This window comes from Oncorhynchus mykiss, chromosome 27 (assembly GCF_013265735.2).
Source record: "Oncorhynchus mykiss isolate Arlee chromosome 27, USDA_OmykA_1.1, whole genome shotgun sequence".
Lineage (NCBI taxonomy): Eukaryota > Metazoa > Chordata > Actinopteri > Salmoniformes > Salmonidae > Oncorhynchus > Oncorhynchus mykiss.
In genome coordinates, this window is record NC_048591.1 from 28,886,557 (window position 1) to 29,027,500 (window position 140,944).

The 140,944-nt window shown below is 44.8% G+C and overlaps 6 protein-coding genes and 1 pseudogene across 14 annotated transcripts in view; 3 read left to right on the top strand and 4 right to left on the bottom strand.

Annotated features, from left to right (window-relative positions):
* LOC110507911 overlaps positions 1-10,782 on the bottom strand; it is a 34,242-nt gene extending 23,460 nt beyond the window's left edge. For both annotated transcript variants that reach the window (XM_036965394.1, XM_036965393.1), the window contains exons 1-7: positions 10,485-10,782; positions 8,421-8,576; positions 7,738-7,784; positions 6,843-6,883; positions 5,293-5,394; positions 4,669-4,814; positions 4,459-4,521 (exon numbers count right to left, since the gene is read on the bottom strand). In XM_036965394.1, the coding sequence (XP_036821289.1) occupies positions 4,459-4,521; positions 4,669-4,814; positions 5,293-5,394; positions 6,843-6,883; positions 7,738-7,784; positions 8,421-8,576; positions 10,485-10,508 (579 nt within the window). In that variant the 5' untranslated portion in view covers positions 10,509-10,782. The remainder of the gene's footprint in view (positions 1-4,458; positions 4,522-4,668; positions 4,815-5,292; positions 5,395-6,842; positions 6,884-7,737; positions 7,785-8,420; positions 8,577-10,484) is intronic.
* A 6,430-nt stretch (positions 10,783-17,212) lies between these two features.
* LOC110507264 (short neurotoxin 7-like) lies at positions 17,213-19,707 on the bottom strand. Its single transcript, XM_021587151.2, has 3 exons — positions 19,581-19,707; positions 19,104-19,205; positions 17,213-18,966 (listed from the first exon to the last, which is right to left on the bottom strand). Exons 1-3 carry the CDS (start codon positions 19,633-19,635, stop codon positions 18,881-18,883), a joined length of 243 nt encoding a protein of 80 aa, XP_021442826.1. The 5' UTR covers positions 19,636-19,707; the 3' UTR covers positions 17,213-18,880.
* Positions 19,708-37,509: 17,802 nt separating this feature from the next.
* Positions 37,510-46,899, top strand: LOC110507912 (V-set and transmembrane domain-containing protein 5). Its single transcript, XM_021588333.2, has 4 exons — positions 37,510-37,898; positions 45,620-45,946; positions 46,227-46,370; positions 46,489-46,899. Exons 1-4 carry the CDS (start codon positions 37,832-37,834, stop codon positions 46,518-46,520), a joined length of 570 nt encoding a protein of 189 aa, XP_021444008.1. The 5' UTR covers positions 37,510-37,831; the 3' UTR covers positions 46,521-46,899.
* A 304-nt stretch (positions 46,900-47,203) lies between these two features.
* Positions 47,204-49,103, bottom strand: LOC110507148 (annotated as a pseudogene).
* A 1,170-nt stretch (positions 49,104-50,273) lies between these two features.
* On the top strand, positions 50,274-63,414 carry cep295 (centrosomal protein 295). 6 transcript variants are annotated; one of them, XM_036964784.1, is made up of 28 exons: positions 50,274-50,716; positions 50,819-51,019; positions 51,203-51,327; positions 51,422-51,515; positions 51,761-51,874; positions 51,967-52,107; positions 52,311-52,494; positions 52,776-52,922; positions 53,088-53,342; positions 53,464-53,564; positions 53,743-53,949; positions 54,486-54,553; positions 54,840-55,635; positions 55,863-56,175; positions 56,300-56,512; positions 56,683-56,759; positions 58,076-58,343; positions 58,444-58,641; positions 58,750-58,928; positions 59,050-59,431; positions 59,577-59,768; positions 59,959-60,515; positions 60,681-60,788; positions 60,945-61,017; positions 61,147-61,443; positions 61,614-61,701; positions 61,817-61,916; positions 63,241-63,414. In XM_036964784.1, exons 1-28 carry the CDS (start codon positions 50,618-50,620, stop codon positions 63,280-63,282), a joined length of 5,619 nt encoding a protein of 1,872 aa, XP_036820679.1. In that variant the 5' UTR covers positions 50,274-50,617; the 3' UTR covers positions 63,283-63,414. The 6 variants fall into 6 exon arrangements, with proteins under 6 accessions (XP_036820679.1, XP_036820681.1, XP_036820680.1 ...); XM_036964786.1 differs by having other exon boundaries at positions 60,681-60,728; XM_036964785.1 differs by having other exon boundaries at positions 59,580-59,768.
* Positions 63,415-63,847: 433 nt separating this feature from the next.
* On the top strand, positions 63,848-85,021 carry ccdc150 (coiled-coil domain containing 150). 2 transcript variants are annotated; one of them, XM_021588335.2, is made up of 27 exons: positions 63,848-63,929; positions 64,372-64,579; positions 65,423-65,577; positions 65,744-65,922; positions 66,086-66,154; positions 66,307-66,423; positions 66,496-66,625; positions 66,759-66,802; positions 66,909-67,001; positions 69,135-69,242; positions 69,348-69,472; positions 69,598-69,775; positions 70,543-70,611; positions 70,791-70,883; positions 79,320-79,403; positions 80,081-80,188; positions 80,279-80,470; positions 80,553-80,722; positions 80,793-80,886; positions 80,989-81,137; positions 81,261-81,387; positions 81,517-81,708; positions 82,067-82,135; positions 82,221-82,352; positions 82,518-82,604; positions 82,794-82,970; positions 84,588-85,021. In XM_021588335.2, the coding sequence occupies exons 2-27, from the start codon at positions 64,374-64,376 to the stop codon at positions 84,732-84,734; spliced, it is 3,294 nt and encodes a 1,097-aa protein (XP_021444010.2). In that variant the 5' UTR covers positions 63,848-63,929; positions 64,372-64,373; the 3' UTR covers positions 84,735-85,021. The 2 variants fall into 2 exon arrangements, with proteins under 2 accessions (XP_021444010.2, XP_036820989.1); XM_036965094.1 differs by lacking the exon at positions 63,848-63,929 and having other exon boundaries at positions 63,971-64,579.
* Positions 84,778-117,651, bottom strand: LOC110507149 (endothelin-converting enzyme-like 1). Of its 2 annotated transcripts, none has more exons than XM_036965096.1 (18): positions 116,870-117,651; positions 110,102-111,306; positions 109,879-109,947; positions 109,577-109,687; positions 109,358-109,450; positions 106,725-106,849; positions 91,604-91,826; positions 90,355-90,453; positions 89,950-90,024; positions 89,761-89,864; positions 89,027-89,085; positions 88,574-88,625; positions 87,616-87,683; positions 87,136-87,260; positions 86,974-87,039; positions 86,559-86,654; positions 86,386-86,462; positions 84,778-86,277 (listed from the first exon to the last, which is right to left on the bottom strand). In XM_036965096.1, the coding sequence occupies exons 2-18, from the start codon at positions 110,960-110,962 to the stop codon at positions 86,178-86,180; spliced, it is 2,403 nt and encodes an 800-aa protein (XP_036820991.1). In that variant the 5' UTR covers positions 110,963-111,306; positions 116,870-117,651; the 3' UTR covers positions 84,778-86,177. The 2 variants fall into 2 exon arrangements, with proteins under 2 accessions (XP_036820991.1, XP_036820990.1); XM_036965095.1 differs by having other exon boundaries at positions 110,102-111,310.
* Between the last annotated feature and the right edge of the window lie 23,293 nt (positions 117,652-140,944).

Sequence of the window (140,944 nt, forward strand, 5' to 3'; positions counted from 1 at the left end):
TATCAGCACACTGCACTAGTCTTGTTAGCCTCTGGGTGAGATGCTGGCACTACTGGTGTCCAAATCCCATCTAGGATACCAGCACACTGCACTAGTCTTGTTAGCCTCTGGGTGAGATGCTGGCACTACTGGTGTCCAAATCCCATTTTAGGATACCAGCACACTGCACTAGTCTTCTTAGCCTCTGGGTGAGATGCTGGCACTACTGTTGTCCAAATCCCATTTAGGATACCAGCACTCTGCACTAGTCTTGTTAGCCTCTGGGTGAGATGCTGGCACTACTGGTGTCCAAATCCCATTTAGGATATCAGCACACTGCACTAGTCTTGTTAGCCTCTGGGTGAGATGCTGGCACTACTGGTGTCCAAATCCCATTTAGGATGCCAGCACTCTGCACTAGTCTTGTTAGCCTCTGGGTGTGATGCTGGCACTACTGGTGTCCAAATCCCATTTAGGATACCAGCACACTGCACTAGTCTTGTTATTCTCTGGGTGAGATGCTGGCACTACTGGTGTCCAAATCCCATTTAGGATACCAGCACACTGCACTAGTCTTGTTATTCTCTGGGTGAGATGCTGGCACTACTGGTGTCCAAATCCCATTGAGGATACCAGCACTCTGCACTAGTCTTGTTATTCTCTGGGTGAGATGCTGGCACTACTGGTGTCCAAATCCCATTTAGGATACCAGCACACTGCACTAGTCTTGTTATTCTCTGGGTGAGATGCTGGCACTACTGGTGTCCAAATCCCATTTAGGATACCAGCACTCTGCACTAGTCTTGTTAGCCTCTGGGTGAGATGCTGGCACTACTGGTGTCCAAATCCCATTTAGGATACCAGCACTCTGCACTAGTCTTGTTAGCCTCTGGGTGAGATGCTGGCACTACTGGTGTCCAAATCCCATTTTAGGATACCAGCACTCTGCACTAGTCTTGTTAGCCTCTGGGTGTGATGCTGGCACTACTGGTGTCCAAATCCCATTTAGGATACCAGCACTCTGCACTAGTCTTGTTAGCCTCTGGGTGAGATGCTGGCACTACTGGTGTCCAAATCCCATTTAGGATACCAGCACTCTGCACTAGTCTTGTTAGCCTCTGGGTGTGATGCTGGCACTACTGGTGTCCAAATCCCATTTAAGATACCAGCACTCTGCACTAGTCTTGTTAGCCTCTGGGTGAGATGCTGGCACTACTGGTGTCCAAATCCCATTTAGGATACCAGCACTCTGCACTAGTCTTGTTAGCCTCTGGGTGTGATGCTGGCACTACTGGTGTCCAAATCCCATTTAAGATACCAGCACACTGCACTAGTCTTGTTAGCCTCTGGGTGTGATGCTGGCACTACTGGTGTCCAAATCCCATTTAGGATACCAGCACACTGCACTAGTCTTGTTAGCCTCTGGGTGAGATGCTGGCACTACTGGTGTCCAAATCCCATTTAGGATACCAGCACACTGCACTAGTCTTGTTAGCCTCTGGGTGAGATGCTGGCACTACTGGTGTCCAAATCCCATTTAGGATACCAGCACACTGCACTAGTCTTGTTAGCCTCTGGGTGAGATGCTGGCACTACTGGTGTCCAAATCCCATTTAGGATACCAGCACACTGCACTAGTCTTGTTAGCCTCTGGGTGAGATGCTGGCACTACTGGTGTCCAAATCCCATTTAGGATATCAGCACACTGCACTAGTCTTGTTAGCCTCTGGGTGAGATGCTGGCACTACTGGTGTCCAAATCCCATCTAGGATACCAGCACACTGCACTAGTCTTGTTAGCCTCTGGGTGAGATGCTGGCACTACTGGTGTCCAAATCCCATTTTAGGATACCAGCACACTGCACTAGTCTTCTTAGCCTCTGGGTGAGATGCTGGCACTACTGTTGTCCAAATCCCATTTAGGATACCAGCACTCTGCACTAGTCTTGTTACCCTCTGGGTGAGATGCTGTCACTACTGGTGTCCAAATCCCATTTTAGGATACCAGCACACTGCACTAGTCTTGTTAGCCTCTGGGTGTGATGCTGGCACTACTGGTGTCCAAATCCCATTTTAGGATACCAGCACACTGCACTAGTCTTGTTAGCCTCTGGGTGAGATGCTGGCACTACTGGTGTCCAAATCCCATTTAGGATACCAGCACACTGCACTAGTCTTGTTAGCCTCTGGGTGAGATGCTGGCACTACTGTTGTCCAAATCCCATTTAGGATACCAGCACTCTGCACTAGTCTTGTTAGCCTCTGGGTGAGATGCTGTCACTACTGGTGTCCAAATCCCAATTTAGGATACCAGCACACTGCACTAGTCTTGTTAGCCTCTGGGTGAGATGCTGGCACTACTGGTGTCCAAATCCCATTTAGGATACCAGCACTCTGCACTAGTCTTGTTAGCCTCTGGGTGAGATGCTGGCACTACTGGTGTCCAAATCCCATTTAGGATACCAGCACTCTGCACTAGTCTTGTTAGCCTCTGGGTGAGATGCTGGCACTACTGGTGTCCAAATCCCATTTTAGGATACCAGCACTCTGCACTAGTCTTGTTAGCCTCTGGGTGAGATGCTGGCACTACTGGTGTCCAAATCCCATTTAGGATAGCAGCACTCTGCACTAGTCTTGTTAGCCTCTGCGTGAGATGCGGGCACTACTGGTGTGCAAATCCCATTTAGGATACCAGCACTCTGCACTAGTCTTGTTAGCCTCTGGGTGAGATGCTGGCACTACTGGTGTCCAAATCCCATTTAGGATACCAGCACACTGCACTAGTCTTATTAGCCTCTGGGTGAGATGCTGGCACTACTGGTGTCCAAATCCCATTTAGGATACCAGCACACTGCACTAGTCTTGTTAGCCTCTGGGTGAGATGCTGGCACTACTGGTGTCCAAATCCCATTTAGGATACCAGCACACTGCACTAGTCTTGTTAGCCTCTGGGTGAGATGCTGGCACTACTGGTGTCCAAATCCCATTTAGGATACCAGCACACTGCACTAGTCTTGTTAGCCTCTGGGTGAGATGCTGGCACTACTGGTGTCCAAATCCCATTTAGGATATCAGCACACTGCACTAGTCTTGTTAGCCTCTGGGTGAGATGCTGGCACTACTGGTGTCCAAATCCCATTTAGGATACCAGCACACTGCACTAGTCTTGTTAGCCTCTGGGTGAGATGCTGGCACTACTGGTGTCCAAATCCCATTTTAGGATACCAGCACACTGCACTAGTCTTGTTAGCCTATGGGTGTGATGCTGGCACTACTGGTGTCCAAATCCCATTTTAGGATACCAGCACACTGCACTAGTCTTGTTAGCCTCTGGGTGAGATGCTGGCACTACTGGTGTCCAAATCCCATTTAGGATACCAGCACTCTGCACTAGTCTTGTTAGCCTCTGGGTGAGATGCTGTCACTACTGGTGTCCAAATCCCATTTTAGGATACCAGCACACTGCACTAGTCTTGTTAGCCTCTGGGTGAGATGCTGGCACTACTGGTGTCCAAATCCCATTTAGGATACCAGCACACTGCACTAGTCTTGTTAGCCTCTGGGTGAGATGCTGGCACTACTGGTGTCCAAATCCCATTTAGGATACCAGCACACTGCACTAGTCTTGTTAGCCTCTGGGTGAGATGCTGGCACTACTGGTGTCCAAATCCCATTTAGGATATCAGCACACTGCACTAGTCTTGTTAGCCTCTGGGTGAGATGCTGGCACTACTGGTGTCCAAATCCCATTTAGGATACCAGCACACTGCACTAGTCTTGTTAGCCTCTGGGTGAGATGCTGGCACTACTGGTGTCCAAATCCCATTTTAGGATACCAGCACACTGCACTAGTCTTGTTAGCCTCTGGGTGTGATGCTGGCACTACTGGTGTCCAAATCCCATTTTAGGATACCAGCACTCTGCACTAGTCTTGTTAGCCTCTGGGTGAGATGCTGGCACTACTGGTGTCCAAATCCCATTTAGGATACCAGCACATTGCACTAGTCTTGTTAGCCTCTGGGTGAGATGCTGGCACTTCTGGTGTCCAAATCCCATTGAGGATACCAGCACATTGCACTAGTCTTGTTAGCCTCTGTGCCAAGCTGCCAACACAGGTACTGAGAGAGGCTCTGATTGGCCAAATGTCGATCCACTCCCACACAATTGGCAAGCAGTACCATGTCTGTTCCTCACTGTGAATTAGTGAGAGTAGGCACTCCCCTGGTGCCATCACAACAACCCACCCCTCTTTGCCATGTGGCCCAGAGATTATGGGAGCATAGTGATACCCCTCTCCCAGCTCAGCCATCTGTACAGTATTAAAACTCAATCAGCATTTGTGTTAAGTGATTGCCCAATTTAAGGCCAAGAGGCTCTTTGGATGTAAAAACAGGCAGACTGCCGTAGAGTATAAGACTGTAAGACTCTGGGCTGGCATGTGATGGGCAGCATGGGGTCTGCTGTTGGGCCGATCACTCACCAGGTCTCTCTGCCTGCTGTTGGGCAGATCTGCGTTCTGAGCCCATCCCTTGTAACTCACCACCTACATACAACCACAGAAAGAAACAATTTATTTATTCAATCAAGTTTTGGAACAAATAGATAGGGGGAAACATACATTTGCAAATTAGAAATAAATTGTATTAGCTCAAGGTACTGAACAAAATGAGGGACAGTTCTTTTTCCCAACCTGAGTTGGTGGTATTAGTGGGGTTGGTGACTTTTCATTCTTCTTTATGCTCGACTTGCGTCCTCCTCTCCCCTTTTTGGTCTTGACATCGGTTCTGATCGTGGCTTTGGCCTGGATCTCAGTTCTGACCATGGGCTTGATCATCTCTGAAAAACAGAATCACACCAGTCAGAAGTCTCTCTAAAACTCCTAAACCCTGATAGGTAATGTTCCAATACAGCACTGTGATTGGGACTTTTGTTCTGATATGTAATGTTTTGTATCCATTCATGATCACATTCAGTTTCAGTGCTATGCAGTGAAGTCTACCCTGTGTCTCATGTACTACACACTAATGCAATGCCCCCACCACAACCTCATGTACTGTAGTACACTGACAAAATGACACATGCCCTGCTTTGACCCCAGTGTTTTTACACTAATATCCTGTTGGCACTTAATTAATCCAAGGCCTGACAGCCAAGTGTGTTAAGAAAAGCTCCAGTCTGCACAACACTCTCCATAAGAAGGATTTGGGTGCTATGGGAATCTCTTCAGACACCACAGCTAGATCCCATGTGGTTGAGTGTCAAATGAACGCAAGCGAATAGATCAGCTTAACCTCAAAATCCCCAGACAATTTACCTTCATTTTGATTGTTCTTGATGTGGCCTAAATCTAAATCTTCTTCTGGGGGGATTTTGGCTGGCAGCCAGAGAGCACTATTGCAGACGGCAGAGGCTTGATCTGCAGGGAGAGAAATCAAAACCATTAAGGGGTTTATTTGGCTGATCAAGGTCAGGGCACACCACAGTGAAATCAAAATGGAGGCCCTAAGTACCACAGACAGCCAAGTAGGTAACTGTGACTGGCAATGAGAGTTTAAGCTGGGCTTTCCAATTGTCTTTTTTAATATGTTCTCCCTTCCAAAATGAATTGCTGTAGTAGACTCCTGGGACAATCCCAATGATCTTTTTACCTCATTCAGCACAAAAACATCCAGAGGTTTTGGTGCAATGCTCTCTTGGTAATATAACTTTTTGTCTGTGCATTGCTCAGGCATTGCTCAGGTTTGACTATTTGGTTGTAATTGTATGTCCGGCTAATGCTAAACTGTTGATTGATCGTCTTTCAGATGTGACGTTAAACGGGTGTCCTGACTCTCTGTGGTCACTAAAGATCATAAGAGTAGGGGTGTTAACCCCGGTGTCCTGGCTAAATTCCCAATCTGGCCACCTAAATCATCCCCAGCTTCCAAAAGGCTAATTTCATCCCCCCTCCACTCTCCTGTAACTATACCCCATATCGTTGCTGTAAATGAGAATGTGTTCTCAGTCAACTTACCTGGTAAAATAAGGGTAAAATAAAATAAAAATCTATTTTTGCTCTTCATGGTACAGTATATCATTAAGTCTTGAAAGAAATCTGCATGGCTAGCACTTTCTTTTTTATTTATTTTATATTTAAATTATTTTTATATATATATTTATTTTTTATATTTCTCTCCAATTTCATGGTATCCAATTGGTAGTTACAGTCTTGTCCCATCGCTGCAACTCCCGTACAGACTCGGGAGAGGTGAAGGTCGAGAGCCGTGCGTCCTCCGAAACACAACCCAGCCAAGCCGCACTGCTTCTTGACACAATGCCCGCTTAACCTGGAAGCCAGCTGCACCAATGTGTCAGAGGAAACACTGTACACCTGGCGATCGTGTCAGCGTGCATTGCGCCCGGACCGAAACAGAAGTCGTTATAGCGCGATGGGACAAGAACATCCCCGCCGGCCAAACCTTCCCCTAACCCGGACGACGCTGGGCCAATTCTGCGCCGTCCCATGGGTCTCCCTGTCGCGAACCAGGATCTGTAGTGGCACAGCTAGCACTGCGGTGCAGTGCCTTAGACCACTGCACCACTCAGGAGGTCCTATTTATTTGTATTTAACCTTTATTTAACTAGGCAAGTCAATTAAGAACAAATTCTTATTTACAATGATGGCCTACCCCCGGCCAAACCCAGGACAATGCTGGGCCAATTGTGCGCCAACCTATGGGACTCCCAATCACGGCCGGATATGATACAGCCTAAATTCGAACCAGGGACTGTAGTGACGCCTCTTGCACTGAGATTTAGTGCCTTAGACTGCTGCGCCACTCGGGAGTGCAGTACACCACACAAGCAGACCTTTATCATACATACCTAAAGTTCTGTTTTCTGGTGCTGATTTGGCTACATGTGTTCTGAAATTAAAGGACAGAAAAATGTCAGGATTAAGCCACAATCTGCCATTTCAACAGCCTGATTGACCCAAAGGGATACTGTACACTTAAGACAGCAAGTCCCAGGGATCTTTGCAGTAGATCTGACTACATTTTAAGTGGATCTTTTTTTAATCCCCGGTCTAACCACAACACAATTGTATTAACAAAGGGATGTGAAACATATTGTGGTCTACTGCTACATATGTATTTAAAGAAATTCCTGGTATGTCTTCAAGTGAGAGAGAATCCCCATACAGTTCAATCATGTACGTTGTAGTGGTTCAACATTTCTCTTTATAGTTTATAGCTGAATAACAACAGAAAGGTCATAGAGTTTGCTCTTAGGCACTGCTTGCATAGCTTTTGAAGTGGGACTTGACTGAGAAATGTACTCAAATTAGCACAGAACCTTGCGCCACCTGCTTTCTTGGCAACCAACATAACAGGGGATCCTCTTCATCTGATCACATAGATTGCTTTGACAAGTGACACTGAAATGAAAATGACATTTTCCAGTGTGTAATTGATTTAGATTGTGATGTTCCTTCCTTCCCAATCTTTCGCTTTAGAGAGCATTGTATAAATAGACTGATGCTTGGGGGCTTACAGTGTGAAATCTACATAGGGGCAGAAAGTCAGGAAGCTTGGTAAAGAGCTGCGACTTAAAGTATTATCCCTTGGGAGGATAGAGCGCCTTTGGAGCCATTTTACTCTACTGACTAAGGCTGAACTCAGGGCTGCTGCACTTTCACTGTGCTTTTTATTATGGATACACTGCCCTGGACGCACACTCTGTCAAAAGAGACCGATCAGAGCAAATGACATAAACTCACATTCTTTTAATTTTTTGGGTGTTGTTGGTCTGCATTTGGGAGATCTCCTGAAAGCAAAAGAGAACATTATCAATATTTGATTCTACATGCTTAAATGTGGAAGAGTTTGCCTATTGGCATGAAAAAATGTGCATAAATATGACAAAACTATTGGTTGTGATGTCCATGCTAACTTAGAAGAACTGAATGGATTGGCGGCTAATGGTAATGACTTTAGGACCAGCTGTAAATTGATTGTTTCATTATCATAATTTCATAATCAGCTTTATTGTTTGGGTCAAATCTGATCCTCTGGCAGACCACAAGTCTCAACTCCTGCAAGAACAGGTACCCCACAAGATTTAGCTCTGGTTTGTCCAGATAGCTAACATATACCCATGACATGGCATTATATAAATTATAAACCATATAGTTGACAATTTCATGAACTTGCTTATCAGTGAGTATGTTGGGCACACAGAGAAGAGGAGCTACAGCTTTTAACATTTGGTCTATTCAAGGTCAAGAGCTTCATTCTGGAAAATTGACTTCCCAATGAAACCTCAATCTAAGGGTACAAAGTGTGTGTGCGCTCGTGTGTGTGTGTCTGTATGTGTGCGTCGGTGTGTGAATGCATGCATTTGCATAGGTATGTGCATGCGTTTGTGCACAAGTGTGTACAATGCATATGCATGTGTACTCACCATGGAAATGGATCGTCCCGAGCCACGCAACTTGGGGTTTTCATCTAGCAGCATGGCAAGGCTACAGGAGCGGCTGGAGGAACGGCTGGGGATGGTGTAGACCTGGGCATCACTGGAGTCCTGCACAGCCTCATACAGACTGTCCATAGAACCCTCCTGGACACACACACACACACAATCAGGGACATACTGTAGACTGCGTGGAATTGGCTTGCTGACTGCAGCAAAGCCCACCAGAGCTGTTGCCAGATAATTGAATGTTCATTTCTCTACTATAAGCCGCCTCCAACGTCGTTTTTGAGAATTTGGCAGTACATCCAACCGGCCTCACAACCGCAGACCACGTCTAACCACGCTAGCCTAGGACTTTCACATCCGGGTTCTTCACCTGCGTGATTGTCTGAAACCAGCCACCTAGACAGCTGATGAAAATGTGGGTTTGCAGAAGTGAAGAATTTCTGCACAAACTGTCAGAAACTGTCTCAGGGAAGCTCATCTGCGTGCTCCTCATCCTCACCTGACTGCAATTTGGCATTGTAACCAGCTTCAGCGGGCAAATGCTCACCTTTGATTGCCACTGTCACGCTGGAGAAGGGTGCTCTTCACAGGTGAATCCCGGTTTCAACTCTACCAGGTAGATGTAGACAAATATGTATGACATCATGTGGCAAGCAGTTTGCTGATGTCAACGTTGTGAACAGAGTGCCCATGGCGGCGGTGGGGTTAGGGTATGGCAGGCATAAACTACGGACAAGGAACACAAGTACATTTTATCAATGGCAGTTTGAATGCACAGAGATAGCATGACAAGATCCTGAGGCCCATTGTCGTGCCATTCATCCGCCACCATCACCTCATGTTTCAGCATGATAAGACACGGCCCCATGACGCAAGGATCTGTACACAATTCCTGGAATCTGAAAATGTCCCAGTTCTTCCATGGCCTGCATACTCAGACATGTTAACCGTTGAGCATGTTTGGGATGCTCTGGATCGATTTGTATGGCAGTGTGTTACAGTTCCCGCCAATATCCAGCAACTTCCAGCCATTGAAGAGTGAGTTGACTGATTTCCTTATATGAACTATAACTCAGTAAAATCTATGAAATTGTTGCATGTTGTGTTTATATTTTAGTTCAGAAGACATAATTTCTCAGCTGCACCTCTAGAACTTTCTTGATCCATTACATCCATTGATCCATTTTGTAGTAGATCCTGATACACGTGGTGGTGAATAACAACAGAAACAACAACGCTGCAATCAAAAGCCTGAAGCAGCAATCATGCTTCTTCAACCTGATGACCTTGGATCAGTTCTGAGGACATGTCGGTCAATAATCCTGAACTGTGTTCAACATTCCCAACATCTGGCCAAGGAGAGGACTGTACTCCTCTAATACAGTTGTGCTTGTGATTAGTTCCTTCTATAAATCTATGAAATCTCCCATATTTCGGTCATCTAAAAAAACACACGTCAAAGCTACTCTCTAGTGTAATAGTTACTGTAATAGTATCACTTAGTTGCTTCCATACACAATCACAGACATTTACAGTACAAGACACAATTGCACTGCTTCCAATGACTAAACTGAGATTTTATGGCATCATAAAATTCATCAAAAGACGCTGAAGTAAAGCCCCACAGAAATCCTAGTCCGTTTCAGTCCCGCTGGGCTCAAATCCACCACCAAATCAAGCCATGCCTCTCCAGTGGCGTAGCACAGTTTCGCGGAGCCCCCCACAAGTTTCGAGGAAGCCCCCCCCCCCCCCCCCATTTTGTTGGAATTTCTTTTGCCATGGGGAAGAGACAAAAATGTCAAGTGGTATAGCTAATCTCATGTTATTTTACAAATTTTGCAGAGAGGCAAATGTTCTGTCATAGAAATAATCAATTAACGCTCGCCACCCCCCTCTTCTTGCGGGGGGGGGGGGGGGGGGGGGGGGGGGCTACGCTATGTGCCTCTCACTCCGCTGTAATTTTAGGAATACATCAGCCCCTCTTCACCACACACGTCTGAGATAGAGAGCCCGACACTCTGAAGAGAAGTAAAAAAAGAGCCTTACCAGAGAGAAGCAGAAGAGGTTCATCTTTGTGGAGAGGAGAAACTTTAGCAGTCTCTTTCCCTTGGAGCTGGTGAGAGCCTTGTAGACTGGACAGAGCTGTAGAGAGCAGTGTAGACTGGACAGAGCTGTAGAGAGCCGTGTAGACTGGACAGAGCTGTAGAGAGCCGTGTGGACTGGACAGAGCTGTAGAGAGCAGTGTGGACTGGACAGAGCTGTAGAGCGGTGTGAAGTCACTCCAACAGAAACACAACAGCCCTCCGCTAGTCGCTAGTCAAGGGCAGGCTGCCTGCCGTCTGCTCAGATTAATACCACAATACCACACCCATCCCATAATCCAATAGAAGGAGGGACCATTACTCCATTCGACCAAAGAGACCTCACTCATTCACAAAAGAAGCCCCTCACTGGAATACCAGAATACTAGATTAAGCTATGGGGTGGATAGAAAGTCGATGTTTCTGGTGCTATGCTTTCATAGGTTATTTCAGTGGATCACTAGTACTACTGAATGACGTGAACAGTGATTTAGCGGTATTGAATTCATAATGGTGTGATGTTTTCCTTATGCATATTACTGACGTATGTTCTTCTTTAAACAGGTCTGTTAGGGATGGATAGCTTTGTTCAGTATTTCAGAAGCACAGAGTCCCCAACACATTCTGAAATTGCATTTATGTCCAGCCCAGGTACATTTTTGGAATGTGATGCAAAACAAGTGCGGACGCCTCTGAGTGGTCGGGTAGGCTGTTTTGAGTGTTTTAAAACATTAAAATAAAATATATAATAATAATAAAGTTATGTCCCCCCACGTCTAAAACGTTGCGCCCCTACAAATAGTGAAAACATTAGCTTTGTGATCAGCAATATTATCAGAAGTCTATTATTCATATCATTCACATTTGCAAACTAGCAATTTCCTATTTTCTGTAAACGATCAGAAATGTATTCTAAATAAATTGTACCTCGATAAGCCGATTCTCAATCAACTTCTGGGAAATCCTGGAAGCTCTTTGTTCAATTGGGTTTTGATGTTAATGTGATATGCACGCTACTTCCTGTTTTTTTCTTCAGCTTGGGATATGTAAATGGTATTATTTAAATGTAAAAATGTTGGTAAGCTGCCATTTCATAAATGTATTACTCTTATAAGCATTAATACTACAGTATTACCACAGTTGGCTATCCCACAACTCCATGAGGAAATACTACCTTGTATTAAAGCGCAATGGAAAGGGGACATTATTGAATGTTGTTGAACTGCATAAAAGGAATAGTTGAAAATGTTACATGATTCTTAGAAAGGTTTTTGGGGTATAAATTAGTGTTCAGAAAATACCAGTCTAGTGATCTTCTCTCTATCTCTCTCTCTGTCTCTCCATCGCTCTCGCTCTATCTGTCTCTCTCACTCTCTCTCTCCTCCCCTTTTTATTCTTTCTTCAGGATTAAAGAAGTAGTCCATATCACAGCTTAAGTTAAGTGTCTTTTAAGTGTCTTTTCTGCACCGCTTTCATCTCTTTCCCCTTCTCCTAACCTGAAATGAGCAGAGCAGCATTACAGTAGAAGCCTACATATCATGCTCTTCCACAGTTGGCCTGGGGATGTGGAAAACCAGTGGGGTGCATGTTAGTGTTATAGACCCTACTGTGATTCAGTATATAGGATGAGAGACCTAGACAGGCGAGACTGTAGTATGTACTCTTACATCACTGTACAATATCCTCACTTCACTCTCACCCTGGTCAAGCACTCTCCCTCCCAGACACCCACCACTCAACACAGCAGGGGACCTTAACAACTGACAGCTTATTTACCCAAGTCATTTTCTCCACCCTTATTAATGTGTATATTTATGTTGTGGAAAGTATTCAGACCCCTTGACTGTTTCCACATTTTGTTACGTTACAGTCTTACAACATTTATGAAATAGTTATAATGACAAAGCATTTATTAAATAGCCATAATGACAAAACAAAAACTGTTTTTTTTTAAATCTTTGCACATTTATAAAAAATGTTAAACGGAAATATCACATATACATAAGTATTCAGACCCTTTCCTCAGTACTTTCTTGAAGCACCTTTGGCAGAGATTACAGTGTTGGGTCTTTTTGGGTATGATGCGACAAGATTGGCACACCTGTATTTGAGGAGTTTCTCACATTCTTCTCTGCAGATCCTCTCAAGCTCTGTCAGGTTGGATGAGGAGAGTTGCTGCACAGTTATTTTCTTGACTTTCCAGAGATGTTCGATCGGGTTCAAGTCCAGGCTCTGGCTGGGCCACTCAAGGACATTCACAGACTTTTCCCGAAGCCACTCCTGTATTGTCTTTGTGCTTCGGGTCGTTGTCCTGTTGGAAGGTGAAACTTCGCCCAAGTCTGAGGTCCTGAGTGCTCTGGAGCAGATTTTCATCAGGGATCTCTCTGTACTTTGCTCCGTTCATCTTTCTCTCGAACTGGTCTCCCAGTCCCTGCCACTGAAAAACATCCCAACGCCACGATGCTGCCACCACCATGCTTCACCGGAGGGATGGTGCCAGGCTTCCTCCAGACGTGACACTTGGCATTCAGGCCAAAGTGTTCAATCTTGGTTTCATCAGATCAGATAATCTTGTTTTCATGGTCTGAGAGTCTTTAGGTGCCTTTTGGCAAACTCCAAGTGGGCTGTCATGCTTCTTTTACTGAGGAGTGGCTTCCATCTGGCCACTATACCATAAAGGCCTTATTGGTGGAGTGCTGCAGAGATGGTTGTCCATCTGGAAGGTTCTCCCATCTCCACAGAGGAACTCTGGAGCTCTGTCAGAGTGACCATCGGGTTCTTAGTCAGCTCCCTGACCAAGACCCTTCTTTCCCGATTTGCTCAGTTTGGCCGGGCGGCCAACTCTAGGAAGAGTCTTGGTGGTTACAAACTTCTTCCATTTAAGAATGATGGAGGCCACTGTGTTCTTAGGGACCTTCAATGCAGCAGACATTTTTTGGTACCCTTCCCCTCGACACAATCCTGTCTCTGAGCTCATGGCTTGGTTTATGCTCTGACATGCACTGTCAACTGTGGGAGCTTATATAGACAGGTGTGTGCCTTTCCAAATCATGTCCAATCAATTGAATTTACCACAGGTGGACTCCAATCAAGTTGTAGAAACATCTTAAGGATGATCAAAGGAAACAGGATGCAGCTGAGTGTCACGCCCTGACCTTAGTTATCTTTGTTTTCTTTATTATTTGGTTAGGTCAGGGTGTGACGAGGGTGGTTTGTGTAGTTTTTGTATTGTATAGGGGGTTTTGTATGTTTTTGGGGTTTTATCTAGTCTAGGTGTTATATATGTCTATGGTTGCCTAGATTGGTTCTCAATCAGAGGCAGCTGTTTATCGTTGTCTCTGATTGGGGACCATATTTAGGTAGCCATATTCCTTGAATAGTTTGTGGGTTGTTATTCTATGTTTAGTTGCCTGTTTGCACTAGTCATATTGCGTCACGGTTCGTTTTGTTGTTTTGTTGTTTTGTTTGGTTCTGTTCAGTGTTCTCTCTTTGATTAAAGAGTTCGCTCACCACGCTGCGCCTTGTTCTCCTCTTTATGACGACCGTGACACTGAGTTCAATTTCGAAAACTCATAGCAAACGGTCTGAATACTTATGTCAATAAAGTGTTTTCTGTTTTTTATTTTTAATACATATGCAAACATTTCTAAAAACCTGTTTTCACTTTGCCATTATGGGGCACTGTGTGTAGACTGACAAGGAACATTTTAATTTAATCAATTTTAGAATAAGGCTGTAACATAACAGAATGTGGAAAAAGTCAAGGGGTCTGAATCCTTTCTGAATGCACAGATTGAGAGGTCTGCAGGTCTCAATATCTTCCCTGTTAAAATGAAGGTAATTTTATTTTTATTTATTTATTTCACCTTTATTTAACCAGGTAGGCTAGTTGAGAACAAGTTCTCATTTGCAACTGCGACCTGGCCAAGATAAGGCATAGCAGTGTGAACAGACAACACAGAGTTACACATGGAGTAAACAATTAACAAGTCAATAACACAGTAGAAAAAAGGGGAGTCTATATATACATTGTGTGCAAAAGGCATGAGAAGGTAGGCAAATAATTACAATTATGCAGATTAACACTGGAGTGATAAATGATCAGATGGTTATGTACAGGTAGAGATTGGTGTGCAAAAGAGCAGAAAAATAAAAATAAATAAATAAAAACAGTATGGGGATGAGGTAGGTGAAAATGGGTGGGCTATTTACCAATAGACTATGTACAGCTGCAGCGATCGGTTAGCTGCTCGGATAGCAGATGTTTGAAGTTGGTGAGGGAGATAAAAGTCTCCAACTTCAGCGATTTTTGCAATTCGTTCCAGTCACAGGCAGCAGAGAACTGGAACGAAAGGCGGCCAAATGAGGTGTTGGCTTTAGGGATGATCAGTGAGATACACCTGCTGGAGCGCGTGCTACGGATGGGTGTTGCCATCGTAACCAGTGAACTGAGATAAGGCGGAGCTTTACCTAGCATGGACTTGTAGATGACCTGGAGCCAGTGGGTCTGGCGACGAATATGTAGCGAGGGCCAGCCGACTAGAGCATACAAGTCGCAGTGGTGGGTGGTATAAGGTGCTTTAGTGACAAAACGGATGGCACTGTGATAAACTGCATCCAGTTTGCTGAGTAGAGTGTTGGAAGCAATTTTGTAGATGACGTCGCCGAAGTCGAGGATCGGTAGGATAGTCAGTTTTACTAGGGTAAGTTTGGCGGCGTGAGTGAAGGAGGCTTTGTTGCGGAATAGAAAGCCGACTCTTGATTTGATTTTCGATTGGAGATGTTTGATATGGGTCTGGAAGGAGAGTTTAGAGTCTAGCCAGACACCTAGGTACTTATAGATGTCCACATATTCAAGGTCGGAACCATCCAGGGTGGTGATGCTGGTCAGGCGTGCGGGTGCAGGCAGCGAACGGTTGAAAAGCATGCATTTGGTTTTACTAGCGTTTAAGAGCAGTTGGAGGCCACGGAAGGAGTGCTGTATGGCATTGAAGCTCGTTTGAAGGTTAGATAGCACAGTGTCCAAGGACGGGCCGGAAGTATATAGAATGGTGTCGTCTGCGTAGAGGTGGATCAGGGAATCGCCCGCAGCATGAGAAACATCATTGATATATACAGAGAAAAGAGTCGGCCCGAGAATTGAACCCTGTGGCACCCCCATAGAGACTGCCAGAGGACCGGACAGCATGCCCTCCGATTTGACACACTGAACTCTGTCTGCAAAGTAATTGGTAAACCAGGCAAGGCAGTCATCCGAAAAACCGAGGCTACTGAGTCTGCCGATAAGAATACGGTGATTGACAGAGTCGAAAGCCTTGGCAAGGTCTATGAAGACGGCTGCACAGTACTGTCTTTTATCGATGGCGGTTATGATATCGTTTAGTACCTTGAGCGTGGCTGAGGTACACCCGTGACCGGCTCGGAAACCAGATTGCACAGCGGAGAAGGTACGGTGGGATTCAAGATGGTCAGTGACCTGTTTGTTGACTTGGCTTTCGAAGACCTTAGATAGGCAGGGCAGGATGGATATAGGTCTGTAACAGTTTGGGTCCAGGGTGTCGCCCCCTTTGAAGAGGGGGATGACTGCGGCAGCTTTCCAATCCTTGGGGATCTCAGACGATATGAAAGAGAGGTTGAACAGGCTGGTAATAGGGGTTGCGACAATGGCGGCGGATAGTTTCAGGAATAGAGGGTCCAGATTGTCCAGCCCAGCTGATTTGTACGGGTCCAGGTTTTGCAGCTCTTTCAGGACATCTGCTATCTGGATTTGGGTAAAGGAGAACCTGGAGAGGCTTGGGCGAGTAGCTGCGGGGGGGGGGGAGCTGTTGTCCGAGGTTGGAGTAGCCAGGCGGAAGGCATGGCCAGCCGTTGAGAAATGCTTGTTGAAGTTTTCGATAATCATGGATTTATCGGTGGTGACCATGTTACCTAGTCTCAGTGCAGTGGGCAGCTGGGAGGAGGTGCTCTTGTTCTCCATGGACTTCACAGTGTCCCAGAACTTTTTGGAGTTGGAGCTACAGGATGCAAACTTCTGCCTGAAGAAGTTGGCTTTAGCTTTCCTGACTGACTGTGTGTATTGGTTCCTGACTTCCCTGAACAGTTGCATATCGCGGGGACTATTCGATGTTAGCGCAGTCCGCCACAGGATGTTTTTGTGCTGGTCGAGGGCAGTCAGGTCTGGAGTGAACCAGGGGCTATATCTGTTCTTAGTTCTGCATTTTTTGAACGGAGCATGCTTATCTAAAATGGTGAGGAAGTTACTTTTAAAGAAAGACCAGGCATCCTCAACTGACGGGATGAGGTCAATGTCCTTCCAGGATACCCGGGCCAGGTCGATTAGAAAGGCCTGCTCACAGAAGTGTTTTAGGGAGCGTTTGACAGTGATGAGGGGTGGTCGTTTGACTGCGGCTCCGTAGCGGATACAGGCAATGAGGCAGTGATCGCTGAGATCCTGGTTGTAGACAGCGGAGGTGTATTTGGAGGGCCAGTTGGTCAGGATGACGTCAATGAGGGTGCCCTTGTTTACAGAGTTAGGGTTGTACCTGGTGGGTTCCTTGATGATTTGAGTGAGATTGAGGGCATCTAGCTTAGATTGTAGGACTGCCGGGGTGTTAAGCATATCCCAGTTTAGGTCACCTAACAGAACAAACTCTGAAGCTAGATGGGGGGCGATCAATTCACATCAATGCTGATTCTGGTGACTTTTGTTCTTTACTGTAAATTAGGCAACTGCATGGGTTTATCATAAAGCCTGCTTAATAACAGTGTGTCTTATGATTCAAAATAGATATTAAAACAATAATGGAAAGCTGTATACCAGGCCGCTAATTGTCTACATGTGATGTAGTTGTTGGATCACAATGGGAAAAGGAAACAAATAATTTAATTCAGAAATTCATTTGTATAACATTTCGTTAATTTGGTTGAATGCCAAACATGACATTCATGACATTCATATCATAATGTATTGTTTTAATGCACAATATCTAATCCATTTGAGTGCTGTTTCTGTAAACTGTAAATCAGTTTCTGCCTTTTCTGGGCAACTATAAATTGATAAAAGTGCCCTGTAAGATCAGAGAAAGCAAGGTTTTCTGGGATTACATTTGCTCTTTTGTTCATGGGATGTGTGTTTTATACTGACCCCTTTATGAGGACTGAATGAAACACCCTTCACATGATGTGTAAAGGAGTGAAGGTTGTCTGTCTAAAGCTCCAGGGTTATTTTTAACACAAACTGTTGGAGCTCTAATGGAAAAGGAAATAATGGCTGGAAGATAAATACATATCTAGACAGGACCATTATTTCCCATTTAATTAAGATGACCAGCCACAGACCACCCACTGGGCACACACTGGCTGAATTAACATTGTTTCCATGTCATGTCAATGAAATTTCGTTGAATAGATGTTAGACGTTGAATAGACGTTGAATTGACGTCTTGACGTGTGCTGAGAGACGACATTTAAACATTTGCCTTATCTACAGTTAAGCAGAATAAGATGATTTTATATGTATGAAGTCTTCCTATTTTCTCCCTCAAAAACATACGCTTACTTCCATTTTCTTCGTTCTTAATCTCTCAAAAACAAAGCAAACTACACCATGATCAAGCATACTTTTTTCAGAGGGAGGGAGAGTGGATTTGAGTTGCCAGGTGAGTCGTACAGGTTCTCCACAACTCCCCGTCATCGGAGGGATTTAGGTAATCCTGCCTGCCCAGATGCATACGGCTACAACAGGCAGGCATTGTCACTGTCTGGCGACCCACATCCCAGCAGGAGGCCATGAGCCAGCATGACCCACTCAGGAGCATCAGGAGAGAGAGGAGATTAGGGGAGGCTACACTAGCTGCCTGGCTGGGGCGCCTCTTAGTATTAATTTATAAAAGTGACACACCAGCATCACAGCTCAGGCATTGGAAATCCTCATTGCTGTAAAACCTCCACATCTGTGAATATCATAGTTTAATGGCATTAATTCAAACCATAGAGGGACAGCAGAAGCAGATGAATCGTGCAAAGGGCTTGCTGTACCCCAAAATATTGATAGATTCATAAGGTTTTGTTTTTGTTAAGATTATCACAAACAATAGCACTGACTTGCTGATAACTTCTTTACTGAGGGTAAATGTACTTACTACGACTGTGATGTGGTTGTCTCACCTAGCTATCTTAAGATAAATGCACTAAATGTACGTTAGATAAGAGTGTCTGCTACATGGCTAAAATGTAAATGTATGTTATTCAAAGGTTATAATGTATCCCGATATTGTAACGTATTTCCCACACATCATTCTACTGTATTTAAACAGAAGGTGAAAGTGTTTAGTCAGTGGCGATAGCTCTCTGTGGATCATGTCAGTTCTCACACAGGTCTCCCTGGCAACAGTAGACGTTGACACCTGAGGCACACATCTCCTCACAGGTACGAGTCACTGTGTCCGCTGTGAAGGAAAATAAGGAAGAAGAAAAAGTTTCAGCAATTTACAGATGATTTTTGCACTCAGTTGATTCATAATACATACACATTATTGATAGAGATTGAAAGACATGAATGAAAGAATAAAAATTGAATATTTACCAGTCACCACAGTTCTGCAGTACATGCTCGATGGTGGACATTCTGTCTCTTGCTTGCAGTCAGCATCAGCCATGTCACAGGTGTAACACCTGAGTGTGAGCACTGTGGAGAAATTGACATTTAGAGCAGAAGTGATGATAGGATTCTTAAAGTGTGGAGCATTTTTAGCTTATCAAATAATTGGTTATGAGAAAGTTAGTTGTAAGTCCGTGAAGAGGAGTATGAGCATTTTAATTCCTTTACTAAGTTACTGAAGATCCTTCACTGTTATAACATTAAACTTTTCACCTAACTAACATAGGTCAACAACATAATGTATTATAGGCTACATATCAATCATTTTACCCTGGACCAGAAATATAGATTTTTAAAGCACACCTCAACCAAGACTTGGTTGACCTCATTGCAGTGATATTTCCTATTTGATTTCAAAGAAACTTATTTATAAACCAGTCTCTATTTATTATGTTTGCTCACCTTGAGTGCTACAGAGCAGCACCAGCAGCATGGTTGTAAGTAGCAGGGTCCTCATTATGTCCAGTAGTGTGAAGGAGCAACCTACAACTGCAGCTTTTATACTGGTACACCTTGTACTGCCCCGAGAACTCACTTAAACAGGCTGCTTTATTTCCTTGTGAATCCCTTTCCCCTTCATTTTCTATGAGAAATTCAAGTAATCGGCAAGACAATGAGGAGGAGCAACTACAGTGGAGGGACTGATTGGGATCTTTATTTGACAATCAATAATCATTTCAAAGATGATCTGATGATGTTCGATTGTCTACTGTAGAGGATGGAAATTGTAGGATGGAACAGTTGACGTCTACTAAAATCATCCTAGTCCTGCACTGAAAGCACTTTCAATGAGCTTGATTTTTTGTCCAGGAGTGGGATTAATCTGTGAAATATGCCCTTGGTGTGTAATTTTGTGGCATGTATTTATTTCATAAGTTGACCTGCTTATAGATGGTGAAGTGGTTTTTCAGTCCTCTCTATGTTCAAAGAATGTGGTCTTCCCAGTGAATCTGGCAGCAGCATCTGGGCATGCAAATCAGACAATAGAGTGTTATCCCCATTGCTGGGAAATAACCAGGAAATAACCTGGTTAAAGAAGCTAACCAGTTGAACTGAATTCTCTAATTATAGTCCAAACAACTCAATTAATAGAACCTCACAAGCATAGGCCTATTCATTAACTTAAAAAAACATATTCATTTCAGAAGTTTTCATATTGGGATGCACACCTGCCCATTTTTTTTCCAGAGGCCCTATTATTAGCCAAATAATGATACATATGTGCATAAACATCAACTTAGACAGGACCACTGTGCTACAGATGGACCAGCCCATCTGGCATTTGCCCTATGGCCAGTCTGCCTCTGTAGGAATGTGTGACACAGATGACTTACAACATTACAACCTATAGTCTATACATATGTTTTTCAAAGACTAAATGGAAAAATCTCCCACAAGGTTAAGGTTTGCATGGTCTTGCTCAGACAAGTAGCTGGTGGGGAGTAAAGTTATACCTCTGGCAACCTTTTACTCCATCTCGCATTGCTTTATAGTTGTATTTGGGTCCTTTTTAGGCAAGGCTGTTAGAAAAACTTCTACATGCTTGCCTATATTTAATTGAAGGGACCCAAATGGCTCGTTGAAACCAAACCACTTTACAGCACAACACGTGTTGACTTGCTTAGGACTGAGAACAGTGGTTTGTGGTAAACAGTGCCTTCTTCAGGTCAAATATAGTAAGGTTGGCATTGTGCGAGCTTGCTCCTCAATAACGCAAACTCTCTTCTTTACCAATCAAGGTTATGTCCTCGCCAGGGGAGAACTACTGCCCCCTCATATTGAAGCCATAGGAGTTCAAGGCCGACCCAGTACTTATTATTTCTCATTATAGTGAATGGAAAAATGTCAATCTTCACGATCAATCTTCGTGTAAAAAAAAATAATTCTGAGACAATCATCATCAATAATTGCTTCTAATACACTAGATGAATGTCCTTGACCTGATTATTATAAGGATAATTTAGTTGTTAATGGCAGTCTGCAGTACCACGGTCGGCCTTCAACTTGAGTCAAAAATTATTATTATTATTATTTTTTTTTTCACCTTTATTCAACCAGGTAGGCTAGTTGAGAACAAGTTCTCATTTACAACTGCGACCTGGCCAAGATAAAGCATAGCAGTGTGAACAGTTACACATGGAGTAAACAATTAACAAGTCAATAACACAGTAGAAAAAAAAGAGAGTCTATATACATTGTGTGCAAAAGGCATGAGGAGGTAGGCGAATAATTACAATTTTGCAGATTATCACTGGAGTGATACATGATCAGATGGTCATGTACAGGTAGAGATACTGGTGTGCAAAAGAGCAGAAAAGTAAATAAATATAAACAGTATGAGGATGAGGTAGGTAAAATTGGGTGGGCTATTTACCGATAGACTTTGTACAGCTGCAGCGATCGGTTAGCTGCTCAGATAGCAGATGTTTGAAGTTGGTGAGGGAGATAAAAGTACCCAACTTCAGCGATTTTTGCAATTCGTTCCAGTCACAGGCAGCAGAGAACTGGAACGAAAGGCGGCCAAATTAGGTGTTGGCTTTAGTGATGGTCAGTGAGATACACCTGCTGGAGGCGTGCTACGGGTGGGTGTTGCCATCGTGACCAGTGAACTGAGATAAGGCGGAGCTTTACCTAGCATGGACTTGTAGATGACCTGGAGCCAGTGGGTCTGGCGACGAATATGTAGCGAGGGCCAGCCGACTAGAGCATACAGGTCGCAGTGGTGGGTGGTATAAGGTGCTTTAGTAACAAAACGGATGGCACTGTGATAAACCGCATCCAGTTTGCTGAGTAGAGTATTGGAAGCTATTTTGTAGATGACATCGCCGAAGTCGAGGATCGGTAGGAAAGTCAGTTTTACTAGGGAAAGTTTGGCGGCGTGAGTGAAGGAGGCTTTGTTGTGGAATAGAAAGCCGACTCTAGATTTTATTTTAGATTGGAGATGTTTGACATGAGTCTGGAAGGAGAGTTTACAGTCTAGCCAGACACCTAGGTACTTATAGATGTCCACATATTCTAGGTCGGAACCATCCAGGGTGGTGATTCTAGTCGGGTGTGCGGGTGCAGGCAGCGAACAGTTGAAAAGCATGCATTTGGTTTTACTAGCGTTTAAGAGCAGTTGGAGGCCACAGAAGGAGTGTTGTATGGCATTGAAACTCGTTTGGAGGTTAGATAGCACAGTGTCCGAGGAAGGGCCGGAAGTATACAGAATGGTGTCGTCTGCGTAGAGGTGGATCAGGGAATCGCCCGCAGCAAGAGCAACATCATTGATAAATACAGAGAAAAGAGTCGGCCCGAGAATTGAACCCTGTGGCACCCCCATAGAGACTGCCAGAGGACCGGACAACATGCCCTCCGATTTGACACACTGAACTCTGTCTGCAAAGTAGTTGGTGAACCAGGCAAGGCAGTCATTAGAAAAACCGAGGCTACTGAGTCTGCCGATAAGAATATGGTGAAATCTGTCATTCTGCCCCTGAACAGGCAGTTAACCCACTGTTCCTAGGCCGTCATTGAAAATAAGAATTTGTTCTTAACTGACTTGCCTAGTTAAATTAAGGGGGAAAAAAAATTGACAGAGTCGAAAGCCTTGGCCAGGTCGATGAAGACGGCTGCACAGTACTGTCTTTTATCGATGGCGGTTATGATATCGTTTAGTACCTTGAGCGTGGCTGAGGTGCACCCGTGACCGGCTCGGAAACCAGATTGCACAGCGGAGAAGGTACGGTGGGATTCGAGATGGTCAGTGACCTGTTTGTTGACTTGGCTTTCGAAGACCTTAGATAGGCAGGGCAGGATGGATATAGGTCTGTAACAGTTTGGGTCCAGGGTGTCTCCCCCTTTGAAGAGGGGGATGACTGTGGCAGCTTTCCAATCCTTGGGGATCTCAGACGATATGAAAGAGAGGTCGAACAGGCTGCTAATAGGGGTTGCGACAATGGCGGCGGATAGTTTCAGAAATAGAGGGTCCAGATTGTCAAGCCCAGCTGATTTGTACGGGTCCAGGTTTTGCAGCTCTTTCAGAACATCTGCTATCTGGATTTGGGTAAAGGAGATCCTGGAGAGGCTTGGGCGAGTAGCTGCGTGGGGGGGGGGGGGGGGGGGAGCTGTTGGCCGAGGTTGGAGTAGCCAGGAGGAAGGCATGGCGAGCCGTTGAGAAATGCTTGTTGAAGTTTTCGATAATCATGGATTTATCGGTGGTGACTGTGTTACCTAGCCTCAGTGCAGTGGGCAGCTGGGAGGAGGTGCTCTTGTTCTCCATGGACTTTACAGTGTCCCATACCTTTTTGGAGTTAGAGCTACAGGATGCAAATTTCTGCCTGAAGAAGCTGGCCTTTGCTTTCCTGACTGACTGCGTGTATTGGTTCCTGACTTCCCTGAACAGTTGCATATCGCGGGGACTATTCGATGCTATTGCAGTCCGCCACAGGATGTTTTTGTGCTGGTCGAGGGCAGTCAGGTCTGGAGTGAACCAAGGGCTATATCTGTTCTTAGTTCTACATTTTTTGAACGGAGCATGCTTATTTAAAATGGTGAGGAAGTTACTTTTAAAGAATGACCAGGCATCCTCAACTGACGGGATGAGGTCAATATGCTTCCAGGATACCCGGGCCAGATTGATTAGAAAGGCCTGCTCGCAGAAGTGTTTTAGGGAGCGTTTGACAGTGATGAGGGGTGGTCGTTTGACTGCGGATCCGTAGCGGATACAGGCAATGAGGCAGTGATCGCTGAGATCCAGGTTGAAGACAGCGGAGGTGTATTTGGAGGGCCAGTTGGTCAGGATGACGTCTATGAGGGTGCCTTTGTTTACGGATTTATGGTTGTACCTGGTGGGTTCCTTGATGATTTGTGTGAGATTGAGGGCATCTAGCTTAGATTGTAGGACTGCCGGGGTGTTAAGCATATCCCAGTTTAGGTCACCTAACAGAATAAACTCTGAAGCTAGATGGGGGGCGATCAATTCACAAATGGTGTCCAGGGCACAGCTGGGAGCTGAGGGGGGTCGGTAAGCAGGCGGCAACAGTGAGAGACTTATTTCTGGAGAGAGTAATTTTTAAAATTAGTAGTTCGAACTGTTTGGGTATGGACCTGGAAAGTATGACATTACTTTGCAGGCTATCTCTGCAGTAGACTGCAACTCCTCCCCCTTTGGAAGTTCTATCTTGACGGAAAATGTTATAGTTGGGTATGAAAATCTCCGAATTTTTGGTGGCCTTCCTAAGCCAGGATTCAGACGCGGCAAGGACATCGGGGTTAGCAGAGTGCGCTAAAGCAGTGAGTAAAACAAACTTGGGGAGGAGGCTTCTGATGTTGACATGCATGAAACCAAGGCTTTTTCGATCACAGAAGTCAACAAATGAGGGTGCCTGGGGACATGCAGGGCCTGGGTTTACCTCCACATCACCCGCGAAACAGAGGAGGAGTAGTATGAGGGTGCGGCTAAAGGCTATCAAAACTGGTCGCCTAGAGCATTGCGGACAAAGAATAAAAGGAGCAGATTTCTCGGCATGGTAGAATATATTCAGGGCATAATGCGCAGACAGGGGTGTGGTGGGGTGCGGGTACAGTGGAGGTAAGCCCAGGCACTGGTATCCCAGGTATCTCTGGACATGCTGGTTGTAATGGGTGAGGTCACCGCATGTGTGGGAGGTGGGACAAAGGAGGTATCAGAGGTATGAAGAGTAGAACTAGGGGCTCCATTGTAAACTAAAACAATGATAACTAACCTGAACAACAGTATACAAGGCATATTGACATTTGAGAGAGACATACAGCGAGGCATACAGTAATCGCAGGTGTTGATTGGGAGAGCTAGCTAAAACAGCAGGTGAGACAACTCGGCTGGGGCCGACAGATAAAAACATAAACAAACAGAATGGAGTACCGTGATTAATGGACAGTCCAGCAGGCATCAGCTATGTAGCCAAGTGATCACAGTGTCCCGCAGGCATCAGCTATGTAGCCAAGTGATCACAGTGTCCAGGGGGCAGCAGTAGATGGGACAGGGAAGCCGCCACTACGCTAGCGACACGTTTAAAGTTAGTAGCCCGGGGGTGGTAGGGGGGGTTGGCAGGGAGATGTGCCTGTTAGCAGGGAGATGTGCCTGGCTCACGGCTAACTGGTGCTAGCTTCGTGGCAGTGGCGTTAGCCAAGGTCCAGAGTTTACAGCAAGGATCCCGTAGAGATTTGGGCTCTAGCCGTGTATGAGTGTGGTTCGGGTGAACAGCTGAGTAGGCCGGGAAGTGGGCCTCAGGGATAGCTTCGGTACTGCGTGCAAGCTAGCTGTGAAGATCAGAAGTAGTGGTCCAGGGATTACGGCAGGAATCCGGCATTGTTGTGGAGAGACAGTTCGATACTGGTAGACTGGCGAGTATTATCCAGGCAAAAAAAAAAAACTGGCTGGCTGGCTGTGCAGAAGGTAAAAGCCGCTAGCAGTGGCTAACAATGACTAAATAGCTTGTAGCTAGTTAGCTGGTTAGCTTCTGGAGGTTTTTGAATGTGTTCTAAAAATGTAAAATAATAGCGATTCCGTAATCACATTGGGTGAGGCAGGTTACCGGAAGGTATAATCGAATTAAAAATAGAAAAGAGATTGAAAATAAATATGGGTACAGTGAGTGGTTGGGCTGGCTGGGGACACGGCGATTCAGACAGTTAGCAGGCCTGTGCTAACAAGCTAACAGTTAGTAGGCCGGGGCTAAACAAGCTAGCAGTTAGTAGACTGGGGCAGGCTAGAAGTTAGCAGGCCGAATTAGCAAGCAAGCAGATAGCAAGGGCTAGAAAGTTAGCCTTTGTGGGACGTCGCGATGGGTCAAGTCTGTTTATGCCTCTTCATGCGGTGACATTGATAGACCGGTCATGGGTCCGGATATTGTAGCCCAGGAGTATGCTTCGGTGGTAGCACAGGAGCTCTGGCCGGGCTAGCTTCAAGCTAAGTGGATGGAAACGCTAGCCAGGAGTAGTCATCCTGGGTTGCGGTTAGCTAGTAGTGAAGATCCAGATGAAAATGTTCCGTTTGTGGTGGGAATCCGGGGATAAACATAATAGGTCCGTTACGCTCTGTTAGAGTCGCGTTGTTCAAACTGGCGAGAGCTTTCCGAGCTAAAGGTTAGCTGATGACCGCTAGCAATGGTTTGCTGACTGATAGCTGGTAGTTAGCTGGCTAGCTTCAGTTGAGGGATTCCAGATCCGAAGTAAATATAAATACTTTAGAAAAAAAAGCAGATCCACGCTACATTGGGTGAGGCGGGTTGCAGGAGAGTATTTAGAGGTTGAGGTTTAGCAAAATATTTAAAAAGATATGCGAAGAAAAATATGTAAAAAACAATATTTACAAGGGACACGACAGGACAAGGCGTCTGACTGCTACGCCATCTTGGATTCGATGAGAGGGGTCATCGTGAGACGCCATCTTAACTTAAAACTAGTTAGGGATAGGCTGGACGCAAATGTCTCAACTGGCCAATTGGCAGGTAAAATGCCGAGCGCCAGATTCAAATAAAATACTATAAAAATCAAACTTTCATTAAATCACACATGCAAGACTCTCAATTAAAGCTACACTCGTTGTGAATCCAACCAACATGATTTTCGGCGAAAGCATAAGAAGCTATTATCTGATGATAGCACCAGCTGTAAACAAAGGGGTTAGCATATTTCAACCCTGCGGGTGATACACAAGACGCTGAAATAAAATATAAAACATGCATTACCTTTGATGAGCTTCTTTTGTTGGCACTCTAATATGTCCCATAAACATCACAATTTGTCCTTTTGTTCGATTAATTCCGTCCGTATATATCCAAAATGTCCATTTATAAAGCGCGTTTGATCCAGAAAAAAACAGCTTACAAAAAATGCTACATCACTACAAAATATTTCAAAAATTGCCTATAAACTTTGCCAAAATATTTCAAACTACTTTTGTAATACAACTGAGGGGTATTTTTAAACGTTAATAATCAATCAAATTGTAGACGGTGCAATCTGTGTTCAATACAGGAATGAAAACAAACCAGCGCCACTATTCGTGTCTTGCGCAACTCTCAACAGTGTACCCAGTTCCTAGTTGGCCTACTTCTTCATTGCACAAAGGAATAACCTCAACCAAATTCCAAAGACTGGTGACATCCAGTGGAAGCGGCAGGAACTGAAAACAGGTTCCTAAGAAATATCCCTTGGCAATGACATAATAATTCTGAACAGTTAGTCCTCGGGGTTTTGCCTGCTACATAAGTTCTGTTATACTCACAGACATGATTCAAACAGTTTTAGAAACTTCAGAGTGTTTTCCATCCAAATCTATGAATAATATGCATATCTTATATTCCTGGCATGAGTAGCAGGAAGTTGAAATTGGGCACGCTATTTATCCAAAAGTGAAAATTCTGCCCCCTAGCCCCAAGCAGTTTTAACCGACATAGATTCAAAGCGCTATAGAGAGAAATATTAATGCCGTCTTTTTGTAGGCACCATCTGCCATGGTTTGTTGGACAAAGCTTATGAGGAAATTAATGGCATTTTGGGGGGGGATAAACACTGAAAATAAGGTATGTGGTAAACACAGGCTTAGAAGATCTTATAGGTTTTGTTCTATGAGATAATCTTAATCAGCTAATGTTACTTTTTGTGAATTTTGAAAGATTTATGTCATTTAAAAAAGCACATAAAGGCTTCATAATTCATGAGTATCATATTATCTCATAGAACAAAATGTATAATATCTCCTAAGCCTGTGTTTATCACATACCTTTTCAACGGTTATCTCGAAACCCTATTCTTTCCCCATAGGATGGTTGAACGAATAAGAGGTAACTCATTTCCGGGTTTTAGGACTACAAACTGGCGATCTCTATTAAATCTTCACAAAGGAATAAATGGTGGCTTTGATGGCTTTGTCCATTCATATACAGCCATTGGTCCTCACCCCAAAAGTAGACGAGTCTACAGATATAGGATCTTAATTTGACCAGTTTCGCGCAGCAAGAAAATAATCCTGCAGCAACAAGAAATGGGAATTATTGTGTGGTTTATAATTAATTAAAATGTGTTACTAAATTTTTTGTTAGGGTAAATCAAGTATGAATTTTTAATGTGGAAATTATGAACTTAAGAAGCCTTTTTAAACTTTGAATACACTCCAAGTTTGCATGCAACAACAGGGTGATCAAATTAAGATCCTACTTCTGTACTTTGATTGGGAGTGGTTGAATAAGTGACAAAAACACGACTCATTTAATCCAATTTATATATAATATAGTGTTACACCAAAACCCTTTAGATAGGATAATGGCTGACTGCAGACTGAAACAGAAGGATCACAGTTCTTACATTTATCCTTGACTAAACAAAACACGTTTAGAGGAAAGAAATTACTTCGTTTTCATCCACTTTAGTTTTAGAAGTGGGGTAGGGGTCATAACTTGGCAGGGGGTCTCTGGGTCCTCCCCCAGAATTATTTTAGGCATCTAAAGCTCATTTCTTGCATTTTTACACGATCCAATATGCCGTCTTTATTTAGAACAAAATAAAGCAAAAATGCCCACAATCATCAAGGTAAGTAAGAGATCATTATTACATTTGTTTGTGATTAATAAGACTGAACTATATCCTAGGCAATTCAATAATACATATTGTGTTAACCAATAGACTTTTGATTGTCTTTATTAAGACATCCTCTATATCAAATTTCAGCCAGACCGACCAGCCAGCCTGAGCCTCCTGCACTCCAGACCCCCACCAGTCTAGTCTATAAATCTGCTCACTCCCAACACAATTTCCTTCCCAGTTCACACCTAATTTGTTTAATTACCAAGGGAAAGGTTTGGAAACAAAAAAAATCCAACAACACAAATCACAAACACCACAAATATACATTAACACACAGAAACAGGAAATCCTAGGCCAAAGTCAGAGTGACAACACACAGGATTTCCCCCAGGACCATGACTGAGCAGCCCAGTAGCTAGGGATTGCCTAAATAGGTATCTCCCCTGATGTGGGCATGTTTTCAATGCAGACTCCTTTAGTTGTACTGTATTCCATATAAGGCATCCAGAATTTATGAAGGTTGCCCAGTATACCCTTAATCTTACAATAAATCAAATCTAGAGATGTATAACTTGCCATTGGCAATTGTAGGATAAACCGACCTTTCAATTAATGGCAATGCATTTCTTAGTGGCTATAAATGCTTGGTTACACAGTTTCTTCTGATAACAGTCTCCAGTATCAACATTTCCAAGCAAACAAAAACAGGGAGAAGGGAGAATCTGTAGACATGCTGAGATAAAGAACATATAGAACATTACATTTCTGAGTGCATGTACAGTGCCTTCAGAAAGTATTCAGACCCCTTGACTTTTTCCACATTTCGTTATGTTACAGCCTTATTCTAAAATTGATTAAATATCATTTTTTATCTCAGCAATCTACACACAATACCCGTAATGGCAAAGCAAAAACATGTTTTTAGAACAAATAAATAACAGAAATACCTTATTTACAGAAGTATTCAGACCCTTTGCTATGAGACTCGAAATTAAACTCAGGTGCATCTTGTTTCCATTGATCATCCTTGAGATGTTTCTACAACTTGATTGAGGTCCAACTGTGGTAATTGATTGGACATGATTTGGAAAGGCACACACCTGTCCGTATAAGGTCCCACAGTTGACAGTGCATGTCAGAGCAAAAACCAAGCCATGAGATTGAAGGAATTGTCCGTTGAGCCATGAGACAGGATTGTGTCGAGGCACAGATTTGGGGAAGGGTACCAAAACATTTCTGCACCGTTGAAGGTCGCCAAGAACACAGTGGCCTCCATGAATCTGAAATGGAAGACGTTTCACCACCAAGACTCTTCCTAGAGCTGGCCTCCTGGCCAATCTGACCAATCAGGGGGAGAAGGCCTTGGTCAGGGAGGTGACCAAGAACCCGATGGTCACTCTGACAGAGCTCCAGAGTTCCTCTGTGGAGATGGGAGAACCTTCCAGAAGGACAACCATCTCTGCAGTACTCCACCAATCAAGACTTTATGGTAGAGTGGCCAGACTGAAGCCACTCCTCAGTAAAAGGCACATGACAGCCCGGTTGGAGTTCGCCAGGAGGCACCTAAAAGACTCTCAGACCATGAGAAACCAGATTCTCTGGTTTGATGAAACCAAGACTGAACTCTTTGGCCTGAATGTCAAGCGTCATATATGGAGTAAACCTGGCACCATCCCTACCGTGAAGCATGAAGGTGGCAGCATCATGCTGTGGGGATGTTTTTCAGCGGCAGGGACTGGGAGAATAGTCAGGATCGAGGCAAAGATGAACGGAGCAAAGTACAGAAAGATCCCCAATGAAAACCATCTCTAAAGCTCTCAACATTCTTTGTCATGCCTCATTTTAGGAGGATCAGATGGTGACTTACCAACATGACAACGACCCTAAGCACACAGCCAAGACAATGCAAGAGTGGCTTCAGTACAAGTCTCTGAATGTCCTTGAGTGGCCCAGCCATATCCTGGACTTGAACCCAATTTAGCATCTCTGGAGAGACCTGAAAATAGCTGTGAAGCAACGCTGGCCTGACAGAGCTTGAGAGGATCTGCAAAGAAGAATGGGAGAAACTCCTGAAAATATAGGTGTGCCAAGCTTGTAGTGTCATACCAAACAATACTTGATTCTGTAATCGCTGCCAAAGATGCTTCAACAAATTACTGAGTAAAGGGTCTGAATATTTATGTAAATGTCATATTTCATTTATTTACTTTTTTCAAATTATCAAAAATGTCTACAAACCTGTTTTTGCTTTCTCATTGTGGGGTAATGTGTGTAGATTGATGAGGGGGAAAACATATTTAATCAATTTTAGAATAATGCTGTAACGTAACAAAACGTGGAAAAAGTCAAGGGGTCTGAATACTTTCCGAAGTCGCTGTAATTCAGTTTCACTGGCATGTAGTATGTTCTATGGATGGTCTTAGAGTGTCATTTAAAAAGTAATTTATGTCTGAGATTATATGAACATGATGGAGCATTCAAACCTATCTGACTCCATTCATCATCAATAGCTTCTACCATTTTTGTGTCATCAGGAAAAGCCTCTATCAACCGTTGATACAGTTTGTAAATCGACTTTGGAGGTTTGTCATACTGTCTTAAAATAGCATCTGGCTTGTCCAGTGTTTGCTGCTAAGACAGAATAAAGTGTTGTATCTTCAAAAATTCACCTCACCTCTGTCATAGATTGGTCTTCCCTGTTTCACATCTGCTCCTGCAATGCCCTCTACTGCTCATCCTGTGTCTCCTTGACCTGCTGCCACTCCTCCAGTACTCTCTCTCTCTCCGTCTCTCTCTCTTTGTGTGTGTATGATTGTGTGGGTGGGGACAGATGTGCTGGAGTCAGAGCAGATCCCCACCAGCTGCAACCTGTTCCATAATCAAGACCTCTACAAACACTCAGCCCTGCCACTTCCACGCTGCCAGATCATAATCTCTGCTCAGTCAGTCTACGTTTCTAGTCGTTTGTTATTCAGATCCTGTTATCCTGTTGTGCCTGTTTTCCTTGCCTGACGCTGTTTTCCTCTCCGCTACAGTTCTGCCCGCTCTGACTCTGGTCCTGTCTCCAGTCCCATGTCTCGTCATCCTGCTATTCTGTCCTGGATTCCCCACACTACTATGCCCTTGGATTCCCCTCCGGACCTGCTTACCCTGTCTCAACCCCTCTCGCTCCAGCCTCCATACCTGGTTTCCAGCAACCCGCCCGAGCTTCCCCTGACCTGCACTCCATCTCCCCCCTGTGTTTCAATAAATACCTTGGTTTCTTCATCCCAGTCTCCTTGTCTGAGTCTGCTCTTGAGTTCCCCTGTTCCACTCCGCGTAACACCCTGGCTGCCTGAACCTGCTGAGACCCCTGTCACCATCTGATCCTCCTAAAATGAGGCATGACAAAGAATTGCCTTGGTGTAAATGTATACATTATATTATCCAAGAATAGAATCAATAGTTCATTAATTGAAATGGCAATGATTCCCAGATCCCAGACTGTAGATTTAAGCTGCTGTCCTGTAGCTACTGTAGGTCTACCCATCATTTCAAAATGGAGCTTTGTATCAGTCACTGATATTGTTAATATACTGCAAAATTCACCTGAGCTCCGTAGACTGGTCTTTCCTGGCTGTCTGACCCTGCAGGGACATCATCTGATCCTGTCACCATCTGATCCTAAGACATGATGAGCATTGTGTTGTGTACTGAATGCACTAAAGGGCTGTGGGTCCCGACAGAGATCATTGCAGCGCAGTAGTCATTTTTCATGCTGTGGGCAGGTGCTGTCGGTCAGACAGAAGACTTTGGGATGATTTTTGCTTGCGAGTTCAAGTGCGCCTAGTATGTGTGGTCCCATTGAAATAGAGTAGGCTGCCTACATGGGTGGTGAATCACGTGGCAGTTAACTTGAATATGAAATGAACTTAAATATGATTAGACTGTAGTTTACTACAGTGTCTGTAAATAAATATTGACAATGGAAAGAAGTGGAGGGCATACAGTCGAAGTACAATCAAAATATGTAATCATCAATAAAAAAGAAAATGGCACAATGCGCACATAGCTTAGGCTACTAACATTTTCAATAAGTATTGATTAATCTCTGCCTGCAAATCGTCCTCCTAAAAGGTAGGCTATATCCTATAGGCCTATGCAAAACGTAGTAAGTGTTGCAGTCATCATTCTTGCTGCTTCCAGTTCAGCAGCCATACCTGCCAGATCAGGTGCACATCTGGTTTCAATTAAATAGAGTAGACTATAGCCTATGCACAGGAGGTTGGTGGCATCTTAATTGGGGAGGTCGGGCTTGTGGTAATGACTGAAGCAAAATAAGTGGAATGGTATCAAATAAATTAAACACATGGTTTCTATTGGTTTTTATGGTTTCTATTTGCTCTAATTGCATCGTTCCAGCCATTATTATGAGCAATCCTCCCCTCGGCAGACTCCACTGAGCCTATGCATGGGCGGAGAAGCACGTGGCCATTATCTTTCCAAGGAAATGTACTTCCTAAATAGGCCTATGATTAGGCTATAGTTTACTACATTGCCTAGAAACAGGCCTAAATATTGATCACCCATATTTCTCCGTCTGAAAATCTTCCCACTCCTAAATGGCAGGCTATAAGAAGTCTCTCCAGCTCTGCTCTCTTCAAACTACATCTAGCATATTGGCTGATATAGCCCAGTAATACAATGTAAGGGCCATGTGAGAATCTCTGGTAAGCTAACCTATTTCTTAAGTTATTTTTGCACATTTGATGTTGCCTATAGGGTGCAAATTTGCTGGCACCATGGCTGGCAAATGAGTTGCGTCACATACACCTAAAACATCTGCGGTTGGGTTTGGGAACAGTTCTTGCGGTAGCTGGTGGGAGGCGGACAGAAGTCCAGTGGGTGCCGGTGGGAGTCGGACAGAAATCCAGTGGGTGCGGGTGGGAGAGGGATGAAGAAGTCCAATGGGTGCGGGTGGGAGAGGGATGAAGAAGTCCAGTGGGTGCGGGTGGGAGAGGGATGAAGAAGTCCAGTGGGTGCGGGTGGGAGAGGGATGAAGAAATCCAGTTGGTGCGGGTGGGAGAGGGATGAAGAAGTCCAATGGGTGCGGGTGGGAGAGGGATGAAGAAGTCCAGTGGGTGCGGGTGGGAGAGGGATGAAGAAGTCCAGTGGGTGCGGGTGGGAGAGGGATGAAGAAGTCCAGTGGGTGCGAGTGGGAGAGGGATGAAGAAGTCCAGTGGGTGCGGGTGGGAGAGGGATGAAGAAGTCCAGTGGGTGCGAGTGGGAGAGGGATGAAGAAGTCCTATGGGTGCGGGTGGGAGAGGGATGAAGAAGTCCAGTGGGTGCGGGTGGGAGAGGGATGAAGAAGTCCAGTGGGTGCGGGTGGGAGAGGGATGAAGAAGTCCAGTGGGTGCGGGTGGGAGAGGGATGAAGAAGTCCAGTGGGTGCGGGTGGGAGAGGGATGAAGAAGTCCAGTGGGTGCGGGTGGGAGAGGGATGAAGAAGTCCAGTGGGTGCGGGTGGGAGAGGGATGAAGAAGTCCAATGGGTGCGGGTGGGAGAGGGATGAAGAAGTCCAGCGGGTGCGGGTGGGAGAGGGATGAAGAAGTCCAGTGGGTGCGGGTGGGAGAGGGATGAAGAAGTCCAGCGGGTGCGGGTGGGAGAGGGATGAAGAAGTCCAATGGGTGCGGGTGGGAGAGGGATGAAGAAGTCCAGCGGGTGCGGGTGGGAGAGGGATGAAGAAGTCCAATGGGTGCGGGTGGGAGAGGGATGAAGAAGTCCAGTGGGTGCGGGTGGGAGAGGGATGAAGAAGTCCAGCGGGTGCGGGTGGGAGAGGGATGAAGAAGTCCAATGGGTGCGGGTGGGAGAGGGATGAAGAAGTCCAGTGGGTGCGGGTGGGAGAGGGATGAAGAAGTCCAATGGGTGCGGGTGGGAGAGGGATGAAGAAGTCCAGCGGGTGCGGGTGGGAGAGGGATGAAGAAGTCCTATGGGTGCGAGTGGGAGAGGGATGAAGAAGTCCTATGGGTACGGGTGGGAGAGGGATGAAGAAGTCCAGTGGGTGCGGGTGGGAGAGGGATGAAGAAGTCCAGTGGGTGCGAGTGGGAGAGGGATGAAGAAGTCCTATGGGTACGGGTGGGAGAGGGATGAAGAAGTCCAGTGGGTGCGGGTGGGAGAGGGATGAAGAAGTCCAGTGGGTGCGGGTGGGAGAGGGATGAAGAAGTCCAGCGGGTGCGGGTGGGAGAGGGATGAAGAAGTCCTATGGGTGCGAGTGGGAGAGGGATGAAGAAGTCCTATGGGTACGGGTGGGAGAGGGATGAAGAAGTCCAGTGGGTGCGGGTGGGAGAGGGATGAAGAAATCCAGTTGGTGCGGGTGGGAGAGGGATGAAGAAGTCCAATGGGTGCGGGTGGGAGAGGGATGAAGAAGTCCAGTGGGTGCGGGTGGGAGAGGGATGAAGAAGTCCAGTGGGTGCGGGTGGGAGAGGGATGAAGAAGTCCAGTGGGTGCGAGTGGGAGAGGGATGAAGAAGTCCAGTGGGTGCGGGTGGGAGAGGGATGAAGAAGTCCAGTGGGTGCGAGTGGGAGAGGGATGAAGAAGTCCTATGGGTGCGGGTGGGAGAGGGATGAAGAAGTCCAGTGGGTGCGGGTGGGAGAGGGATGAAGAAGTCCAGTGGGTGCGGGTGGGAGAGGGATGAAGAAGTCCAGCGGGTGCGGGTGGGAGAGGGATGAAGAAGTCCAATGGGTGCGGGTGGGAGAGGGATGAAGAAGTCCAGCGGGTGCGGGTGGGAGAGGGATGAAGAAGTCCAGTGGGTGCGGGTGGGAGAGGGATGAAGAAGTCCAGCGGGTGCGGGTGGGAGAGGGATGAAGAAGTCCAGCGGGTGCGGGTGGGAGAGGGATGAAGAAGTCCAATGGGTGCGGGTGGGAGAGGGATGAAGAAGTCCAGTGGGTGCGGGTGGGAGAGGGATGAAGAAGTCCAGTGGGTGCGGGTGGGAGAGGGATGAAGAAGTCCAGCGGGTGCGGGTGGGAGAGGGATGAAGAAGTCCAATGGGTGCGGGTGGGAGAGGGATGAAGAAGTCCAGTGGGTGCGGGTGGGAGAGGGATGAAGAAGTCCAATGGGTGCGGGTGGGAGAGGGATGAAGAAGTCCAGCGGGTGCGGGTGGGAGAGGGATGAAGAAGTCCTATGGGTGCGAGTGGGAGAGGGATGAAGAAGTCCTATGGGTACGGGTGGGAGAGGGATGAAGAAGTCCAGTGGGTGCGGGTGGGAGAGGGATGAAGAAGTCCAGTGGGTGCGAGTGGGAGAGGGATGAAGAAGTCCTATGGGTACGGGTGGGAGAGGGATGAAGAAGTCCAGTGGGTGCGGGTGGGAGAGGGATGAAGAAGTCCAGTGGGTGCGGGTGGGAGAGGGATGAAGAAGTCCAGTGGGTGCGGGTGGGAGAGGGATGAAGAAGTCCAGTGGGTGCGGGTGGGAGAGGGATGAAGAAGTCCAGTGGGTGCGGGTGGGAGAGGGATGAAGAAGTCCAGTGGGTGCGGGTGGGAGAGGGATGAAGAAGTCCAGTGGGTGCGGGTGGGAGAGGGATGAAGAAGTCCAGTGGGTGCGGGTGGGAGAGGGATGAAGAAGTCCAGTGGGTGCGGGTGGGAGAGGGATGAAGAAATTGGTATACAGAAGTCTACTGTGCACCATGACAGTGAAGCCTGTAATGTTAGAGCTGTTTATTACTGTGTCAGTGTGAAAAGTAAGGAATTAGCTAGGGAAAGTGACAGGTCAATAACGTTACATAACCATACTGACTAATACAACTCACATTTCACTGAAAAATCATCAGAATATCAATCTTCAATCATTTGGCCAATGGTTTCATCATCTGATTCAGGTCTAGTGTGATTGAGGCAAAAATAATAGCTAACATTAGTCAACATTTGGCCAGGTCTCTCTAGAATGATAAATCAACTGGCGAAAGCTAGCCAAGTTGATTTACTTCTGTAACAGGACAAAACAAAGGCTACAAAACATGTCCATGCAAACAACAGCTGTTAGATAGCGATATGAGCTGGTTATTATTACTATCTGACAGATAACTAGAGGCTAGAGCTGACCTGGCTGTGGTAGCTACTAGCTAGCATAGCTTATTCATTCACCTCAGTCAAGAGGGGATGAAACATTAACTAACGTTACATGTCAGTTAAAATAATAGCTCAGCACTGCGAATAAACACTCATTAATTTTTTTCAGTTAAGTTAAACAGCAGTTACCTTGCCAACTACATCAGTCAACTAAATAGTATCCACTTTCTGCTTGTTTTGGTTTTACAACTCTGTAAAAGAGCGCAACACAAACACACTGAACTATGCTCAACTCTCCCGTGCAGGTCCAGCCAGCCTAGTCCTAAAGCACACCGTTGTCGCTTTCTGTATCACATTACAATGATGAAACTGGGGGGGACAAAAATGCAATTTCAGAATGTGGGGGGGACATGACACCCCCGTCCCCAGTGAAAGTCACGTTCCTGATTATCTGCCTCAAAAATAAGCTATTGCAACAGTGACCAGGCAGCAAATAGACAAAGTGGATCTGCGATATACTATATTGTAACTTCTGTTAATGTGGCCATTGTAAAGAAGTGCAGTCATCTCAGAATAGACACTCCTCCCTGTCTGACCTGCTCAGCAAGGTGTGTCCAATACCACTTATTCATCCCACGTGGTGCATTTGTGGGAGGCAGTACAGGGAGGCCATACAGGCGTGTCTCTCTGTGTGTTTCTGCATGAGTATTTACTATGTTATTGGCTCCCTCTCTCTCACTCTCTCTCTCTCTCTCTCTCTCTCAGTGCTTGTTTCTTGGTATGAATGTTTGCACAGTAATCTCCTGCTGATCCTGTCTGATGGGTGAGGTGCCGTTGCACAGGCAGAGCAGCTTAGGTAGCCAGAGAACACAGAGCTGAGAAGGACAGAAGAGAACATCACCAACAAGAGATATACTCTTTTCCACCAGATTAAGACATTAACAAAAATAAAAAGGAAGGAGGAACACAGGAAATAATGGATTTTGAGAGCAAAGCGAATGCTCCAGAATGTGGAATGACCCAGTAGACACTCCGTACTGGTGAGAATAGATGGACCTGGGGTTCTAATGTGGCTCTGGGACACACAGGAAGTCGCTCTTTTCTTCAGCATCACATTGTATGTGTGCCACCTAGGTATGTATCCTATCCATACATGGAAACACTTCTGTGAGCATGTATCCATATATGGACATACTGATTTGTATGTGTTTAAATGTGAGTGCTTGTGTGTTTAAGGGCATGCCTATGTTTGCCTCAGAGTGTATGGTGTATGCCAAGCAATTTCAGAAGAAACTTTCTTCTGGTATCGGTTGACTGACTTTGAGTATTTCCCAACTTTTGCTCTGATGTGGTTTGTATCGGTGAAACAGAATGATAGTTCACTTAGACACACAGTGGTTTGTTAATTCCCCAGAACCTGGATAGGGCGTGATGCTTTCAAGGCATACCTCTGGCAGCCATAATGTTTCTCTGTCATTCTTTGCATGCTTTAGCAAAATTCTTTGTGCATGCTTCATCTTGTGTGCACACACCTTTAGTTGGACTGGTGTGTCTGAGTTAGTAATTCACATTGATTGAAACACATCTTACATGAGAAAACAACCGAAAGCAGGTGGCTATGAGGTCAATTCAAAACCAATCAATCAATCAAATGTATTTATAAATCCTTTTTTATATCAGCACATGTCACAAAGTGCTTATAGTGAAACCCAGCCTAAAACCCAAAAGAGTAAACAATGCAGATTTAGAAGCACGGTAGAAAGGAAAAACTCCCTAGAAAGGCAGTTACCTAGGAAGAGACCTAGAAAGGAACCAGGCTCTGAGGGGTGGCCTGTCCTCTTCTGGTTGTGCCCGTTGGAGATTATAAGAGTACATAGCCATTTAGGCCAGATCGTTCTTCAAGATTTTCAAACGTTCATAGATGACCAGAAGGGTCAAACAACAATCACAGTGGTTATAGAGGGTGCAACAGATCAGCACCTCAGGAGTCAATATCAGTTGGCTTTTTATAGCCGAGCATTCAAAGTTTGAGACAGCAGATTGGGGGGGGGGGGGGGGGACAGAGAGAGAACGAGAGAGAAAGCAGGTCCGGGACAAGGTAGCACGTCAGGTAAACAGGTCTTGGGACCGACGAATTGCCACAATCATACCCTGGATCTAGTTTTGTGTAATAAATATTGTGGATCTAAATGTTTTTCCTCATAATTCTGGACTATCGGACCACCATTTTATTACATTTGCAATCGCAACAAATAATTTGCTAAGACCCCAACCAAGGATTATCAAAACACGTGCTATAAATTCTCTGACAACCCAAAGATTCCTAGATGCCCTTCCAGACTGCCCACACCTACCTAAGGACTCCGGAGTACAAAATTCAAAATGCACCTAACCAAGGATCTAAACTTAACCTTGCGTAATACCCCAGATGCAGTCGCACCGTTAAAAACAAAAACATTTGTCACAAGAAACTAGCTCCCTGGTTTACAGAAAATACCCAAGCCCTGAAGCAAGCTTCCAGAAAATTGGAACGGAAATGGCGCTCCACCAAATTGGAAGATTTCCGACTAGCTACACGGACAAGTTCCTGCCTGGTTTAGATCTTATCTGTAGGAAAGATATCAGTTTGTCTCTGTGGATGGTTTTAGGACCAATATTCTTTTCACAGTGTATAAAACATTAGGAACACCTTCCTAATATTGAGTTTTGCCCTCAGAACAGCTTAAATTCTTCGGTGCCTGGACTCTAAAAGGTGTCAAAAGCGTTCCACAGGGACGCTGGCTTATGTTGACTCCAATGCTTCCCACAGTTGTGTCAAGTTGGATGGATGTCCTTTGGGTGATGGACCATTCTTGATATACACGGGAAACTGTAGAGCGTGAAAACCCCAGCAGCGTTGCAGTTCTTGACACAAACTGGTGCGCCTGGCACCTACTACCATACCCTGTTCAAAGGCAATTAAATATTTTGTCTTGCCCATTCCTCCTCTGAATGGCGCACATACATGATGCCTCAATTGTCTCAAGGCTTAAAAGTCCTTCTTTAATCTCCTCCCCTTCATCTACGCTGATTGAATTGGATTTAACAAGTGACATCAGTAAGGGGTCATAGCCTTCACCTGGATTCACCTGGTCAGTCTATGTCATGGAAAGAGCAGGTGTTGCTAATGTTTTGTACACTCAATGTATACTCTACCTCTTGGGTATGTCATTTGGAAACTCAATGTAAACTTTCACTGCTATGCAGACGACAGACAGCTGTACATTTCGATGAAACTTGGTGAAGCCCCAAAATTGCCTAGCCTCGAAGCCTGTGTTTCAGACATAAGGAAGTGGATGGCAGCAAATGTTTTACTTTTAAACTTGGACAAAACAAGATGCTAGTTCAAGGAAACAAAGAAATCTTCTGTTTGATCTGACAATGTATCTTGATGGCTATACAATCGCCTCAAATAAAACTTTGACGGACCTCAACGTTACTCTGGACCTTAAAGAGCAGCTTTTTTCCTGGAGTGATGAACCACCCTTGCTGTGTCTGCCTGGCTGGCTCCCCTCTCTCCACTGGGATTATCTGCATCTGACCATATTACAGGGGCTTAGTCACTGGCTTGATAATGCTCTCCCATGCCGTCCCGAAGAGGGGTGAATCATTTTTTCTCTCTCGATAAACTCGACTTGAATGGGTTGAGTCACTGGCATGATCTTCCTGTCCGGCTTTGCGCCCCCTTCGGGCCTGTGATGGGTGAGATCAGAAATGCCTTATTTACATAAGTATTCAGACCCTTTGCTATGAGACTCGAAATTGAGCTCAGGTGCATCCTGTTTCCATTGATCATCCTTGAGATGTTTCTACAACTTGATTGGAGTCCACCTATGGAAAATTCAATTGATTGGACATTATTTGGGTTTTGCTCTGACATGCACTGTCAACTGTGGGACCTTATATAGACAGGTGTGTACCTGTCTATATAAGGTCCCACAGTTGACAGTGCATGTCAGAGCAAAACCCAAGCCATGAGGATGAAGGAATTGTCCGTAGAGATCTGGGGAAGGGTACCAAAAATGTATGCACCATTGAAGGTCCCCAAGAACACATTCATCATTCTTAAACGGAAGAAGTTTGGAATCACCAAGACTCTTCCTAGAGTTGGCCGCCCGGCCAAACTGAGCAATCGGGGAGAAGGATCTTGGTAGGGAGGTGACGAAGAACCCATTGGTCACTCTGACAGAGCTCCAGAGTTCCTCTGTGGAGATGGGAGAAACTTCCAGAAGGACAACCATCTCTGCAGCACTTCAGACCATTACTGGAGAGTGACAATACGGAAGCCACACCTCAGTAAAAGACACATGATAGCCCACTTAGAGTTTGCCAAAAGGCACCTAAAGACTCTCAGACCATGAGAAACAAGATTCTATGGTCTGATGAAACCAAGATTGAACTCTTTGGTCTCAATGCCAAGCGTCACATCTGGAGGAAACCTGGCACCATCCCTACAGTGAAGCATGGTGGTGGCAGCATCATGCTCTGGGGATGTTTTTCAGTGAGAGGGACTGGTAGGCTAGTCAGGATCGAAGTAAAGATGAACAGAGCAAAGTACAGAGAGATCCTTGATGAAAACCTGCTCCAGAGCACTCAGGACCTCAGAATGTGCTAAGGTTCACTTTCCAACAGGACAACAACCCTAAGCACAGTGGCTTAGGGACAAGTCTCTAAATGTCCTTGAGTGGGCCAGCCAGAGCCCAGACTTGAACCCGATCGAACATCTCTGAAGAGACCTGAAAATAGCTGTGCAGCAATGCTCCCCATCCAACCAGACCAAGCTTGAGAGGATCTGCAGATAAGAATGGGATAAACTTCCCAAATACAGGTTTGCCAAGCTTGTAGTGTCATACCCATGAACACTCGAGGCTGCATTCAAATCAAATCAAATCTAATTTTATTTGTCACATGTGCCGAATACAACACCTTACAGTTAAATGCTTACTTACAAGCCCCTAACCAACAATGCAGTTTAAAAAATATATGGATAAGAATAAGAGATAAAAGTAAAAAGTAATTAAAGAGCAGCAGTAAAATAACAATATATAACAAATATAACAAATAACAAAAAAGACTATATACACGGGGTACCGATACAGAGCCAATGTGTGGGGGCACCGGTTAGTTCAGGTAGTATGTACATGAAGGTAGAGTTATTAAAGTGACAATGCATATATGACAACAGAGAGTAGCAGTGGTGGAAAGAGGGACAGAGGGAGGGGGGGCACTGTAAATAGTCATTTGGTAGCCATTTGACTAGATGTTCAGGAGTCTTATGGCTTTGGGGTAGAAGTTGTTTAGAAGCCTCTTGGACCTAGACTTGGCACTCCGGTACTGCTTGCCATGCGGTAGCTGCCGAATGTGCTTTAACAAAGTACTGAGTAAATGAAGGGTCTGAATACTTATGTAAATCTGATATTTCAGTTTTTTATTTGGAGTAAATTTGGCAAAACGTATAAAAACCTGTTTTTGCATTGTGTGTAGATTGATGAGGGAAAAAACACTTTGATGAGTTTTAGAATAAGGCTGTAACCTAACAAAATGTGGAACAAGTCAAGGGGTCTGAATTGTTTCCAAAGGCACTGTTTACTGTCCGTACCGCCTATACACACCCTGTATATATATATACAGGGTGTGTGACTTGTCCCTAAGCCACATTCAGAACCCTTGACTTGTTTCCACATATATATACTGTATATATATATATATATATATATATATATATATATACAGTTATATAGTACCAGTCAGCTGTATATATACAGTTGAAGTCGGAAGTTTACATACACTTAGGTTGGAGTCATTAAAACTCGTTTTTCAACCACTCCACACATTTCTTGTTAACTTTGGGATGGGGGGCAGCATTTTCACTTTTGGATAAATAGCATGCCCAATTTCAACTTCCTGCTACTCATGCCAAGAATATAAGATAAGCATATTATTAGTAGATTTGGAGAGAAAACACTCTGAAGTTTCTAAAACTGTTTGAATCATGTCTGTGAGTATAACAGAACAAAACCCTGAGGACTAACCATTCACAATTACTTATTTTTGAGGTCGCTGTCTGTTCAATGGGCTCTCATGGGGAAACGATATTTCTTAAGCACTTGTTTGCAGTTCCTACCGCTTCCACTGGATGTCACCAGTCTTTGGAATTTGGTTGAGGTTATTCCTTTGTGCAATGAAGCAGTACGGCCATCCTGGAAAAGGGTAACGCTGTTGAGAGTTGGCCAAGACTTGAAAAGTAGCGTTAGTTTCCTCTGGTCCTCTATTGAAAACAGATAGACCCGTCTTCAATTTGATCGATTATTAACATTTAAAAATACCTAAAGTTGTATTACAAAAGTATTTTGAAATGTTTTGGCAAAGTTTACAGGTAACTTTTGAGATATTTTGTAGTGACTTTGCGCAAATTGGAAGCTGTTTTTTTCTGGATCAAACGCGCCAAATAAATTGACATTTTGGATAGATATGGATGGAATTAATCGAACAAAAGGACCATTTGTGATGTTTATGGGACATATTGGAGTGCCAACAAAAGAAGCTCATCAAAGGAAAGGCATGTTTTATATTTTATTTCTGAGTTTTGTGTAGCGCCTGCAGGGTTGAAATATGCTACTCTCTTTTTTTACTGCTGTGCTATCATCAGATAATAGCTTTTTTGAAATCTGACATGTTGGCTGGATTCACAACGAGTGTAGCTTTAATTTGCTGTCTTGCATGTGTGATTTAATGAAAGTTTGAATTTTTTAGTATTTTATTTGAATCTGGCGCTCTGCATTTTCCCTGGCTATTGGCCAAGTGGGACATTTGCGTGCCCCTATCCAAGAGAGGTTAACAAACTGTATTTTTGGCAAGTCGGCTAGGACATCTACTTTGTGCATGACACAAGTCATTTTTCTAACAATTGTTTACAGACAGATTATTTCACTTTTTTCAGTTGTATCACAATTCCAGTGGGTCAGAAGTTTACACACACTAAAATTTGAGTCAATTGGAGGTGTACCTGTGGATGTATTTCAAGGCCTACCTTCAAACTCAGTGCCTCTTTGCTTAACATCATGGGAAAAGACGCGTTCTGTCTCCTAGAGATGAACGTACTTTGGTGCAAAAAGTGCAAGTCAATCCCAGAACAACAGCAAAGGACCTTGTGAAGATGCTGGAGGAAACAGCTACAAAAGTATCTATATCCACAGTAAACGAGTCCTATATCGACATAACCTGAAAGACTGCACAGCAAGGAAGAAGCCACTGCTCCAAAATTGCCATAAAAAGCCAGACTACGGTTTGCAACTGCACATAGGGATGAAGATAGTACTTTTTGGAGAAATGTCCTCTGGTCTGATGAAACAAAAATAGAACTGTTTGGCCATAATGACCATTGTTATGTTTGGAGAAAAAAGGGGGAGGCTTGCAAGCCGAAGAACACCATCCCAACCGTGAAGCACGGGGGTGGCAGCATCATGTTGTGCGGGTGCTTTGCTGCAGGAGGGACTGGTGCACTTCACAAAATAGATGTCATCATGAGGGAGGAAAATTATGTGGATATATTGAAGCAACATCTCATGACATCAGTCAGGAAGTTAAAGCTTGGTCACAAATGGGTCTTCCAAATGAACAATGACCCCAAGCATACTTCCAAAGTTGTGGCAAAAAGGACAACAAAGTCAACAAAGGACAACAAAGTCAAGGTATTGGAGTGGCCATCACAAAGCCCTGACCTCAAACCTACAGAAAATTTGTGGGCAGAACTGAAAAAGTGAGTGCGAGCAAGGAGGCCTACAAACCTGACTCAGTTACACCAGGTCTGTCAGGATGAATTGACCAAAATTCACCCAACTTATTGTGGGAAGCTTGTGGAAGGCTACCCTGAAATGTTTGACCCAAGTTAAACAATTTAAAGGCAATGCTACCAAATACTAATTGAGTATATGTAAACTTCTGACCCACTGGGAATGTGATGAAAGAAATAAAAGCTGAAATAAATCATTCTCTACTATTATTCTGACATTTCACATTCTTAAAATACAGTGGTGATCCTCACTGACCTAAGACAGGGATTTTTTACTTGGATTAAATGTCAGTAATTGTGAAAAATTGAGATGAAATGTATTTGGCTAAGGTGTATGTAAACTTCCGATATATATATATATATATATATATATATATATATATATATATATATATATATATATATTCTGGACTCTGACATTACTCATTCTGATATTTCTTAATTTCTTTCTTTTTAGTATTGTTTTGTATTGCTGGATATTACTGCACTGCTGGAGCTTGAAACACAAGCATTTCGCTGCACCTGCAATAACATCTTCAAATCTGTGTACGTGACCAATAAACTTTGATTTGAGATGAAGCGACGTGGTAGAATCACATGCCAATGTGTCATCTCAAAGTAATTTGATGGCAGCAAACCCATCATACAGTATAACAATATGTTATGTAATGTCTGTGGACTGAAAACACTGTCTTTTGTTGAGAGGTTGAACATTAACTGGTGGTTATATAAGGGAGTAGGGTAAAGGGGGGTATTTCTTCTGTCAGAACTGAGTGGCCAATTGGGCTCTAAAAAATAAAAAACTGAAGGTAGTTGATCCATTGCTCATAAAAAAGGCAAGTGGGGAGTCAGAAAATTACTATGGTGATAACACATCAGTGTGTGAGAAATAATATGTTGACTTACTGTATCTGATTCTAAAATACAAATCAGATATATCAACTTCTCTTTATCTGTCATACATTAAAAAACACTGTTCCTCTTTCTTTCCCTTCCTCCCTCCACTATGTACTTCCTCCGGCAGCTGGAGCCATCTCAATACGGTCTCCTCAGCAGAGTCTGACCAGGCCTGTCCAACAGGATGTATTGTTCTCTGTGGACATCTCCTGTGTTGGGATTCCCACAGTACAGTGGACCTTTATGTCTGGCAGGGTGAGCAGAGACATTGGGGCGTGGCAACCTGGGGGGTTTACCAATGTATCAGAGGACTACATGGACAGAATCCTCACGTACACTAATGGATCTATGGGACTGTCGGACCTACGTATTCAGGACACTGGCTTCTACGTGATCACTGTGACTGAACTGTCTGGGAGCAGCAAAGATGCAGGATTTGTCTTGAATGTGGAAGGTGAGTGAATGGTGGGTGAAGGCCTATATCACAATGTGGCATTTTGCTTTAAGTTACAGTGTTAGTGTTTCATCATAGTTGACATTTACAAGAACCCCTTTATGGAACTGTTTTCCTCTCAGTCCTGGAGGCAGTTTCTGTAGCGGCCTTATGGTGTTATTGAACAATATCTTTACGAGTAGTTCAGTACAAGTGGCCTTCATTGAACTCTACCATTATGAGTAAGCTAGTTAGTGGAAGTGAGAATGAACATGGTGTGTTCTCCCTCCCTGTGTTGTAGAGGTTCTGTATGAGGACCTCCAGTACCTGGCAGTGTTTGCTGTAGTGCTGGCCTCCCTGGCTGGCTTCCTCATGGTCTCCATGTGGCTCATGGACAAAGCTTACAGCCAGATCAATGCATGGAGACAGAGGAGACAGATGCCAGGTAAATACCTTTAGAATGATTTTGGTCATTTCAATAATTAGTAATTCAATGACTCAAGTTTGATTGTTCTTGTGTGTATGTGGTTCATTGAATTTCTCATTTTTTGTATTATCTCCAGAGAATGATGTAACTGAGCTGCAACCTCTCTGATATGAAGATCTGAGAAAGCCAGATGGGACTGCCCAACAACCAATATGAGCTAAAATGAAAGACTCATTTTATAAATCAATGAAAGCATCCACAGAGTGTAAATGTCACCAAGTTACTGATTCCAGGAACAGATGAAGGATTATCAACCTACGTGCCTCAAGACGAGCTGCATGTATTATTTTACTGTACATGGAAACTGTATACACAGCTGATATTAGTCCACCAGATTTTATGTAAGGAAACACACTGACAAGTGGAAACAAAATATATTTTTATTTTCACAGCTGTTTTCAGTTTCTTTTACTGTAACATTTAAAATATACAGTTGAGGTCGGAAGTTTACATACACTTAGGTCATTAAACCTTGTTTTTCAACCAATCCACAAATTTCTTGTTAACAAACTATAGTTTTGGCAAGTCGGCTAGGATATCTACCTTGTGCATGACACAATTTTTCAAAAAATAGTTTACAGACAAATTATTTCACTGTATCGCAATTCCAGTGGGTCAGAGGTTTACATACCCTAAGTTGACTGTGCCTTTAAACAGCTTGGAAAATTCCAGAAAATGATGTCATGGCTTTAGAAGCTTCTGATAAATGAAGTAAATTGGAGGTGTCCCTGTGGATGTATTTCAAGGCCTAGCTTCAAACTCAGTGCCTCTTTGCTTGACATCATGGGAAAATCAAATGAAATCAGCTAAGAACTCAGAAAATAAATTGTAGACCTCCACAAGTCTAGTATATATTAATAATAATAATAATAATAATACATTGGCACAGGTAAGTCAAATGTCCAAGCAAATCAACAGACATCAATGCAAGTTAGGATTCAGCCCATAGAACAAAATCAGAGATAGCGAGAGAGTGTGATAGTGGTTGGACATAAGGACAGGGAGTGAGGGCTGCCATCAGAAGATCCATCTTGTAAACAAAGTTGCTTCCCTCCATCTAGCTCCAGTGGACCTCTTTGTAGGGCCCTCGTAGGTGGTTCCACTTCCCATCCTGGATGATGTCAGACTTGGGCAGCTCCTTGTTCTGGCTGTGTGGGAAACTGGACCAGGAGCTTACAGCCACTCTCTGGACCAATACGCACTGGAAAAGATACAACACATTCATTTGGACAAATATTAGCATTATCTTAAGTTTCAGTCATTCAGATCATCACATTCGTTTTCAGATTAAATGAGCTGTTTAAGGTGCATGACGGCCAATATGCCAGTGATTGATTGAAGGACGGTACCTGAGATTGCGTATTCCCTGTTGGAGGAGGCAATGGTGATGGCCCAGGCGCTTTCGATGCTCTCCACAGAGCCGAGGCCCAAATGGTTACTGAAGCTCAGAACATGCCAACTCATCACTTTAGCCAGCTGCTGTACCGCATGGACCTGCTGCTGAGACATCTGCAGTACCAGGGGAGAGGGAGGCACTGTTACTCACTAGTTCAGACAGGAAGCTACAAAAAGGCTACATCAATACTTTGAAATAGATTTGAATAAAAGTTTCCCTGGAGCAATAGGCCGTGAAGAACTACAGCAGGTCTAGCAAATGCATCTAGTCATGCATTTTAGAACATACAGCAAGCATTTTAGGTGGCTTCTAGCTATACTTGACTGTAATACAGAGTACATAAACAGAAGGTGGTGATGTGAGAGCAGTCACTCCGTCACCTGACCTGGGAGAGGAGGAAGTCCTGCAGCTCCGGTTCCTGGTGAGAGAGGGTGATGACACGGCCGTCCCTGTGCACCACTCAGATCTGCTCAACCCCTGTTCAGCTGCAGCTGGATAGACCTGCACACACACACAGAAGTTCATGGTACATTCTTTCTCCATGGTCAAAGTTTTATCTAGGCAAGACCTTTACCGAACATTGACAAAGCGGAATAATTGCAGAATTAAATTGTTGGTAATTCATTAAGGTGAAACCTCTTCTTCTGTTGTTCGAACATGGAACCTACCTTTTTCCTTTTAATTAATTCTCTACTCTCACCAAATGTTCTATTCTAGAGGATATGTCGCCAATTCCTGGCCAGTCCTCCTGGCTTTAACGGTACTCTGCCTCTGTTACTCTGGCTTAGCCAGTCCTCCTGGCTCCTGCTCCACTTACTTGCAGATCTGCTCGTAACCCTGGGAGGTGATGAGGACTTTGACACTGGACTCGTACACGTCGTTGATGTTGGACCAGTGGGCCTGGATCTGGGGGTCTTCTATACGGCTGGCCAGGTTGTCGATGGTCCGCGCCGTCCTGAAACAGACACGAGGGGTAGACTTTCAGTCAATGTTGAGTTGCTGTCCTGTAAAATTCTAATTCAGTATCAAATGGTTTCATTGTGCCAACATTTTCCTGATTTGTGATTTTACAACAAAGATAGGAGGTGCTTTGACTGAAACAACAAGCCTGACAGGAGAAAATACTTTTGAATTTTTTTTTGAAAAAGAAAACAGTATAACAGTATTAGCTTGTCATTGATGTGTGATGTGGTGTGTGTTTGTGCCTACCTGCTGCGTAAGAAGATGTGTTTGGCCTGTTTGATGATCTTCTCATTCTGCTGCAGGTTGGAGATCTCAGCCTTGTCGTAGGCCATGGGCCCTGCCCTTGTGGCCAAAGGGGGCGCTAGCTGGATGGGGCATCACTATCGAATTCAGGGTCTGCTTGTGGAACTGTGGGTGGGAAGGAGGGGCATTTATTTGGATCAATATGTATCACAGTTCACACAAACAGCAATGAAACACATGCATATGTATAAGATATATATATTTTTTAACACAGGGACTTAGTTTGGTCAGTATCTGTCTGAGTACGTCTTTGGTCAACAATGTAATTACTAGATGGTCAGGTTCAATTTAGTTCCATGCAGATAGACAGGCAGACCCACATCTCTCATGAGCTGGTGCAGGTTGTGTTCTAAAACGTAGAGGTGGTTGTCAGGTTTGGGTTTCTCTGGAGACGTCCTCTGGTTCTTCTTCTCTCCAGTGGAGTGACACCGAGAAACGGACAACTGGAGACCTGCAGGGAGGATAGACAACCTTAACGGTGGTGTAATACAGAAATCTCCAAGAGTAGGACTCTGCACACCTGACGAGGGGTGAATAACAGCAAAAGCATCTCCGGACACTTAGAACGTACTACTCAAGGTAACACAGACAAAAAAACATTTAAATGCATTAATTTTGCAGGGTTTCATGGAGTATGAATTTTCCATAGGCTACAATAACCCTCCTAAAAGCATTGTAAAGAGTCCTCACCTGGAAAGGGTTGGGAGATGATCTGGTTCTTGACTACGATGTGGGACTTGATCTAAACTGCCTCCCGGGACAGCAGAGCTAAGATCTCCTTACAGAGTAGTAGATCTGTACTAGTACAGAGGGATAGTGATATGTTTCAGTAAGATTGTATTTTTAACATTTATAGCAATGGTTATCAACAGTAGGGATGGAACGTAAGTCGCTGAAAGTTGAAGTTGTGGTGGCATTTGCAGAGAGGTACTTGGGTGTGCGAAACTTGACATCAGAAGAGTTACAGGGTGTTTAGTGGTGATGTCCCACCCTTTCAGTTTGTTGGCATGAGGTAGGACTAAATATATATAAATAGTGGAGTAGGGTGGTGTTATTTTTTGTGAGTGTGGTGTTAAATGGTAGGGTATTTATTTATTTTTTCAAGCAAAGTATAAGGGAGTTGTACTCCAGTCTAGTAGGTGGCGGTAATGCAAGATCGGCCACCTTTTGGGCATGGTGGAGCGCATCCAATCACATGATTTAGCGCGGTTTAAAATACAGGAAGTGACGTTTAACAATGAAATAACGCTTTCACTCGTTGGCATGGATTTCGGCTAATAAACAACACTTTGGAAGGGGATTTTGTAACGCATTTGAACGTTAGCTACTTCAAATTAGCATAGTGTTTTCTTTAGCTAATCCATCAATATTTAAACAATCTAGATTGCGAACGGGAATATTTTTCCTACTCTGAAGTCTCTGGTGCTAGCTAGCTAGTTTAGCACAACTGGCTGGCCTTTGTTTGTCATGGGTGTTTTTCAGACAGTGCCGTTGATCAGCTAACTAATATTTTCGCCTTTCAACATCCCTGAATTTTATAAAGATGAAGAGAAATGTGTCTCGATTACGGTTAAGTCCAAATGAAGAAGCTCAACTCATTCGAGAGGAACACGAGAGGAGAAGGAAGCTGCGAATACAACAGGTATATAGTAGCTAACACCTAACACTCGCTCTCAGTGACGATGCTTACACCCTGTCAATGCATACACTACCAAATGGTAGCTAATGATCAGCACTCTCACAGGTGCGGGAACAGGAGCGGTATATCGCTCTACAAATCCGCACGGAGGTGCAACTGCGAAGGGAGCGCGAGCTACAAAACCTGGCAGAGGAGTTGAAGGGGGAGTGGGAGCAACAGCAGAGTGAGAAACTGGAGACCCTGCAAAAGTTATACCAGGACAATCTCCGAATTTTGGGAGAGGGACATAGAAGTGCCAAAGAAAATGTAAACACTCAACTCTCAACCTGTATCTTAGCAATGTGTGATACATTACAAGCTGCCAGTGTAACTTGACTGGGTTTTGTAAGATTTTTTAAGCAACTTGGGTCATGCCCCAGATCACAAAATACCGGTGTCTTTACTTCACTATACAACTGGTTGATCAATGCACACTTCTTGTTTCCCCAGGAGCCTGACTGGGAGGCAATTGCACAGAAAAATGAGGAGAATCATGTTCGGGCAGATGAGCGCTATCGAGTAGCCCTCAAAGAGCTCAAATCACAGAGACAGAAAGATCAGGAGGAACAAAATCGGTGAGGCTATCAACGGGATTTTATTTGGTCAAACAAACACTGGCTTGTTACATTGTTTGATATTAAATCTGGAATGTTTTTCTTCTCCCTCAAGTTTTATCGAGGCTAGGAAGAAGTCCATACAGGTGGAGAAGCAGAGGGCAGCAAAAGTGGCCAACTTCCCATCCCTTCCACCCAACCCAATTGAGGTACAATTTAATGTTAAGGAATCGGGCACATTGTGAACTATGGCCATTGCGATGGAAAGTTCTTAATCAAAGGCACCGTAACAATGGAATATAGAGCTCTCCTTCCAAACCCACATACCATTCTTAAAGCACACATTTAATTAACAATATTCTATTGTAGTAAGAGCAAACAGCAGTCTCAGTAGATCTTACAATTCCAGCAAATATATTCTCAAATTTTGTGCATTTCTTTTTACTGTTAACAGAGTATTGAGTCAAGGAAGCTGCATGCAGTGAAGAAATCAGACGTGGATGCCTTCTCTGTGACTCACTATCATATGCCAGAGACTGCAGTGGACAGGGAAGTCTACACAGCAGAGGTAATCTATCTTTAAAAGTTCAAAAAGATGTAATGGCCCAGTGTGATATATTGTCCTCTTTCTATTTTAACCGGTGTGTTTTGTTCCCCCAGCCAAACGCACAGGTGGCGGCATTGGAGGAGATGCAGCGCCTGCAGGAGCTAGGACAGGAGGAGCAGAGAGAGAGACGGGAGCAGCTGGAGAAGGCTCGTCTCAGGGGTAACCACGCGCTGAGGAGGGAACAGCTCACACAGGTACATACTACTGCTACAAACACACTCGCCTTGTTCAAGACGATTCAAGTGATAACATGAAAAAAAAGTCAATGTACAACTTTCTGCGTAACGAGGCTAAACCTGTCCTGAGATGTTAAATGAATTCCTGAAATCCTTTGAATGCATATTGTATGCGTCAAGGCCAAAACAACAGCAATACCGGTTTGTTTTGGCTGTATCAGGACCGAGAGCGCCTCCTGGTGGAGCTTGAACACATGCATCAGACAGACCTTTTGAGACGCAGGCAGGTGATGGCTCAGATGCCTGCCCAGATCTTCCAGCCGCTCCACAAGAGACAGGAGATGAGGGAGGACTGGCAGAGGGATATGGAGTTCGCCTTCGAGGACATGTACACTGGAGAGAGGAGTAAGGAGGGGTGATCCAAATCATAATACATTTTTCATTGTTTTCTCTGCAGCAATGTTTTTCTACTCTGGCCCCGAGGACAACATTTGTTGGTATTGTCATGGTGCGTAGATACGTTTTACTTGATTGAAATGGAGATATTGACTCTATCCCAGACAGAGTAGTGTGGACACACATTATTATTATTATTATTATGGCACCTAATTAGTAGTTACCATTAGTATGTTGGACTGGAGTTTCTCTTTCGTCTAATTAAACCTGTACTGATCTCTTGCCTGCAGGAGTGAAAGGTGACCTGGTGCTGCAGCTGGTCCCAGAGCCTCTCCTAGCTGTGTCCACTGGCAGCCAGGATGAAGACCTAGACCTGACCCAGGAGGCCACCCCTGACCTTACACACTTGGCTGGGGCAGAGGAACAACAGGATGAAGGTGAAGAGATGGATTAATTTCTGCTTTTCCAGCTTTGGTTAATGTTTGATTTACTGACTATCATAGTATGACCATAGTGTTGTCAAGAAAGGTTATGTGGAAACTGTAATAAATGGAGTTGGATCGTGTGCGCGAAATAAACTATTGTTTTGTCTGTCATTGTAGAACCATCCAGGCCTCTAGGTGGCGCTCCCAGACAGGCCTTGAAGAAACTATTGACCCGCATCAGGTCACAGAGAGACCAGTGGAGCTACCGGAGGCTGGTTGTTCCCCCAGGTGACTGCCGAACTACTCCGACAGCAGAGTGCGACACGTCCGCAGGCATTACGACCATTGAGACAGGTTCTCTGGCCAGTGAGGAGAGGGGCCGTCCTTTGACCACTATTTCCAGACTCCCAGACCCCTCTCAGTCAGCCCAAGGTTAGCGAGCACTTTGTAGACCTTCTTGATTTGCTGCTATAAGGTTGAAGGTTCAAGAAAAGCATTTTTTTCTGTAGTGTTTTTTTCTTAATGATCCATTTCATGTATTTTATCTGATTAGCTATAGAGACAACAGAAGAGTCCATAGTGGCTGGTACCCTGCTCCATCCTGATAAACAAGCCATCAAGATCCACACATTTGAAACCGAGAGGAAGAGGAGGGTGTGTGTATTTGTATCTCTGTATTCATGCATGTCCATAACATGTCTGCAAAATAGATCTGTCTTGAGTGGGAGGGGGGGGGGGGGGTGTAAAATAAAGTGAATGATTAACCTTTCTGGGAAAGTGCCTCTAAAGCTGTAAGCTCATAGTTTGCCCTGTGGTTGCCTCTGTTGTGCAGGAGGAGGAGCTGGAGAGGCAAAAGCAGGAGCAGATAGCCCTGCTACAGGAGTTAGAGGAGAAGAAGAGCAGGCTGGAGCTGCTGCTGCAGGAGGCCCAGCAAGAGAGAGAGCAGCTGCAGACGGCCATGAACCAGGACACACCTGCTGCATCTGGAACACAGAAAACACCAGCCCAAGACGTCAGCCCTGCTGCTCCAACTCCCGAGGTGGGTGGGATTGTGTGTGAAGAGATGTGGTTGTGGTGGGATTGTGTGTGAAGAGATGTGGGTGTGGTGGGATTGTGTGTGAAGAGATGTGTTTGTGGTGGGATTGTGTGTGAAGAGATGTGGTTGTGGTGGGATTGTGTGTGAAGAGATGTGGGTATGGTGGGATTGTGTGTGAAGAGATGTGGGTATGGTGGGATTGTGTGTGAAGAGATGTGGTTGTGGTGGGATTGTGTGTATTTATCTGAGCCATGATGTGAATCAATAATACCCTGAATTATATTTCATGATGGTTTCTACACTTGAACTGAGCTCTCTGTGTGTGTGTGTGTGTGTGTGTGTGTGTGTGTGTGTGTGTGTGTGTGTGTGTGTGTGTGTGTGAGCCATGATGTAAATCAACATTACCCTGAACTGAAGTATATTTTCAATATATTTCATGATTGTTTCTACACTTGAACTGAGCTCCGTGTGTTTGACTGTGTTTCCACATATGCAACACATATGCAACACTGACTTGTTCTGTGTTTGTCCCTGTGCAGTCAGCTGCTGAGGATGACCACTCCAGGAGAATCAGAGAGTATCAGCAGCGTCTCTTTGACCAGAACAGGTGTGTTTCTCACCCTGGCTGATTCATATGATGAAATTAAAACAGCTGCCTATTGCTGATTTGTGTCTCATGTGGCAGGTAGCCTAGCGGGTTAAGAGCGTTGGGCCAGTAACTGAAAGGTCACTGGTTCAAACCTTGAGCGAGGCACTAAATGCTCATTTGCTATGGCTGACCCTATCTGCCGTATTTGACTATATATATATTTAAACACCTAACTTATGTCTACTTTTATGGATGTTTTGGTCATTTATCTAAAACAAATATTTTCAATGTTTCAATCTCTTAGGCTTCATAAGCAGTCCGTGGAGGAGGCTCGCCGGCGTCTGGAAGGATACCAACGCACGCTAAGAAACCGCTACTCTGGTCAAACTAGCTCAACATGTTTCCCTCCTGGTACCACAGCCCGTCTTCTACCACACTTTAAAGGAGGAATCAATCCCCCGGCAGTGCCCCTAGAACTCCCCTCTGGTTCTGCCCTACTCCCCTGTCTCCCTGTAGCACTTAGTCCCCACTCTAGAGCTCACACCCCTTTGGACCTCCCCACACAGGAGCCCTCCATCTTGGCGCAAACTCTCTTCCTCCCTGGCACTACAGTTGGCTCGCATATTAACTCCAGAACCTCACCAGTGCAGCTAGAACCCACCTCTGAAAGCCTAAGGGACCAAAGAGCAGGTGTATGGCTGGCAGAAAATGTGTTTAGTAGGGTCACAGAGGATGTCCCTGAGAAGCTACCTCTACCCTCTACCTCGTTAGACCCCCAGTCCTACAGACCACATCCTGTTTCCCTCCACCCTACTCCACACATCCCACTCCCATCAAGAACTGACCCCATCCCACCCATCAACCCAACCCTTTCAGAAGGGGGGGCCCCGGTAAATCCTGGGTCTGTCCTGCGGGCCCCGGCCAGGTTTGGGGAGGAGGTGGAGAGGCAGAGGCAGGAGCTACAGGAGGCCCAGTGGCGGGTGGAGGCCCAGAGGGAGGTGCTCTTCATGCAGCAGAGGGAACTGGAGGAGGAACAGAGGGAGCAGAGGAGGAGACAGAGGGAGGTGTTACAGGCACTGCTCACTGCTGATGACACACAGGTAAGGAAACAAATGACACCTTAAGGGTTTTACCTGCTGTTACTAAGGCAGGTCTGCTATTGGTTTAAAGTGATTCAAAAAGTAAGTAAGAGTAACACTAACATGTAGAACTAATAGTTAGCCCAAACATGTACATTATGCATGGATATACTCTGCCAACTGACTATAAAGTAGCTTACCAGCCATATCTGTCTGTGTCTGTCTCGATCTCTGTGTGGCTCCACCAGCCTGGTCCAGAGACCACTGATGGTTTGGGGTCAGAAGTCCTGGGGTCAGAGCGTCTCCGTCTGATGGCAGCTCTGCTTCGGGCCATCGAGGAGTCCAATGGGCAAACCTCAACATCGGTAGAAACCAGTCAGAGCCAAGATGACACACTCTACGTCCAGAGTTCACACTCAGACAGACCCGCCCCTCACCCACTCCCCCACCCCCGGGCAGCCAAACCCCCGGTGGCCCGTGCCAGGCTGGCCGTCATGGAGCAGCACGAGCTCAGTGCCATCCAGGAGGTGGAGACGCCAGCCAATGCCAGCCTGATCACAGGTCAGCCAGCCACACCCACAGGGGGCACCATACACCACACGGCAGTGGTCAACTCTAGTAACCACTTGTATACATCCTTCATAAACAAGTGTGTATCTCTAACCAGCTTCTGTGTATTGTGCAGAAGAGAGTGTGGCAGTATCTATTGAAAGGGCAATCGCAGAACAACAGGACCACTCGGGCCACTCTGAAAGAGGTCACTCCAGCACCTCTGTGTCCAGTGCATGGGAACACACAGCTGGGACTGGGAGTGAGACATTAACCGGGTCTGGTAGATCCAGCAAGCTGTCCTGGAGAGCGAGACTACAGCTGGAGGCTGGTGCCTCTCCTGGGCCTGGTAAGGAAAGGAGGAATGGATGAAGGGGAATAGAGAGATATCTTATGCCAGGATGGTTACCACAGGAGTATAAGATAAGGATCCTTTCACTTTTATAAGCTTTAGACTGATGGTCATGGAGTCCTCTCAGACATTTTCAATTACTCTAATCCAACTGTCCTATATCCTAGATCCCACCACAGCACTCCCAGAACGGTCTTATCACTCCTGTCAGTTTGGGAGAGGGGTCCTTGGTAAATCTACAGAGGTAAGGGTTTTTACTGGTTCTATTTCCCCCTCCGAGGTCCACCATATTGTGGATACATGATAAGTTGCCAAATCTGAGGGTTTGTGGTCTGTCCTACAATACCATGATATTGCATGAGAAGCAGTTTTTTGTTTTGTGTTTGTCTTGTGTTCGTGACTGTTTGGGTTTCTGTTTCCTTTCTGAGCATGATGTCAATCAATATTACCCTGAACTAAAGTATATTTAAAATATATTTCATTATGGTTTCTACACTTGAACTGCGCTGTGTGTGTGTGTGTGTTTTCTTTCTGAGCCATGATGTAAATCAATTGTTCCTGAAGTATATGTGAAAACATATTTCATGAAGGTTTCTACACTTGAACTGCGCTGTGTGTGTGTGTGTGTTTTCTTTCTGAGCCATGATGTAAATCAATTGTTCCTGAAGTATATGTGAAAACATATTTCATGAAGGTTTCTACACTTGAACTGCGCTGTGTGTGTGTGTGTGTTTTCTTTCTGAGCCATGATGTAAATCAATTGTTCCTGAAGTATATGTGAAAACATATTTCATGAAGGTTTCTACACTTGAACTGCGCTGTGTGTGTGTGTGTGTTTTCTTTCTGAGCCATGATGTAAATCAATTGTTCCTGAAGTATATGTGAAAACATATTTCATGAAGGTTTCTACACTTGAACTGCGCTGTGTGTGTGTGTGTGTGTGTGTGTGTGTGTGTGTGTGTGTGTGTCCTTTCTGAGCCATGATGTAAATCAATTGTTCCTGAAGTATATGTGAAAACATATTTCATGAAGGTTTCTACACTTGAACTGAGCTCTGTGTGTGTGTGTGTGTGTGTGTGTGTGTGTGTGTGTGTGTGTGTGTGTCCTTTCTGAGCCATGATGTAAATCAATTGATCCGGAAGTATATGTGAAAACATATTTCATGAAGGTTTCTACACTTGAACTGAGCTCTGTGTGTGTGTGTGTGTGTGTGTGTGTGTGTGTGTGTGTGTGTCCTTTCTGAGCCATGATGTAAATCAATTGTTCCTGAAGTATATGTGAAAACATATTTCATGAAGGTTTCTACACTTGAACTGAGCTCTGTGTGTGTGTGTGTGTGTGTGTGTGTGTGTGTGTGTGTGTGTGTGTGTGTCCTTTCTGAGCCATGATGTAAATCAATTGTTCCTGAAGTATATGTGAAAACATATTTCATGAAGGTTTCTACACTTGAACTGAGCTCTTTCCAGTGTTATTTATAAACCGTCGCTATGTTATTATACCCTTCCTGTCTAACCCTGGTGTCTTCCTGTGTATTGTGTCCCTGTCATCTGTGTTGCCCAGTTGGAGAGCCTGTCCTTCCAGTCAGCCTGTAGACCCTCAGAACCTGACTACCTGTCCTCTACCACCATCTCTTCTGGAAGCTATGCCACCACGGACCCTGAACACACCTCCACGGACCCTGAACACACCTCCACGGACCCTGAACACACCTCCACGGACCCTGAACACACCTCCACGGACCCTGAACACACCTCCACGGACCCTGAACACACCTCCACGGACCCTGAACACACCTCCACGGACCCTGAACACACCTCCACCCAAATAGGTGTGTGTGACTTGTAAATTGAGTATATACCAATTCGGTCTTGTCAGAAATGAGTTACATTTCAAATATATATTTTATCTTCTCTTTTTTCCCCCATTAGACTCTTCCCTGCTCATGGCTGGGTTTGGAATGGGAGGAAATAAAAAGACTGGCTCCTCTTCATCCAGACACAGTTCCTGTAGGGGTGTATCCGGTACCATTTTAGACTCACTCATACACGGCAGCAGTATCCAGCGCATCATAGACAAATACACCAGGGAGCTCAACTTTTCTCTTAGTACTGCTGGGAACCAGATGGGTACACACACAATTTCTCTCTTTTTGATTATAGTATCCTATAGTAGTGAATTTCCAAACGGCAGCCTCTTACAATTCCCCTTTTCTTACTCTTCCTCCTCCCATCCAGGTCCATCTGCAGTACTAGAGGGGTCAGTGTGTGAGGAGCCAAGCTCCTCTGTGTCGCAGCAGAAGCCCTGGTCTAAGCTACTGCAGGAGAATGAGGGACCAGAAAGGTCACCTGTTTGGGAGGCCGACCCACACTCTCCCCCCTCGGACAGAGAGTCAGGAGCTCAGGGGCAGGACCAGGTGGGTCCATCAACACCCTCGTACTCCATTCAATGGCATTATGGGTTCAGAGTAAATATTCAAATTTTTAGTATCAACATTAACTAATTCAAGGCATCTCTTTTTAAAATGTTTTGTTAAGGAATGGGACAACACTGTCAACCGGATCATGGATCGCCTCTCAGACAAGTCCTCCTCATTGGTTCTGGACCAGTGGCGGGACTCCACTTTCAGCCCAATGACTGGCCAGCCCTCGGATAAGTCATCCTCGCCGGGCCAAGGGTGGGACTCTACTTTGAGCAGAATGATTGGCCAGCTCTCAGGTCAATCAACCTCACTGGACCAAGGGTGGGATTCGACTTTGAGCAGAATGATTGGCGGGCTCTCCAATCAGTCAATCTCTGTCAGCCAGCGACTGGACCAGTCATCCCAGTGGCTAGATGAAGTCCAGGATGAGAGCCGGGTGATGAGGCCTCTGGCTGGAGAGCTGGATGAGTCTGCTGCCCAATGGAGTGGGAGCTCAGGTAACCGAGTCAATGAATATGGATGAAATATTACTGTGTGTTGGCTTGTGTTATTGCATGTCTTATTTCAGTGTGTAAGAGCACATTTCTTGCTAATACTATACTGAAACCTGATTTTGTTTTTTTGTTTTTTTTCATACATTAGAAGCTGGTGGTTCTAACTCCCGAGGCTGGGTGGATCTGAGGGTCTCGGGCCAGACAGGAGTGTTTTCTGATCCAGAGGGAGCCTCTGAATCCCAGTTACTGAGCAGCTCCTCTCTCCCTGGACGGGAGCCCCCACACTACCAGAGCCTGCAGCACTCTGGGGCCTGCTCCCAGGAAGAAGACAGGACTGGGGGTGAGTCTATTAGTCGTTTTCTAATGATGAATCGGAATTCCCTGATATTCTTTTTTCATCCTCCATTTCCTGCGGCATTCACACTGACCCACCCGCTAACTAGTATTCCCAAATCCCTCGTTTGTTGTGATGATATGGCTTAGGTACTAGGTTCTGACTGTTAATATTTTTTACCTCTGTTCTGTCTCAGTGGATCCAGCCTCCGACTCCTTCCACCCCCTCCTGGCTGAGGTCACGCATAACGAGACAGCCGAACCCTTCATGACCTTTCACCTTCCAGAAGAGGAAGTGGAGGGGCTATGTTCCCACGACGAAGATGGTGACCATGAAGCACCTGCAGGGGACCTTGAGCTCTCTGCATGCTCAGAGGAGTTTGAGGATGACACAGACCCCTCCGTCACCTCTGAAATGTCTCCTGAGCGCCTGAGAGGAGCGGAGGAGCCACCTCAGCCCTCGCCCGCCCTGCACGACTCCTTGTACCAGCTGACCATATCCCAGTGCCTCCCCCATGACTCTGCCCTGCAGGTATCCCCTGGAGCGGAGGAGGTTGGTCTAGCAGCCTGTGAAGATGTCTCCACTTTGGACATGCCACTTGAAGGAGGGGACACTGATATGGAGAGTACACCAACACCTCAGAGACTTGACAAAAGAGGTGCTATTAAAATTGAGGACCTGGATGCAGGAGAGCCAGATGATCAGCTATGTTCAGAGTCAAAGATCCGCCCTCCCATCTGGGAGAGAATAATGGTATGTATTTCATGACATTTTTTTCACTATTAAAATGTTTCCCAGACTTTGGGTTCAGTGAAGGGGTTGTGTTAATGGATGTCACTCGAGAGGTGGGCTTTGAGAAAGGAGTCTTGTGTGCTGCTATTGGTTGATCTGTGTGATGTCTTTCTCCTCCTCTCTTAGGAGGTGGGCAGTGTGAAGGGGATTATGGATGAGTCCATGCTGACCCTGGTGAGCCTGACAGACACCACACTACAGGGCCAGGAACTCACTGAGGAAGGAGAGATGGAGGTAGAAGAAGAAGATGCTGAGAAACAATACATTGTGGAAAAGTTGATTGCCCAATGGCCAGAGGAGTCTGAAGACTGAGTAACTGAATCTCGTCTAACCTCCTCTGCTGCATGCATTTTGTTGGGTAGTCCCTGAACTTGGTGTGATGTTTTCTAGGAATCAAAGTCGACGATGTTGCCAGAGGAGGACGCCAGTCTACAGGAGAAAGAGACAACCCCCTCTCATGCAGGTGAGAATCAGAAGACCTGAAATGTCTCTGGTTCCTACTCTTCTCTTTCATTCTCTGAATCCTTTCTTGGTCTTTACAAGGTCTTTAAGTGCATACATGAATCCTTGGTTATACTTGTTTTGTGGCAAGTGATGCTACTGGAGTTCCAGTCGTGTCCCAGCGTGAATCTACAGGAGGCCTTCCAGCAGAAACGCAGTGCCCTGATCCAGAGGTCTGCCCGCAGGGTGGAGGAGATTCAAGCCAAGAGGGATGAAGCCAGAGCCAACACAATCACCAGGGACCAGTCTGACCCAACCACTGTTCAGTCAACCACTTTTAAACCCAGGAGAGAGGGGAGGAGTGCAGAGTCAACCCATGCAGGAGGGTATGCCAAGCAGAAAAAGCAACAGCCAAAGCCCCAAACTCCCTTGCAGCCTCCCATGCTAGGTAACAATAGAATAGACTAAAATAAGTATAATATTGTGTTAACAACCAACCAACACATGGAAACTCTTGGGGAAAGAAAGTGGGATTAGTAATGGGTCAAAGACTTGGTCTTATGTGTTGTAGAGTGTTACTGAACCGAGTCCTCCTCTCTTTGTCCTCGGTGATTGAAGCCAAGCTGAAGAAGGTTGGGGAGGTGAGGATCAGCACTCCTGAGATAAGGAAACAGGACGTGGCTGAGATGCATAAGAGAACAGAGAGGTAACAGGTTATTTCTGTTTTCTGCTTGAACAAGTCCCAACCACACATCACATTAACATGATCTGATATCCGACACGTTTCTCTCATGACCTCCCTCTTGGTTGTCTCTCTGCAGGTTGTACAGCCGACTAGATGAGGTGAAGCTTCAGAAGGAGGTCAGGACCAGACAGGAGGCATATGCCAACAACAGGGAGAAGGCCAAAGAGTTTCATAAGGTAACATTTAAAATACCCCAATGTTTAAATGAATGAAATATGATATTGGTAGAGCATGGCGCCAGGGTTGTGGGTTCGATTCCCACGGGGGACCTGTATGAAAAAAAGTATTATAACTTCTTATGGATCAAATCCCGTTAGCAGGATTGATTTGACAACATCCGGTGAAATGGCAGAGCTCCAAATTCAAATTAAATTATTAGAAATATTTAACTTTCATACAATCACAAGTGCAACACACCAAAATAAAGCTTAACTTTAAGCTTGTTAATCCAGCCACCGTGTCAGATTTAAAAAATGCTTTACGGCGAAAGCAAACCATGCTATTATCTGAGGACAGCACCCCATCAAACAAACACATGACAATCATATTTCAACCCGCCAGGCTCGACACAAAACTCAGAAATAACTATATAATTCATGCCTTACCTTTGAAGATCTTCTTCTGTTGGCACTGCAATATGTCCCATAAACATCACAAAAGGTCCTTTATTCCGATTAATTCTGTCGTTAAATCCCCAAAATGTCAATTTATTTGAGGCGTTTGGTTCAGGAAAAACACTGGTTCCAACTCGCCCAACATGACTACAAATTATCTAATAAATTACCTGTAATCTTGGTCCAAACATTTCAAACAACTTTCCTAATCTAACTTTAGGTATTTTAAAACGTAAATAATCAATAAAATTTCAGATGGGATAAACTGTGTTCAATAGCGGATAAAATCAAAGTGGAGCGAGCTTCAGGTCACGCGTCCCAAACAAAAGAGTCCACTTGGCTCGACTCCCAGAAAGGAAAGGGCTACTTCTTCATTACTCAAAGGAAAAACATCAACCAATTTCTAAAGACTGTTGACAACTAGTGGAAGCCATAGGAACTGCAAGCATATTTCTATTAAAACGGCTTGCCATAGAAAACTAATGGAAAACAGATTGACCTAAAACAAAATATTCCCTGGATGGATTGAGCTCGGGGTTTCGCCTGCCAAATAATTTCTGTTATACTCACAGACATTATTCAAACTGTTTTAGAAACTTCAGAGTGTTTTATATCCAAATCTACTAATAATATGCGTATCCTAGCTTCTGGGCCTGAGTAGCAGGCAATTTACTTTGGGCACGCTTTTCATCCGGATGTGAAAATACTGCCCCCTAACCCAGGGAGGTTTTAAAATGTATGAACTCAACGTAAGTCTCTGGATAAGAGCGTCTGCTAAGTGACTCAAACGTAAATGTAAAATGATATTGAAATTTAAAGTTGGTTGATGTACATCAACATTAGTCCGTTTTGAATTTTATATGAATTCTGTTTTCTCTCTTTACAGAAAACCTTACAGAAGCTACGGGCCAAGCAGTCTTCGCAATGATTTTGAAGATCGATTGCTGTTGTCATGTGTGTTTGCACGTATTTTGTACTTGCGTGTATACATTGTATTTTTGTGCAATTTGTAATCAGTAATTTAAAAGATAATATTTGTAATAAAGTGTATATACATAAATTAGTGTTCAGTCTATTCATCACTACTTATTACTGTGTTCACACAACAACAGCAACCAGTGCACTATTACACACTATATGCTGTAGGTACCTGTAAAATAATTTGTTGTTTTAGTCTTTATATGATTTTGTTCTGCTGCGTTTGCAAATCCTTATACGTGTAATGATGGCAGGCCCCTTGAATAAACTGAAATTAAAGGATTCGTCTGTGAAATAAAGGCCTCCCACCATTTGAACCAGTGATAAACTGGGGCATATTCATTACGCCGGTTGTTGCAAAACGTTAATTGAACGAAATGGTGAGGGACCTACATGAGTTTGTCCAATAAATCTCGTTTCGCTGTGTTTCCGTAATGGAATACGCCCCAGCTCGAGGCAGTTGCAACTTGCGCTGGTCCACCAGCGGTGGCCTTGTGATTTTACGAGGCAGTTTCCGAGCGCGGTCGGTTTAAGGGGAAGCTGTTAAGACGCGTCGCTATAGAAACAAGTGCAGGAAGTTGCTGCAGGCGATTTCTGGTAAGCAGTATTTTCTGTAATCAGGAGTGTTGTGATACGTATTTTAGGCATTTATATTAACGTTACTGAATGATGGTGCATATATTGGTTTTCACATTAGGAAGTTGTGCGGTTGCTTGGCTCATGTTTAGACGCAAGCTAATGTTAACTTTAGCCAAAACTGTGATTTAGCTAGTACTATCGGTCGTCGGTTCAAATGTTGCACGGGCGGGACTATTGATTCTGGCTTGATACTGACGGCTTGATGGTGTTCGTAAGCACACTAACTACGTTAGTTCGTTAACTTAACAAGCCAGCATATTTGTTTACCTACTTGTCAAACTAGCTAGGTTTATTGCAACCGATGCATTTTACTAAAGTAAAGATGTTCGTCAGTGCATATGTGGGCATCATATGCGCATCTTGATGCTGTGCCCCTTTTCTACCCCCTCCTGCTCACCAGTAATGTCCCGCCCAGTGATCCAGCCCCTGAGTGCAGGGGCCACTGCCCCAGAGGCGTTGTCCCTGCTACACCAGCGTCTCTTGGTGGCGGAGGAGCAGGCAGAGTCTCTCATCAGAGAAATGGGCAGTCTGGGAGTGTCTAGAGAGCAGCTCCTGGAGCCCGTGGAGAGGGACCCCATTCAGCGTCCCATTAGCCCCGTGAAGATGCACCATCAATCAATCAATCAATCAAATTTATTTTATATAGCCCTTCGTACATCAGCTGATATCTCAAAGTGCTGTACAGAAACCCAGCCTAAAACCCCAAACAGCAAGCAATGCAGGTGAAGAAGCACGGTGGCTAGGAAAAACTCCCTAGAAAGGCCAAAACCTAGGAAGAAACCTAGAGAGGAACCAGGCTATGTGGGGTGGCCAGTCCTCTTCTGGCTGTGCCGGGTGGAGATTATAACAAAACATGGTCAAGATGTTCAAATGTTCATAAATGACCAGCATGGTCGAATAATAATAAGGCAGAATAGTTGAAACTGGAGCAGCAGCACAGTCAGGTGGACTGGGGACAGCAAGGAGTCATCATGTCAGGTATTCCTGGGGCATGGTCCTAGGGCTCAGGTCCTCCGAGAGAGAGAAAGAAAGAGAGAATTAGAGAGAGCATATGTGGGATGGCCAGTCCTCTTCTGGCTGTGCCGGGTGGAGATTATAACAGAACATGGCCAAGATGTTCAAATGTTCATAAATGATCAGCATGGTCGAATAATAATAAGGCAGAACAGTTGAAACTGGAGCAGCAGCACAGCCAGGTGGACTGGGGACAGCAAGGAGTCATCATGTCAGGTAGTCCTGGGGCATGGTCCTAGGGCTCAGGTCCTCCGAGAAAGAGAAAGAGAGAAGGAGAGAATTAGAGAACGCACACTTAGATTCACACAGGACACCGAATAGGACAGGAGAAGTACTCCAGATATAACAAACTGACCCTAGCCCCCCGACACATAAACTACTGCAGCATAAATACTGGAGGCTGAGACAGGAGGGGTCAGGAGACACTGTGGCCCACTCCATGCCCTAAGAGAGCCCGGAGGAGAAGGGCTACTGTGGCGCCAGTGTGATGGGCTAGTGAGCAGGGTATGTCGCATGGAGAGCCTCCTGCAGACCCTCAAGCTCACCACTTTTCGCTTGGAGACTGAGAGAGACCTGGATCCCTCACACTCAGGTAATGGCTTTGACAACCTGAATCAAAACAATGTCACAAACACATTAGGGAAGTCAGTCATTTTATATTTTGCTAATGATGTGTCAACACCATTCTGTTCCTTTTTGGCTCAATCAGTCTTTCTCTTATTTCCTATCCATATCTGTCCCTCTGTCTGCCTGTGCAGCCCGTCTGAAGGAGCAGCTGTCTGCGCTGCAGCAGGAGAGTGATGAGGAGCAGCGGGTCTCCAGAAGGGAGGTGATGCGGCTGAGGGACCTGCTCCGCGAGGCCTGTTTGGACAGGGACGAGTCCCGGGGGGAGGTGCAGAGACTGGGGGAGGCCCTGGAGGTCGCCACCACCTCCAAGGTACCCAGACCAACCACATTCCATCCCTCAGCAACACACAGTCTTTATGTCAGAGTTTACCCACCTTTTGTTTACTAATACAGCCAAGATGAGTATATGGCAAATATAGGCATTTTCTGATATTTAGATAATAACCCTATACGTTCTGGTACTGTTGTTGCAGATGGATGTGGCTCTGGCTGCAGAGGAGCTGAAGATGGTCAAAGTCCAGATGAGTGAGAAGCTGCTGCAGGTGCGGTCACTGTAGGGGCATCATGGGACAAGGTGGTGGAGTAGGGGATGTCACATGGGCCATCTGACAGAGAAGGGAATACATGACTCGCGATTTACCTGTGTACTTTAACAAAAAAACCTTCAACTCTAATGATCCCTAACCTTTTTTAGCTGAAGGAGCAGATGTCCCAGGAGTCTGCTCGGTCTTTTGAGAATGAGAAATCCCACAGTGCACTACTTCAGAGGGTGGAGGAGATGGAGAGAGTGGTGGAGATGGAGAGAAGACAGGTAGGGTAGGTGTGAACAATACAAGTTGAGAAAGAAAACAACCATTGATATCCTGTCCCTCTCTGACCCCAGGCCCACACAGTGCAGGCAGACTGCCATGCTCTGCGTTCTGATGGACAGGCCACTAGACAGAGACTACAAGAGGAGAAGGACAGAGGCCACAGGCTGCAGGAGCAGTGTGAGCAGCTCAAAGGGCAGGCAGGTTAGCAACACTGCATTGTGGATGTTTTCATATTCTGCTTTACAGTGTGGTCCCGTCATTTGATGTGCTAGTGTTCCTGAATGACAGATTTCAAATGGACAATTAAATGGTTGATCTCTTCATCTATTTACAGAGGTAAAAGATTCCCTTGTTTTGGAGTTGACAGGTGAACTAAAAGTAAGTGCCAGCACTTGAGTGATATCAATCAAATGTGTTGAGTGTGTCTACCTGAGTGTGTGTTGTGTATGCAGTGTGTGTTAATTAGTGTGTATTGTGTATGCAGAGTGCACGGCTAGCCCTGCAGAAGCAGCAGCAAGAGAACAGCAGGTTACTGAGAGATGGGGGAGATCTGAGGACTGCAGCTGACAAAGTCCAAGTCAGTGGCCCAGAATATACATATTATACATTAAAGGCCATTATAAACCGGGTGGTTTGAGTTCTGAATGCTGAAAGCTGTGGTATACCAGACCGTATACCACAGGCTTGACAAAAAATAACTTTTTACTGTTCTAATTTTGTTGGTAACTAGTTTATAATAGCAATAAGGAACCTCAGGGGTTTGTGGTATATGGCCAATATACCACAGCTAAAGCCTGTATCCAGGCATTCCGCGTTGTGCTTAAGAACAGACCTTAGCAGGGGTATATTGGTTATATACCACACCTCCTCGGGCCTTATTGCTTAATTATACCATGGCATTGTTGAATACTTATTTCTTATTGGCTTGAAGGTCATTCTAGAGCGTTCATTATTTCCCTATAACGCACAGTATATTTGCACGGTATAATTCAATGGCTATAGTTCATTCTTACGTGTTCTACAGTTGAAGTCGGAGGTTTACATACACCTTAGCCAAATACATTTAAACTCAGTTTTTCACAATTCCTGACACTTAATCATAGTAAAAATTCCCTGTCTTAGGTCAGTTAGGATCACCACTTTATTTTAAGAATGTGAAATGTCAGAATAATGGTAGAGATAATTATTTATTTCAGCTTTTATTTCTTTCATATTTTTGTTTCATCAGACCAGAGGACATTTCTGCAAAAAGTATGATCTTTGTCCCCATGTGCATTTGCCAACTGTAGTCTGGCTTTTTTATGGTGGTTTTGGAGCAGTGGCTTCTTTCTTGCTGAGGGGCCTTTCAGGTTATGTTGGTATCGGACTCGTTTTACTGTGGATATAGATACTTTTGTACCTGTTTCCTCCAGCATCTTCACAAGGTCCTTTGCTGTTGTTCTGGAATTGATTTGCACTTTTCGGACCAAAGTACGTTCATCTCTAGGAGACAGAATGCGTTTCCTTCCTGAGCGGTATGACGGCTGCGTGGTCCCATGGTGTTTATACTTGCGTACTATTTTTTGTACAGATGAACGTGGTACCTTCCGGCATTTATACAAATATTCACAAAAGCTCTGACGAAGGCCGAGCTTTTTTTATTAAATATCAGTGATACTATCAAGAGCAGTGTGCAGTTTCCTTTCTCATTCATCTTGTTCAACTGTTGCCATGCACCTGCAAAAAAGATTGCTCAGATGTACGAGTGCCTTTTGAATTTTGACCTTCAGGCATTTTAAAATTGCTCCCAAGGATGAACCAGACTTGTGGAGGTCTACAATTTATTTTCTGAGGTCTTGGCTGATTTATTTTGATTTTCCCATGATTTCAAGCAAAGAGCCACTGATTTTGAAGGTAGGCCTTGAAATACATCCACAGGTACACCTCCAATTGACTCAAATGATGCTGGAATTTTCCAAGCTGTTTAAAGGCACAGTCAACTTAGTGTATGTAAACTTCTGACCCACTGGAATTGTCATACAGTGAATTATAAGTGAAATAATCTGTAAACAATTGTTGGAAAAATTACTTGTGTCATGCACAAAGTAGATGTCCTAACCTACTTGCCAAAACTATAGTTTGTTAACAAGACATTTGTGGAGTGGTTGAAAAACTAGTGTATGTTAACTAAGTGTATGTTAACTTCTGACTTCAACTGTATGTTTGAGCTGCTTTTGAATTGGAAACATTATTGGCTTTGTTGAATGCCATTATGAAAATTGAAATCTAGGACTGATGGTTTGATTAACTAGCAAAACTAGCAAGTCTTTGGTTATCATGGCAACTGCTGTGGCTATCTAGTAAACCCCCTAGCAACTTCATTGGATGTTGAACACATTTCTACTGGCAAATTAACACATTTCTAGTGGCAAATGTGGTAAATTATGGCCATGGTATTAAAGGGATAATCACCTTGGGACTTTATGCATCTCTCTGGAAAATAATGTAACTCTGTGGAAGGTCAGTTCCACTCCGCTGGCACGTTGTAGAACACACCTTCTACGTCATTCATTCTTTTCCATACAATGCATATCCCATCGTTGGCTATCCCTTATTTTTATTTTTTAAATAGATTGCAGTATATTTCTAAGACCATGTGTAGATTACCATTTAATCATGAAAAGTCTCAGGAATAAATGGTGACATTTTGCTCACTCATTTCCTCTCACAGGCATTTAACAACCAGTTGGAGAGTCAGTGCTCTGACTTGAGTTCAGCCCTACATTCTCTTACTGTGGAGAAATCCAAGCTATTGACTGAACACCAGGCTAGCATTAAGGTACTGCCTCTAGCCCTCCACTCACTCACTCACTCACTCACTCACACTCTTTCTCTCTCTCTCTAGTACAGGCTACATGTTATTCTGTTCCTGTGTCTCTCTCAGGCAGAGAGAAGTCGTGTGACCAAGCAGTTGCAGGAGCAAGACCTCCTGCTGGATGCAGCCAGACGCAACATCCAGGCAGAACTGCAGGGGGCGCTATCAGCTAAAGTTAAATTGCAGATGGAACTGTGGGTGCTAAAGCTAACTGCAAATACTCATAGGAATGAATAATCTCTATGAATGAATAGGCTCTCAATGATAATGCTAGCCACACACATCCACTAATAACAGCCCCTCTCTTTCTGCTCCACAGGGAGACTCTGAAGGTTGACCACACCCAACTACTTCAGAGTTCCACGGTTGCCCAAGAGACTGTTGCCACTCAGCGGGAGCTGTTGGAGCGTACCATTGAGAGGCTGCGGGGGAATCTGAACTCGGCTGTAAAGGAAGGGGAGGTCATGAGGACAGACCGGGACTGTGCAAAGACTGAGGTGCAGCTGCCTTGTCTCTTAGAAAATACATAACCTAAGAGTACAAGGTTGTGTGTTAGAAAAATTACAAGATGTTTACTACTGTTTATGCATCGAATGGTTGTTTTATGCAATAGAATAGTACTCTTAGTACTCATCTGTGTTTGTGTGAACTGAGAGGTGCCTCTGAGGCTTAACGCTGACAATTGATTTATGAATGGTTTGGTTTCATAGAATACATTTCATAGAATGAGTTGGTGTTTGTTTAATGTAAGGTACCAGGGAGAGATGGCTCAGGTATGGATAATGATGAGAGGAACCTTGTCTTAGGGGCCAAACTCTGGTTTCTATACAATAACAACAGTCTTCACAGCAAATGCTATCTGTCTGGGGGATACTCCTCTTTCATATGTCAAGTCTCACCCTTTGACCCATTCCACACATCTGCTGTTTGTCATGTAGACTAAGAGGGTGTATCTTTGCTCTAAAATATATTTGTGTTCTTTCTATGTCAGAGCTCTCAGCATAACACTCAAGAGTGTTGGGTTGACCAGCCTCATTATTAAAGAGCACTTACTCTATTCTCCCTTATTAATACGTTTTGAAAAAATTAATATCCTGATTGGTGATTGACCTGGTCTCTCCTCGTTATTAAGAATTTCCATGACTATTTTAGAATTTCCACGACTATTTTTAAAGCTTAACTGAGCTTTGCATTGTCTCTTTTTATAGTTTCTGTGGATGTCCTTAAATGTTATGCCCCTATCTCCACTGTTTTTGGGTCACAGATGTGCATTGTGGTCACCAAGCTAGAGGGTGAGAGGAGTGCTTTGGAAACACAACTCGCTAATGTCAAGGTACTGTACTGCCAATGATCTCTGACAACGATTCAGACTGATCTCAGACCTGTATGAAAAGGATCTCAGACCTGTATGAAAAGGACTTCCTCATTCACAGTGAACACACTTCTTGCCTGAATCTGACCATAGCTTTCTTAACTGTCCTCTGTCCACTTTGCATCCTGTGTGATTGACAGCTGGAGGCAGGATCTCTGAACTCCACCTTGCAGAAGCAGGAGGAAGAGAATAGGAGGCTCATGGGAAAACTGGCTGTCATAGAGCATCAGCAGGTGAGAGATCCATTCAGTATCTAGAGACTGAGGTCACACTAAAATTCATACCAAGATGGCATAGCAGTCAGACGTGTATATGTATATACAGTGCCTTGCGAAAGTATTCGGCCCCCTTGAACTTTGCGACCTTTTGCCACATTTCAGGCTTCAAACATAAAGATATAAAACTGTATTTTTTTGTGAAGAATCAACAACAAGTGGGACACAATCATGAAGTGGAACGACATTTATTGGATATTTCAAACTTTTTTAACAAATCAAAAACTGAAAAATTGGGCGTGCAAAATTATTCAGCCCCCTTAAGTTAATACTTTGTAGCGCCACCTTTTGCTGCGATTACAGCTGTAAGTCGCTTGGGGTATGTCTATCAGTTTTGCACATCGAGAGACTGACATTTTTTCCCATTCCTCCTTGCAAAACAGCTCGAGCTCAGTGAGGTTGGATGGAGAGCATTTGTGAACAGCAGTTTTCAGTTCTTTCCACAGATTCTCGATTGGATTCAGGCCTGGACTTTGACTTGGCCATTCTAACACCTGGATATGTTTATTTTTGAACCATTCCATTGTAGATTTTGCTTTATGTTTTGGATCATTGTCTTGTTGGAAGACAAATCTCCATCCCAGTCTCAGGTCTTTTGCAGACTCCATCAGGTTTTCTTCCAGAATGGTCCTGTATTTGGCTCCATCCATCTTCCCATCAATTTTAACCATCTTCCCCGTCCCTGCAGAAGAAAAGCAGGCCCAAACCATGATGCTGCCACCACCATTTTTGACAGTGGGGATGGTGTGTTCAGCTGTGTTGCTTTTACGCCAAACATAACGTTTTGTATTGTTGCCAAAAAGTTCAATTTTGGTTTCATCTGACCAGAGCACCTTCTTCCACATGTTTGGTGTGTCTCCCAGGTGGCTTGTGGCAAACTTTAAACGACACTTTTTATGGATATCTTTAAGAAATGGCTTTCTTCTTGCCACTCTTCCATAAAGGCCAGATTTGTGCAATATACGACTGATTGTTGTCCTATGGACAGAGTCTCCCACCTCAGCTGTAGATCTCTGCAGTTCATCCAGAGTGATCATGGGCCTCTTGGCTGCATCTCTGATCAGTCTTCTCCTTGTATGAGCTGAAAGTTTAGAGGGACGGCCAGGTCTTGGTAGATTTGCAGTGGTCTGATACTCCTTCCATTTCAATATTATCGCTTGCACAGTGCTCCTTGGGATGTTTAAAGCTTGGGAAATATTTTTGTATCCAAATCCGGCTTTAAACTTCTTCACAACAGTATCTTGGACCTGCCTGGTGTGTTCCTTGTTCTTCATGATGCTCTCTGCACTTTTAACGGACCTCTGAGACTATCACAGTGCAGGTGCATTTATACGGAGACTTGATTACACACAGGTGGATTGTATTTATCATCATTAGTCATTTAGGTCAACATTGGATCATTCAGAGATCCTCACTGAACTTCTGGAGAGAGTTTGCTGCACTGAAAGTAAAGGGGCTGAATAATTTTGCACGCCCAATTTTTCAGTTTTTGATTTGTTAAAGAGGTTTGAAATATCCAATAAATGTCGTTCCACTTCATGCTTGTGTCCCACTTGTTGTTGATTCTTCACAAAAAAATACAGTTTTATATCTTTATGTTTGAAGCCTGAAATGTGTCAAAAGGTCGCAAAGTTCAAGGGGGCCGAATACTTTCGCAAGGCACTGTATATATATATACACACACAAAGGACGTCTTTCTTCGCATATCTTTTATATATTTTCTTTTCCAAAAACTCAACTTCAAAACACTCTCCTGCAACCCGCCTCACCAATAAAAAAATAAAATAAAAAAAAAGTATTATTTACCTCATCTGAAATCCACAATAGAAGCTAGCCAGAAGCTAGCCAGTTTACTGGCTAACGTTTGTATTCAGCTAACCACTGTTTGTGGTCATCAGCTATCCTTTAGCTCGAAAGCTATTGCCTGTTTTGTACAACGCGACTCAGACCAGAACATACCGGACCTATTTTTCTCTCCATATCCCTGGATTTCAACCCCAAGCTCTGGACATTTACACTTGGATCTTGCAGCTAGCTAGCTGCTATCCGTGTGACTATTGGCTTACGTCGATCCCGGAGCAAACATAAATTTTTCCGGAGCTAGTCCTGGGCTACAATCACCCATCCGGCCCCGTTTTACTGCCGATGCGGAGCCCCAACGTGCCTTCACGACTGGACTACCGACGTTATCTGCCCGAGGGAGTTATCCAACTGGCCCCTCCGTCGCGACGTTACCTGAACGCCCATCTGCGGCCCGCTAATCGCTAGCTGTCTTATCAGCTGCTATCTGAATAGGTCTATCGGACAATTTTTATTGGGTCACTATAACTATATATTGCCAATTGGATTGATCCCCTCTACCACACAGAACCCCACTAATCTACCGACGGAAACGCACGAGGTGGCTAAAAACCTCCATCCTATGCTAGCTTGCTACCGATGGCCCGGCTAGCTGTCTGAATCACCATGACCCCAACCAACCTCACTACTCACTGGACCCTTATGATCACTCGACTAAGCATGCCTCTCCTTAATGTCAATATGCCTTGTCCATTGCTGTTCTGGTTAGTGTTTATTGGCTTATTTCACTGTAGAGCCTCTAGCCCTGCTCATTATATCTTATCCAACCTCTCAGTTCCACCACCCACACATGCGATGACATCACCTGGTTTCAATGATGTTTCTAGAGACAATATCTCTCTCATCATCACTCAATACCTAGGTCTACCTCCACTGTATTCACACCCTACCATACCTTTGTCTGTACATTATACCTTGAAGCTATTTTATCGCCCCCAGAAACCTCCTTTTACTCTCTGTTCCGGATGTTCTAGACGACCAATTCCAATAGCTTTTAGCCGTACCCTTATCCCACTCCTCCTCTGTTCCTCTGGTGATGTAGAGGTGAATCCAGGACCTGCAGTGCCTAGCTCCACTCCTATTCCCCAGGCGCTCTCTTTTGATGACTTCTGTAACCGTAATGGCCTTGGTTTCATGCATGTTAACATTAGAAGCCTCCTCCCTAAGTTTGTTTTATTCACTGCTTTAGCACACTCTGCCAGCCCGGACGTTCTAGCCGTGTCTGAATCCTGGCTTAGGAAGACCACCAAAAATTCTGAAATCTCCATCCCTAACTACAACATTTTCAGACAAGATAGATCGACCAAAGGGGGCGGTGTTGCAATCTACTGCAAAGATAGCCTGCAGAGTTCTGTCCTATTATCCAGGTCTGTACCCAAACAATTTTAACTTCTACTTTTAAAAATCCACCTCTCTAAAAACAAGTATCTCACTGTTGCCGCCTGCTATAGACCACCCTCTGCCCCCAGCTGTGCTCTGGACACCATATGTGAACTGATTGCCCCCCATCTATCTTCAGAGCTCGTGCTGCTAGGCGACCTAAACTGGAACATGCTTAACACCCCAGCCATCCTACAATCTAAGTTTGGTGCCCTCAATCTCACACAAATGATCAATGAACCTACCAGGTACCTCCCCAAAGCCGTAAACACGGGCACCCTCATAGATATCATCCTAACCAACTTGCCCTCTAAATACACCTCTGCTGTTTTCAACCAAGATCTCAGCGATCACTGCCTCATTGCCTGCATCCGTAATGGGTCAGCGGTCAAACGACCTCCACTCATCACTGTCAAACGCTCCCTGAAACACTTCTGTGAGCAGGCCTTTCTAATCGACCTGGCCGGGGTATCCTGGAAGGATATTGATCTCATCCCGTCAGTAGAGGATGCCTAGTTATTTTTTTTAAATGCCTTCCTCTCACCATCTTAAATAAGCATGCCCCATTCAAGAAATTTAGAACCAGGAACAGATATAGCCCTTGGTTCTCTCCAGACCTGACTGCCCTTAACCAACACAAAAACATCCTATGGCGTTCTGCATTAGCATCGAACAGCACCCGTGATATGCAACTTTTCAGGGAAGCTAGGAACCAATATACACAGGCAGTTAGAAAAGCCAAGGCTAGCTTTTTCGAGCAGATATTTGCTTCCTGCAAAGTTCTGGGACACTGTAAAGTCCATGGAGAATAAGAACACCTACTCCCAGCTGACCACTGCACTGAGGATAGGAAATACTGTCACCACCGATAAATCCACTATAATTGAGAATTTCAATAAGCATTTTTCTACAGCTGGCCAGGCTTTCCACCTGGCTACACCTACCCCGGTCAACAGCACTGCACCCCCCACAGCAACTCGCCCAAGCCTTCCCCATTTCTCCTTCTCCCAAGTCCAGTCAGCTGATGTTTTGAAAGAGCTGCAAAATCTGAACCCCTACAAATCAGCCGGGCTAGACAATCTGGACCCTTTCTTTCTAAAATGATCTGCCGAAATTGTTGCAACCCCCATTACTAGCCTGTTCAACCTCTCTTTCGTGTCGTCTGAGATTCCCAAAGATTGGAAAGCAATACTTTGTTTTTATTGTAGGAACACAAAGAAAGTACAAATAAAGTCAAATAAAATTTTAAAAAAGATGTTGCAGTGCACTTCATACCTTCATCATCATATCATATTAGTTTAGTCTTTGAATTAGTCCTTTTCCAAGTACGAAACCCATTTTTCCCAGTATTCTTGACCTCTCTCCTGTTGAGTTCTTAAAGCAAAGGTCATACTCTCCATGTGGTGTATTTCTTCTACAATGTCTATCCATTGTGTCACTGTGGGAGGGTCTTTTTGTAGCCATATCCTAGTGATAGCCTTTTTACTGGCTGCCAGTAGGACCTTCAAGAGGTACTTTTCTCTATGATGTAAGTTATCAGGTATTTCACCCATGTACAAAGAAATTAATGTTTGTTCTATGTCAAATCCCATTATTTTTCCAATGTTAGATTTTATTTCTCCCCAGTAAGTTTTGATTGCGGGGCAAGTCCAAAAGATATGAGAGTGGTGAAGGGGGGAGGCACTCTTGACCCAAACTGCTACAGACCTATATCTATCCTACCCTGCCTTTCTAAGGTCTTCGAAAGCCAAGTCAACAAACAGATTACCGACCATTTCGAATCACACCATACCTTCTCTGCTATGCAATCTGGTTTCAGAGCTGGTCATGGGTGCACCTCAGCCACGCTCAAGGTCCTAAACGATATCTTAACCGCCATCGATAAGAAACAATACTGTGCAGCCGTATTCATTGACCTGGCCAAGGCTTTCGACTCTGTCAATCACCACATCCTCATCAAGGATATCCTCATCATCAGACTCGATAGCCTTGGTTTCTCAAATGATTGCCTCGCCTGGTTCACCAACTGCTTCTCTGATACAGTTCAGTGTGTCAAATCGGAGGGCCTGTTGTCCGGGCCTCTGGCAGTCTCTATGGGCGTGCCACAGGGTTCAATTCTTGGACAGACTCTCTTCTCTGTATACATCAATGATGTCGCTCTTGCTGCTGGTGAGTCTCTGATCCACCTCTACGCAGACGACACCATTCTGTATACTTCTGGCCCTTCTTTGGACACTGTGTTAGCAACCCTCCAGACGAGCTTCAATGCCATACAACTCTCCTTCCGTGGCCTCCAATTGCTCTTAAGTACAAGTAAAACTAATTGCATGCTCTTCAACCGATCGCTGCCTGCACCTGCCCGCCCGTCCAACATCACTACTCTGGATGGTTCTGACTTAGAATATGTGGACAACTACAAATACCTTGGTGTCTGGTTCGACTGTTAACTCTCCTTCCAGACTCACATCAAACATCTCCAATCCAAAGTTAAATCTAGAATTGGCTTCCTATTTCACAACAAAGCATCCTTCACTCATGCTGCCAAACATACCCTTGTAAAACTGACCATCCTACTGATCCTCGACTTCGGCGATGTCATTTACAAAATCTCCTCCAATACCCTACTCAATAAATTGGATGCAGTCTATCACAGTGCCATTCGTTTTGTCACCAAAGCCCCATACACTACCCACCACTGCGACCTGTACACTCTCGTTGGCTGGCCCTTGCTTCATACTCGTCACCAAACCCTCTGGCTCCAGGTCATCTACAAGACCCTGCTAGGTAAAGCCCCCCCTTATCTCAGCTCACTGGCCACCATAGCAGCACCCACCTGTAGCATGTGCTCCATCAGGTACAGTGCCTTGCGAAAGTATTCGGCCCCCTTGAACTTTGCGACCTTTTGCCACATTTCAGGCTTCAAACATAAAGATATAAAACTGTATTTTTTTTGTGAAGAATCAACAACAAGTGGGACACAATCATGAAGTGGAACGACATTTATTGGATATTTCAAACTTTTTTAACAAATCAAAAACTGAAAAATTGGGCGTGCAAAATTATTCAGCCCCTTTACTTTGTGCAGCAAACTCTCTCCAGAAGTTCAGTGAGGATCTCTGAATGATCCAATGTTGACCTAAATGACTAATGATGATAAATACAATCCACCTGTGTGTAATCAAGTCTCCGTATAAATGCACCTGCCCTGTGATAGTCTCAGAGGTCCGTTAAAAGCGCAGAGAGCATCATGAAGAACAAGGAACACACCAGGCAGGACCGAGATACTGTTGTGAAGAAGTTTAAAGCCGGATTTGGATACAAAAAGATTTCCCAAGCTTTAAACATCCCAAGGAGCACTGTGCAAGCCATAATATTGAAATGGAAGGAGTATCAGACCACTGCAAATCTACCAAGACCTGGCCGTCCCTCTAAACTTTCAGCTCATACAAGGAGAAGACTGATCAGAGATGCAGCCAAGAGGCCCATGATCACTCTGGATGAACTGCAGAGATCTACAGCTGAGGTGGGAGACTCTGTCCATAGGACAACAATCAGTCGTATATTGCACAAATCTGGCCTTAATGGAAGAGTGGCAAGAAGAAAGCCATTTCTTAAAGATATCCATAAAAAGTGTCGTTTAAAGTTTGCCACAAGCCACCTGGGAGACACACCAAACATGTGGAAGAAGGTGCTCTGGTCAGATGAAACCAAAATTGAACTTTTTGGCAACAATGCAAAACGTTATGTTTGGCGTAAAAGCAACACAGCTGAACACACCATCCCCACTGTCAAACATGGTGGTGGCAGCATCATGGTTTGGGCCTGCTTTTCTTCTGCAGGGACAGGGAAGATGGTTAAAATTGATGGGAAGATGGATGGAGCCAAATACAGGACCATTCTGGAAGAAAACCTGATGGAGTCTGCAAAAGACCTGAGACTGGGATGGAGATTTGTCTTCCAACAAGACAATGATCCAAAACATAAAGCAAAATCTACAATGGAATGGTTCAAAAATAAACATATCCAGGCGTTAGAATGGCCAAGTCAAAGTCCAGACCTGAATCCAATCGAGAATCTGTGGAAAGAACTGAAAACTGCTGTTCACAAATGCTCTCCATCCAACCTCACTGAGCTCGAGCTGTTTTGCAAGGAGGAATGGGAAAAAATTTCAGTCTCTCGATGTGCAAAACTGATAGAGACATACCCCAAGCGACTTACAGCTGTAATCGCAGCAAAAGGTGGCGCTACAAAGTATTAACTTAAGGGGGCTGAATAATTTTGCACGCCCAATTTTTCAGTTTTTGATTTGTTAAAAAAGTTTGAAATATCCAATAAATGTCGTTCCACTTCATGATTGTGTCCCACTTGTTGTTGATTCTTCACAAAAAAATACAGTTTTATATCTTTATGTTTGAAGCCTGAAATGTGGCAAAAGGTCGCAAAGTTCAAGGGGGCCGAATACTTTCGCAAGGCACTGTATATCCCTCTGGTCACCCCCAAAACCAATTCTTCCTTTGGTCGCCTCTCCTTCCAATTCTCTGCTGCCAATGACTGGAACAAACTACAAAAATCTCTGTAACTGGAAACACTTATCTTCCTCACTAGCTTTAAGCACCAGCTGTCAGAGCAGCTCACAGATTACTGCACCTGTACATAGCCCATCTATAATTTAGCCCAAACAACTACCTCTCCCCCTACTGTATTTATTTATTTAGCTCCTTTGCACACCATTATTTCTCTCTACTTTGCACATTCTTCCACGGCAAATCTACCATTCCAGTGTTTTACTTGCTATATTGTATTTACTTCACCACCATGGCCTTTTTTTGCATTTACCTCCCTCATCTCACCTCATTTGCTCACATTGTATATAGACTTATTTTTCTACTGTATTATTGACTGTATGTTTGTTTTACTCCGTGTAACTCTGTGTTGTTGTATGTGTCAAACTGCTTTGCTTTATCTTGGCCAGGTCGCAATTGTAAATGAGAACTTGTCTACCTGGTTAAATAAAGGTGAAATAAAAAAAATTAAATCTTTAAATCTGCCCATCCATAGTGAATGTATGTTTGTATGTAACATGCTTTCTCTATTTTCTTTCTCCATCCTGACCGTTTCCTCTTTCCCCTCACCTCTCAACTCCTCTTTACTCAGAATGCTCAGCAGCAGGTGGAGCAGATGCTTAAGGACCTGACGGATAGTAAGAACAACCTGGCCTATGAGAAAGGGAAGCTACAGGTAAGGAGTTAACACTAAAACCATTGGTGGAAAAGGTACCTGATTTATCATACTTGAGTAAAGGTAATGATACCTTTATAGAAAATGACTCGCATAAAAGTGAATGTCACACAGTAAAATACTATTGGAGTAAAAGTCTAAAAGTATTTGGTTTTAAATGTACTTAAGTATCAATAGTAAATGTAATTGCTAAAATATACATACGTATCAAAAGGAAAAGCATCAATCATTTCAAATTGCTTACAAACATTTTCTTGTTTTAAAATTGTATTTATGGATAGTCAGGGGCACACTTCAACACTCAGACATAATTGACAAATGAAGTATGTGTGTTTAGTGAGTCCATGAGATCAGAGGCAGTAGTGATGACCAGCAATGTTCTCTTAATAAGTGTGCGAATTGGACAATTTTCCTATCCTGCTAAGCATTCAAAATGTAACGAGTACTTTTGGGTGTCAGGGAAAATGTATGGAGTAAAAGGTAAATTATTTTCTTTAGGAATGTAGAGGAGTAAAAGTACTCAAAAAATATAAATTGTAAAGTACAGATACCCTCCAAAACTGCTTTAGTACTTTAAAAGTATTTTTTCTTAAGTATTTTATACCACTGACTAAAACACACTGGCCATACCTCTTAATGTGTGTGTGTTTCCTCCTAATGCTCTTCCTCTCAACCAGACCAGGGTAGATCAACTCCAGGAGGAGCTGCAAGCTTTAAGGGACACCCATGTAGAAAGTGTCCAACAATGCAAGCTGAGCTCTGTGTTAGAGAACAAGTACACACAGGTACACACACTCATGGTAGTAATGTGGTAATGTAGTAATGTGTCAAAAACAAGGTGAATCCCTAACATACACCTGTCTACTCCCTTACAGGTCAGCTCTGAAATTAGCACCCTGAAGACAACCTGTCATAAACTGGAGGCTCAGCTCAGACAGGCCCAGGCTGAAGTCCAGGTGAAGGAGGGGGAGGCGATGTCGGTGGTGGCAGCCAGAGACGAAGCTCTGCGGGACCGCCAGGCCCTGAGGGGACAACTGGACAAACTGCAGAAGCAGCACAGGGACAAGGTCAGAGGGCTAGTAAAATGGTTACCCAACCTGGGTCCTGGACAGCACTAACCCACCTGATTTGGCTCTGTTTGTCCTGTAGCTGTGTGAGCTGGAGGGCTGGCTGGGTGTGTCTCGTCAGGGTGGGGGCAGTGTGGCTCAGACCCTGGAGAACGTTTTGGTCTCCCACTCCCGTCTGCAACACAACACTGAGACAGTACAGAAGGAGCTGGGGAGACGAGAGCAGGAGCTGGCCTCACTCAGGAGAGACAGGTCTGTGTGTCTGTGTGTCTGTGTTGTGCATGTATATGGGTGTATGTTTTAACATTCATGTATTTTTCAGACTGCAGGGTCAGCGAGAGATTCAGAAGCTACAGGCAGAGGTGGAAAAGCTCCAAGACATCATGGCAACAAGTAACTCCAAGAAAAACAAAATGGTAACTACATCATTAATGAGTCATATACACACATACCCACAAACCGCTCTTAGCTTTCAGTAGTAATAATAGTAGTTTACAAAGATATGTTTGATTGTCTAGCTGGAGCCCTTGCGTAAGGCCCTGGATGTGGCAAGGCTAGATAACAAGAAACTAGCCCAAAGTTTAGAGCAGGCTGTGTTGGCCAACAGCACACTGCAGGCCAACCTGGACCGAGCCAGAGACCAACACCAGAGCACCATCACACAGAGGTAACTAACAGGGACTAATGTGGATAGTGGGAGTTTATTTAAGTGTGGTTTAAATACGTGAAAGCGTACATGGTTACTTTGCATGAATGTGACATTCATGTCTATATTTTGCGTGTATGTCAGAGAGGTGGAGCTGGCTGAGGCCAGGGCAGAGATTGGTCGATGGTCAGAGCATCTGGAATCGATGACGCTTCGGATGAGGAAAGAGAGGGACTCCGTGAAGAGGTTGTCACAGAGAGAAATCTCAGAGGTACTGCACACTCTCTCATACACCATCGCTTCTGTCCATCAGTCAGAACTCTAAATATCATCCTTCCTCTTTCCTCACCCCTCTTTATTTATCTTTCCCTTCTGTTTGTGTGTGTCTCTCTCTCTTCAGTTGAGAAAGGCTCTTGAGGACTTGTCATCTAGGTCAGGTGACCTCTCCAGGGCAAATCGGGAGCTGCGGGAGAAGACCTCTGAGTTGGAGAAAGTGGTGTCCAATCAGAAAGCCCGTCTCAGAGATCAGAAGACACAGCTCAAGCAACACCTAGATAATAGAGCCACTCTGGGCAACTCTCAGAAAATAAAAGTATCTACAGTACTGTCTACTATATCAAATCAAAGTGTATTGGTCGCGTACACATTTTAGGAGATGTTATAGAGGGTGCAGCAAAATGCTTAAGTTTCTAACTCCTAACAATGCAGTAAAATGTCAAACAAGTACACATAATCATAGTAATAATAATAATACAATAAATCTTAATGTCTGACTAGAAATGTTCTGCGCAAATAATGTAAGAATTAACACACAAAATACTAAAAAATACTTCAAAGTTAGCTAGGAGTCAGAAACAGGGTGGCTGGGTCTGTTGGTGCCATCTTGTGGACAAGCACCTGCTAAACCAGATGTCCTATTTTTGTGACTCATGTTCTCCCTCTGCACTCAGGACATGGAAGGTGAACTAAAGAGCCTCAAGACCTTGAAGGATCAGTATCAGAAGAAGAACTATGAGCAGGTAGGACACCTTACTCACACTTTGTACACCTGTGGATGTTTACAGTATGGTATACATCAGTCACCATTGTCCTGTCTGTTTTCAGAGTGAGTTGATCCAGCAGTTCCGGTCTGAGACATTATCCCTCCAACGGGAGCTACGGCGCCTGTCCTCCAGCCAGGAGGGGGAGCTAGAGGCTGAGAGGGAGCTGAGACACGTCATGCAAGACAAGTGTCAGGTTAGCAGGGGTTACGTATCTCTGTCATAAGCCAGCCTCGCTTAATTCAATGTTTTTAAATGGCTTAATTTAATCTCCTTTACTTCTTGACTTTGATGGCATATTGAGAGACAGCCATGTCTGTTTATAGTCTGCATATGTGTGTTTCTGTGTTTGTCTGAGCAGAGGCTGGAGGAGAGCATCAAGAAGCTGCAGGAGGCCAAAGACCAGGCAGAGCAGAAAATGAAAGAGGTCAGCCTGGAGTCACAGCAGGTAATCTCTCCCTCAACCACCCAGTCATTTGTCCTGCTCTCTCATCTTCATCACCTCCTTGCTTGGTCATTAATTATCTTACTCTGTATCTCCGTCTGTAAAGCGTGTACACCCAAATAGCCCCTGACGGGTGAGTGAAGTTGAACTGAATTGGAATTCTCCTGACATCATGCTTGATCCCACACTCAGATATCAGAGAACCTAGAGGAAGCTCACAGTTGGTTCCGGTCCAAGTTTGACAGCCTGAAGAGTGATGGAGAGCCAAACAGATCCATGGGGGACGAGGAACCACAAGAAAATGGAGACCACACCCCGGGAAGCAGTAAAGGGGGTGCACACAGTTCATCATGCAAACGCAACAGAAAGGTGCTTTTCTCTCATATCACTTCATCAACTCTCACTAATAATGAGTCTGCAGTCCTCTCAGCTTTTATGCCTTCTTTGTTTGGTGTTTCAATGGTACCTCTTTACCACAGTTCTCCCAAAGTGACTCCATTAAACTCAATGAAAGAGACTCTAGGGAGTGCTAAAATCCCTGAGTGAAAAGTATGTCTTAACTGGCTGAGAAATTCAGAGAATTGTCCAATATGTAGGAGTAAGAATTACAGTTATTCATTAACTTATAAATAGTCCTCAAACCTCTTAGCTCTATTGGGTAATTGTTTGGTTCTCTTGGGGGGGGGGGGGGGGGGGGGGCTTTAAAGAGCCCTCCACCAAAGTTAACAAAGACGACGTGCAGAACTATAGCTGGAAAAACATGTCAGGGTTTGAACCATCCTATTTGATATTTTTGAATTACGGCCATGACTTTGCCCTGAGCATTTTTTATGCACGCACCTTATTGAAAGCCCTTGGTGGGAATTTTAACACCAGTTGTGTGATCCAAATAAATTTATCAGACACTTTATGAAAATGGCCTGAGGTGTTCGTCTCAATGGCTTTATTCTGTGTCTTGTCAAAGAGAGTGGTGTTGTCTTCCAGACAGTTACCCAGTGGCTATGGGGATGTGTATATGAACAGGGGATGAGAGTGGTGTTGTCTTACAGACAGTTACCCAGTGGCTATGGGGATGTGTATATGAACAGGGGATGATAGTGGTGTTGTCTTCCAGACAGTTACCCAGTGGCTATGGGGATGTGTACTTGAACAGGGGATGAGAGTGGTGTTGTCTTACAGACAGTTACCCAGTGGCTATGGGGATGTGTATATGAACAGGGGATGAGAGTGGTGTTGTCTTCCAGACAGTTACCCAGTGGCTATGGGGATGTGTATATGAACAGGGGATGAGAGTGGTGTTGTCTTACAGACAGTTACCCAGTGGCTATGGGGATGTGTACTTGAACAGGATGAGAGTGGTGTTGTCTTACAGACAGTTACCCAGTGGCTATGGGGATGTGTACTTGAACAGGATGAGAGTGGTGTTGTCTTACAGACAGTTACCCAGTGGCTATGGGGATGTGTATATGAACAGGGGATGAGAGTGGTGTTGTCTTACAGACAGTTACCCAGTGGCTATGGGGATGTGTATATGAACAGGGGATGAGAGTGGTGTTGTCTTCCAGACAGTTACCCAGTGGCTATGGGGATGTGTACTTGAACAGGGGATGAGAGTGGTGTTGTCTTACAGACAGTTACCCAGTGGCTATGGGGATGTGTACTTGAACAGGATGAGAGTGGTGTTGTCTTACAGACAGTTACCCAGTGGCTATGGGGATGTGTACTTGAACAGGGGATGAGAGTGGTGTTGTCTTACAGACAGTTACCCAGTGGCTATGGGGATGTGTATATGAACAGGGGATGAGAGTGGTGTTGTCTTACAGACAGTTACCCAGTGGCTATGGGGATGTGTACTTGAACAGGATGAGAGTGGTGTTGTCTTCCAGACAGTTACCCAGTGGCTATGGGGATGTGTACTTGAACAGGATGAGAGTGGTTCCGGACGTAGACTCATAAGTTCTCTATTTTACTCTTGTCATGCTCCAGACTCGGTGTGATAGCAGGCCTCCAGAACCTCCAGAGTGGGAGAGATGGACATCCACCATGCAACGCTGGGAGACCAAGAGAGAGCTGGCTCGCATTGCAAATGGATACAAACCTGGTGGGATACATGCACTGACACACTCACAATAAGACACGCATACTGTATAGTACACACACTGGACCAAGGCACATAGAGAAACCAACCCCTCACACAATGATCCCTTTTATTATATCCAAAACATTGAACACCAAGAAATATGAGCGAGATAGCAGCTGAGAACTGTGATGTCATCCTTTTATCTCAGTCTGCACTGTGTAAAGCTGGTTTTGAACATGCTGTTTTCAGAATAAGAACTGTACAATTATAACTTATACAAAGATTGTTCTTATTTTTAGATTCTTCATACAAAATTATAATATTACTGTGTACAAATGTTTTTTTGACTGGATTCACAGTTTTGTATGTACAGAGGATAGATGATTTGTTATGACATTGATCCTTCCTTTGAAAGCTTCTTGGCTGTGCAGGCCAGGGGCATTCAGAGTGAGTATGCGCTGTATCAAGGAAGGCCCATGAGTTAACATAAACCAATAGGAAGGGCTCAGAGTCCATAATGTCCAATAGGATGGATGATGTTGTTCAACAGGTTCATGCTTCTATCTTAAACACAATCGTCATGCTAAAGAATCCATACTCTGGGGTGTGACAGTGAGACATTGGGAGATTGGAGTCTCCGGTGGATTGAGAAGCATAGTTCACCTTGATGTACACTAAGGTGTGAGGGGTTAATGGTTCAGACAGACTAGTCCATGATGTTCCATCACTATTATTTGCCACTGGGGACACACTTAGCTACAAATCCTGAGCAAAAGGTCACTATGGATTCAAAACCGTACAAACGCACAGTAACACCATTCCGATGGCGTCCACAAGGCCAGACCGGTAACAACAGTCAAGACGAACAAGGTCTCCACATCGGAGACCACTTCTCTGTTCAGCCACTGGACGGCAGCACAGTGTCCACTATTTACCTCATAGAAAAGACTCCCAAAAACTTTGGCAGGCAAAACACTGATCTGAGTGAATGCAGTCCATACTGGCAGTACAATCCCTTCAATATGATTTAATAACGCTCTTTACTACTGTCAACATCTGATGTTTAAGTGATTCAAATAATTCATGAATTGACATGCCAATTCAAAACCAAAAAGTAAATATAAGTAAATGATGTGCTTGACTTGGATTGAAATAGGTGCCGGTACTCATTTTGGGTACAGGAGCTCCACAATACTTTGAGCTAATAATATTCTATAAGAGGAACAGGAGCGGTAGAACATTGGAGGTGCCAGTACTCCGTACCAGTGACCTCCTGCCCAAGTCAAGCACTGGATATGTACATGAGTAGACAGTGAAGTGATCATGGTTTTGCCTGGTGGTGAGGACATTATTTGCTTGCAAATTCTGTGATAAGAGAAAAAGGTAGTCCCAGGATTGAGATGGAAGTGAATCTGAACAGAACACCTCACAGATTAGTGAGGAGAGTTGAGGTCACAGGTAAGTTCTAGTTGTTGGTGGGTGGAGGAGTTCAGAGGTCACCATACAGAACACTTGTTAACAGGATGCATGGGGGAACCCTTTGGACAGTGAAACACTCGGGCAAACTCATCAAACTGGGACACGCTGCCAATCACCCTGCAGGGGTGGAGGGGAGAGATAATGGTCCAATCAGAGAGGCGATTCATATTATGTACGGCCTGTGATAGGCTGATGCACATCAGAAAAGTGAGGAAGTGTATGTACCTGTAATGCTCTGGTGCGTGCTTGTCAGTCAGTAGCTGCAGGTATATGGACTGAGACCGTCTCTTCATACACCAGTTCTAATAGGAGACAGTTTGCAGTAAAAAATATAATCTTTACTCCCACTGCAACAACAAAAAGATTCCCAGGCCGAAACAACACTACATAGTTTGTACCTGTGCGAAGGCGATGAAGAGTAATTGTTCATGTGTGTATTTGAGTCCAGGGAGAGGTCTTTCTGGACCATGTTCTCTGATCCACTTCTGATATGCCTGGAGAGAGCGAAACAGAAATGGATAGAGAGAGAGAGAGATGAGATTTGAGTTCTGGGTTTACAGACAGCTTGTCATTAGTCCATAGAATCAGTGACTGAGGGCTCTATTCAATGTGATAGAAACTTAAAGATAATTTCCGATTGAGCCAACATAGTGTTTACCATGAATGCATTCTCCTCTAAAGCAGGAACATTTCTTTTAAATGTCAAAGATGCGTTAAAGCTGAACTTCCGTAATGCAGATTGAATAGATCCCTGACAGAGAGTAATCAGTCATGATTGACAGCTAGCACAGTCTATTGGAAGATTTCACTCACAAAATAAGACAGTTTAAGGCCTCCCATGTCTGCTATATTCTCCCCCAGAGTCAGACGGCCATTCACCTGCAGACACACAGGGGAAAGATACCATTACAACTCCCATTACAGGTGTGTGTGAGTGTCCAGTAAGCAGTACAACAAGGTATGCTATGCACCCACTTTCTGGTTATAGACGGTGAAGTTGTCGTAGAGTTTGACGATGCACTCTGCTTTCTTCTGAAACTTCTTGTATGACTCCTCCGTCCACCACTGCTTCAGGTTGCCGTGGCGATCATACTGTCCCCCTAAGAGTAAGATGACATCACTTAGCATGGGGGTCACTATTTGGCCACGCTGCAAGGTACAGTTGGCTATAGCCTTTTACTATGTCTGAAGTAATTTGACTGATTTCATTGGTTGGGATAGGGGGAGGCGGAACTTCCGTACCTTGCAGCATGGCCTGATAGTGACAACCCACTTAGATGGGGGGTAAGAGGCTTAAGTTAGGATGACCAATGTGGACAAAGACATGAACCCCTTATTCAGAACTGATATTATCCTGACATTACAGTTTTACTACTGTTAGGCTACAACTGTTCATACCCTATTGGATTTGAGGGTTTTCTAGGACACATTTAAGACAAGGGGAAGTTCTCTCACCCCAGTCATCATATCCATGTGTCAGCTCATGACCGATGATGGCTCCTATTCCTCCATAGTTCAGAGATCTAGAGGGGGATAGGGGAGGGATGAGTTACTAATCACTTAACATTTGAGGACATCAACATAATGTATATTTATAATAACACAGTATAACACAAACTGATAAACTTCTGTTCAGCCTGCAGTTCTAACCCCCGTCCTGAAGGGGACAGTAGAGTATTACATACATCATAATCTGACCTGTTGACATCATATCTAACTGTTATTAATAACTGAAGAGCGTGAGAGTCCTGGCCACCTCTCCTTGACCCGGGTGGGTGAGGAGTGTTTAGTGTAGTCTGGCAGACCATGCAGATGGAGACTGATACGATGCAGGGACGGCCAGAGGCTCGGGGCTATCCACATGGCTAAGTCTGAAAATGACTTTCTGACAGGATGTTGATACCCTGCTGAGAGTTGCCCTCCAAACCTGAATAAAATAACTGTCTGAGTGAGGCTTCATTACCTGGGGCCTGATAGCAGCGCTGGGCTAGCCTCAGTCTATATGGCAGGTTAGGGATACTGTAGTAATAACTGCAGGGAACGGGACCACGCACATCTAATATCATATTCCATTCATCAGTATGCATGGGTGGATGCAGCGGTCGTTTATGTGGAGTGGTGGTGATCACTTCTAATGGAATAAGTATGTGAATAAATAATACCGTGCTGTGAGAGTTGAGGGTTGCAGTATAACTGTGACCATTAACGGAAAGCGGAATGGTTTGGAGGTAGAATACGAGGGGTAATGTAGGAGGAAAGCATTGGTAATGCTGTAGAAGGGTTGTCCTGGAGTGCTACAGTACAGCGGGTGCAGGCTTTCGTTCCAGTCTAGTAGGCCATTAACTAACTCACTTGATACAACTAATCAGTGTCTTAATTAGCAGTTGATTAAAATATTCAGAGTTGTACTCACTGTGGAAAGTCGGGGTCGTACAGCGTGGGCTGAAGGATTCCAGCGGGAAATACTACAAATAAAGAAAGAGGTGATAGCAGAAGATAAAGAGAGGGGTAGGGAGGCAGTGATGCAGTATAAGAGGAGTAGATAGAGGTATGGTAACCATTAGCGCTTGTGGCTGATGGCTGTGTTTGTCTGGCCCTCTCTGTCCTCTGCTGCCTGCTCTGTAACTCACCATTGATTTTTCTGTGAAGTAAATCCTCGAGGCAGATACAGACACCACTAGAGGCCAAGACTGAGGGGAGATGACAGTGTGTGTGGGGGGCTGGTGTAAGTAAGTGAATGCAGAATAAGTGTGTTAGGGCATGTGGGTGCCTCATCACATGGATTGACCAGAAAGAAGAAGAGGGAGTGTGTTATCTTGTATATACTAAGAGCGTTGATGTGCTATGGGATCACACACTGACTCACCCATTTGGTTCTTGTTTGGGAGATGGTAGGCATTGAGGGCCTGAGGGGGAAGGAGCCACCTGAGAGGGAAACAAAGTCAATCAGAGATGTATTAATCCTACATTCACTAAACATCTTCAAACAACAAGAGACACAAAGACACTTAAGTGTCACAGGCAATTTGTTTCAAAACGTTTGAGTTTTTTTTAAGGTGAAAATATTCTATAATTAGTCCAATATTGATCATTCCTGTCTGCATAAGAAAACACTCTCTTCGTCATAATCTTTAAATCCAGGCGCATCGATTTGAGGACATTTCCCAAATTAATAACTTTGAAATTCAGAGATGCCCTTGTTCTGGTTGGAAAGACGGATGGCCCTACAGACAGCGGAGAGATGGGCAGACGGGTGGAGGGATGAGGACATGTTTTCTCTGCAGAGGGAGAGATTAATGATGAAAGGAGTATATTTGTGATAGAGGAAGTCATGATTTGGCAGTACTGGGTGGAGGGCTTCAGCTTGTTCGGACACAAGCTCAGATTTGAGTTCTGTCCTAGGAGCACATTTTAAGCTACACAAAAGACGAGCTTATGGTTTCTTCAATTTGTAGGTACATCACTTGTATAATCTTCACTTCAATTACTCTTGTCATAAAATGTAAGGTTGTGTGTCAAGAGGTGCATAGAACTTTGAATCTGTGTGTAGTTGTGTTATTGTGAGACTGAACATCTGGAGCAGTTGAAAGCATCACTTACGCGGTCTTGTCCACCTGCTTGTGGATCTTCTTGACAGACATCTTGATGTTAAAATTAATACTGTTGAGGATGTTTTTGAAATAGGTATTTTCATCCACATCAAACTGGAGAACAAATAACAGAGATGGAGAGAGTCAATGAGAGCGAGAGAAAGAGAGCGAGTATGTCTGTGAGTAAAAGTGGTCTCACCCCATACTCCTGGTCTATGAGCTCTGGTTTGAGTAGGAAGTCTGGATAGCCTGTCATCACCATCATATGCTGCAGCTGAGAGAGGGAAGGGAGGAAAGGGTCAGAGAAAAGAGGGGACGAGAGAGTGAAAGAGACTTTGCACATATTGAGCCGACATATCCTTCATAGACCACACGCACACGACCAGCTAATCAAGCAGACTGTTATAATGGGATTACACTGGAGCACTTTTGTTTCAGCAAGTGCTCTAAAAGGATTAAGACTTTACATTCTGAACGTATCAGACAACATACTGAGATGGGGATTTAATAAACCAGTATTAAACTGATCCAGAATAAGACAACCCCTGCTTTCATCCTACGTTGCACTACAGTAGGCCTATTTGAGATAGTGTGGTATCCTGACCTTGGCCCTGGCTGCCTCCTTGGTCACCTCATCCATCCAGTCCAGCTCTTGCAGCCGGAGGTTCAGTGAGTGCTTTATGTCCTCTACCAGCTCCTGTACCTGAAGGAAGAGAACAGGGGTTAGAGGTCAGTTGTTTTTAAGGATTCTATTGGGAATGGGCCAGAGAGATAGCTGTATCAGGTAAGCCCAAAGTCAGATGGACCCTTCTTCCTATTCCCAGGGACTTTTCATAGATCTGAAACTGAAAGGATGGGTTAGCTGTAATATGAAGGAAATTCCTACATACAATGGCTAGGGTTTGGGGGTTGAGGCTATGTTGGCATTGAACACAAGTGAGGGAAAGAGGGGGGAGAAAGGAAGGGGGGAGTGAGAGATGATGAAGAGCTTAAATAAAGATAAGGGTCAGAGGGGTTAGGAATGCCATTGGAAACCACGTCCCCTAGAATGAACAAGCTACTATATACAAGCAGACTAGGATAGAGAGGGATAAGGTGTGATGATGGAAGGCTTAGGGTGGGATGGAGATAGAGGCATTTTCAGTTCTACTTCATATAGAATCACCAGGCCATTACAAAAAGAAAGAAAGAAAGAAAGAGGGACAGAGACAGAAGCTGCCCTGCCTTGAGGCAGTGGTGGAAAAAGTACCCATTTATCATACTTGAGTGAAAGTTGATACCTTAATAGAAAATGACTCAAGTGAAAGTCACCCAGTAAAATACTACTTGAGTAAAAGTCTAAAATAATTTGGTTTTAAATGTACTTAAGTATCAAAAGTACATGTAATTGCTAAATACTTATTTTTTACCTTTATATTATATAATATAAAAGTCTAAAAGTATAAATCATTTCAAATTCCTTATATTAAGCAAACCCAGGCATCACTATTTTTTAAATGTAATTATTATTTTTATGGATTGCTAGCTGCACACTCATAATTTACAAACAAAGCATTTGTGTATAGTGAGTCTGCCAGATCAGCGGCAGTAGGGATAACCAGGGATGTTCTCCTGATAAGTGTGAATCAGACTATTTTCCTGTCCTGCTAAGCATTCAAAATGTAATGACTACTTTTTGGGTGTTGGAAAATGTATAGAGTAAAAAGTACATTATTTTCTTAAGAATGTAGTAAAGTAAAAAATGTCTAAAATAGAAAAAGTAAAAAGTGCAGATACCCCAAAAACTACTTAATAAGTACTTTACACCACTGCTGTGAGGAGAGAGTGAGAGACAGAGAGAGAAGCTGCCCCACCTTGGCCCTGCTGTGAGAGGAGAAGTGCTGTTGGACGAAGAGTGCTCCCAGGGCCATGCCGAAGTGTTTGTTGGCCTGGGTGAAACACAGCCTCCCCAGCTCCAGTTGACGCTCCGTACCGTCAATCTCCCGGGAAAACTCATGGATGGTGCTCCGGAACGCCGTGGACAGGTGTTCACTGAGAGCTGCTACAATCCGCCACAGCATGTAGTTATGGAGAACCCTGGCAAGAGAGGTCGAGAGAGGAGGGGGGAACGATGACTTTTTCAGTTTTTAACAAGGCTTTATTGTATAATTAAGGAGTGCCCCTTCAAAGATTCAATGTGGAATCTTCCGGAAAAAGATTAATGCAAAAAATATAGGAGAAGGGTAAAGACAGAAAAGGTGGGCAAAGAGAGAGGGGGAGTACAGCAAAGGAGATACAAGCAGGTTAGAGGAGAGAGACAGAGTATGGGCGGGGGGGGAAGAGAGGAGTGATGGATAGAAAATGAAGAGAAAGGAGATACAAGCAGGTTAGAGGAGAGAGACAGAGTATGGGCGGGGGGAAGAGAGGAGATACAAGCAGGTTAGAGGAGAGACACAGAGTATGGGCGGGGGGGGAAGAGAGGAGTGATGGATAGAAAATGAAGAGAAAGGAGATACAAGCAGGTTAGAGGAGAGAGACAGAGTATGGGCGGGGGGAAGAGAGGAGATACAAGCAGGTTAGAGGAGAGACACAGAGTATGGGCGGGGGGAAGAGAGGAGTGATGGATAGAAAATGAAGAGAAAGAGACAGAGTGGGCGGGGGGAAGAGAGGAGATACAAGCAGGTTAGAGGAGAGAGACAGAGTATGGGCGGGGGGAAGAGAGGAGTGATGGATAGAAAATGAAGAGAAAGGAGTCTACAAGCAGGTTAGAGGAGAGTGACAGAGTATGGGTGGGGGGAAGAGAGGAGATACAAGCAGGTTAGAGGAGAGAGACAGAGTATGGGTGGGGGGAAGAGAGGAGTGATGGATAGAAAATGAAGAGAAAGGAGATACAAGCAGGTTAGAGGAGAGAGACAGAGTATGGGTGGGGGGAAGAGAGGAGTGATGGATAGAAAATTAAGAGAAAGGAGATACAAGCAGGTTAGAGGAGAGAGACAGAGTATGGGTGGGGGGAAGAGAGGAGTGATGGATAGAAAATGAAGAGAAAGGAGATACAAGCAGGTTAGAGGAGAGAGACAGAGTATGGGCGGGGGGAAGAGAGGAGAGATGGATAGAAAATGAAGAGAAAGGAGATACAAGCAGGTTAGAGGAGAGACACAGAGTATGGGCGGGGGGAAGAGAGGAGAGATGGATAGAAAATGAAGAGAAAGGAGATACAAGCAGGTTAGAGGAGAGAGACAGAGTATGGGCGGGGGGGGAAGAGAGGAGTGATGGATAGAAAATGAAGAGAAAGGAGATACAAGCAGGTTAGAGGAGAGAGACAGAGTATGGGTGGGGGGAAGAGAGGAGTGATGGATAGAAAATGAAGAGAAAGGAGATACAAGCAGGTTAGAGGAGAGAGACAGAGTATGGGCGGGGGGAAGAGAGGAGAGATGGATAGAAAATGAAGAGAAAGGAGATACAAGCAGGTTAGAGGAGAGACACAGAGTATGGGCGGGGGGAAGAGAGGAGAGATGGATAGAAAATGAAGAGAAAGGAGATACAAGCAGGTTAGAGGAGAGAGACAGAGTATGGGCGGGGGGGGAAGAGAGGAGTGATGGATAGAAAATGAAGAGAAAGGAGATACAAGCAGGTTAGAGGAGAGAGACAGAGTGGGCGGGGGGAAGAGAGGAGATACAAGCAGGTTAGAGGAGAGAGACAGAGTATGGGCAGGGGGAAGAGAGGAGAGATGGATAGAAAATGAAGAGAAAGGAGATACAAGCAGGTTAGAGGAGAGTGACAGAGTATGGGCGGGGGGAAGAGAGGAGAGATGGATAGAAAATGAAGAGAAAGGAGATACAAGCAGGTTAGAGGAGAGAGACAGTGGGCGGGGGGAAGAGAGGAGATACAAGCAGGTTAGAGGAGAGAGACAGAGTATGGGCGGGGGGAAGAGAGGAGTGATGGATAGAAAATGAAGAGAAAGGAGATACAAGCAGGTTAGAGGAGAGTGACAGAGTATGGGTGGGGGGAAGAGAGGAGATACAAGCAGGTTAGAGGAGAGAGACAGAGTATGGGTGGGGGGGAAGAGAGGAGTGATGGATAGAAAATGAAGAGAAAGGAGATACAAGCAGGTTAGAGGAGAGAGACAGAGTATGGGCGGGGGGGGAAGAGAGGAGTGATGGATAGAAAATGAAGAGAAAGGAGACACAAGCAGGTTAGAGGAGAGAGACAGAGTATGGGCGGGGGGAAGAGAGGAGATACAAGCAGGTTAGAGGAGAGAGACAGAGTATGGGCAGGGGGAAGAGAGGAGTGATGGATAGAAAATGAAGAGAAAGGAGATACAAGCAGGTTAGAGGAGAGTGACAGAGTATGGGCGGGGGGAAGAGAGATGGATAGAAAATGAAGAGAAAGAAGATACAAGCAGGTTAGAGGAGAGAGACAGAGTATGGGTGGGGGGAAGAGAGGAGTGATGGATAGAAAATGAAGAGAAAGGAGATACAAGCAGGTTAGAGGAGAGAGACAGAGTATGGGTGGGGGGAAGAGAGGAGATACAAGCAGGTTAGAGGAGAGAGACAGAGTATGGGCGGGGGGGGAAGAGAGGAGTGATGGATAGAAAATGAAGAGAAAGGAGATACAAGCAGGTTAGAGGAGAGAGACAGAGTGGGCGGGGGGAAGAGAGGAGATACAAGCAGGTTAGAGGAGAGAGACAGAGTATGGGCAGGGGGAAGAGAGGAGAGATGGATAGAAAATGAAGAGAAAGGAGATACAAGCAGGTTAGAGGAGAGTGACAGAGTATGGGCGGGGGGAAGAGAGGAGAGATGGATAGAAAATGAAGAGAAAGGAGATACAAGCAGGTTAGAGGAGAGTGACAGAGTATGGGTGGGGGGAAGAGAGGAGATACAAGCAGGTTAGAGGAGAGAGACAGAGTATGGGTGGGGGGGAAGAGAGGAGTGATGGATAGAAAATGAAGAGAAAGGAGATACAAGCAGGTTAGAGGAGAGAGACAGAGTATGGGCGGGGGGGGAAGAGAGGAGTGATGGATAGAAAATGAAGAGAAAGGAGACACAAGCAGGTTAGAGGAGAGAGACAGAGTATGGGCGGGGGGAAGAGAGGAGATACAAGCAGGTTAGAGGAGAGAGACAGAGTATGGGCAGGGGGAAGAGAGGAGTGATGGATAGAAAATGAAGAGAAAGGAGATACAAGCAGGTTAGAGGAGAGTGACAGAGTATGGGCGGGGGGAAGAGAGGAGAGATGGATAGAAAATGAAGAGAAAGAAGATACAAGCAGGTTAGAGGAGAGAGACAGAGTATGGGTGGGGGGAAGAGAGGAGTGATGGATAGAAAATGAAGAGAAAGGAGATACAAGCAGGTTAGAGGAGAGAGACAGAGTATGGGTGGGGGGAAGAGAGGAGATACAAGCAGGTTAGAGGAGAGAGACAGAGTATGGGCGGGGGGAAGAGAGGAGATACAAGCAGGTTAGAGGAGAGAGACAGAGTATGGGCGGGGGGAAGAGAGGAGATACAAGCAGGTTAGAGGAGAGAGACAGAGTATGGGTGGGGGGAAGAGAGGAGTGATGGATAGAAAATGAAGAGAAAGGAGATACAAGCAGGTTAGAGGAGAGAGAGAGTATGGGCGGGGGGAAGAGAGGAGTGATGGATAGAAAATGAAGAGAAAGGAGATACAAGCAGGTTAGAGGAGAGAGACAGAGTATGGGCGGGGAGAAGAGAGGAGAGATGGATAGAAAATGAAGAGAAAGGAGATACAAGCAGGTTAGAGGAGAGAGAGAGAGTGGGCGGGGGGAAGAGAGGAGATACAAGCAGGTTAGAGGAGAGAGACAGAGTATGGGCGGGGGTAAGAGAGGAGTGATGGATAGAAAATGAAGAGAAAGGAGATACAAGCAGGTTAGAGGAGAGAGAGAGAGTGGGCGGGGGGAAGAGAGGAGATACAAGCAGGTTAGAGGAGAGAGACAGAGTATGGGCGGGGGGAAGAGAGGAGAGATGGATAGAAAATGAAGAGAAAGGAGATACAAGCAGGTTAGAGGAGAGAGACAGAGTATGGGCGGGGGGAAGAGAGGAGAGATGGATAGAAAGGGGGGCATAAAGGAAGGGTCCAAGAGTGACTCAGACGAGTAGAAGTAAAAAATATATTTCATTCATGTATTCAAACAGTATTTTCCCTTCACAGTAATGTAAAGTTGTGCTTAATGAGTTGAGGGGTCCCACAGAGTGAACATATCCATTCTGCCCTCAGGACAAGTGGCCATGTCTCCAACTGCGAGACTCCGTTCCACGTTGTTTTCTGTTTTTATTTTTGATGCGTGCACTGCATATTAAATCAAAGCATTCCAAGTGTCTCGCCAACAAAGCACTTCTGAAGTGAAATTAATTGAGAAGAGGGGAAGTTCAAGAGAAAGAGAGAAAGGAGGAAGACTGAGACAATGTCTGTTCTTTTATACCTCTAATAATCAGTACAGATCAATGTGTTGTTGTTGCAGCTTCGAATGGTTTTGTGTTTGAGTTTGTTTACTCTGTTGAATAAAACACCTGTTTTATTCATTTGTTGTAGATGTGTGTGAAAATCTAATCCCATATGGAGTTGTTGTGTGAGGTGGTAGGTAGCTTTAGGAGACCTGGGAGATTAGACAGAAATGAAAAGGCTTTAGTTAAATGTATTCTAATGATAAAACAATAGCCCTGAATCATCATGGGATGGGAATAAAAAAACACTAGAAGACTGGATTGTAATGCTCATTGTTAAGATAAAATACATTGTCCCTCCAGAATACTTGCAGATATTACCCTCTGTAATAATGGTCCTACAGCTCCTACCCACAGTCTAAACACACACACACACTCTTCCCCTTGAGACGAGCGTGAGTGATAGTGACAGATGGATGAGCAGAGAGGAAGGTGGGAATAAGAGGGAGAGGAGGAGAGGTTGTAAAGAGACACTGGTGTTGTCATTACTGTTTCAGCCTCATTGGACACCAGCTCATCTGGTTAATGGGATTGGATGCAGTTGTCTGGGTCTTGTCAATAGAACCCAGCAACATGGGCCTTACACACACTGCCAGAGGGAGGGTGGGGGAGAAAGAGGGAGTGAGGGTGGGTGGGGGAGAAGTAGGGTGGGGGAGAATGAGGGTGGGTGGGTGGGTGGGTGGGGGAGAAGGAGGGAGGGTGTGTGGGGAGGGGGAGAAGGAGGGAGGGTGGGTGAGGGAGAAGGAGGGAGGGTGGGTGGGTGGGTGGGTGGGGGAGAAGGAGGGAGGGAGGGTGTGTGGAGGAGGGGGAGAAGGAGGGATGGTGGGTGGGTGGGGGAGAAGGAGGGAGGGTGGGTGGGGGAGAAGGAGGGAGGGTGGGTGGGGGAGAAGGAGGGAGGGAGGGAGGGAGGGAGGGAGGGAGGGAGGGTGGGGGAGAAGGAGGGAGGGTGGGTGAGGGGAGAGGGTCGGGGGGGCTGGGTGGGATGAAGTGGGGAAAGAGATGGGACGGCACAGGGTTTGCAAACAATTAGAGAAATTAATTGAGGGTGACAGAAAGATGAGACCCACACAAAGGTCTTGTAAAAAGTGTGTGTAGTTTTTCTTCTCCCTCTGACTACGACACACAGGGGCCAGAGCTCCACATAAATCTTGACTGTCTGAATGACAGGAGGGGGACACAGGAGGGGAACACAAGAGGGGCACACGTACTGTTCTGGAACACAGTAGATGTGTGTTTTTGTTTCTTTCTCTGTCTGACACCATTTTGCCTCTCAGCAGGTAGAGAAGCTCAGTGAGTGCCCACTGCGAGAACAGACTGACTGACACCCTTTTGCCTATAAGCAGGTACAGAAACTCAGTGAGTGCCCACTGTGAGAACAGACTTTGTGTGTATCTATGAGTGAGTGTATATTTTACTTATTTATTTTATTTATTTAACCATTATTTAACTAGGCAAGTCAGTTAAGAACAAATTCTTATTTACAATGACAGACTACTAAAAGGCAAAAGGCTGGGACAGGGGTTTAAAAATAATAATACAAAATATTTATACACTACCGTTCAAAAGATTGGGGTCACATTTTTTTGTCCATTAAAATAACATTGAATTTAACCAGGTAGGCTAGTTGAGAACAAGTTCTCATTTGCAACTGTGACCTGGCCAAGATAAAGCAAAGCAGTGTGACACAGACAACAACACAGAGTTACACATGGATTAAACAATAAACAAGCCAATGACACAGTAGAAAAAAGAAAGTCTATATACAGTGTGTGTAAAAGGCATGAGGAGGTAGGCAATAAATAGGCCATAGGAGTGAATAATTACAATTTAGCAGATTAACACTGGAGTGATAAATGATGTGATGTGCAAGAACAGTATGAGGATGAGGTAGGTAGATTGGGAGGGCTATTTACAGATGGACTATGTACAGCTGCAGTGATCGGTTAGCTGCTCAGATAGTTGATGTTTAAAGTTGGTGAGGGAAATAAAAGTCTACAACTTCAGTGATTTCTGCAATTCGTTCCAGTCACTGGCAGCAGAGAACTGGAAGGAAAGGTGGCAAAACGAGGTGTTGGCTTTGGGGATGATGAGTGAGATATACCTGCTGGAACGTGTGCTACGGGTGGGTGTTGTTATCGTGACCAGTGAACTGAGATAAGTCTGGCGACGAATATGCAGCGAGGGCCAGCCGACTAGAGCATACAGGTCACAGCGGTGGGTGTTTTAAGGGGATTTGGTAACAAAACGGATGGCACTGTGATAGACTGCATCCAGTTTGCTGAGTAGAGTATTGGAAGGTATTTTGTAGATGACATCGCCGAAGTCGAGGATCGGTAGGATAGTCAGTTTTACTAGGGTAAGTTTGGCAGCATGAGTGAAGGAGGCTTTGTTGCGAAATAGGAAGCAGATTCTTGATTTGATTTTGGATTGGAGATGTTTAATATGAGTCTGGAAGGAGAGTTTACAGTCTAGCCAGACACCTAGGTACTTATAGTTGTCTACACTTTTCTAGGTCAGAACCGTCCAGGGTAGTGATGCTAGTCGGGCGGGCGGGTGCGGGCAGCGAACGGTTGAAAAGCATGCATTTGATTTTACTAGCGTTTAAGAGCAGTTGAAGGCCACGGAAGGAGTGTTTTATCGCATTGAAGCTCGTTTGGAGGTTAGTTAACACAATGTCCAAGGAAGGGCCAGAAGAATACAGAATGGTGTCGTCTGCGTAGAGGTGGATCAGGTAATCGCCCGCAGCAAGAGCGATATCATTGATATATACAGAGAAAAGAGTCAGCCCGATAATTGAACCCTGTGGTACCCCCATAGAGACTGCCAGTGGTCCGGACAACAGGCCCTCCGATTTGACACACTGAACTCCATCTGCAAAGTAGTTGGTGAACCAGGCGAGGCAGTCATTAGAAAAACCAAGGCTATAGAGTCTGCCGATAAGAATACGGTGATTGACAGTCGAAAGCCTTGGCCAGGTCGATGAAATCAGTACTGTCTTTTATCGATGGCGGTTATGATATCGTTTAGTATCTTGAGCGTGGCTGAGGTGCACCCGTGACTGGCTCGGAAACCGGATTGCACAGCGGAGAAGGTACGGTGGGATTTATTAACTTGGCTTTCGAAGACTTTAGATAGGCAGGGCAGGATGGACATAGGTCTGTAACAGTTTGGGTCTAGGGTGTCACCCCCTTTGAAGAGGAGGATGACCGCGGCAGCTTTCCAATCTTTAGGGATCTCGGACGATACGAAAGAGAGGTTGAACAAGCTGGTAATAGGGGTTGCAACAATGGCGGCAGATAGTTTTAGAAAGAGAGTGTCCAGATTGTCTAGCCCAGCTGATTTGTACGGGTCCAGGTTTTGCAGCTCTTTCAGAACATCTGCTGTCTGGATTTGGGTGAAGGAAAAGCTGGGGAGGCTTGGGCGGGTAGCTGCGTGGGGGGGGCGGAGCTGTTGGCCGGGGTGGAGCTGTTGGCCGGGGTAGGAGTAGCCAGGAGGAAGGCATGGCCTGCTGTTGAGAAATTTGATTATCATGGATTTATCAGTGGTGACCGTGTTACCTAGCCTCAGTGCAGTGGGCAGCTGGGAGGAGGTGCTCTTGTTCTCCATGGACTTTACAGTGTCCCAAAACTTTTTGGAGTTAGAGCTACAGGATGCAAATTTCTGCTTGGAAAAGCTAGTCTTTGCTTTCCTCACTGACTGCGTGTATTGGTTCCTGACTTCCATGAACAGTTGCACATCGCGGGGACTATTCAATGCTATTGCAGTCCGCCACAGGATGTTTTTGTGCTGGTCTAGGGCAGTCAGGTCTGGAGTGAACCAAGGGCATGCTTATCTAAGATGGTGAGGAAATTACTTTTAAAGAATGACCAGGCATCCTCGACTGACGGAATGAGGTCAATATCCTTTCAGAATACCCGGGCCAGGTCGATTAGAAAGGCCTGGTCGCAGAAGTGTTTTGACCCCGGACCCATAGCGGAGACAGCCAATGAGGCAGTGATCGCTGTGATCCTGATTGAAAACAGCAGAGGTATATTTGGAGGGCAAGTTGGTCAGGATAATGTCTATGAGGGTGCCTATGTTTACGGATTTAGGGTTGTACCTGGTGGGTTCCTTGATGATTTGTGTGAGATTGAGGGCATCTAGCTTAAATTGTAGGACTGCCGGGGTGTTAAGCATATCCCAGTTTAGGTCACCTAACAGAATGAACTCTGAAGCTAGATGGGGGGCGATCAATTCACAAATGGTGTCCAGGGCACAGCTGGGAGCGGAGGGGGGTCGATAGCAGGTGGCAACAGTGAGAGACTTATTTCTGGAGAGGTTCATTTTTAAAATGAGAAGTTCAAACTGTTTGGGTATAGACCTGGAACGCATGACAGAACTTTGCAGGCTCTCTCTGCAGTAGATTGCAACTCCTCCCCCTTTGGCAGTTCTATCTTGACGGAAAATGTTGTAGTTGGGTATGGAAATCTCAGAATTGTTGGAGGCCTTCCTAAGCCAGGATTCAGACACGGCAAGGACGTCAGGGTTGATGGAGTATGCTAAAGCAGTGAGTAAAACAAACTTAGGGAGGAGGCTTTTGATGTTGACATGCATGAAACCAAGGCTTTTTCGATCACAGAAGTCAACAAACGAGGGTGCCTGGGGACACGCAGGGACTCGGTTTACCTCCACATCACTCGAGGAACAGAGGAGGAGTAGGATGAGAGTACGGCTAAAGGCTATCAAAACTGGCCGCCTAGAGCGTTGGGGACAATAGATTCAGGGCATAATGTGGTAGAATAGATTCAGGGTATAATGTGCAGATGGGTATGGTGGGGTGCGGGTACAGCAGAGGTAAGCCCAGGCAGTGAGTGATGATAAGAGAGGTTGTATCTCTGGATAAGCTGGTTGTAATGGGTGAGGTCACCGCATGTGTGGGAGGTGGGACAAAGGAGGTATCAAAGGTATAATGAGTGGAACTAGGGGCTCCATTGTAAACTAACCTAAACTACAGTATACAAGGCATATTGACATATGAGAGAGACATACAGCGAGGCATAAAGTAATCACAGGTGTTTATTTGGAGAGATAGCTAAGACAACAACGGGTGAGACAACAACAGCTAATCAGCTTAAACAACAACAGGTAAAATAGCGATGAATGGGCAGAGAGGGTCAGTTAACTACACACAGGGCCTGAGTTCGTGGCTGGGGTCGACAGATAAACAAAAAAATAAACAGAATGGAGTACCGTGATTAATGGACAGTCCAGCAGGCATCAGCTATGTAGCCAAGTGATCATAGGGTCCAGTGAACAGCAATAGATGGAACAGGGAAGCCGCGGGGTAGTTGTTACTACGCTAGCACGCGGAAGACACAGCGTTTAAAGTTAGTAACCTGGGGCTAGTAGAAGCGTCTGCTCCGACGTCCGAAGGAGACTGGTTGAAGGCACAGCGGATGGAGTATTTGTTGGCAGACCAGTCATTGTGTTGTGGCGGTGCGCCGTGTTGACTAAGGATCCAAGCCAGATGGCGAAAGAGGTATTGTAGTTGTAGTAATTTAGTTTTCTAGCCGGGAGATGCGCCTGGCTTACGGCTAACTGGTGCTAGCTTCGGGGCAGGGGCATTGGCCACTATAGCCACTCGGTAGCAGCGGTGATCCGGTGCCAAGGTCCAGAGCTTACGGCAAGGATCCGGTGGAGTAGTGTGTTCTAGCCGTGTTTGAGTGGAGTCCGGGTGAACAACTGAGTAGGTCGGGAGGTGGGCCTCAGGGATAGCTTCGGTACTGGGTAACTCGGTGGGTGCTAGCTAGCTGTGAAGATCAGGAGTAATGGTCCAGGGATTACGGCAGGAATCCGGTGTTGTAGTGGAGAGACAGTCTGTTACTGGTAGGCTGGCGAGCATTATCCAGGCAAAAAAAAGGGTCTGGTATCTGTGCAGAAGGTAAAGGCCGCTAGCAGTGGCTAACAATGACTAAATAGCTTGTAGCTAATTAGCTTCTGATGGCTAGGTGGTTCTTGCTATAAGGTCTAAAAATTTAAAATAATATCTGTTCCGTATCACATTGGGTGAGGCAGGTTACCTGAAAGTATAATTGAACTAAAATGGAGAAGATTGAAATTGAAATATACACAAAAAAGACGAAAAATACAAAAGTACACGAGAGGACGAACAAAACACGTCTGCACTACTACGCCATCTTGGAAATCTGACATTGTAGACATTGTTAATGTTGTGAATGACTATGGTAGCTGAAAGTGGCTGATTTTTTTATGGAATATCTACATAGGCGTACAGAGGCCCATTATCAGAAACCATCACTCCTGTGTTCCAATGGCACGTTGTGTTAGCTGATCCAAGTTTATCATTTTAAAAGGCTAATTGATCATTACAAAACCCTTTTGCAATTATGTTAGCACAGCTGAAAACTGGCCTTCTTTAGACTAGTTGAGTATCTGGAGATTAGCATTTGTGGGTTCGTTTACAGGCTCAAAATGGCCAGAAGCAAAAAACTTTCTTCTGAAACTCATCAGTCTATTCTTGTTCTGAGAAATGATGGTTATTCCATGCGAGAAATTGCCAAGAAACGGAAGATATCGTACAACGCTGTGTACTACTCCCTTCACAGAACAGCGCAAACTGGCCCTACCCAGAATATAAAGATGAGTGTGAGGCCCCGGTGTACAACTGAGCAAGAGGACAAATACATTAGAGTGCCTAGTTTGAGAAACAGACGCCTCACAAGTCCTCAACTGGCAGCTTCATTAAATAGTACCCGCAAAACACCAGTCGCAACGTCAACAGTGAAGAGGCGACTCCGGGATGCTGGCCTTCTAGGCAGAGGTCCTCTGTCCAGTGTCTGCATTCTTTTTGCCCATCTTTTATTTTTATTGGCCAGTCTGAGATGTGGCTTTTTCTTTGTAACTCTGCCTAGAAGGCCAGCATCCCGGAGTCATCTCTTCACCCAGGGATGTGTGTGCTTTGTGGACCTTTAACAGAATGTGACTGGCCGAACGGGTGTTGTATGTGGAGGATGAGGGCTGCAGTAAATATCACAGATAGAGGGGAATGAGGCCTAAGAGGGTTTTTTAAATAAGCATTAACCAGGGCGTCAGGTATACAGGTATGCAACAGGTATACAGAGATTACCAGTTTACAGAGGAGTATAGAGTGCAGTGATGTGTCCTATAAGGAGCATTGGTGGCAAATCTGATGGCCAAATGGTAAAGAACATCTAGCCGCCCGAGAGCACCCTTACCTGCCAATCTATAAATTACATCTCCATAATCTAGCATGGGTAGGATGGTCATCTGAATCAGGGTTAGTTTGGCAGCTGGGGTGAAAGAGGAGCGATTACGATAGAGGAAACCAAGTCTAGATTTAACTTTAGCCTGCAGCTTTGATATGTTATGAGAGAATGACAGTGTACCGTCTAGCCATACTCCCAAGTACTTGTATGAGGTAACTACCTCAAGCTCTAAACCCTCAGAGGTAGAGAAAGCTTGTTGGACACTAAGAAAGCTTTGTTGTAGAGCGTTTAACACAAAATCCGGGGAGTGGCCAGCTGAGTATAAGACTGTATCACCTGCATATAAATGGATGTGAGAGCTTCCTACTGCCTTAGCTATGTTGTTGATGTAAATTGAGAAGAGCATGAGGCCTAGGATGGAGCCTTGGGGTACTCCCTTGGTGACAGGCTGTGGCTGAGACAGCAGATGTTCTGACTTTATACATGTGTGTGTCTGCCCGCCCACTCTCTCCAGGCAGTTTGTGGTGGTGTGTTAGTGGCAGTAACCCATGGGGAGGCCCCACCCCAGCGTGTTTAGAGTCCAGATGAAGGCATGTTTCTGGGCTGCATTATTGACCTCCCAGGGCCTCAGCTCTTCTGCTCCATAAAGCAGGCAGACATATGGTTGGCCTTTGTCAAACCCCTCTGTCACTGCCTCACCCCCTGTTGGGCCCAAATGGGACTGTTTGTGTCCCAAATAGGTGTATGTGTCCCTCTGTCTGTGTGTGTGTGTGTGTCCCTCTGTCTGTGTGTGTGTGTGTGTGTGTGTGTGTGTGTGTGTGTGTGTTTATATCGATGGGATTGCTCTCATGTAGGTGTGAATGTTCGGTTGTGTGTGTGTGTTGTGGGGGTTGGGGGGGGGGGGGATCCCATACTGAGAAGCACAGGGGCATTTCACGTCAGTTATGCAAATGAACAAGTGGTGCACAGTGGGTGGCGGTAGGAACAGAGTCTGCCACACCCAGTGGTGTGTGTGTGTTGTGTGTGTGTGAGGGAGGGAGGGAGGGAGGGAGAGCGGAAACAGCGACCCTAACCTTTGATTAAACACAGATAATGGACTCAGCAGGAGTGATTCAGAGAGACAGAGAAACAGAGAGAGAGGGGAGAGAGAGAGAGGTAGGGGAGAGAGAGAGGGAGAGAGAGAACTGAGAACAGCCACAGGATGATAGAGAGAGGTATGAAAGATAAATGATAGATAAATGAGATAGCGATGAGAGAGAAGCAGCAAGAGAGACCGTAGGAAAGATGACGAGGGAAGAGAGATGCAGCAATGGAGGGAAAAACAGAGTGGAGGAGCGAGACTGGAAAAAGAGAGAGAGAGGACAGATTGAAAAAGAACAGACAGTAAAAAGAGGGAAGCCAGAGAAGGAGAAAACAGAGAGAGGAGGGAACATGAAAAGAGGTGTTTATTACTGAAATCACCAGGAGGGAGAGAGAGATGGTGAAAGAAAGAGAAGTAGAGAAAAGAAGGGAAAAACAACAAAAGAAAAGACACAGAAAATCTCCGGAGCCTCCAGGGGATTGGCTGTAATGCTGGTTGTCACCATGGCGATGATAATAAGGGTGATTATAGCAAAGAGCATTATGATAAGATTATTATTACATTATCTGATATTAGATAACATGCCATTTTATGAGAGCACTCACCCCATTGTGTGTCTCTTTTCTCATTTCAAAGAACATCTCACTCAAGAACTGATATATCAGAAAGAAGGAGAAAAGGAGATAAGAGCGGGAGAGCTGGAGGGAGAGAGAAAGGGAGGGAGGGAGGGAGGGAGAAAGGGAAGGGGTATGAAGGATGAGGGAGGGAGGGAGTTGAGGTGTAGAGTATTGAAAAAGAAGAGAAAAAAGCTAAACAGACAGACATCAATTGAAATGAATTGTAATTATATGAACTGAGAGCCAGTCAGCTACAGACTGGCAGACAGACAGGTGTGAACTGTAGAGTATAACACCAGTCAGTATTGGAGAGCTCCCACTAGCCTCCACAGCCACCTCTGGAGTCTGTCAACAGCTGTCTTTGACAGCACAACACTATGTGTGTGTCGAGGTAGGGGGTCCAGATCGATACTAATCATCCACAGTAGAGTTCACCCACCAGTGATACACTCAAAAACAAATGTATACACACTATGACACTTCAATATGACACAATGTATAGAAACAGCCCACACAAATGAATTTAGCAACTCTTACAAAAATGCTTACACATACTAAACTCAAGCATCTGGATTTTTCATTCAACTCTCTAACCTTTACATTATTCCTCTGTCTCTCATTCACCCTCCTCCCTCCTTTCATTCACCCTCCTCCCTCCTCTCATCCACCCTCCTCCCTCCTCTCATCCACCCTCCTCCCTCCTCTCATCCACCCTCCTCCCTCCTCTCATTCACCCTCCTCCCTCCTCTCATTCACCCTCCTCCCTCCTCCTCTCATTCACCCTTGTCCCTCCTCCTCTCATTCACCTTTGTCCTCTCTTTCACCATCCTCCCTCCTCTCATCCAACCTCCTCCCTCCTCTCATCCACCCTCCTCTCATTCACCCTCCTCCCTCCTCTCATTCACCCTCCTCCCTCCTCTCATTCACCCTCCTCCCTCCTCTTATTCACCCTCCTCCCTCCTCTCATTCACCCTCCTCCCTCCTCTCATCCACCCTCCTCCCTCCTCTCATCCACCCTCCTCTCATTCACCCTCCTCCCTCCTCTCATCCACCCTCCTCCCTCCTCTCATTCACCCTCCTCCCTCCTCTCATCCACCCTCCCCCATTCTCCCTCCTTTCATTCACCCTCCTCCCTCCTTTCATTCACCCTCCTCCCTCCATTCACCCTCCTCCCTCCTCTCATCCACCCTCCTCCCTCCTCTCATCCACCCTCCTGCCTCTTCTCATCCACCCTCCTCCCTCCTCTCATCCACCCTCCTCCCTCCTCTCATCCACCCTCCTCCCTCCTCTCATCCACCCTCCTCCCTCCTCTCATTCACCCTCCTCCCTCCTCCTCTCATTCACCCTTGTCCTCTCTTTCACCCTCCTCCCTCCTCTCATCCAACCTCCTCCCTCCTCTCATCCACCCTCCTCCCTCCTCTCATTCACCCTCCTCCCTCCTCTCATTCACCCTCCTCCCTCCTCTCATTCACCCTCCTCCCTCCTCTCATCCACCCTCCCCCATCCACCATCCTCCCTCCTCTCATCCACCCTCCTCCTCCTCCCTCCTCTCATCCACCCTTCTCCTTCTCCTCCCCCTCCCTCCCTCTCCTCCTCCTCCCACCCTCCCTTTCTCACCTTTTGGAGGTGGTCTTGATGATCTCGGAGACTTTCTCCATGTAGTCAGTAGCCAACACCACGATCTCTTCATCCTCAGAGAAGTTATCATGGAAAATTCTGTCCAACAAACGTTTCCAATGCAGCTGAAGAGGAGAGGGCAGAAAGAGGAGAGGAATAAGGCAGGAAGAGGAGAGGAAGGGGGAGAGGAGAGGGAGAGGAGAGGAGAGGAAGGGGGAGAGGGCAGGAAGAGGAGAGGAAGGGGGAGAGGAAGAGGAGAGGGCAGGAAGAGGAGAGGAAGGGGGAGAGGAGAGGAAGGGGGAGAGGAGAGGAAGGGGAGAGGAAGAGGAGGAAGAGGAGAGGAAGGGGAGAGGAGAGGAAGAGGAGAGGGCAGGAAGAGGAGAGCAGAGGAAGGGGGAGAGGGCAGGAAGAGGAGAGGAGAGGAAGGGGGAGAGGGCAGGAAGAGGAGAGGAAGAGGAGAGGAGTGGAAGGAAGAGAGGAGTGGGGGAGAGGAGAGGAAGGGGGAGAGGGCAGGAAGAGGAGAGGAAGGGGGAGAGGAGAGGAAGAGGAGAGGGCAGGAAGAGGAGAGCAGAGGAAGGGGGAGAGGGCAGGAAGAGGAGAGGAAGGGGGAGAGGAAGAGGAGAGGAGAGGAAGGGAGAGAGGAGTGGAGGGAGAGGAGAGGAGAGGTTTTAGGTTTTAACAAGTGTGAGAGAATTTTGTTTGTGCTTTTCTAATAACCAATTCAATTGTGTTCATGCAAGTGACCGATTGATTGTGTCTGCAAGGAATCCTCACTATCAGTATAAGCAATTTGGCAGTAAGCCCGGAACATTGCTTTGAGGACCAAAAAGGGTGTCTCAGTTTCAAGGTCTCAGCTTGGAAATAAGAAGCCTTGTGAGGTATTGGTTGGCTACATGCAGGAACCAAACGTTAATGATGAATTAATTATGAATAATGAATCATGTAAATCGTGCAAATATAATTTGTCTGTGTAAGCAGTATATAACAGACTGCCCCGGCGGATCTCCTGACCGACGTGTACGACTTGGTTTCATTAAGTTTGTTGGAACCTCTCCAGCTTGCTGATAAAAAAATAATTGTATTGAATTTTTTATTTAACCTTTATTTAACACGGCAAGTCAGTTAGTAATAAATTCTTATTTACAACGACAGCCTACCAAAAGGCAAAAGGCCTCCTGCGGGGATGGGGGCTGGGATTAAAATTTTAAATATAGAACAAAACACACATCACAACAAGAGAAACACCACAACACTACATAAAGAGAGACCGAAGGCAACAACATAGCATGGCAGCAACACATGAAAATGCACCATGGTAGCAACACAACGTGACAACAACATGGTACAGTAGCAACACATGACAGCACAAAACATGGTACAAACATTATTTGGCACAGACAACAACACAAAGGGCAAGAAGTTAGAGACAACAATACATCACGCAAAGCAGCAACAACTGTCAGTAAGAGTGTCCATGATTGAGTCTTTGAATGAAGAGATGGAGATGGTAAATTTAATATTGACTTTGAGTCCCTGGGGGGAATTTCCACAACACAAGATAAGAAAACAGGATTGTTGTCACCCTGCTCTGATGAAAGGGGGATTCCAACAAACCTTTATTCTATGAGTAAGGAAAGTGCAAATGCTGCCTCCACAATATCAAAGTTATATAGAGGATAACAAGAAGGTAAAGCCATAAAAGAAACCCTGCTCATAATTTAGGTCATCCACAACACAAAGTTCCTCTTTAACTACTGACCATACAGCATCCCTGTAATCCCAAATTGTCTCATAATCTCCCACTATTATTAACAAGCAATAGTGGGGTAGCAGAAAAGAGAGAGTGAAAGAGGGAGAGGGATAAATCAGTATGAACGTAATTGACATCCCCCTATTTGACCATGTCTGTCTGTCTGAATGTGTTCTGATAGGATCTTAATTTAAACCAGTTTGCTACAGCAGGAAAATAATCTCTCTCACTCTCCATTTGCACCTCTTTAGTAATCTCTTTTGCATTTCTTTCATTCATTCTTTCTTTCTTTTTCTCTCATGTTTCTTTCTCTCGTTTTATCAGTGATGCTAGTGAAGCTCACTTCATTCATCTCTCTCTCTGTCCATGTCCATTCCCCCATTCACTCCCCTCCCTTCTTCTCCAATCAGAAGTGATGGAGCAGCTCTGAATTCTCCATCAGTTTCCTGCTGCTGTCCAAGTCACCTTACGGCCCCCCCCCTCTCCTCCCTCTTTCTCTACCCCCCCAGTCCCTCTTTTCCCCAGATTCATCCCATATGCCCCACATCAGTCCCCCCCCCCCCGTCCTCCTTCTGAAGACCCCCGTCGACCCCTATTTATCCCGTCCTCTCCCTTCCTCTACCCTCTTTCTCCTTCCTTCCGTAGCCCCCCGTTGCTTTCCTTCTATCCCCGGAAGGCGGACAGCTTCGCTGAGCCACGGAGGCGTGGGTATGAGAGGTTCACGGGGCCTAGAATGGCCCCCCGCCTTACACACACACTTCACACACTTCACAATGCTCTGCTGGAGATCAGCTCTTAATCCATCACACTTCTGCCCACACACACAACACAGATGTGTGTGTGTGTGTGTGTGTGTGTGTGTGTGTGTGTGTGTGGTACTCACACTAGGAGCGATGCGCTGTAGTTGTCTCAGGGTGATGCGGTTGTACATAGTGTTGATGTCCTTTCTCTGTTCATCATACTCAGACACAGTAATCTGAAACAGAGGGGGAAAAACATTACAACTGAACACACACGCATATAGACATGCACACACACACACACACATATAGACATGCACACACACAAATACACACACACACACACACACACACACACTTACGTTGGCTAGGAGTGTTTCCAGCTGTAGGATCTCTTTGGACTTCTGAGTGGCATTGTGAGCCCCCAGCATGCTTAGCAGACGCTCCATCAGGGCCTTGTAAGCCGCCAGGATCTGTCCATGACATCATCATTAATGGTCAATGGACAGCAGTGTGACATGTGGCAGAGCAGACAGGATAACAAAGGGAACAGAGATGACAGGAACAAACAGGTGGATGGATGGAGAAGAAAGGAATTGGTCGATAAATGAACAGATGGAGAGATGGAGTGGTGGATAGAAAGAGGGAGGGGGTAATCCTTTACCTTCACACTGTCCTCATCCTGCCCCAGGTACAGAGTCCTCTCAGGAAGTGTGAGCCCCTCCTGATCAATCTACAAATACACACATACGATCACAGTCAAGGGAACACATATGGACATGTGTAATTAACACAGACATGTAAGTAAGCAGATGGTATATCAGTCAGATGGTAAACAGTAAGGTGTTCACACACGCAGAGAGACACTCTGACAGAGACACTCTTACCCTGATAGCGTTGCGTGAGGAGTTCTTATCGTCCACGTTGACAGTCAGAGAGAAGAAGACCGCAGTGCTGTACACCCCCTGGGTCCTATAGAGCAACTCGTTAAAGTCTGGTCTGGCTGGTGCAGTACTGCTCTCCCACCCCGCACCACCAGAGGGCACTCCAACCAGGTCCCACCCGCCACAGCTGTCAATCACCTCCGCCATGGGTCCCGACCCCAGCTTGTCAATCTCCTGGATGTTCACACAGGAGCGGTAGAACTCTTTCACCTTGCGTTCCGCCGAGTCCACGGTGTGCCGGTGCACTGGCTCCAGCAGGAGACGTTGTAGCTTCTCCTCATTGTGCTCTCCGATGGCGGTGATGATGCCATAGCTCAGCTTGTCCTCTGGGATGCCATGGCGCTGTAGCCAGCCGCCACAGGCAAAGCTGTAGAAATCCTGGCAGGGCTGGATGGTGGGGTCGATGTTGGCCTGGATGAAGCGTGCGGCGCGGACTAACGAGCGTTTCTTCTGGCAGTCCTGTCTGCAGTGCGCCTCTTGCTGGAAGTCCAGGGAGATGTATTTGAGTGCCAGCATGCTGCCCAGGATGACACACATCCCCACAGCAAACACCAGAGCAGAGAGCAGGCAGATCTCCCTGCGGCTCCAACGAGGAAGTCCCTGTCCTCTGTTGATGCCACTCAGGTCCCGACACCGATCACTGGCCCCGCCCCCTTTGCCCCGGCCACGCCCAATATTTCGGTCTAGGCTCCCTCCCAAGTGCAGGCTCATGCCATTGCTAAGGGTGCCGCTGCTATAGCGACCACCATACTTGACCTCCTGGAACTCATCGTAGTGGGCTGTGAGGGAGTATGTCTTCTCCATGGCAACGAGAGTTGATTAGAGTTACGTTGTTGAAAAAAAGAAACTGATAGAGGGAGTGGTGGAAGGTGGTAGAGAGAAGAGTCTTTCAGATGGCCATGTCCCTTCAGGCCTGATATGGGCGAGGGCACCCACTAGAGGGCTAAAGGGGTAACGCAGCCCAAATGCCCTGGGCTCTCCTAAACACACTGCCTCTTGTATGTCTCCTCTGCTGCCCTTACCTTTACAGAGTTAGGGAACACTGAGGCTCTCTCTCTGTTTCTCTGTCAGTGTATCTCTGGGTCTTGGTCTCTCTTTCCCTTTTGCCCTGTCTTCCTCTCTTCCTTTTCACCCAGTGGAGCCTCAGCCTGTCTGTCAATAGAAAAGGAGGAGAGGAAGAGGGAGGGAGGGAGTGGATGAGACAGAAGATGGAATCCATGATTACAGCACTGAGATAAGACAAAGGGTTTTGTCTCTTTTGAGATGCTCTTCTTTCAGTCTGTCGTTCTTTCCTAAAGTTCTTTGGATTGATTTCTGACACCCATCCATCAGGGAGATGATTTCGCTCTGTGACTCATGACTTTGGATGGATCGATAGGGAGTAGGGGAGGCGAAAGGGAGGAAGATCGAGAGAGAGGATGAGGAGAGGAGAGAGGGAGGGAGAGAGAGAGGATGGGGGGAGTGTGCAAAGGGAGGGGAGAGGGGTAGATAAAGATGCAGAAAAAGGGGGAGAAGGAAGAAAGAGAGATGGAAATGGCATGGAAGAGTTATTTAGACAGGCAGGAATAGACATTCTGCAGGACTGGTTGTGAGGACACACATACCAGCCATGTCACCCGTGATACAAGTCAGGATTCCACGTCCATCCATGTCTGAGGACATCAGGAGATGATGTGGAAGCTGGTCACTAGGGGTAACAGTGAATGCTGTTACCTTCAGGTAGGTTTCAGATTTGCTAGGGCGATGGGGATGGTGGATAGACGTAAGCATCTGCCTCTGATTCCAAAGGTTGCAAGTTAGAATTTATAGTTAGAAAGTGGTTTTTGATATTTTTGTTTTAAGTCTATCCCAAACCTTAACCATTCCGAGTTAATGCCAATCCTTAATAATGCTGAGTTAATATCCTAAACTTAACCTTAAACACTTTGAATGCTGACGTTTGGAACAACTTCAAAATTTGACGTGTGTGGAACATGGATGGACGTCCAATTCTGACTCGAGACCGTGAGAGCTGGGAGCACACACACACACACACACACACACACACACACACACACACACACACACACACACACAGAGTATGTGATAAATTCACAAGCACGTAAAAACACTTAGGAATAGAAGAAAAGGCTGTTAAAGACATCAGAGCCAAAGTTTTAAACTCTCAGAGGAGATATTGAGTATCAATTCACAAAGATCGGTATCCCAGCTTTCAGAAGTTCGATCAGTCTGGGACTGGCTTTTCACTACAGTGGAGTGAGACAACACACACACACAGACACTCTCTTTCTTTGTTTTGCCTCAGGAAAGTGAGCGGAGAGGTCAAAGATTTGGAAAGAGGGCAGGGTGCGTGTTGAGGCCAGGGTGCGTGTTGAGGCCAAGGTGCGTGTTGAGGCCAGGGTGCGTGTTGAGGCCAGGGTGCGTGTTGAGGCCAGGGTGCGTGTTGAGGCCAGGGTGCGTGTTGAAGCCAGGGTGCGTGTTGAGGCCAGGGTGCGTGTTGAGGCCAGGGTGCGTGTTGAGGCCAGGGTGCGTGTTGAAGCCAGGGTGCGTGTTGAGGCCAGGGTGCGTGTTGAGGCCAGGGTGCGTGTTGAGGCCAGGGTGCGTGTTGAGGCCAGGGTGCGTGTTGAGGCCAGGGTGCGTGTTGAAGCCAGGGTGCGTGTTGAGGCCAGGGTGCGTGTTGAGGCCAGGGTGCGTGTTGAGGCCAGGGTGCGTGTTGAGGCCAGGGTGCGTGTTGAGGCCAGGGTGCATGAGCATCTTGCTCTGTGATTGTTTGGCTGTTAGTTGTCTACCAAATGAACCCAGTGAATTGTGGGTCCCTTGAAGTTCGACTTGGCAGCCATCAGTAACTTGATACTTGTGATTGTCTTACCTTCTCTACAGTTCAGCATTAAAGAGTTTATTTCTAAAATTATATATCCACACTTTTTCCACAATGTGTTTTTTCATCAGAAATTATTGCTTACCTTCATGTGTGTGTAAATTATTATTGTTCTCAGATTTTTCATTCACAGATTTTAGATGTGTATGAAAATGTTTTTTTTTGAGGGGGGGGGGGGGGGGGGGGGGGCAAAGACTATACTGTATATCCATTGTTTAGCTGGAATAGTATCCTGTATATTTGATTGTGATATGTGGTGGTCTCACCTAGCTACAGTATCTTATGAACCCACTTACTGTAAGTCACTCTGGATAAGAGCATCTACTAAATGACATGTAAAATGCAAATGTTTTACATACAGATCTCATATTACTCAATTTAATTAGAATTTTAAATTATATTTTTAAATATTGATAATAGAAATGTATAATTTGTACATCTCTTATTGAAAGTGTAGTTATTTGTTACATTTGTCTGGGTAAAACCTAGCAGTACTACTTATTTATCTGAGAGTGAGGAGCTTTTAAAAAAACAAACATTATTTGTCTCTCTGAAATGAAACCATCAAGTGATAGATTTTAAACAAATACAGTTATATATATGCCTGTCATTGAACAACCCCATGCCATGATTAGATCATGTTAAAAACACACCTTTCATTATTTCTTTCAACAATAAAAGCTCATTTACCAACATTTCTGAAAATGGATACATAGCGTTTGGAACGAAACTTTTCAATATGTACTCTATGATGACCTGTCGTCCACTATGGTCCAGTACACCAAATATTGTTTTTGAGTGTAAAAAATAAAACAAAACCCTGTGCACAGAAGTGGATCTAGGTCCAGTGCTGGTTTTGACAGGGACAACTATATATATATATATATATATATATAGTATTCATAAACAAGAGGAAAAAAATAAGAAATACAGACGAAAGTCATTGTTTTTGAGTGTGAGAAAGAACGACACACAGTCTGCATTATATCAGCGTATGTGTGCGTGGAATCTGAATTTGAGCATGTCTGTATATAAATGAATCTAACTATAATTGTGGTTCACGTCATCTGGAACAAGAGAGGAGGAAGATGTTTGTGCGGAGGGAGAGACAGTAGGGACACAGACACAATCACATTGATGACCTGCCTCCCACTGATGAGATACCAGACTGCAAATCAACATTGCTATTCACACCTGCTCAACTTTAGCCAGTACAGGAACTATAGAGAGGGAGAGGAGGAGAGGAGAGGGGGAGTAAGAGTGGTAGAGGCAGAGTTGTTTCTCAGTGTGTGAGGAGAGAACACACTGGGCACAGACGTCAGTTCAACATCTAGTTTTGATTTACATTTGATAGAGTTGTCAACTATCGTAAATTCAATGTGAAATTAACCAAAAATGTCAGCATGTCATTGGATTTAGGTTCAAAGTTAAAAACCTAAATGCCCTTTACGTTGATGACATTTTGCAAATCCAATGAGTTTTTAAAATAGATTCAACATCATAACATTGATTTTTGGGGTTGAAATGATGGGGAAACAACTTTGACTCAACCAGTTTTTGGCCAATGGGAAAGGGGGAAGAGAGAAGGTGTAATTGAGGGAGAGAGGTAGTGAGGAAGAACATATTTGTTGCTCTTTTTGTGGAAGGGTAAAAGAGGAAGAGAAAAGGGTTGCCTATAAAGGGGAGTGGGAAGAGGGTGGGGGGAGGGGCTGGGATGAAAGATGAAATGAAGGGGGAGGAAAAGTGAGAATTGTGTTTCTTCACAAGATGCCATTATCTACCCTCTCCATCATCCATCACAAGTCACAACTCTCCCCCTCTGTCGCACACACACACACACACACACACATGAATGTATTATAAACACTGATATTCACTCTTGATGGACCATACATACACTCACCGAATGCTGTATCTCATATCAACATACACACATAGGCACAAATTGGTAGGATAGCCTCGTGCATGGAGAGGGACAGACACACTAACATCCAATATATCCTGAAAACAATTACAGAATCATAACACACACACTAACGGAGTCCTCTTGCAGTGGACAGACATAAAATCGTATTGCCCACACTGTGCGGCTAATGGATTGGTTCTGATTGGCATCACTATGAGAGGAGAAGCTGATGAATGGCTGTTTACCAGACATGATAGGTCTAATGTCTGAGAGTGAAATGAATGCTGCTCTGTCCTGCACAGTCCATACACACACATTCTCATACACATATTGCACTTGCACACACACACAGCCTAAATGCATCATGAATACACTCAGGATGATGCATAGTACCCCACCAGTTGTCAAGCTCTTCTCATATATCACCTCTCAAACAGAGAACATAGATAGCATTTAGGACACAGTTCAGTTCAAACAACTCTAGGCACACACACACAAATAAAACAAACGTTGCACACAAGAAAACCTCTTATGCACACAGGCCCACTACACCCATCTTGTCCAGAGCATGTCCTGGGTCGCTAACCACCCTTCATAAATCCTAAATACGATCAATGGACCGAAGAGCACGACGCCGGAGGGGTCAGGTTAAGATCAATGCTATTATGATCCAATTAATTTCAGCGCACAATAGGTTATCGTATAGAATGGGGAGCAGGGGAGGAATCACGCGTCTCTGGCTTTCCCGCCGCCTGTCATGTACACGCATCCATCCGGGCTTGGAGACCCAGGACAGCGCCATACTGTAAATTGGTTTATTTCCCTCTAATCAAAGTGGTCACGGACCCTGACGGATCACATTCAGTAGTACTGGAGTTTCTGAGCAGGCTGATTCCCACCAACTCTTATCACCGCCTGCCAGAGGCTGCGCACACAGCAGAGAGCCGTAGTGATGGTGTAGGGCTACAGACACGCTATAGTGTGAAATAGTTTTAGAGAACACTGTTGCATAAGGACCAAAAGGAACCTGAAACAGAAATATTTCTGACAGGAATTTACACTTTTCGTGTCTCTCTAACACACAGCCACTGGCCCTTTGTGTGACATAAACACACGCCCGCGTTTCCGAGGGATAGTTTAACCACTAGCTGGAACGCTGTTACACAAACGATTGTGCGCCCCAGACCCTCGAGGGATGGGTCTCTTCCTTTCACCCTTGTCACGCAGCCACCAGGATGCTAATTCAATTAACCCGGCTTGGGTGACCACATCGAGGCTTTGCACACTCAGTCAACTCGCTCGCCATGGCCACTCGATATCATCAGAGCCACTGAAATAGATACAATGATAAGCGGCGGAGCTACTTGAGTGAGAAAGAGGTAGATGATCGGAGATTTCTCTGTTTTACTGAGTGTCACATTCAATTTGTAAACGAACCGACGAAAGTCTTATTTCAAATCCAACTTTGTCTGTGGAAAATTCATGGCGCGTGAAATCCCATGTAATAGCCTCCTAATCTTATTCTGACATAACTTTGACAACTGAAGGCAAAATGATCAATGTTCATCTTCATAACTTTCATACTAAACGTTCACACATAAACTAATTTGGGATGTAGTGATTGCGTTGGTCCCACTGGAGAAACCAGAACACTGCTCCACGGTTTACATACAGGGGCTATTGAACACATTCATCAAACAGAGCATCCTGAAATAACACATTTCAATTCTACTCTCTGCTAGTGGCTATAAAAGTGATGCAAAACAATATTAATTTAACGCCAGTGCTGTTGCAAACACATTTACCTGCTTGGAATTAGACAGGCATGCCACGATATAAATTTAGAATGAATACACACACACTTACCTGCTTGGAATTAGACAGGCATGCCACGATATAAACTTAGAATGGGTACACACACACTTACCGGAACGAAGTCAGTGTTCAGAGTCTGTCCATGCGCTTTAGATGTAAGTCTGGTCTGCGACAGTAGTTCTGATCGTGTCCTGTCCATGCATGGTACATATGGCAGCTGGTCAGAGGGCTAGACTCTGGAACAAGCCACTCACTGCTGCTCCGCTGCAGCAGCTGACCCCCCAGCATGAAACGCAAATCCAAAAATGCGAGACTTCGTGTGTGAGTGTGAGAGAGAGAGCGTATGTTGACAGACAGGGAGAGAGATGAGTTAGGAAAGAGAGAGGGGGAGACTGAGATGGAAGATTTAGCCTACCGCAACCACGGTTGACAATAAGTGAGTAGAGTAGCCTGTCGTTCAATGTTGCTTCTATAATAAGTGAATAGCCTGCCATTTGATTATTCTCATCAAATATAACATACGCACAAGGCTATAGCTTAAACATAATGAAATAGTCTACATTATTATCAAAAGTCAGTTTAAGAGGTTATTAAACTGTTGAGAAACCTAATCCAAGCCCATAGAGCCACACATAATGCAAACATTCAATTTAAAGTTACTATGCAAATCAGTTAAATAACTGCCCATTTCATTACACCTTATCTCATAGGGCGTTTGCCAGAATAAGAGGTTGCGGGAAACCATGCTGTTGCGCCCGATCTTGACACTCTAGACTGACCAAAAAAGTTGTAAAGATGTCAACAGATGGACAAAATAAATCAAACAGTTTCGTTGCTCTCAATGCCTCCCGGTGACTGGATATACTAACCATTTGCTGACCATGAGCCCTCACCCAAAGAAAAGGAAAACATTTCAGATGACGTCTGTGGGTCTGTGTCAAATTACTTGATTCCAGATGATCTATAGCCGTATATCGACAGTTATCACTTTGAACACACCGCCAGTGTGGAGAGATCATTAGCGTTATGTGTTACTAAGCTACTGCCAGTAGCCTAACCTAGCTCTGAGGGGAAACTGAAATGTAAACACTGGTGAGAAGCAGCAGACAGACACTGAGCCGGTCCACCATAGACCTGTCTGGTCTGCTCGCTCAGGTGTAACGTCCAAGGGGATTGAGCACTCCGCGAATTTACACTGCGACACCTAGCCTACAGTCATTGTCATTATAACGAAGGGAGGGGGGGGGGGGGGGGGGGGGGAGGCACGGACGGTGAAAACAGATGAGCCACGATTAGTGTTTTTGACTACTGGCTTTCGGATGACTGGCGCGCGCGGGTACCCTGGGACTTTTATTCATCCGAGTTTAATTACGGTGCACCTGCCGCCAGTGCCACGAAGGAGGAAACCCACACCGTGTTAACCTCACCCATAACCATTTCAGGACAAAAATCGAAGAGGTTTTGAGTCTTAACTTTGAGTCTGTGTTTGAGCTTCTAAAAATATGAATTAAGTAGGCTACTGGTTTCATTCAGGTCCAGGGCACCTTGCAAATGTTGCCTAATTGCCATACATGTAAATAGAACAGAATGTAATTAAAACAAATTAAAATTGAAAATTACATCCAACGTGAAGAGTTTCGATATTTCAAAGCTAAAGTCTGTTTCCAGTTTAGAATGATGTGAATAATTAGAAACAACATCTCTATGGTTTGGGGGAGAGGGGTGATAGTGGGATTAAAGGCAGGTGATTTAACATGAGAAAGAGGGACAAAAGGTTGAGGACAAAACAGAAAGGATGTGTTTTCTGTGTCTGTTCACTCAGCACCACCTGACCCTGCATACGCCCTGCTGCCCCATGCTCCCCCTGACTCATCCAGACTGATAGGAAGTGAAGTAGGTAGCCAGCACGTAGCCTAGTGGTTGGAGCGTTGGGCCAGTGGCCGAATGGTTGCTGGATCGAATCCCAGAGCTGACAAAGTATAAATCTGTCGTTCTGCCCCTGAACAACGCAATTAACCCACTGTTCCTAGGCCGTCATTGTAAATGAGAATTTGTTATTAACTGACTCTCCTTGTTAAACAAAGGTTAAAATATATATATTCCTGACCTCCCATCAATCAACAGGATCTGCCTCTCAGCTGGAGGCCGTAGGAAAGGCATCCCCTGTGTGTGTGTGAGGAAGTAGCAGGGCTGATGGGGAGTTTGGAGTTGAGCCAGAGTGAAATTCTCTCACTCCAAGGAGAAAACAAGGCACTCACAGCCAACCTAGCTAGCACAGTGGATTTGGGCCGATTCCAGCTGAGAGTTAGACTCAGCCGATGTCATAGAGTCTAGGCTGCCTTCGGCAGTGTTACTTATGGCTAGGATGCGGGAATTGAGCTCCGGCCGATTCCGGTGCGAGTTATCTGGCCCAAATGTATTACTTGGGGCTCGGGCCGATTGTGGCTACTCTCAGGCAGATGATTACACTGGCTGCTTTATATAAATAACATTTCATTATTTATTTTTCCATATTTTATCATTGTTTCTGTGATTAAAAAAAATACAATGAACATTTAAATGAAATCCTTTAAGGGTCCTGTGTAGTATTTTAGTATTTTGATACTTTGTGCAAGGCAATAGATAAGCATTCAAAACTTTGTGGCTGGAGCCTCCTGAGTGGTGCAGCGGTCTAAGACACTGCATCGCAGTGCAAACTGCTTTTCTACAGATTCTGGTTTGCCCAGTGTCGTCCGAGTTAGAGGAGGGTTTGGCCGGCTGGGATGCCCTTGTCCCATCGTGCTGTAGTGACTCCTGATGGCGGCCAGGCGCATACACGCTGACACGGTCACCAGATGTACGATGTTTCCTCCTACATTCCATTTTTTTTGGTGGATGGGTATAATTTGTATGCATAAAATGTATAATAGTAATATTTAAAATGATTTGCATCAGGCCGCTTCTGGGGGGATTCTGGTAAGATGCCGTCAAAGTCAGCTGAATTCCGGGAGATGGAAATGGCCTAATGACCTTGGGCCGATTCTGTGCAGTCATTCATTTAGATTCCGGGCTAGTCCGACACGCGATTCCGGGCCGATTCAATCAGTTCCGGCCCCCCAAAAGAGGGCCCCTTCTGGGCTGATTCCTCATTGCTAGCTGGGAAGGTAAAAACCCTCGATTCCAACATGGATTGTCTACTCAGGGAAAACAGGGTTATGAGGGCGTTGCTACTAGACATACAAAGACGTGGCATGCGTGAAAATATAATATTTTCTGGGATTCCTGAAGACATCCAATAATCCAGAGGGGGCGACCAGAGAATTCATGCAATCCTGTAAGCAAGGTGACTTTTCACCGAGTACACAGACTGGGAGCTCGGAGTGACAATACCAAGGGTCCCAGTCTTATCATTACAACATTTTAACAATACCAACAAAAGGAGCTGATCAAAAGCAGAGGAAGGGAGCTAAAATGGACCAAATTCGGTCTCAATGACCAATTTCCACAGGAGATAAACGAATGTCGCAAGAGACTGTATCCTGTACAGAGGCAACAGAGGGAGAGAGGTAGGCGTGCCTTTATCATTGTAGACAAACTCTTTATAGATGGACAGCTCTTCCGAGACAGCTCCATAACACCATGGCTACTAGATTCTACGGTGAAGGCAGGTTATGAAAACTGTAAAAATATGTGAACACCATGAAGTCGATTGGAACACACACACACTCAATTACAGTGGGGCAAAAAAGTATTTAGTCAGCCACCAATTGTGCAAGTTCTCCCACTTAGAAAGATGAGAGAGGCCCGTAATTGTCATCATAGATACACTTCAACTATGACAGACAAAATGAGAAAAAAAAATCCAGAAAATCACATTGTAGGATTTTTAATGAATTTATTTGCAAATTATGGTGGAAAATAAGTATTTGGTCAATAACAAAAGTTTATTTCAATACTTTGTTATATACCCTTTGTTGGCAATGACAGAGGTCAAATGTTTTCTGTAAGTCTTCACAAGGTTTTCACACACTGTTGCTGGTATTTTGGCCCATTCCTCCATGCAGATCTCCTCTAGAGCAGTGATGTTTTGGGGCTGTTGCTGGGCAACATGGAATTTCAACTCCCTCCAAAGATTTTCTATGGGGTTGAGATCTGGAGACTGGCTAGGCCACTCCAGGACCTTGAAATGCTTCTTACGAAGCCACTCCTTCGTTGCCCGGGCGGTGTGTTTGGGATCATTGTCATGCTGAAGGACCCAGCCACGTTTCATCTTCAATGCCCTTGCTGATGGAAGGAGGTTTTCACTCAAAATCTCATGATACATGGCCCCATTCATTCTTTCCTTTACACGGATCAGTCGTCCTGGTCCCTTTGCAGAAAAACAGCCCCAAAGCATGATGTTTCCACCACCATGCTTCACAGTAGGTATGGTGTTCTTTGAACTCAGCATTCTTTGTCCTCCAAACACGACGAGTTGAGTTTTTACCAAAAAGTTATATTTTGGTTTCATCTGACCACATGACACTCTCCCAATCTTCTTCTGGATCCTCCAAATGCTCTCTAGCAAACTTCAGACGGGCCTGGACATGTACTGGCTTAAGCAGGGGGACACGTCTGGCACTGCAGGTTTTGAGTCCCTGGCGGCATAGTGTGTTACTGATGGTAGGCTTTGTTACTTTAGTCCCAGCTCTCTGCAGGTCATTCACTAGGTCCCCCCGTGTGGTTCTGGGATTTTTGCATTTTGACCCCACGGGGTGAGATCTTGCGTGGAGCCCCAGATCGAGGGAGATTATCAGTGGTCTTGTATGTCTTCCATTTCCTAATAATTGCTCCCACAGTTGATTTCTTCAAACCAAGCTGCTTACCTATTGCAGATTCAGTCTTCCCAGCCTGGTGCAGGTCAACAATTTTGTTTCTGGTGTCCTTTGACAGCTCTTTGGTCTTGGCCATAGTGGAGTTTGGAGTGTGACTGTTTGAGGTTGTGGACAGGTGTATTTTATACTGATAACAAGTTCAAACAGGTGCCATTAATACAGGTAACGAGTGGAGGACAGAGAAGCCTCTTAAAGAAGAAGTTACAGGTCTGTGAGAGCCAGAAATCTGCTTGTTTGTAGGTGACCAAATACTTATTTTCCACCATAATTTGTAAATAAATTCATTAAAAATCCTAGGTGGATCTTTTTGAATATGAAAGTGGATGAAAAAGAGATTTGGTTCATTAACCTAAAGTTGAAGTCGGAAGTTTACATACACCTTAGCCAAATACGTTTAAACTCAGTTTCTCACAATTCCTGACATTTAATCCGAGTAAAAATTCCCTGTCTCAGGTCAGCTAGGATCACCACTTTATTTTAAGAATGTGAAATGTCAGAATAATAGTAGAAATAATTATTTATTTCAGCTTTTATTTCTTTCATCACATTCCCAGTGGACCAGAAGTTTACATACACTCAATTAGTATTTGGTAGCATTGCCTTTAAATTGTTTAACTTGGGTCAAACATTTCGGGTAGCCTTCAACAAGCTTCCCACAATAAGTTGGGTGAATTTTGTCCCATTCCTCCTGACAGAGCTGGTGTAACTGAGTCAGGTTTCTAGGCCTCCTTGCTCGCACACACTTTTTCAGTTCTGCCCACACATTTTCTATGGGATTGAGGTCAGGGCTTTGTGAAGGCCACTCCATTACCTTGACTTTGTTGTCATTAAGCCATTTTGCCACAACTTTGGAAGTATGCTTGGGGTCATTGTCCATTTGGAAGACCCATTTGCGACCAAGCTTTAACTTCCTGACTTATGCCTTGAGATGTTGCTTCAATATATCCTAATCATTTTCCATTCTCATGATGCTATCTATTTTGTGAAGTGCCCCAGTCCCTCCTTCAGCAAAGCACCCCCACAACATGATGCTGCCACCCCCGTGCTTCATGGTTGGCATTTTTTTCTTCAGCTTGCAAGCCTCCCCCTTTTTCCTCCAATAATAACGATAGTAATTGTGGCCAAACAGTTCTATTTTTGTTTCATCAGACCAGAGGACATTTCTCTATCTTTGTCCCCATGTACAAACCATAGTCTGGCTTTGTTATGGAGGTTTTGGAGCAGTGGCTTCTTCCTCGCTGAGCGGCGTATCAGGTTACGTCGATATAGAACCCGTTTTACTGTGGATATAGATACTTTTGTACCTGTTTCCTCCAGCATCTTGACAAGGTCCTTTGCTGTTGTTCTGTGATTGATTTGCACTTTTCGCACCAAAGTATGTTCATCTCTAGGAGACAGAACGTGTCTTCGTCCTGAGAGGTATGACGGCTTGGTGGTCCCATGGTGTTTATACTTGCGTAATATTGTTTGTACAGATGAACGTGGTACCTCCAAGAGTTTGGAAATTGCTCCCAAGGATAAACTAGACTCGTGGAGGTCTACAATTTATTTTCTGAGGTCCTGGCTGATTTCTTTTGATTTTCCCATGATGTCAAGCAAAGAGCCTTGAAATACATCCACAGGTACACCTCCAATTGACTCAAATGATGGCAATTAGCCTATCAGATGCTTCTAAAGCCATGGCATCATTTCTGGAATTTTCCAAGCTGTCAACTTAGATAGAGTATGTAAACTTCTGACTCACTGGAATCGTGATACAGTGAATTATAAGTGAAATAATCTGTCTGTAAACAATTGTTGGAAAAATGACTTGTGTCATGTGCAAAGTAGATGTCCTAACCGACTTGCCAAAACAATAGTTTGTTAATAAGAAATTTGTGGAGTGGTTGAAAAACAAGTTTTAATGACTCCAACAAGTGTATGTAAACTTCAGACTTCAACTGTAAGACTCCAGCTTCAGTGATTTTTGCAATCCGTTCCCATCATTGGCAGCAGAGAACTGGAAGGAAAGGTGGCCAATTAAGGAGTTGGCTTTCGGGATGACCAGTGAAATATACCTGCTGGAGCGTGTGCTATGGTGACCAGTGAGCTGAGATAAGGCGGGGCTTTACCTAGAAATGACATATAGATGACCTGGAGCCAGTGCATTTGGTGACGAATATGAAGCGAGTTACTGCCAACGAGAGCATACAGGTCGCAGTGGTGGATAGTATATTGGGTTTTGGTGCAAAAATGGATGCCAATGCTATTTTGTAAATGACATTGCCGAAGTCAAGGATCGGTAGGATAGTCAGTTTTACGAGGGTATGTTTATCAGCTTGAGTGAAGGATGCTTTGTTGCGAAATACAGTGCCTTGCGAAAGTATTCGGCCCCCTTGAACTTTGCGACCTTTTGCCACATTTCAGGCTTCAAACATAAAGATATAAAACTGTATTTTTTTGTGAAGAATCAACAACAAGTGGGGCACAATCATGATGTGGGATGACATTTATTGGATATTTCAAACTTTTTTAACAAATCAAAAACTGAAAAATTGGGCGTGCAAAATTATTCAGCCCCTTTACTTTGTGCAGCAAACTCTCTCCAGAAGTTCAGTGAGGATCTCTGAATGATCCAATGTTGACCTAAATGACTAATGATGATAAATACAATCCACCTGTGTGTAATCAAGTCTCCGTATAAATGCACCTGCACTGTGATAGTCTCAGAGGTCCGTTAAAAGCGCAGAGAGCATCATGAAGAACAAGGAACACACCAGGCAGGTCCGAGATACTGTTGTGAAGAAGTTTAAAGCCGGATTTGGATACAAAAAGATTTCCCAAGCTTTAAACATCCCAAGGAGCACTGTGCAAGCGATAATATTGAAATGGAAGGAGTATCAGACCACTGCAAATCTACCAAGACCTGGCCGTCCCTCTAAACTTTCAGCTCATACAAGGAGAAGACTGATCAGAGATGCAGCCAAGAGGCCCATGATCACTCTGGATGAACTGCAGAGATCTACAGCTGAGGTGGGAGACTCTGTCCATAGGACAACAACAGTCGTATATTGCACAAATCTGGCCTTTATGGAAGAGTGGCAAGAAGAAAGCCATTTCTTAAAGATATCCATAAAAAGTGTCATTTAAAGTTTGCCACAAGCCACCTGGGAGACACACCAAACATGTGGAAGAAGGTGCTCTGGTCAGATGAAACCAAAATTGAACTTTTTGGCAACAATGCAAAACGTTATGTTTGGCGTAAAAGCAACACAGCTGAACACACCATCCCCACTGTCAAACATGGTGGTGGCAGCATCATGGTTTGGGCCTGCTTTTCTTCAGCAGGGACAGGGAAGATGGTTAAAATTGATGGGAAGATGGATGGAGCCAAATACAGGACCATTCTGGAAGAAAACCTGATGGAGTCTGCAAAAGACCTGAGACTGGGACGGAGATTTGTCTTCCAACAAGACAATGATCCAAAACATAGAGCAAAATCTACAATGGAATGGTTCAAAAATAAATATATCCAGGTGTTAGAATGGCCAAGTCAAAGTCCAGACCTGAATCCAATCGAGAATCTGTGGAAAGAACTGAAAACTGCTGTTCACAAATGCTCTCCATCCAACCTCACTGAGCTTGAGCTGTTTTGCAAGGAGGAATGGGAAAAAATGTCAGTCTCTCGATGTGCAAAACTGATAGAGACATACCCCAAGCGACTTACAGCTGTAATCGCAGCAAAAGGTGGCGCTACAAAGTATTAACTTAAGGGGGCTGAATAATTTTGCACGCCGAATATTTCAGTTTTTGATTTGTTAAAAAAGTTTGAAATATCCAATAAATGTCGTTCCACTTCATGATTGTGTCCCACTTGTTGTTGATTCTTCACAAAAAAATACAGTTTTATATCTTTATGTTTGAAGCCTGAAATGTGGCAAAAGGTCGCAAAGTTCAAGGGGGCCGATTACTTTCGCAAGGCACTGTAGTTCCACATTTTTCCAATTTCCCGATGATGGAGACCACTGTGCTCTTGGAAACATTCAACACTCTAGAAATAGTTGTATACCCTTCCCCAGATATATGCCTCATCACAGCTCTATCTCAGAGATCTACAGACAGTTCCTCAGACTTCACGGTATAGTTTCTGCTCAGACATGCACTGTCAACTGTGGGACCTTATATAGTCAGGTGTGTTTCTTTCTTCTTTCTCTAAATCATGTCCAAACAATTCAATTGTCCACAGGTGGACTCCAATCAAGTTGTAATGGCATTTCAAGGATGATAAAAGGAAATTGGATGAATCTGAGCTCAATTTGGAGTGTCATAGCAAAGGGGGTGTGAATACTTATATAAATTAGAATTCTGTATTTAATTTTCAATGAATTTGCAACCTTTTCTAAAAACATGTTTTTACATTATCTTTAGGGGTTATTGTGTGTACATGGGAGAGCAAAACGTCTATTTAATCCATTTTAAATTCAGGCTGTAACACAAAACATTCAAAAATAAGTCAAGGAGTATAAATTCCTTCTGAAGTCACTGTAAATACACCATCCACAGATTCTGAGAGGGAGAACAGGAGAGAGGGAGAACAGGAGAGAGGGAGAACAGGAGAGAGGGAAAACAGGAGAGAGGGAGAACAGGAGAGAGGGAGAACAGGAGAGAGGGAAAACAGGAGAGAGGACAGGAGTCAGGCCTGATGATAAAAGCCAGCGAGGGAAGGAGTTATAGATAGGGATAGGAGGGGCAGGGAGGAGACTGGGAGAGAGACGGGTGAGATTCAGTGCCTGCGATTTAGTGATGTCCTCTCATTGATATTCTGAGCCCAGGCCTCGCTGACAACCGCACTCCTCCCCACTCTCTCAAACACGCCCTAACAGTGTGATGTCATCCTATATGAAGCACTTGATCAGATGCCACTGTCAGTTACAGTTCTGTCACTGTCAGTATCACTGCACCTCCACACCACTTACCCTCACTCCAACCCTGATCCATATTTACCATTTAGCGCAAAGGACATGAATACATATACACCATTAGTGGAGAGAGGAAGAGTGGCCTCAACAATGGATGTGGTTTGGTTAGTAGTATAGGTCCAGATAGATTGTAACCAAATAATCGCCAACCATCAGGGTGTGGGTAGTGGTTGTATTTACAGTAATGGCATTCAGTCTTGTTTGGATGATGGTAACTATCCAGTGCTGTTATTTTGGCATCTCATCCTCCTCTCCCAGCAGTCTAGATTTGAAAGTGGGCAGCAGCAGGGCCTCCATTGTAATATCTCTGAGTGTTTACTGTGGTAACCCTGGCTGTGGGAGGGTCTATTAGTCATACTCATTATAAATGCACAGAGGGAAGCGGGAGAGAGGGAGGGTGGGGGTGTGTCTTCTCTTTTTCTTCCTCTTTAATAGACAGACAGGTCTAAGGGCACTTGGTTGTCCCCTAGCTGGCTTTCTGTTTTATTACACTCTGTACCAGAGACTGACATATGCCAATAAGCAAATGTTATAATGACTTATGTTAAGAAGCAACAACAGCCAAGAGCTGTATCTAGGACTCTCACCCTATAAGGGTTTTGTAGCTAGGCTTAGGGAACAGATTGATTTACTAATACTGGGAATTCCACACCCAATCTTCCAATGTCATATTCTAAGCATCAACAACATCCATGGTGTACACAAACAGAGTTGGGTGAACATTTATGAGATGGAAAGAGGGATGGAGACAGCGATGGGATGGGTGGAATGGAGGAGGTGTTGTGTGTGCAGGAGGGATGAAAAACGCAATTTACTTCACGCTACTGGCTGTCGATTGATTAAGGAGGTCATCTGAAAGTCACACTCTCTCTCTCTCTCCCTCCCTCCCCTCTCATCCCTCTCTTCCTCCCTCTCTTCATCGCTCCCTCTCTCACTCTCTCTTATGAAACTCCCTCCTCTGACTGGAATTAAAACACAAGGCAATTAAAGCCAACCTGCTTGCGACTTGGTGTTCCGGCTCGTAATTTTTATTTAGTGTAATTAAAGTGTTATGGTGGCAGTAGGATTGGGGGGGTTAGAAGGGTATCGATGATTGACTGACGGTGAGAGCAAGAGTGAGGGGGAAGGTATATAATCAGAAAGAGTGAGGCAGAGGGAGAGGGGATATATACAGAAAGAGTGAGTGGAGGGGGAGAGCGAGGGGATATATACAGAAATAGTGATGGGGAGGGAGAGGGGATATATACAGAAATAGTGATGGGGAGGGAGAGGGGATATATACAGAAAGAGTGAGTGGAGGGGGAAGGGAGAGGGGATATATACAGAAAGAGTGAGTGGAGGGAGAGGGGATATATACAGAAAGAGTGATGGGGAGGGAGAGGGGATATTTACAGAAAGAGTGAGGGGAGGGAGAGGGGATATATACAGAAATAGTGAGTGGAGGGGGAAGGGAGAGGGGATATATACAGAAAGAGTGATGGGGAGGGAGAGGGGATATATACAGAAAGAGTGAGTGGAGGGGGGAGGGAGAGGGGATATATACAGAAAGAGTGAGTGGAGGGGCAGGGAGAGGGGATATATACAGAAAGAGTGAGTGGAGGGAGAAGGGAGAGGGGATATATACTGAAAGAGTGAGTGGAGGGGGGAGGGAGAGGGGATATATACAGAAAGAGTGAGTGGAGGGGGGAGGGAGAGGGGATATATACAGAAAGAGTGAGTGGAGGGGGAAGGGAGAGGGGATATATACAGAAAGAGTGAGTGGAGGGGGGAGGGAGAGGGGATATATACAGAAAGAGTGAGTGGAGGGAGAAGGGAGAGGGGATATATACAGAAAGAGTGAGTGGAGGGGGAGGGAGAGGGGATATATACAGAAAGAGTGAGTGGAGGGGGGAGGGAGAGGGGATATATACAGAAAGAGTGAGTGGAGGGGGAAGGGAGAGGGGATATATACAGAAAGAGTGAGTGGAGGGGGAGGGAGAGGGGATATATACAGAAAGAGTGAGTGGAGGGAGAAGGGAGAGGGGATATATACAGAAAGAGTGAGTGGAGGGGGAGGGAGAGGGGATATATACAGAAAGAGTGAGTGGAGGGGGGAGGGAGAGGGGATATATACAGAAAGAGTGAGTGGAGGGGGGAGGGAGAGGTGATATATACAGAAAGAGTGAGTGGAGGGGGGAGGGAGAGGGGATATATACAGAAAGAGTGAGTGAAGGGGGGAGGGAGAGGGGATATATACAGAAAGAGTGAGTGGAGGGGGAAGGGAGAGGGGATATATACTAAAAGAGTGAGGCAGAGGGAGAGGGGATATATACAGAAAGAGTGAGTGGAGGGGGAGAGCGAGGGGATATATACAGAAATAGTGATGGGGAGGGAGAGGGGATATATACAGAAATAGTGATGGGGAGGGAGAGGGGATATATACAGAAAGAGTGAGTGGAGGGGGAAGGGAGAGGGGATATATACAGAAAGAGTGATGGGGAGGGAGAGGGGATATATACAGAAAGAGTGATGGGGAGGGAGAGGGGATATTTACAGAAAGAGTGAGGGGAGGGAGAGGGGATATATACAGAAATAGTGAGTGGAGGGGGAAGGGAGAGGGGATATATACAGAAAGAGTGATGGGGAGGGAGAGGGGATATATACAGAAAGAGTGAGTGGAGGGGGGAGGGAGAGGGGATATATACAGAAAGAGTGAGTGGAGGGGCAGGGAGAGGGGATATATACAGAAAGAGTGAGTGGAGGGAGAAGGGAGAGGGGATATATACTGAAAGAGTGAGGCGGAGGGAGAAGGGAGAGGGGATATATACAGAAAGAGTGAGTGGAGGGGGGAGGGAGAGGGGATATATACAGAAAGAGTGAGTGGAGGGGGGAGGGAGAGGGGATATATACAGAAAGAGTGAGTGGAGGGGGGAGGGAGAGGGGATATATACAGAAAGAGTGAGTGGAGGGGGGAGGGAGAGGGGATATATACAGAAAGAGTGAGTGGAGGGGGGAGGGAGAGGGGATATATACAGAAAGAGTGAGTGGAGGGGGAAGGGAGAGGGGATATATACAGAAAGAGTGAGTGGAGGGGGAGGGAGAGGGGATATATACAGAAATAGTGAGTGGAAGGGGAGGGAGAGGGGATATATACAGAAAGAGTGAGTGGAGGGGGAGGGAGAGGGGATATATACAGAAAGAGTGAGTGGAGGGGGAGGGAGAGGGGATATATACAGAAAGAGTGAGTGGAGGGGGAAGGGAGAGGGGATATATACAGAAAGAGTGAGTGGAGGGGGAAGGGAGAGGGGATATATACAGAAAGAGTGAGTGGAGGGGGGAGGGAGAGGGGATATATACAGAAAGAGTGAGTGGAGGGGGGAGGGAGAGGGGATATATACAGAAAGAGTGAGGCGGAGGGAGAGGGGATATATGCAGAAAGAGTGAGTGGAGGGGGGAGGGAGAGGGGATATATACAGAAAGAGTTATGGGGTAGGAGAAGGGAGAGGGGATATATACTGAAAGAGTGAGTGGAGGGAGAGGGGAGAGGGGATATATACAGAAAGAGTGAGCGGAGGGAGAGGGGATATATACAGAAAGAGTGAGCGGAGGGAGAGGGGATATATACAGAAAGAGTGAGCGGAGGGAGAGGGGATATATACAGAAAGAGTGAGTGGAGGGGGAAGGGAGAGGGGATATATACAGAAAGAGTGAGGGGGAGGGAGAGGGGATATATACTGAAAGAGTGAGTGGAGGGAGAGGGGATATATACTAAAAGAGTGAGGGGGAGGGAGAGGGGATATATACAGAAATAGTGAGTGGAGGGGGAAGGGAGAGGGGATATATACTAAAAGAGTGAGGGGGAGGGAGAGGGGATATATACAGAAATAGTGAGTGGAAGGGGAAGGGAGAGGGGATATAAACTAAAAGAGTGAGGGGGAGGGAGAGGGGATATATACAGAAAGAGTGAGTGGAGGGGGAAGGGAGAGGGGATATATACTAAAAGAGTGAGGGGGAGGGAGAGGGGCTATATACAGAAAGAGTGAGTGGAGGGGGAGGGAGAGGGGATATATACAGAAAGAGTGAGTGGAGGGGGAAGGGAGAGGGGATATATACAGAAAGAGTGAGTGGAGGGGGAAGGGAGAGGGGATATATACAGAAAGAGTGAGGGGGAGGGAGAGGGGATATATACAGAAAGAGTGAGGCAGAGGGAGAGGGGATATATACTAAAAGAGTGAGGGGGAGGGAGAGGGGATATATACAGAAAGAGTGATGGGGAGGGAGAAGGGAGAGGGGATATATACAGAAAGAGTGAGTGGAGGGGGAAGGGAGAGGGGATATATACAGAAAGAGTGAGTGGAGGGGGAAGGGAGAGGGGATATATACAGAAAGAGTGAGGGGCGGGGAGGGAGAGGTGATATATACAGAAAGAGTGAGTGGAGGGGGAGGGAGAGGGGATATATACAGAAAGAGTTATGGGGTAGGAGAAGGGAGAGGGGATATATACTGAAAGAGTGAGTGGAGGGGGAAGGGAGAGGGGATATATACAGAAAGAGTGAGTGGAGGGGGAAGGGAGAGGGGATATATACAGAAAGAGTGAGTGGAGGGGGAAGGGAGAGGGGATATATACAGAAAGAGTGAGTGGAGGGGGAAGGGAGAGGGGATATATACAGAAAGAGTGAGGGGGAGGGAGAGGGGATATATACAGAAAGAGTGAGGCAGAGGGGATATATACTAAAAGAGTGAGGGGGAGGGAGAGGGGATATATACAGAAAGAGTGAGTGGAGGGGGAGGGAGAGGGGATATATACAGAAAGAGTGAGTGGAGGGGGAGGGAGAGGGGATATATACAGAAAGAGTGAGTGGAGGGGGAGGGAGAGGGGATATATACAGAAAGAGTGAGTGGAGGGGGAGAGCGAGGGGATATATACAGAAATAGTGAGTGGAGGGGGAAGGGAGAGCGGATATATACTAAAAGAGTGAGGGGGAGGGGATATATACAGAAAGAGTGAGGGGGAGGGAGAGGGGATATATACAGAAAGAATGAGGCAGAGGGAGAGGGGATATATACAGAAATAGTGAGTGGAGGGGGAGAGCGAGGGGATATATACAGAAATAGTGAGTGGAGGGGGAGGGAGAGGGGATATACACAGAAATAGTGAGTGGAGGGGGAGGGAGAGGGGATATACACAGAAATAGTGAGTGGAGGGGGAGGGAGAGGGGATATACACAGAAATAGTGAGTGGAGGGGGAGGGAGAGGGAATATTTACAGAAAGCGTGAGTGGAGGCGGAGGGAGATTGGAGAGGGGATATATACAGAAAGAGTTATGGGGTAGGAGAAGGGAGAGGGGATATATACAGAAAGATTGATGGGGAGTGTGAAGGGAGAGGGGATACATACAGAAAGAGTGAGGCGGAGGGAGAAAGGAGAGGGGATATATACTGAAAGAGTGAGTGGAGGGAGAAGGGAGAGGGGATATATACTGAAAGAGTGAGTGGAGGGAGAAGGGAGAGGGGATATATACAGAAAGAGTGAGTGGAGGGGGGAGGGAGAGGGGATATATACAGAAAGATTGATGGGGAGTGTGAAGGGAGAGGGGATACATACAGAAAGAGTGAGGCGGAGGGAGAAGGGAGAGGGGATATATACTGAAAGAGTGAGTGGAGGGAGAAGGGAGAGGGGATATATACAGAAAGAGTGATGGGGTGGAGGACGGGATATATACAGAATGACACCGAAGCCAAAAGTCATAGCCTTGAGTTTGATTGGGAAGAGACAGGGAGAGATGAATGGGCCATAAAATTTGAGTGGCACACGGAGAGGGAGAGAGAAAAGAGAACAAGAGAGAGAGAGAGAAAGAGAGAGAGAGTGAGAGAGAGAGAGAGAGAGAGAAAAGAGAACAAGAGAGAGCGAGAAAAGAGAACAAGAGAGAGAGAGAAAGGAGAGAGAGAGAGAGAGAGAGGGAGAGAGATAGAGAGAGAGAGGGAGGGAGAGAGAGAGGGAGGGAGAGAGAGAGAGAGAGAGAAAAGAGAGAGATTGGGGGAGGATGGGGAAAAGAAGGGGTGAAAAAGAAGAAAGGAAAGAGAGGTGTGGAGAAGTGAGAGGTGATGTGTAGACTGTAGTGAGGGCTTTCTGATAAGGGGAGAGGGAGGGTGGTGGAGGAGTACTAACAAGTTGACCAGGTGAAGCACAGTTGAAGTCAGAAGTTTACATCCACTTAGGTTGGAGTCATGAAAACTTGTTTTTCAACCATTCCACACAAATTTATTGTTAACAAACTATAGTTTTGGCAAGTTGGTTAGGACATCTACTTTGTGCATGACACAAGTAATTTTTCCAACAATTGTTTACAGATTATTTCACTTATAATTAATTGTATCACAATTCCAGTGGGTCAGAAGTTTACATACAATAAGTTGATTGTGCCTTTAAACAGCTTGGAAAATGACAGAGAATTATTTAGAAGCTTCTGATAACAAACAAACAATAGTACGCAAGTATAAACACCATGGCATCACGCAGCCGTCCTACCGCTCAGGAAGGAGATGCGTTCTGTTTCCTAGAGATGAACGTACTTTGGTGCGAAAAGTGCAAATCAATCCCAGAACAACAGCAAAGGACCTTGTGAAGATGCTGGAGGAAACAGGTACTAAAGTATCTATATCCACAGTAAAACGAGTCCTATATCGATGTAACCTGAAAGACCGCTCAGCAAGGAAGAAGCCACTGCTCCAAAACCGCCATAAAAAAAATGCCAGACTACGGTTTGCAACTGTACATGGGGACAAAGATAGTACTTTTTGGAGAAATGTCCTCTGGTCTGATGAAACAAAAATAGAACTGTTTGGCCATAATGACTGTTGTTATATTTGGAGGAAAAAGGGGGAGGCTTGCAAGCCGAAGAACACCATCCCAACCGTGAAGCACGGGGGTGGCAGCATCATGTCGTGGGGGTTCTTTGCTGCAGAAGGGACTGGTGCACTTCACAAAATAGATGGCATCGTGAGGGAAGAAAATTATGTGGATATATTGAAGCAACATCTCAAGACATCAGTCAAGAAGTTAAAGCTTGGTCGGAAATGGGTCTTCCAAATGGACAATGACCCCAAGCATACTTCCAAAGTTGTGGCAAAATGGCTTAAGGACAACAAGTCAAGGTATTGGAGTGGCCATCACAAAGCCCTGACCTCAATCCCATAGAAAATGTGTGGGCAGAACTGAAAAAGCATGTGCGAGCAAGGAGGCCTACAAACCTGACTCAGTTACACCAGCTCTGTCAGGAGAAAGGGGTAATAATTCACCCAGTTTATTGTGGGAAGCTTGTGGAAGGTTACCCGAAATGTTTGACCCAAGTTAAACAATTTGAAGGCAATGCTACCAAACACTAATTGAGTTCATGTAAACGTCTGACCCACTGGGAATGTGATGAAAGAAATAAAAGCTGAAATAAATAATTCTCTCTACTATTATTCTGTCATTTCACATTCTTAAAATAAAGTGGTGATCCTAACTGACCTGAGACAGGGAATTTTTTACTAGGATTAAATCTCAAGAATTGTGAAACATTAAGTTGAAATGTATTTGGCTTAGGTGTATGTAAACTTCTGACTTGAACTGTAATTGCTTCTGTTGTTTCCTCATGTCCAATTAATGAATTAAGACAGCCCTTAGTGCCCCCGAGGGCCACAAGTATAATTGTGTGTGTGTGTGTGTGTACGTGTGTGTGTGTGTGTGTGAATACGTATGCGTGTGTGTGTGTGTGCATAGTGTGCGTGCGAGCATGTGTGTTATAGGCATGTATGAATTTCTGAATGTGCTTGTAGGTCAGTCTCTATGACTAGATGTTATTTAATCAGGCGTGAGCGCGTACTCACTGTCTGGACGTTTGTTATTTTATGTCTTCACTTTCTTTATAAGAATCTGTAAGAGTACATGATGAGTGAGTGAGTGAGTGAGTGAGTGAGTGAGTGAGTGAGTGAGTGAGTGAGTGAGTGAGTGAGTGAGTGAGTGAGTGAGTGAGTGAGTGAGTGAGTGAGTGAGAGAGAGAGAGAGAGAGAGAGAGAGAGAGAGAGAGAGAGAGAGAGAGAGAGAGAGAGAGAGAGAGAGAGAGAGAGAGAGAGATAGAGTGAGAGCGAGAGATAGTGGGTGAGTGAGTGAGTGAGAGTGAGAGATAGAGAGAGAGAGAGAGTATGTAAGTGTGAGTGAGAGAGTGATAGAGTGAGAGCGAGAGATAGTGGGTGAGTGAGTGAGTGAGTGAGTGAGTGAGTGAGTGAGTGAGCCTGAGAGTGAGAGAGAGAGTAAGTGTGAGTGAGAGAGAGAGTAAGTGTGAGTGAGAGAGTGATAGAGTGAGAGCGAGAGATAGTGGGTGAGTGAGTGGAATGTGTAAAAGAAAGGAGGGGGGGTTAGAAAGACACCCTCTATCTCCTTCCCTCTGTTCTTCCTAAGCCACTATACAAAATTCTATTATCGGGCCCAATAAAAGAGCGTGAAATGAAAACATAATCGGGTTTCAATTTGGCTGTAAAGCTCCAGCCACCCGCTGACAAAGGGCTGATGAGCGAAGCTTCACTGGCTCATTAAGGGAAAAAGACAGGAGAAAAACGCTCCTGTCAGAATAGGAATTCTCTCAGACAGAACCGAACCACCACACTGTGGCGCGTGTGTGTCAGAGAGAGTGACGAGAGAGTGTGTGGTATGCATGAGTGTATGGATTCAAGTGCACATGGTATGTCTAAATATGAGCGTGTATACTGTAGGTGTACTAACAAGTGTTCGCCCCGCAAATTGGGAACATTCCCAGGACATTAAAGGGGCAATCTGTGGTTGCTGCATCCATTTTTGAATTATAAATGAATTACATGTACCCATTGATTCTTTTAAATGCTTAGTTCAACTGTAGTACCCCATCAGAACCCCAAATATAAGCTTGTTTTACTTAAATGTTTGTAAACAAAGAACATTTTTCATTTTCACTATATATAGCCTCAAAACATGGTTAAAACTATAATTGTCTTATCATGGATGGTCAGTCCTTGCATCCATAGCTCGGTCTATGAATTTGAGAGTGGTTACATTTCTCTAGCCCCATCCCTCATTTTTTTACAGAAAAGGGGCAGGGAAATGCTTTGTTATTGTTTCAACTACAGATTGCAGCTTTAAACAAACTCTTGAACAGGTCACTCTGGAAAAAAACGATTTATCTCAATGGGAATAACCTGTATAAATAATAAGATTACCCGTTTGCACAAGTCTGTTTGTGCCATGTAGACTTGAATGATTGTAGCCTGGGTACCAGTCTGTTTGTGCCGTGTAAACTATTGTATGTTTGTGCCATCACGAGTGACAATATTTGACAGATTTTGGATTGTATATGATTGCAGAATAATCAGTACTATCATTGTATGTGAACCCAGTATCGGAATGTAGATCGTAGTAGTAGGTGTAGTAGTAGTAGTAGTAGGTGTAGAAGGTGTAGTAGTAGTAGGTTTCAAATAATAGTAGTAGGTGTAGTAGTAGTAGTAGGTGAAGTAGGTGTAGTAGTAGTAATAGGTGTAGTATGTGTAGTAGTAGTAGTAGTAATAGTAGTAGTAGGTGTATAAGTAGTAGGTGTAGAAGGAGTAGTAGTCGTATTAAGTGTAGTAGTAGTAGAAGTAGTAGGTGGAGTAGTAGTAATAGGAGTAGTAGGTGTAGTAGGTGTAGTAGTAGTAGTAGGTGTAGTAGTAGTAGGTGTAGTAGTAGTAGTAGTAGTAGTAGTAGTAGTAGTAATAGAAGTAGTAATAGTAGTAGTAATAGGTGTAGAAGGAGTAAAAGTAGTAGTAGTAGGTGTAGTAGGTGTAGTAGTAGTAGGCGTAGTAGGAGTAGCAGTAGTAGTAGTAGTAGTAGTAGGTGTAGTAGTGGTAGGTGTAGTAGTAGTAGTAGGTGTAGTAGGTGTAGTAGGAGTAGCAGTAGTAGTAGTAGTAGTAGGTGTAGTAGTAGTAGGTGTAGTAGTAGTAGTAGTAGTAGTAGTAGTAGTAGTAGTAGTAGTAGTAGAAGTAGTAATAGTAGTAGTAATAGGTGTGGAAGGAGTAAAAGTAGTAGTAGTAGGTGTAGTAGTAGTAGTATGTGTAGTAGTAGTAGTAGGTGTAGTAGTAGTAGGTGTAGTAGTAGTAGTAGTAGTAGTAATAGAAGTAGTAATAGAAGTAGTAATAGTAGTAGTAATAGGTGTGGAAGGAGTAAAAGTAGTAGTAGTAGGTGTAGTAGTAGTAGTAGGTGTAGTAGGTGTAGTAGTAGTAGTAGTAGTAGTAGTAGGTGTAGTAGGTGTAGTAGTAGTAGTAGGTGTAGTAGTAGTAGGTGTAGTAGTAGTAGTAGTAGTAGTAGGTGTAGTAGGTGTAGTAGGAGTAGCAGTAGTAGTAGTAGTAGTAGGTGTAGTAGTAGTAGGTGTAGTAGTAGTAGTAGTAGTAGTAGTAGTAGTAGTAGTAGTAGAAGTAGTAATAGTAGTAGTAATAGGTGTGGAAGGAGTAAAAGTAGTAGTAGTAGGTGTAGTAGTAGTAGTAGGTGTAGTAGTAGTAGTAGGTGTAGTAGTAGTAGGTGTAGTAGTAGTAGTAGTAGTAGTAGTAGTAGTAGTAATAGAAGTAGTAATAGAAGTAGTAATAGTAGTAGTAATAGGTGTGGAAGGAGTAAAAGTAGTAGTAGTAGGTGTAGTAGTAGTAGTAGGTGTAGTAGGTGTAGTAGTAGTAGTAGTAGTAGTAGTAGGTGTAGTAGGTGTAGTAGTAGTAGTAGGTGTAGTAGTAGTAGGTGTAGTAGTAGTAGTAGTAGTAGTAGTAGTAGTAGTAGTAGTAGTAGTAATAGAAGTAGTAATAGTAGTAGTAGTAGTAGTAGTAGTAGGTGTAGTAGTAGTAGGTGTAGTAGGTGTAGTAGTAGTAGTAGGTGTAGTAGTAGTAGTAGTAGTAGTAGTAGTAGTAATAGAAGTAGTAATAGTAGTAGTAATAGGTGTGGAAGGAGTAAAAGTAGTAGTAGTAGGTGTAATAGTAGTAGTAGGTGTAGTAGGTGTAGTAGTAGTAGTAGGTGTAGTAGGTGTAGTAGTAGTAGTAGGTGTAGTAGTAGTAGGTGTAGTAGTAGTAGTAGTAGTAGTAGTAGTAGTAGTAGTAGTAATAGAAGTAGTAATAGTAGTAGTAGTAGTAGTAGTAGGTGGAGTAGTAGTAGTAGGTGTAGTAGTAGTAGTAGTAGTAGTAGTAGGTGTAGTAGGTGTAGTAGTAGTAGTAGGTGTAGTAGTAGTAGGTGTAGTAGGTGTAGTAGTAGTAGTAGGTGTAGTAGTAGTAGTAGTAGTAGGTGTAGTAGATGTAGTAGTAGTAGTAGGTGTAGTAGTAGTAGGTGTAGTAGTAGTAGTAGTAGTAGTAGTAGTAGTAGTAGTAGTAGTAGTAATAGAAGTAGTAATAGGTGTAGAAGGAGTAAAAGTAGTAGTAGTAGGTGTAGTAGGTGTAGTAGTAGTAGTAGGTGTAGTAGTAGTAGGTGTAGTAGGTGTAGTAGTAGCAGTAGGTGTAGTAGTAGTAGGTGTAGTAGTAGTAGTAGTAGTAGTAGTAATAGAAGTAGTAATAGTAGTAGTAATAGGTGTAAAATAAGTAAAAGTAGTAGTAGTAGGTGTAGTAGGTGTAGTAGTAGTAGGTGTAGTAGTAGTAGGTGTAGTAGGTGTAGTAGTAGTAGTAGTAGTAGGTGGAATAGTAGTAGTAGGTGTAGTAGTAGTAGTGGTAGTAGTAGTATAAATAATAGGGGTAGTAGTAGGTGAAGTAGTAATAGTAGTAGTAGTAGTAGTAGTAGTAGGTGAAGTAGTAGTAGTAGGTGTAGTAGGTGTAGTAGTAGAAGTGATAGTAGTAATAGTAGTAGTAGTAGTAGGAGTAGTATTATGGGTTAGGAGTAGGTGCAGAAGTAGTCGTAGTAGTAGTAGTAGGTTTAGTTGTAGTAGAATTAGTAGGTGTAGTAGTAGTAGTAGTAGGTGTAGTAGTAGAAGTAATAGGTGAAGTAGTATGTCAGGAATTGTGAAAAACTGAGTTGAAATATATTTGGCTAAGGTGTATGTTAACTTCCGACTTCAACTGTACTTCATCACTTCATCTCTGTCACCAGAATCTTCCTTCTCTATGAGGTTTACCTTAGAGCAAGGCCATTGTCATATTCAGATTGAGATTTAGGGGGCTCCCTAGTGGCGCAGCAGTCTAAGGCACTGTATCTCAGTGCTAGAGATGTCACTACAGACCCTGATTCGATTCCATGCTGTATCACAACCGGCTGTGATATAGAGTCCCATAGGGTGTTGCACAATTGACCCAGTGTTGGCCGGGGTAGGCCGTCATTGTAAATAATAATTTATTCTTAATTGACTTGCCTAGTGAAATAAAAAAAATATTGATCCATCTTACCAACTGTATTCTTAAAGTAGAGAGAAATTAAAAATGAAAGCTGGAAACGTTGAACACAACCATCACCATCATAACAGAACATTTTACAATTCTGACATCCTCTAAAATAAGTCTTCCTGTGTAGAAACACCTTCAACACAAGAGTGGCAAATCACCATGTTATCACCATGGAAACATTAAATATCTGTTTTTCTGTGCATATTTGCTAAATGTGTTTCCTACCAGCAGCACATTATGAAGTGAATCAATATCTTTACAAGGGTAATGAACAGACAATATGATATCTCTACAAGGGTAATGAACAGACAATATGATATCTCTACAAGGGTAATGAACAGACAATATGATATCTCTACAAGGGTAATGAACAGACAATATGATATCTCTACAAGGGTAATGAACAGACAATATGATATCTCTACAAGGGTAATGAACAGACAATATGATATCTCTACAAGGGTAATGAACAGACAATATGATATCTCTACAAGGGTAATGAACAGACAATATGATATCTCTACAAGGTTAATGAACAGACAATATGATATCTCTACAAGGTTAATGAACAGACAATATGATATCTCTACAAGGGTAATGAACAGACAATATGATATCTCTACAAGGGTAATGAACAGACAATATGATATCTCTACAAGGGTAATGAACAGACAATATGATATCTCTACAAGGGTAATGAACAGACAATATGATATCTCTACAAGGTTAATGAACAGACAATATGATATCTCTACAAGGTTAATGAACAGACAATATGATATCTCTACAAGGGTAATGAACAGACAATATGATATCTCTACAAGGGTAATGAACAGACAACATGATATCTCTACAAGGGTAATGAACAGACAATATGATATCTCTACAAGGGTAATGAACAGACAATATGATATCTCTACAAGGTTAATGAGCAGACAATATGATATCTCTACAAGGGTAATGAACAGACAACATGATATCTCTACAAGGGTAATGAACAGACAACATGAAAAGGCCACAGGAAACCACACTTCCAATGCCCTTTGTAGCTCAGTTGGTAGAGCATGGCACTTGTAATGCCAGGGTAGTGGGTTTGATTCCTGGGACCACCTACATGTAAAACGTATGCACACATGACTAACTCACATTGGATTAAAAACGTCTACCAAATGGCATATATTATTATATTAGATAAGAACATGAGCAAAAATGCTGACTGTGTCACTTTTGTCATCCTACAAAGACATACATCTATTTAATTAAGCTTGGGAGCTTGGGCTGTTAAAAGAAGCCACCGACCGCCATACAGACTATTCAGCGTTAATGTGATTTAGTAGGGAATTTTGGAAAATGTTTATTTTGAGCTGTTTAGGAGCGGAGGGAAACATGTTACATTTACAAACCTTTTGATTGAATGATTTGTGAAGGGGTACAGTATCTATACTGTGATTGGATACATCTCACAGATGCACCTCTTATGATTAAACAAATGAATATTTTTTGCCAATTAGCAGACACTCTCATCCAGAGTGACTTACATTAGTGCATTCATTTTTTAAGATAGCTAGGTAAGACAACAAGTCACAGTCGAAGCAGGTCCATTTTCCCTCAACAAAGTAGTTATCAGCAAAGTCAGTGCCAGTGGGAAAAGAGAAAGTACATTTTTATTATTATAAAAACGTGTTCATTATCTACCAATATTACATCAGTGCTGAAGCAAACACACACACACCATTATCCCCTCTGCCTATTGAGACTTTATTACATTTCACAGTGGGGAGCTCCACAGTTAATAACCCTCCTGACTGGTAACTATTCAGTCACACCATGTTCACCATAAGACCCAATACCTCTCCCTCTGGAAAAGAGGACGATGAAACACAAACCAATCCCTCACTCTCTAATCTGTTTAATCTACACCTCCATCAATCCATATATTCTACCTCTCCTTTGTCACCCCCACTCTACCTCTAAATGTCCAATCTCCCCCTCTCTCCTCTTCCCTCTCTC

Excerpts from the sequence above, each read along its gene's own strand:
- LOC110507264 (XM_021587151.2), bottom strand. The coding sequence starts at position 19,635 with ATGAGGACCCTGCTACTTACAACCATGCTGCTGGTGCTGCTCTGTAGC. Across the intron at positions 19,206-19,580 it reads GCTGCTCTGTAGCACTCAAG|TGCTCACACTCAGGTGTTAC; the intron begins GTGAGCAAACAT and ends ATTTCTCCACAG. Across the intron at positions 18,967-19,103 it reads CTGCAGAACTGTGGTGACTG|CGGACACAGTGACTCGTACC; the intron begins GTAAATATTCAA and ends TTTCCTTCACAG.
- LOC110507912 (XM_021588333.2), top strand. The coding sequence starts at position 37,832 with ATGTGGCTCTGGGACACACAGGAAGTCGCTCTTTTCTTCAGCATCACA. Across the intron at positions 37,899-45,619 it reads ATTGTATGTGTGCCACCTAG|CTGGAGCCATCTCAATACGG; the intron begins GTATGTATCCTA and ends TTCCTCCGGCAG. Across the intron at positions 45,947-46,226 it reads ATTTGTCTTGAATGTGGAAG|AGGTTCTGTATGAGGACCTC; the intron begins GTGAGTGAATGG and ends CCTGTGTTGTAG.
- cep295 (XM_036964784.1), top strand. The coding sequence starts at position 50,618 with ATGAAGAGAAATGTGTCTCGATTACGGTTAAGTCCAAATGAAGAAGCT. Across the intron at positions 52,923-53,087 it reads AGAGGAACAACAGGATGAAG|AACCATCCAGGCCTCTAGGT; the intron begins GTGAAGAGATGG and ends CTGTCATTGTAG. Across the intron at positions 60,789-60,944 it reads CTGAGGAAGGAGAGATGGAG|GAATCAAAGTCGACGATGTT; the intron begins GTAGAAGAAGAA and ends GATGTTTTCTAG.
- ccdc150 (XM_036965094.1), top strand. The coding sequence starts at position 64,323 with ATGCGCATCTTGATGCTGTGCCCCTTTTCTACCCCCTCCTGCTCACCA. Across the intron at positions 66,626-66,758 it reads GCAGCTCAAAGGGCAGGCAG|AGGTAAAAGATTCCCTTGTT; the intron begins GTTAGCAACACT and ends ATCTATTTACAG. Across the intron at positions 82,971-84,587 it reads CATGCAAACGCAACAGAAAG|ACTCGGTGTGATAGCAGGCC; the intron begins GTGCTTTTCTCT and ends GTCATGCTCCAG.
- LOC110507149 (XM_036965096.1), bottom strand. The coding sequence starts at position 110,962 with ATGGAGAAGACATACTCCCTCACAGCCCACTACGATGAGTTCCAGGAG. Across the intron at positions 109,688-109,878 it reads AGGATGAGGACAGTGTGAAG|ATCCTGGCGGCTTACAAGGC; the intron begins GTAAAGGATTAC and ends TGTCATGGACAG. Across the intron at positions 86,655-86,973 it reads GCCTTAAACTGTCTTATTTT|GCATATCAGAAGTGGATCAG; the intron begins GTGAGTGAAATC and ends CGCTCTCTCCAG.